At 40.6% G+C, this 144179-nt stretch overlaps 1 protein-coding gene and 1 long non-coding RNA gene across 5 annotated transcripts; one reads left to right on the top strand and one right to left on the bottom strand.

The window, feature by feature from the left end:
- Positions 1 to 24764: 24764 nt before the first annotated feature.
- On the bottom strand, positions 24765 to 141933 carry LOC102446679 (cadherin-7). 2 transcript variants are annotated; one of them, XM_006119917.4, is made up of 12 exons: positions 140990 to 141933; positions 129026 to 129420; positions 80112 to 80406; positions 72025 to 72144; positions 66743 to 66910; positions 65283 to 65470; positions 47947 to 48200; positions 42056 to 42192; positions 40841 to 40962; positions 38694 to 38811; positions 35626 to 35877; positions 24765 to 27388 (listed from the first exon to the last, which is right to left on the bottom strand). In XM_006119917.4, the coding sequence occupies exons 2-12, from the start codon at positions 129233 to 129235 to the stop codon at positions 26895 to 26897; spliced, it is 2358 nt and encodes a 785-aa protein (XP_006119979.3). In that variant the 5' UTR covers positions 129236 to 129420; positions 140990 to 141933; the 3' UTR covers positions 24765 to 26894. The 2 variants fall into 2 exon arrangements, with proteins under 2 accessions (XP_006119979.3, XP_075777143.2); XM_075921028.2 differs by having other exon boundaries at positions 129026 to 129244.
- Positions 73377 to 132376, top strand: LOC106731765 (uncharacterized). Of its 3 annotated transcripts, XR_012901565.2 has the most exons (6): positions 73377 to 73964; positions 78688 to 78838; positions 80118 to 80222; positions 85074 to 85175; positions 130201 to 130275; positions 132238 to 132376. It is a non-coding gene; the product is annotated as an uncharacterized LOC106731765 (long non-coding RNA). The 3 variants fall into 3 exon arrangements; XR_012901566.2 differs by lacking the exons at positions 130201 to 130275; positions 132238 to 132376 and adding an exon at positions 107527 to 107762 and having other exon boundaries at positions 73382 to 73964; XR_012901564.2 differs by lacking the exons at positions 130201 to 130275; positions 132238 to 132376 and adding an exon at positions 100892 to 101030 and having other exon boundaries at positions 73383 to 73964.
- Positions 141934 to 144179: the final 2246 nt, after the last annotated feature.

The following is a 144179-nucleotide window of genomic DNA, read 5'->3' as shown; positions in this document are numbered from 1 at the left end:
AGCATTTTTCTGGAAAAAAGCTGTTTTTCTGGAAAAACAATACTTACATCCACACTGCTATTGCATTCTTTCGACAGAAAGTTGAAAGAATGGAGGGGGTTTTCTGATGGCGGTAAATCTCTTTCTATGAGGAAGAAGCATTTTTCTATAAAAGCTTTTTTGGAAAAAGGTGTGTGTGGATGCAGAAGAGGGAAGTTTTTTTTAAAGAAGAGGCCTCCAGGAAATAACACAGGTGCCCTGGTGGCCACTCCATGCAAAGTAATCAGAACTCTATAGTTCCTGTCTCCTGGTAGCTCTTAAACCTACAGGCTACTGGAACAAGCTTTGTGGTAGGAAGCCAGCCCTGGGAGCTGCACACGGCTCAGACTGTCATCCACTTTTGGAACCAGGGCTCATCCACAAGCAACCCTGGCCCTCACAGAGGGCACCACCAGGGCTCCCAGGACCCAGGCAGAGGCTGTGTGCTGTTGTGGTCTGGGACAGAGATCCTGTCCCTCCTCGAGCTACGGGGGGAGGAGAAGACCCTGTAGGATCTCCGCTCCCAGAGACGAAACGCGGACATTTAAGGCCAGATGGCTGAGGCTCTAGCTATGAGGGAACACCACCCCCAGACCTTGGACCAAGTAAGGAGCAAGGTCAAGGACCTTCGGCAGGGCTACGCCAAAGGCAGGGAGCATAGCTCTTGCTCTAGGGCAGGACCACACTACTGCCCCTACTACCAGAAGCTCCATCAAATCCTGGGGGGAGGGGAGGTAGTGAATCCCTTTCCCCACCTGTGGTGGTGGACTTGTGGCTAGAGATGCCTGTTGTTGCCTGCCCAGAGCTCTCTGCCGAGGAGGAGGAGTATGAAGAGGAGCTGCAGGAGGAGGAGGACACGGCCAGCATGGTCATCCTCACCCTCGAGCTGGTACCCCAGACCCTGAATGTCTCCCAGGCATCCTCTGAGGCTGGGGAGGGATTATCAGGTAAGTGCTCTCAGTTTGCCACACACATAAGGTGGGGGAGGGTGGTGCAGGGGGGTGGGGTGCAATTGTCACTCGGCCTGGACATCGTGCTGCAGTCCATGCACGTGGAAGCACGTGCAGCGCCAGTCTGTACCATGTGGCCTCAGGAGGCAACCCCAGAGCACCCCTGGGCTCCTGCTCACAGGCTCAGGGGAGGCCCCACACACTTCTAACCTCCATGGGGGGAGGACACCCTCCTGACACCCATGGGGGGGACACGCTCCTACCACCAGCCACCACTGGAAGAAGGCAGAGCACAAGGGCACAGGCATGACCCCACACAGACTGAGGAGTGCCGCACACAGCACATGGGCATGCCTGCACACACAAGGTCCCACTCGCTCCCACGGACAGTGCTGCCAGGTGCAAGTCTGTGTGCAGGCCCCATGGAAGGCCAAGCTGCTCCAGGTCCCTCTCCCGCCCATGGCAGTGTTGGGCCATCACATGCCCAGAGGCAGCTCCAGCTCCATGGCAAGGAGTATTCTGTGGTGTCCAAAAGCTGGGCAACCAGAGCACTGGTTCCAAGTGGCCTTATATGCAAGATAGCGTCCAAGATAGCGTTCTGCAGTGGGGTATATATTCTATGATAGACGTGTAGCTTCTCATCATAGGTGCAAGCATTTTCATTATTGGGCCCAATATGCTTATCTATTATGACGTGATCATGTATCTTAGTCAGACTAGTCAGAAATTCTACAAATCTGCTAACTTCCGATCAAGATCATCCATACTGCAACTGAGCTCTATATAGTTCATCAGGTCAAAAGCACAGAATGCTGCCATTGCTGATTACTGAAAATGTCAGTGTCTTCTATATGGGTTTCTGATGAGTTGTCCGCACAGGCATTTTTAAAAGGCATTCTTCTAACAGATCTACTTTTGTATTTTAACAAACAGTTAACAAACAACTCTAACGAAGTTCTATATTTATAGAAAATGGGTGCATACTGTATGGAGCTAAAAGCACAGCTGGATATTTATGAAGGCATGAGGTTTTTTATAAATATAGAAATTTGGTAATTATCACTGTTGTGCTGGAGTAATAAGCACAGCTGGGGAATGCTGCTGCTGCTTCTCTTTCTTCGGCTGTGAACCTAACTTCAGACTTAAACGTCCTTCCTGTTTTGTCTGCATCTCTGTTCTGTGCAGTGGAAACAATGTAGAGACACCACAGCCAAAGATCTGGCTCCTTCCACCAAATAATGATCAACAGCATGATCAAATGCCCATTGAAAAAAAAGTCAATAATTTCCACTGATGCTGAATCAGGCCCAATGACTTCTTCTTAGTCATGTAATCAAGCCATCACAAGACTAAGCAAAAAGCAGGAGTAGAAAACAGCAAGATTAAGAGAGCAGTCCAATGAATAAAAAACCGATGCATCATAGTTAAGATGGCATCTGAGAACTAAGCTCAGTGGTTGTTAGCTCATAGATGTTATGTATTACTTTTACTTATTAAAAAAAAAAAGAAAAAAAGAGGAAAAAAATCCAACAAAAAAACTACTAATGTTCAGGATGGAACTGAATAGTGACTGAATAGTTAAGAATACAGTAACTGGTCTCCCAATAGTGAGCTGATCAAAATTATTTTGAAAATTAAACTGTAAATTTAGGCAGCGTGTTCGTAGCATTCCAAACAGCTGCCTACTCATTAATCTGTGCAGTTTTCACTCACACTCTACTTGTTGAAGTTTATAGAGTACACAATGGGGAAGATGGCTGCTAAATTGTAAATTGAAGTTACTGGATAGAATAGGGAATGTATTACGTAATTTTTTGTTTGTTTTAAAACACAACTTTGTATTCCACTTGTGGATTTCCAGGACAATAATTCTTTGATTGGTTTGTTCAGTGCAAGTTGTACTGCTTTGTTAGGGGCTGATTTGCATTTGCCTGTTCTGCAGATGTACAAAGAGAGACTGGTGCAAAGAATATCTCCCTGATACATCTTTTGTAATCTCACAAAACTGCACTCTGAAGCTGTTCTCTCTGTGCACCTTGAGCTCTGGAACACAAAACACCTCAAAAATTACCAAGCAGTCTGCTTCATACTGCCTCTTTCCACTGGCCACTGGAGCTACCTGACTGCAGATGCCGCCCAGGGAGGAGTTCTGCATCTTTGCAAACTACCAAAGCATAACTGAGTCCTAAATTAATATTTTTAATTGTTAAGCAATGGATAGAGATCCACCAGATCTCTCTGTCACATGACAAGGAGGGAATAGGTACATTGCCTCCTGCATGCTCCACACAATTCCCCACAATGGAACTCTGTAGGGAGTTGGCTCTGCAATGTGTCAGGGACACAACCTGAGTGGGTGGTTGTGCGTTGTCCTCCTTAATTCCTTACATACATCCCTTTGGGTATTAATACTTTTTGGAGAAGTATTAATTCCTGCTAAATCCCAGATGTATTTTTATAGTGGAAATGCAGAAGAGTTGGCAGCAACATGTGCTAGTAAGACAGAAGATAAAGGCCCCGAGCGCAGCTCCCCCAGCCTTCATGGTTTCAACCAAAAAATTAAAAACAATCTCTGAAAATATGGGGGCTGCATTTTGTATCAGCAAGTACACAAGTTACCCCAATGCTGTAAGCATTTCAAATTGGCCAAATGATCATGGCTGAACAAAAGCAAGTGAACTGTGACACCATGACTAGAGTTGACCACTATTGAGTGCAAAAGCAGCACGGCATTTGACATCTCTGTAATGTGGCACGTTGATGATTTGCAGTGACTGGAAAACTAGGCCCAGATCTTCAGTTTTGGCAAACCCAGACGCGTTCTTTGGCATGTCCCTGAGTTTAGGCAGGTTGTGTGTCAGGCTGGTGTCTGTCATCACTTTTGGCATCCTGAAAGTCTTCTCTAAATTATGTCATCTACAAACTGCCTCCAACAGTTGATATAGCTGGAGATCTAATGAGCATAAGTGAAACCAAGCCTTGGCCTCTTTTTCTTCAGCAATGCTTAATGGAGGCTCAAGTGTAGTGGCATCCATAGCAGCTTTGTGCTGTCCGAAAATTCCCTGACAATACAACATTCCTCGTGTGAGCAGCTACAATGTCTTCAGGGCCATAAACTGCCAGTGGTGAAATACACATTATGGATGATGGCTCTGAGCCACAATGTTCAAATACAGCTAATTATGCAGCCTTTGGCTAAAGGCCTCTATTTTGAATATATGAGGGAAGATTATAGTAAGAATGAGAAACAAATAGTCAATCATGTCAGTAAACGCCTTGTCTGGGACTATTTAAAAATAATCCCACGAAGCCTGTTTAAATTGCAAAACCACAATCTCACATGGTAAAGCAGCCTCGGGGTATATGACAAATTAACTAAGTTAGGTCAGCAAGATAAACAAGGATTAACAAGGAAATATTACATAGTCACTGCACAGATTGTTGACTTTTCTTTTAGTCCACCAGCACTTTGAATGAAAATAGGTACACCCTGGAATCCTGAAAGTAATAACGTTATCGTTTTCCTGATTAGTGCATATTTAGAATAGATTTCCTCAGAGACGATTAAATGACATTTGATAACAATATGTTATAAAATCTCTTTGCAAATAGCTGTCCATATATTGGCAACTATTTAGAAGATAGAAATATTCAAATTGTGTAAAATTATTCACTTTCATACATATAATGTGATGAACATTATTACAAGCACTGATTAGAAAATGGAGGTTTATGGAAATGCATTTATTCATCTTGTCCTAGTGTTTTTCCCCATAACATTAATAGGCTTCTTTTCATATGCCTGATTCTCCATTATCTTATATCTCCATTTATACCAGTGCAAAAAAAGAAAAAAAAGAAAAAAGAAAAAAGAAAATCAATGCCTACAATCAGAAAGGTAGAATCGCTTTGCACAAGTATAGGTGCCTGCGAAAGCTAAGAAATGGTGGTGAAGTCTACACTACAGGCATTCTAGCAGCACAACTGGGATGCTCTAGCTATGCTTCTATAATCCCATGGTTTAGATTTCAACTACAGTGAAGGAAGGGGATTTTCATTGCTGTACAGGGGAGCCAACAACCGTGTTGGGCCCCTGGACAAAGGCAGGGGTGGCCCCATGTTTCCAAGAGATGGGGAGTCAGGCAGAAGAGACGGGGGCTGAAGGCAGCCAGCCTGCAGTGCCATATACACCACAGCATCTGCCCTTGTTCTCCCTTCCTCGGGAGGCCTATGAGCTGCCCAGAGTGTGCCGCATGTGTAAAGGGCTCGGGGCATCTTTGCTGTCACTGCTGCAGCAGAAGCAGCTGGAGCCCCAGGCCTCTTGGAATCACTGAGCCCTGTGGCAGTTGCCACCTTTCCTGCTCCTCCTCCCCCTGTCAGCGGGCCTGTTGCTGTAGGAACTCCACCTCCCCTGGTGGTGGTAGATAGATCAACGGAAGCATTTTTCCATTGCCCTAACGTGTTTTTACACCACTGAGCATGGTTGCTCTATCAACCTAAGTTTCAAATAGAGATTAGGCCTTAGACGCACCACCTCCTGAGGCTCGTTCACAACTGGAATCCTATTTCTAAACTGTTGCCAGTATTGTAAAAGCACAGGATTTACAAAATGGTTGACAGAAAAGTGCTTTGGAATTGTTAGACAATTGCTAGAGCTCCAGGTGAATGCACATTCTCAGTTTTGTTTTGTTTTTTCTCACTGGTTGCTAATGACTTATGTCAGCGTTTCCCAAACTATGGGCCGCAGGAAAAAAATACTGGGCCTCAGCATGGCTGTCGGGAAGGGAGCAGAGCGGGACGGGCTGGGATGAGGGGGGGAGGAACCAGGCACCGGGAAGCAGTGCTGGGGGAAGCGGGGCTGTCTTGGTGGAAATCCGGGCATGTGGGCAGGCGGGCGGGCGGCCAAAGCAGGGCTGGGAGCGGCGGGTCTGTCCCGCAGAGATCTGCGCGGGCGGGTGGTGAAAGCAGGGCTGGGAGCAGCCGGGCTGTCCCGCGGAGATGCAGGCAGCGAAAGCAGGACTGGGGAAGTGGGGCTGTCCCGTGGAGATCTGGGCATGTGGGCAGGCGGGCAGGCGGACGGCAGAATCAGGGTTGGGGGCAGCCGGGCTGTCTCTAAGGCTATGTCTAGACTGCAGGCTTCTTTCGAAAGAGGCTCTTTCGAAAGAACCTCTTTCGAAAGATCGCGTCTAGACTGCAGGAGGATCTTTCGAAAGAGAAATCCGCTTTTTCGAAAGAGAGCACCCAGCGAGTCTGGATGCTCTCTTTCGAAGACGGCCTCTTTACATTGAAGAACGCCTTCCTTCGAAAGAGGAACTTTCGAAGGAAGGCGTTCTTCCTCGTGAAACGAGGTTTACCGCCATCGAAAGAAAAGCCGCATTCTTTCGAAATAATTTCGAAAGAACGCGGCTTGAGTCTGGACGCAGGGGAAGTTTTTTCGGGAAAAGACTACTTTTCCCGAAAAAACCCCTGAGTCTGGACACGGCCTCAGAGATGGGGGGAGGTGGGCAGCAGGCAGAAGCAGGGTTGGAGGCAGCGGGGCTGTCTCGCAGAAATGGGGGAGGTGGGCGGGTGGCAGAAGCAGGGTTGGGGGCAGTGGGGCTGTTCGGTGGTGGAGATTGGAGAGGGCAGGTGGCGGAACCAGGGCTGCATGGGGGGAGGAGGAGCTGGCCGGGGGAGATCAGGAGGAGGAGGACAGGAGACTCAGCTGCCGGAAGCAGGGCTGGATGGGGGCAGCGGGGCTGGTTGGGTGGGTCGTCGAGGGAGCGGGGGAGATTGGTGAGTGCCGGGGGGGAACGAGCCGCTGGAAGCAGGGCTGGACGGGGGTAGCAGGGCTGGACTGGGGAGATCGGGAAGAGAAAGGGAGGGGGAGCGGGACTGACCTGGGCACATGCAGACTCTGGCAGACGAGTGAGTCTGGCTGGGGATTCCATTTTGCCCCCTTCCCACCCACATACCCTCCCTGGAGTAGTTGCGAACTGCCTGGTAGACAGACACACTCAGACAGCGTGAGCACATCTACCAGCCAGGCAGCTAAGGACTAATACACCTAATTATAGTAAAACGTACCTAATTAGAAAATACCAGGCATTTTATATTTCTGGTAATTTCTCAATTTCTTTCCCAGACAAAACCTTCAAATACCGGACTGTCCAGTACAAAACCGGACACCTGGCAACCCTACCCTTCCTTGTACCCTCCCTCTTAGCCAGATACCCTACCCCCAACCTGGTCAGCTCCCGCCTCCTGAAGTGCTCATGTGGCACAGGGTCCCCCAAGCCCTGACCCAGGCTGGGTGGAGGATGCAGCCAAGTGAAACACTGAAAATTTATTCATTTTTCATTCTTTTTTTTATATGCATTTATATTTTTGGGCTGCAAAAGACAGTACTGAAAAAAAATGGGTTCCAACTAAAGTAAAAAGTTTGGGAAACCCTGATCTAGCCAGCTTTCTATCCATTTACAGTCCATTTATCCAATCCATATTCCCTTAACTTGCTGGCAAGAATATTGTGGGTGACTGGATCAAAAGCTTTGCTAACGCTGGCACTGGGGGCTTTGGGAAGACCAGAAACAACTTATTTGAATATTCATCATTTGCTTATTGAATATGCAAATATGCACATGACTGTTACCGGTTCTCCAAAAGCTCGTGAATGGATTTACTGGTCAAAAAGTTTGGGAACCCCTGACTTATGTCATAACAAAGGGAACAGGGATGGAAAACAGCCAGTAGAGTGGTAGTTTACCATTCATTTTCTGTGCCCATGCTAAGGTCTATGATTTAAAAAAAAAATCAGCTGAAATAACTAATTGGAGGTAAAAGCGGTGAGGAGTCCTATGGCACCTTATAGACTAACAGAAGTGTTTGGAGTATAAGCTTTCGTGGGCAAAGACCCGCTTCGTCAGATGCAGTGGGTCTTCACCCACGAAAGCTTATGCTTCAAACACTTCTGTTAGTCTATATGGTGCCACAGGAATCCACGCCGCTTTTGCAGATTCAGACTTACACAGTTACCCCTCTGATAATGGGAGGTAGAAGGGTGGTGAGTCTTTTTACATTGAATCATGCCTTTGACAGTTCTGGCTCTTTTTCGGAATGACAATTCAGAGTGGCAAATTGTGTGACTTTGGAAATAGCAGTGTATGTATATTTTGATGGAAGATAGAAATGTGCAGGAAAAGAAATACCTAATACAGCACTTATTTTTGTTTAAGTTCTTAATGCAGTCAGCCCTTTGCTACCACAGCTGTGCCTTATTATTCCACAGTATACCACTGTTGCCATGCGAGCAAAGTTACTTTTTTTTTTTTACTATTTCACATGCATAGCTGCATCTTTCTTAAATCAAAATGCCTCACATGTAAATAATTTTCTTTTAATGTTTCTTCTTCTATGAAGAAAAGGTACAACCATGCAGCACTGTATCATGGCCAATACAGTGGAGTAATGTGACTTATGTGTGGGTATAGTTTCTAAAACACACTAACATGCCGAGTATTAATTGCGCCACATTGACCCTGCTGGCACGCACTAAAGCAGTGTTTCCCAAATGGTGTTCCGCAAAAAAATTCTACTCCCCCACCTCCTGCAGAGCCCATAGGCCGCTCCTATTGGAGCTGTGCCCGTGAGAGTGGGCTTCCGGCAGCTCATAGCTCTGGCCACTCCAACACCCACTGCAGCTACCTCAGCACCACGCACTGCATGGCCCCCTCCTTACCCCGCAGAACTGCCCCTGTCCCACGGGGCCTCTGGTGCCATGCAGCCTCCTTCTTCTCGTGTGTAGGCGGTGGCTTGTTACAGCAGCCACTGCTGCCAGGAGGGGGAGGGGTGGCTGGGTCCAAGGCACCAAGTAGCCGCTCCCAGACCTTGGAATTTTTTAACTGTTGCCTATGCCCTGGCAGGGGCTACGCAGAACTCAGCTGGGGCTCTGCCGCCCTCCCTCCCCCCGGGGTGTACTTGGACTCACTGCCCCCTGTGCGCTGCCGCTCTCTCCCCCCCATGCCCCTCCTCACCTTGCTGGGGAAGTGGCAGAGTCTGGTCTGGTGGGGAAGGTCAGGGAAGATACACCAGTGGGAAGCCTGACCTGGTGCTGCAGCTGTGCTGGGATCCCTGCTGCAAGAGAGGGGGGAACTGAGCTTCCTCTCCCACCCCCCTACTGGGGGAATGACAGTGTGCTGCCTGGAGGCTTTCCCTGCTGCAGCAGGGTGCCAAGCTAGGTAAGCATCCCCCCTCATGCCCAGACCCCACACCCAAATCCCTCTCACTCATTCCTCTCCCCCTGCCAAGAGTCTGCATTCCCAGCTTGCTCAAACACCTTGCTCCATATATAAGACTGTTATTAGGGGTTCCGTGAAATTCTTTCGAGTTTAAAAGGGTTCCGTGGCCAAATAAAATTGGGAAACACTGCACTAAAGATTCCCTACTGTGCTTTAATATATTACTGTTTGAAAAAAGTACTATGTTAAAACATCCTGTGGAACCTTTACTACACATTAGCAAAGTCTACACCAACCAATTAGCATGCAGCACATTAGGGCCCTCTAGAAATCAAATCTGAACCTTTTTAAGTGCATTACCTCACCATGTAGACATGACATAATGAAATCAAACTAGGCTGATTCTATTTTGTCTTATTTCATGTCAATACTAAGCAGTAGGATATTGTCCACAGGAAAGGTGCTTGCCAAGAAAGAGGGGACAAGGAGTGAGGAATCTTGAGTTCTAATTTATGGTTCTGCAAATGAATTGCTGGGTGGTCTTTGGCAAGTCATTTAGACATTTAACATTCCCTAGTCTCTAGCATGCAAAAAGGGCACTGATACTTACTTTATTGTGTTTTGGGGACCTTGCAAAGTGCTTTGAAATCTTCAGAAGAAAAGGCTCAATATAAATGTATAGTATTATGATAGTAATTCTCAAACGTATATTAGCATTTCCCAGATGAAGGGAAACAATGAAATTAAGGATTTAAAAAATAGCATGATTCATCTGTCAGAGAAATAATTCTAATATTTGAAGGCTTTAACTTTCTCCTTTCTTCAGAAGAATGGCTTTTCTCACAATATTTTTTTTATAAAAAAGCTATTATGTACAAATTAATGAACACTTGCTCAAAGTCAAAAATACAAAAAAAAGCAATTAAAGTTGGAACAAATTCCCTAACTCCCATCCATATCAGCATCTATCATGAAAAGATACTGGAAAATAAAAAAATTAAAATTAAAACAAGAGGTATGTCTACACTGAACACTTATTTTGAAATAAGCTATTCCAGAATAGTTATTCTGAAATAGCTTCTTTCGATATATCACATTTACACTGCAGGGAAGCCTCAAAATTAGTTAGAGGCAGGCTTCCCTAACGTAGATGTGCTATCTCGATTTAGAGCCCTAGGAGGAATAACTAAGAATGGCCCTGGTAAGGGGCTATTTCAAAATAGCAGCAGTGGAGCGTCTACTCACACCTTATGTCGAAATAGCTATTTCGGAATAGGCATTATTTCTTGTAGAATGAGGTTTACTGATTTTGGAATAAGCCGTCTGTTATTCCAAAATTATTTTGAAATAATGGAATGGTTGTGTAGACGCTCGCATTGTTATTTCAGAATAACACTAGTTATCTCAAAATAATGGTGCGGGTAGTTCCACCCAAGTGATCCTGTATAAGTTCATGTTCCCTCTAATCTTTTCCATCCAGGTCTGGAATAACTTTTGATGTGCACGGAGCCATGTGTGAATGTTCACTACCAGTAGAATCACAAAACTGAGCTGGGGATGTTATGCTAATCATCTGGGAAGCATTTGAATCTCTCCTGAAAGGCTGCACAAGCACACAGCTTACAGGTAACACTACTATAGGTGGACCAGTCCTACCTATACAGGCACACCAAAAAGTTTTGGAGAAAAACAATAAAAAATTTCAGCAAAAGTACAAAAAAACAATTCAAATGGATCCCAGCTACACAACATTCCTCTCCAACTCCATCAAACTCAACACCCAGATTCATGTTTTCAGTTTCCTCACCCTCAGTCCAACAAATTTTCCTCCCCCTATAGATCTACTGCACTGCTGCTTGCCCTGTCCCTCTGGAACACCGTTTCTCATGGAGGAGGAGGAGGAGGAGGAGGAGGAGGAGGAGAAGGGTGTTGGACTTGTGCCCATCACTGCTGCATGATATCACTTTTGTGACCTTGTACAAGGGGAGCTGTCACCCCATTTCTCTTCAATTTCAAATGCACAATGAGCTCTGGAGCAGGAGTAAGTAGCCATGAGAAGCAAAGAACCCCATGCAGAGCTGTGAAAAGGAAGATTCTGCCAAGGTGACCTATCCTCTTCAGCTGCAGGGAGTGTGGGCTTTGGTGGCAGGCAGAAAGTAAAAAATAACCAGAAAAAAAAAGTTTCTGACAGACCGGAAAGCTGGAGGTAGTGAGAGGTGAGCCAAAGCGTATGTGAAGACAGAGGAAAGAGCCAGCATCCTTGGCCAAAAGCCAGGGACTTGGCAGGTATGGCTATATGCAGTGCTCAGCTAACTATAACAGACAGAATATTATTCTTTCATGTCCTATCTTTTGCAATTTCACACAAATTCATGGCTGTGCAAATGAATTTCTCTGGGCAATGAAACAGGACCTGATTCTGATCCTTGACCATATATATACCAATTTAACTTCATTAACTTCAGCAGAGATACTCTCACGATACACTTCAGAATAAGATTGGAATCAGACCCCCAAAATTCCTACAGTTATATTGTCAATATTATCAATATTTTATGTATTATCAATATTATTAAACATCTTCAAAATAAACTTGACAGCACTGACAGTGTTTGACCTTTCTGAGATCATTTCTCTTTGTTGTTTGGTTAGCAAGGTGATAAAACAATTATATTTAATGTATACTCACAAGTGAATACATCCTGCAGTTTTTGTAATTTTTATAAGTGACCATAACTTAGTGTGAGGTGTCTCAGCCTATTCGGCTGTTTTCCTTTCCTTGTTTTTGCATTGCTCATGAAAGATGCTGATTTTAACATCCAAAGTCTGATTTATGTTGCTTTTGCTCACCAGGGGCTAGTAACAATGTCTTTCCACCAATCTGACTCAAAAATGATCTGGAGGAAACAGTACTAGGACAAGAAATAGTACTAGGACCTATGAAACCAGGCTTCATGAACTGGGCTTGTTTAGTTTGGAAAAAAGAAGATTAAGGGGGGACATGATAGCGGTTTTCAAATATCTAAAAGGGTGTCACAAGGAGGAAGGAGAAAATTTGTTCCTCTTGGTTTCTGAGGACAGGACAAGGAGTAATGGCCTTAAAGTGCAGCAAAGGAGGTTTAGATTGGACATTAGGAAAAAATTCCTAAGTGTCAGGGTGGTCAAATATTGGAATACATTGCCAAGGGAGGTGGTGTAATCTCCCTCTCTGGAGATATTTAAGAATAGGTTAGATAGACATCTGTCAGGGATGGTGTAAATGGAGCTTGGTCCTGCCTTGAGGGCGGGGGGCTGGACTCGATGACCTCTCGAGGTCCCTTCCAGTCCTATGATTCTATGATAAGAAGATCATTTAGTGTATATATCAGTTTAAATACCTTTCCTCTCTCCTTAGATGACCAAAAATGGTACAAGTTTCATGGTCAGTTTGTAACGTGGACACTTGCCCACTACGAACTAGACTCCTGCAACAAACATGTTACAGAAGCCAACGACAACCATTAGAGAATAATGAAGTTCAGAAACTATTGACCAGAATCCAATTCAAATGAGCATATTTCTGTAAAGGGAAAGTGTTGTTAGGTCATTAATAGCCTGCTGAGCAATAATTTCTCTTTTACCCATTAATCATTTCTTCGACAAAGCACATCTATTTTTCTAAAGCTTTTAGGATAGAAACACAGGAAGAAAGGCAAGAGTAGACTGAGGTGTATTTTTTTTAAAAAGCTTGTCTCAATCTTCTTCTTAGGTCTTGAAATTTTATCCTGAGCTAGATCAAGTGCAACCCACATAGGCAAATCTGTGAAGAACAGCCCTAGTAAAATATAATACTTTCAGGGGCACTGATTCAAGGGCGCTGGAGTAAAGTCTAATTTTGCAGCCCCAGGATTGCGTTTCTGTGTTAGCAAGTGCACCTGGTACATGTTAACCTTTGTAAGACTTAGCATCTGTACAATAAAATCAATGTATTAGGAGAAAAGCAAAGGGGAATGAAGAGAGGGAAAATCAAAGGGAAGTTTGAAAGTGTGCAAGAGCAAAGGAAGTCTAATAGATCATGTGATTGGCTATTTATTTTCAAGCTGCCAACCCTATAAATACTGATGGACTACCACAATGATTGACCTCTAAATTGTCTTCTAACATTACACTTTGTAGTTATTCCTATTTTAGAGCCGGGAGAAGATTAGATTTATTTGCCCATAGAATACAATTTATACTCTCTATCTCCTGTGCTCCGTTTTACATTTTATAAAGTGCACTAAATTTAATACTATCCAGTTAACAGCTCTCTGATGAATACAGGCAGTTGTAAACAAGACATCCTGTTTCTGGGCTATTTAGGGTTGTATCCTCACATTCTAACATCATGTCATCCTGTACATGGCTCATAGTTCTGCCTGCCAAGTGTAAGAAGTTTGTCCCTCTGGGTACGTCTAGACTACAGGCTTTTGTCGACAGAGGCTTTGTTGACAGATACTGTCGACAAAGCCTCTGTCGAAAAAGAGTGTCTAGACTACAGCCAGTTCTGTTGACAAAGCAAGCCACTTTTTCGACAGAGAGTCTATACGCTCTCTTTTGAAAAAGCACAGTGTGGATGCAATAGTGCCTTTTGTCGACAGAACTCTGTCGACAAAAAGTGTTATTCCTCATAGAATGAGGTTTACTGCCATCAACAAAACTGCCATGTTCTGTCGACTTACTGTCGACAGAACTCAGCGGTAGCATAGACGCAGGTATAGTTTGTCGACAAAAGGCCACATTTGTCGACAAAAGCATGTAGTCTAGACACACCCTCTGACTCTAAAGATAATATGTATAAAAGTATGTGCTAAATTCAGTGTGTGTCTTGGAATGTAAAAGTCAGCAGAAATAAAAACACTAAGGCTACGTCTGTATTGGCAACAATTTGCACAAATACTCTTTAACGCAAGAGTTTTTGCGTTAGAATATTTGAGTAAGAGAGCGTCTACACTGGCATGTGCCTTTGAGCAAAAGATGTGCTTTTGCGCAAGAGCATCCGTGCCAGTGTAGACACTCTCTTGCACAAGAAAGCTCCGATGGCGATTTTAAACATCGGGCTTTCTTGCTCAAGAAATTGATGTTGCCTGCCTACACTGGCCTCTTGCACAAGAACAGTTGCGCAAGAGGGCTTGTCCCTGAGCGGGAGCGTAAGAATATTTGCACAAGAAGCACTGATTTTATACATTAGAACATCAGTGTTCTTGCGCAAGTACTCGCGGCCAGTGTAGACAGGTGGCAAGATTTTGCACAAAAGCAGCTGCTTTTGCGCAAAATCTTACCAATGTAGATGTAGCCTCATTTATAGAAACCACAGCAAATGAAAAAGAAACAGCAAAACAAAAATAATCCACAACGATACATGGGATGGTCGATGAGAAATAATCATACAGTGTACACGTCTAAACCTAGCCAGTTTATTATTCTTCTAAACCAGAAAGATAGTTTGATGCTAAAATTGGGCTCATATTGAATGTCAAAGGGAATAGATTTATTAAAAAGCTGCAAATAAGAAAGAGAGAAGATGTGTTATTTGACCTACCATATGTCTCCTTGTGTGGCAGCTGGAGAAAAGAAGCAGGGCAACTGAAAAATAATTAGAAATCATAAAAGTTTCTCTATATACGGTACCAAAGACCCCCATGTTAGATCAAGGGAGAGTCTTCAAATGAATTTTAGGTTATGTGGCTTCAGTGGGAATTGTGCAGCTGAAAACTCATGCAATGCTTTGGACATATCAGGATAAAAGGCTGGTATGATCTGTTGCACTATAATAACATAACATGAAAAGGTGAAAATTGCAGATGGCCTCCCTTTCTTCTACAGTCAGATCTCCTCAGACTGAGAATCTTGCCATATTTAATAGACTAAAGCAAAAATCAGACTTAGTCAATATTTGGTTGGAGGAACTCTAGGGAGTCTAGGTGATACATGTGTTTGCTATTCAGCGGTTGATGGCTCTCTGCCTTCTGATTCAGAATGTACTATTTCCCCAGTACAGAAGTAAAGAATGGCATTGTGCTACTGAAGGTATGATCTGCTGGCTGGGATATAAAAACATGGCATTCTCCACTAGTGATTATTAAAAATCCTACAGGACTTTGTAAAGGAACAGGGCCATTAACCACCTGTATCCTAACCTCAATTTCCCTTGAATTTTCATTTGGATATGACCTCCTATATAGCACAGTTCATTACAGAAAGCATGTCTTTATGGATTTTCATTTGGTTTTGAACGGAATTTTCACATTCACACTATGTCCAGTACTTCTGAGTTCTCTTTCAACCAATTCTTGAGTGCCTGAGCATCACCAGCATGAATCCCGATGAAAAGTCATTTGTTACCTTGAAAATGTCCTCCAAATTTTATATTTGCCCAGAAAATTCACAATTTGCAACAGTTGCAAAAAATGGCCAGTTACATACATTATCAAATCTGAAAACAGAAATGACAAAAAAGAAATGGGTTCATAACTGATTGTTATTTGAACTTACCCAGGATGCCTTAGCTGATAAAACTGTTTTCCTTAGAATTATAACATTTAAACTGGTGTTTCCCAAACTATAAACCATATTCCCCCTAGGGTTGAGGGGTATCCAGTGTGTGGGCATGCAACAATGGCAATGTAAGTTTCCCCTTTACTGTCTGCTAATGTGACTTGTCTACAGGGGGTACAATAGAGTTCCTTTTTCTGGAAAGGCTCCGCTTTCACAATTTGCGGAATTGCTGATTTATATGATGAAACTGCTGTAAGAATGAAATTATTTTTCTCTGATGCAATTGCCCCTTCCCCGAAACTTTAATTTATTCTTCTCTGTGATTAATTATACTTAGTAAGAACAAACATTTTGCTTTTGGAAAGGCTTAGAACAAATGTCAGATATTGCCAAAAAAAAAAAAAAAAAAAAAAAGGAAAGAAGGATACACTAAATCCCTCCCCTGATCATATAGGAAGATGTCTGCTCACCAGTTTAGATCACCAGCTGGACATTAGGTTCTTATTTACACAAAATGTTTTTTTTCTCTTTCAGGAACAAAGTATAAACTCCATGCACCTTTGCCACTTTCCCACATTGCAGCCTTATAACCAGAATTTAAAGGATACAGCCGCTGAATTTAGTCCTGCTTACTCCAGACTTGTATTAGGGCTGATTTTTTTCCCCTGGTTATATACAGAGGCTTCAATTAAAAACTTGACATTGTTTATTTGGGAGTACAAAGCCACGCTATTTGATGTCTTATATTTATAATTAGAACACTAACCTTTAAAGAGAACTTAATATCCAAGATTTAAAAGTCAAATGCACAGATGGGAGACGTGTCAAACATCCCATAGCAGTTCAGTAGCAGTACTTAGAATTGAGCTCAGGTTTCCTAAATGCAAGCCCAGGGGCCTACCTGCTTGACCATGTTATTAATTACTCTTTATTTATTTGTATAACTGCAATGCTTAGGAGCCCCAGACATGGAGTGGGACTCCATTGTACGGAGCACTGTATAAACACAAAATAAAAAGATGTTCTTTGCTTCTAATGAGAATATAATCCAAGTATAATACACAACAAACAGGTGTCACAAATAGCTAGAGACAGGTTGTGCAGGGTCTGCAAAGTAAAGACATGCAATTTATGGCAATACACTAGAGAAGGGGGAGCCAGGAGAGGGTTGCAAAATGAAAGGTGACATAGTCAAAGCAATAAGCTAAGAAAATGACCTTTTCAGCAGTGTTCTGAAGGAGTATGAGCAGTGCAAGATTAAATTTGTCAAGTCCAGAGAAAAGAGTATTGCAATAACTAAGACATGAGAGTTTTAGCTGTGTAGATAGATTGCATTACCTTACAGGAATCATTGACAAGCTTTAGACAAGGCCACACGTTGCCTCAATATGGAATACCTGCAGATATGCTGGAACCTATAGAATGCCTGTAGAAATGCTACAACTACAGCATTTGTTACCTTTACCTCGGCTCCTGTGAACCTGTCTAGCTTGACTGAACCCAGTGCCTGACGCTATAAACCAGTGGAGGACATGACCCGCTAAGTGTCACGCTGTAAATCTTGGTGAGCCTACTGACCTTTTTACACACACACTCTATTAAGCATTTCTCACTTGCAACATTTATTATTTTGAAGGATTATTTTATTGCTGTTTTCTAAAATGTCCATGACTACAATTTTTTTATCTATGTTCTTCTAATCCACCATCACAGTGCAGTGAATCAGTTCCTTTTCATTGAGAGGCTGGTGACTTTTTCCACACTAGTATCATTCAGTATAACAACAGAACTCATCTTCCAGCCTCCAGGGGTTCCTTACAACACTCTTCAGCTAATCATCCAATTGCAGCAATACTCATAGGGCCAGAGTTTGCCCTTGGATATAGCTGTGCACAGCTGCCCCTGAAATCATCTCCTTACTTCCTTATTTTCCAGGATCAAGGAAAATGGAAATCTCAAGGCTGCTACCTACCTCAGGTCCTTCCCTGTGACATCGCAATACTTTGATTTTTGATTCATCACCAGGTCTGGTGCAATTTAAATAAAAGTCACAAGCGATACAGCATCTGAACCAGAATGTTTCAGGTAAGCATTAGCTTCCAGTTACTGGTGTTGATATTTGGTCCTAATCGTTGGGTTTGGGTTCTGATTACTGCCATTTCATAAGAATTGGATTATGGTTTTTCATCTATTTTTCATGCTTAATTATTTGTCATTATTAATTTTTTGTATTCTTTTAAGATAATTGTCCTTACTGGAAATATGAGCATTCCATTTCTTTGCAACCAGTTTGTGACGGTCACACCAACAGTGAAGAGGAAAAAATTGCTTTCTTAGTTCCAAACTTCAGCTGTGTTGCCTGTTCATTCTATAGTCACCCTATACACATAGGCACTGTGAAGGACAATGAGGCCAAATGTGTAGACAGGGCCAAATGTCGAAAAAATCCGTTTTTCACAGGACACTGTAAACCTCGATTTATGAGGAATAAGGGGTCTTGCAAAAGAGGGTTTTTTTCCGACATTTGGCCTCATCTACATGGGACCAAATAGCGGCAAAACCTCTTCCACAAAAAGAATTGGAAGAAAACATGAAAATGTAAGTGAGATTTGCATATCTTCTTCCAGAAAAAAAAAACGGTAGTCATAGCCAGAATGAATAAGTAACCAAAGAAGAAAAATTATAGATAACAAAATCATATTTTGTCTTGAAAGTCAACAAGAATAGTACAAAATGAACACAGAAACATACATCTTTCCACTAGCTTATTTAGTTCACATGAGAAGAAATGTTTTAACCTCATATATTGCTTGAATCCTTGCAATGTCCTTGAAAGTACCTTACACCATGACAGAAAGGACATCTTTTCATCGCTGTGCATGTTTGCTGTATGTCACAGTCAAACACTGCTAGGAATTGGAGGGAACAAATAAAAAATCAACAGACACGGAGCTATCCCCTACTAAAAAGATGAGCAGCATCCACAAAATACATTTCTGCTGTGAACTTCATTCATAGGTAAGGATCAGTGTGGGTGAAAACCCAATGACAAGAACTCATTGCTTATGGGAAATTCATACTTCCCATTAAGCATGTCACTATCTGGTATCATTCCTATTTACTCCATTGGAGGACAATTTCATTTTCCTTGGGGTAATTTTATTCTGCAACCCTACTGCCTTTTGTCAGAGGAATATTTTTAGAACAATGAAAGCACCAACACAAAACTTTTCTGTTTCAAGTCTCTGTCCTCCTCTCCTCGCCCCCTTTTATTTATTTCATTTCATCTAACTTCTTAGAACTAAAATGATAAATGACACTGCCTGCACACAGAAAAGGGTGGCTTGAATAGTACCATACCACATTATAATCCCACTGAAGTCACTGGAACTGCCTGTGGATTACTTAGTGTGAGTAAGGTCATCAGAATCTGGCCCTAAATGAAGATCTCTTACAAGCCATCTGTAGGGTAAACTGAGGCAGTCCATGGTATCTTGCTGAGAAATGGCAACTCAAATCTGAAAGTATTAGGCTAGGCCTAGGAAGCGCACAGACACCAGATACCGTGATCCTGGTTCCCCTGGCAACTACATTCTAAAGGGGCTTCACTTTGATAAGGCCTGGCTGGTACCAGCCAGGCTGCGCGGTTTTCTCACTGTCTCTTCAAAAGCGACAAGGAGTCCTGTGGCACCTTATAGACTAACTGAAGTGTAGGAGCATAAGCTTTCGTGGGCAAAGATGCATCTGACGAAGTGGGTCTTTGCCCACGAAAGCTTATGCTCCTACACTTCAGTTAGTCTATAAGGTGCCACAGGACTCCTTGTCGCTTTTGCAGATTCAGACTAACACGGCTACCCCTCTGATACTTCACTGTCTCTTGTGATTTCCGATTATTCTGCTTGGATCCCAAGGACTGTGCCAACACAAGGAAGAAGTCATCTCACAGTAGACATCACAATTTCAGTAACACAAATTAACATCAATATGTCCATTTTTGGGACTTCCATCCTGTTTATGTTGGCTCATTTAGCTTGTTAAGAATAACTACCTGTATTAGTGATAATATGTTTAATTAGCAATGGGGCAGAGATACTGTGTAACTGTCATAGACCATTGGCTTATGTGCATATCTCACTTCCGCTGCTAGACCTATCAAATCACTTCTCCTCCGTCCATCTGCTACCTATATAATCTAATGTATGTTTTGGTTAAGTTAGTGCTCACCAGGCTAACCCCCTGATGGACACTCCACCAGCTGTGTGAACCAATAAAACCTCCGCTTGTTTTCACCTACACCCAGTGTGTCCAAGAATTATTCCCTACACCATCTTACAAGGCACATTTTCTTGATTTTAGAAAACACTGAACTGCTATTTTCCCAGACAGTATTGTACATCATGCAAAAATATAATCCTCTTGCAACACTATTCATATTTAGTGTGCACAGAGATATCACTCTTCAGAAATGACCTGTGAGAGCAAGCGTATTGTCTGTAATAGCAAGGTTAAATGCACTCTGTTGAAAGCAACTAGATTATGCCATTAAAAACATCCTAGTAAGATAGGCGCACTACTATAAAATATGTGGATGATGCTTGGTTGATGGCAGGACAAGGAAAGGTGACTCCTAACAGACGAAAGAGAATAGAGATGATAGAAAGGAGAGAGCATCAAACTTGACCAGGTATCCTTTCTCCTGCCACTTTCAATGGCCATTTTATCACTCTCTCTTTAGTGTCCTTCACTAAGGGTGATTTTACCCTTCATCTATTGTGTCTTAATAGACACTGCTTTATTCCTACCACCACCTCACCAGTGTGATAATATTTTGGGTAGTAATGGCGTTTTTTAATCACTAAGAAAGTAAAAAGACTTACAAACTCAGACTGTCCAATCTAGTCAGTCTCAAATGATTTAATGTGTATTCAATGTCTTGTTTGATATTACACTTATGCTTAACTGATGAGTAGTTAGTCTCAATAAGAGGACAAGTTCTCGGTGCATTGTGGAGTATTGAGGCATAGCAGTAATTAAAGGAAAGCAATGAATGTCAGTGCACATAGGGCATTTTGCACTGTGCTGGTTCAGTTTATTTTTACATCTTTTGTCCTCTTTCCGCATACAGATAAACTGAATGATATAAATGATAGTGAAGAAACCATGTTACAGGTAATGAAGCTCAAAAAATCCTAAGGTTTAGTTTTACTGAACAATGAAAAGTAATTAATAAAACTAGTAGCAAACGACATTGTTCTGAAATTGAAGTATTAGCTTAGAGTACCATATGAATTAGAGTACAATGATCACCGTAACACCTTGTAATCCAATGCGCCTTTGTGCACAGGTCTTTCTCTGTATCCAGTGAGATCAAAAAGGAAGTGTCTTTCCTCTTGTTTCCAGAAAAGGAAGAACCATCCTTGGGCATAAGGATCAGGACTAGAATTGAGAATTCAAAATTTGGATCTGTCACATAATCAGTGTGCTTCTTTAGCTACTCTGTGTCTCTCTTCCCTATCTGTAAAACAGGGTTAAAACTTACCTCTCTCCTAGAGATATTGAAAGATTTAGTGAACTAATGCTTCTGAGGAAGACTATGCTGAACTCATGATTTTCTCTCTCTAGAAAACAGTAAAGGAGAAGTGAACATTTCAATTGGTTCTTCTCTTTCCCTCATCCCTTGAAGTTGGGAAGACTGGGGGGCCGAGCAACTTGCAAACTGCGGAGTCTTGCAACTAGGGACAACAAGGATATGTTTGGCAATTAGTATTGCATTTTTTGGAAGAGTGGTAGGATTTAAACCAAATCCCAACCAAACTTCTCCCTGCTTAAAATTCTGAGTAATTTTACATAAAAAAGTACATGGAATGATTAAATGTGCATTTGATTACAGGATATATAATTTCCCTGCTAGGATTGAAGGCAAATAAAGAGATGATGCATAGTGATACATGACCCCATTGGATGCCACTTCTTTAGAATAGTCTGTGTACATATATTAAGAAAGATTTTCACGATATTTTACTTGGCAGAAAATGTCCCTCCGATGTGAGCATTTATAGAGAACAATGTCTTTATACTTAGTATACTAGATTTCTTCAATGTTCTCTTCAGTTCAGGAAGTAAGTTTGCAAAGAGGCAATGTAGATTTCTGTCAAGAAGTGGCACAAGGCCAATCTGTATCATTATTACTAGTGATTTTCACATATTCCTTTCTTTGTGGCAGAATCTTCATAATAATTAAATAAATTGATTTCTTGAGGCAGATTTGTTTTCGGACAGTAACAATATGATCTAAGGATTCACCAATGGAATATAACACCGATAAAGTATTTTCAGGTGCCCCACTCATTTTGAAGAAAATGATTTTCTAACAAGCCAAAATATGATATAAACAATGACCTTTTTGCCTAGCCATGGTGTCTTGTTATGTATGTTTATTTCAGACAGTGAATTCAGCCATTAGAGGGTGACACATATTCCTGTTTTGTGTTCTGATTCTTGTTCCTCAGAGAACACAATGGCAATTATTAGCTATCCTTACAACCATTATTGAGAAGAGTGCTGAAATATTTCTTGCTGCCCTTGTAATGAATCAGAGTGAAACACAGGTGTTTCGGAAGAGTTCTGGAAGTATTTCCAACTCTTCCTGAATTCATCTGTGTCACAAATATTAAAAGCATGTCTGCTTTTGCTCTCAAAGCCAACCCTAGAATTCTGAGGTGAGCCTAAGAAACAATCACCAACAAATGTAAATTATCCCTCTTCACTGCTATCACACCATTATGTATAGGGATGGCCTAAGGGTGTAAAGAAGAGTCTTTTAACTGCTTCTTTGGGAAACATATTGACTGAGTAGACTCCAGAATCTTTGCTCTAAACTGGGACTCAACAGACATGCTTTCTTTTCCTGGCTTTGCCATTGACTTTCCTCATCAGTAAAATAGAGATGATGACATTTCACTCCTTTGTAAAGCATTTTGAACTTGATAGATGGAAAAGTGCTATATTTACAGGTTGGCATCATTTATGTGTGATCCTTGTTTCAGCTGTCTGTGCTTATGTGAATGTGAAGCTGTTTAGCATTCCTCAGATGAATATAACTATGCACAGATTTTTAAAATGGGCATAGCCCTTCAAGGGAAAGTGTTCTATATAAAAATCAACTATTGATCATCTCCAATGATGAATTTAATAATAGATTTGCTGGAAACCACAGCTAATAGCATTGTATGTTACCATTCAGCCATGCAACATTTTTACAAGTGCACACAATTGTGTAGTATGAAGTGTATTTGCATTTCATGATGCCTATGTGAGAAAATATCACTTGACTTTGTGTCATCCAGTGGTATGTACTTATAGGAAAAAATAGGTAATTGGTGTTTTATATTGCACAACATGGTTTCATCCAGAATCTATACAAGAAAAAAAGATGGAAAATGTTTTGATATTGACAAGTGTGCATACACAGACAATCAATACAGAAAAGTAATTTAGAAGGGAAACATTGATTCACGAGAGAAATTCTTAAAGGAAAAAAGACTTAAACAGAGAAAAAGAGCAAACACAACAGAAGCAATAGCATTTTTGATCCTTGATCATTTGTTTTCATCACAGCTGCTGAGATGACACCTAGTAAGCATACTGGAGTGATAACATCAGTCCATCTAACAGGATCATTTACTTAAAGAAAGACTAAAATCTATTTTGAATATTAGTTATGTGCAAATAATTATCTTATATCTTTGGTAATAAGAACGATAGGATCAGGTTACTCAATCCATACATCAGTTTTAAACCAGAATAACTTCACTGATTACAGCTGATATACACATTCACTACAGAGTGAAGAGGCCAGACCATAATCTCATCTGAGTGTGACAGTTTTACCCAGACTTTTTCATGTTAAGACTTCAGGGGATTTCAGCTAGAAAGCCCTACTATATAACTCAGTTGTGATTAAGTTGGAACAGGAGGTAGTTAAATTATAATTATGGGTGCCAGGTTGTCTGATATTTTGCCAAAGGAGGACTTCCTTCAATTCTCATTAGCTACAAAAGCTAGCTGGAAATTTTCAAAAATTTCATGAAAACTATGTAGAAAATTATGAAGGAGTCTGATCAAAAGAGCTCTTTCTGAATGCTCCATTTTTCCCTGTCGGATACACAGAAAAGAAGTAGCACAATTTACTTTCACCATTTTGGAGTTTAGCTTCATCAATGACTATTAGCCAAGATGGTGAGGGATGCAACCCCATGATCTGGATGATCTAAACTTCCAAGTGCCAGAAGCTGGAACTAAATGACAGGGGATGGGTCACTTCAAAATTGATTGCTCTGTTCCTTCCCACTAAAGCACCTAGCGCTGATCATAGTCAGGAGACAGGATAGTGAGTTAAATGGACCATTGGTCTGACCTAATTTAGTCATTCTTATGATCTGATATTTAATCAGCCACTTAAACTTGAATAATGCCAGGTCCCATAACATCAAAACCTCCTAAAACAAAGAATTTTATCCAATGAAAAATCTATGCAAATTCATAGTTACGATTTGCTCTAAAGAGTCCTTTTTAAGAAAAATGTATTAAATATATTTTAGTAACATCTCTCATCAATATTAGGGATCTTTTAATATAATACTTTTTATGCCCAGAAGGCAAATATGTTTAGGGTAACAACAGCGATTCAAGATCATCTTCAAATTGTATATTCAAAAATGACCACATGCAAGAATGTTCACTGTGTTAAATTAAGTGAAACGGATTTCTTCTCATGCAAATGCGAGGCAAACCTGACACATTTTTGTGATAAAGGGGTTGTACTTTGTTTCTATAAATATACAACAGAAAAAAACCCAAGGTAGTTATGCTGTTTAGTTAAATCACAATGAGATCTCTTTTGAGTAACATGTGTCATCATCAGAACTTTTGACTTCATAATCCAAATGCATGTATTATTTTATCATTCTACCAAGAAGGAGATTTTTATAAAATTGTTTTCTCACCACCTTGCTAATTTAACAACTACATAACACTTTACTTTTATTGAACTGCATACACTTAATACTTTTTCACTTTCTTTTATTGAAAATCTTACATATGTGACTAAAAGTCATGGATAATACCTTTCAGTTCCATTACAAAATCGGTCATCTATCTATCTATATATATATCTATATATAGATTTAATACAACTAGAAGCAAATCTACTCAATCATGAAACAATGATTGTCTACAAAAAAATGTTATCTAAATTAAATAATTGTTGCAGAAAACCAATATTATATTTTCATTGAGGCTGAAGGTCACTTTCAAACAGTTAATTGATAATGCTGGGTTGCAAGAATTACAAAGCCTTAAGGATATTTTTTCTCACCCCTATGTGCAATCCATACATTAGGATTTCACTTTAAAGTTTCTCTTTTCAGAAAGAAGCATTTTCCGAGTGAACATCATCCTCTGTGGAGTGATTACTATAAACATACTTAAGCCCAGCCCCTTCAACAATTATGCATGCCTCTGAATTCCTAGGAAGTCAAGTCACTGGAGTTTAATATATGGATAATGTTTGCAAGATTAGGGCCTTATTTAGGAACTCATCTACATATTCTTCAAACAGAAAAAAAAAACATTGGAAAGAATATTAAAAATATTATTACTTGAGTATATACTTAACTACCTAATAATAAATCATGAAAGATGAAGTATAAATATTGTCAGAATTATAAAAAAGTCTTATTCTAAGAACCCCTACTTCAAAATTGTACAGTATTTTAACCTACTGCAATTGTCCTTCTATTTTGGCACTCCTGAATCAGTGTAGAAATTATGTGTGGTGAAGTTAATTCCTCTAGGGAAAATACTTATGTGAGCCAGGATCTAAAGATGGCTTCTGGAGTTTATAGCATTACATTGCTTAACATATGAAAGAAATTTGAAACAGTCTTTCATTGTGATCCTTTAACAGCAAAAGAAAAGGGGAGAAAAAAAGCACAGGCTTTAAAGTTTTTCAAGCGCATAGGACATGTGACCTTGAAAACAAAATCTCACACTAAAGACACTCCCCACTACCTCTGAGTCTTCTTTCTAAAATGAAATGTACAAATATTTTATTCAAATGTCTCAGACATGGTAATAGCTCAGAAGAATGACGGTGTGTCCTTGTAGCCATGCTCCTTTCTGAGAGATGAATGGCGGGCTCGATTGCTTTACTGTAATTTCTCCATTTCCATGCTCCATTTCCTTCATGTATCTGAGACTGGAGAGAAATCAGCATGTTCTGACGAGTCTAATACCATGAGGCAGTAAAATGGACCTGAATTTAGTGGAGACTCGAGCTCCAAAATAAATATAACAAACACTATATGCCAAATTAAAACAAAAAAAGATAAATTCTCCTGTACAAATCAGAAGAGATAATACAAAATAATAAATAGACAGCAACTTTTTGCATACCTACACAGGCATCACAAGATTATTTTCAACTTTAAGAATCCCTTTCCACATTTCTTATTTTATGTGTTTGTAAATTATTTCAGAATGCTGATGAGAAATACTAAAGGTTTTCTTAGCATGATGTGCAGTTATTTTTGTTTGTTTTGATAAAGTAGGAATTTGCAGACACTTCTGATTAAATAGCTTTTTTAACCATCACAACCACCAAAAAAATGTTCTGCTGGGTTTGGTGGGGGTGGCTTTTTGCCTTTTTTTAGCCAGCAAGCTGCATACAACACTATAAATTAAATTTGCCGAAAGATTTTGTATCAGAAAAGTGTAATATATTGTAAAAACTGTTTTGAATAGAATATTGAGTTTTGTTTGTTACTTCAACTTAACCCTTATTAGAGATTTTACAATCTAGATATGGCAGTATTGTGAAGGCATCTACAGGGTATCATTGGCTCATTGAAGTCACAGTGCACTACATACTTAGAAATTAGTTGCCTCTGCAGGTATATGGGGGTTGCTATCCATTTGGATATGACTGAGCATCTCATTTTATCAAAAATGCCATCAAATGCTCAGGATCTGTGTGGTCAGTGCAGTCCCTAGGACAAGTCTAATGAAAATATGCTTCACCAAAGGCAAAAAAACCTAAAAGGTTAAAAATGGAGAAATATTTACAACTTGCCTTAGTCCAGATGTTGAGTTTTTTTTTTTTTCTTCAGTGCATTTACATGGAAAGGTTCCAAGGCTATGAGTACAAGCTGTCGGGTCCAGTTCCATACATATCCGCAAGTCGTTTAAAACGAGGCCCCCAGTCACTGAGATAATCATAATTCTGATCAGAGTTTGAACTGATGGAATCTAAAGAGCTGAGTGACTCAGCCACTGAACCATTTCCCTCAAATGCATATGTCTGCAAGGAATCATATGGTGGAGCACAGGGATCCACGTCGGCCTCTTTTAGTCGCTCCCAGATAAATTCCCTAAAAATGACATTATCTGGGATACTTTTAAAAGTTGGTCTGCTCAAGAACTGAATCTCGGGAGTCACATCTCTTCTGGTCTTGGTGTCTCGGATGATGTTGAGGTTTCTCAAGGCAGCCATGTCGAAAGCCTCCGTGTCTTCTTCTCCACCGCCTTCATCATCATATCTGACTATGTTTTCCCTGATATCTCTCTCCTCATCAAAAATGAGAGGCTCTTTTTTCCGCCGTCTCATGGTGACAATCAGCAAGACCAGCACTGGAAACACAAAAGACCCATGTTTTAGTAAAGCTGGCGTTTGAATTTATCCCGCATTCAGATCTTTCCAGTAGTTGAACAATTCCTCTGTTTATAGCCAACAGATTCTTTCCTTGTCCAGGGAACACAGTGTCCACATCATGCAGTTAGATTCTGAATCACTAGTTGGTTCTAAAATGGCTTTTATACAAAGACCTTTCAGATATTACAGAATCTATTTCAATTGTCATTTTGACTTAATGTCTTCATCTTTAAAGCTCTATCCCACACTATCTGCTAAACATAAATTTAAGAGCCAGTTTCAGGCTGAATAGTATAATCTTACTGCCACAAAATGAAAATAAAAGCCTTATACTGAACTCCTAATTGCCCAAGCAGTAAAAGCACATTCATAAAGAAACTGCATGGAGTTTAACAGCTGTAGTTAGAGAAGTGACTGAATTAAAATATGCCACCATAGGTTCACTAATGAAATACCTGTTCCTTGTTTGGGAAACTCTGAGTTGTTAAGTAATATCTCCTATATGCTTATTTGAGTTCATGGATTAAAAGCATCTTTATATTAGACTGTACTTTGCTTTAATGTGCAAAGTACTATATTGATGCTTGTGAATTATGTTTGATGAGAATTGCTAAGGCTGTTTGCAATTATTGGAACAATCCCAAAATGTAATGATTTAAAAAATCCTGATATTTTGGCTTTTTTTTTCCAGTTTAAAAGCCAAGATTAATTTGTAAGACTTAGCCCAAAAGATTTATTCAAGGCATATACTATATTTGCAGTCATTTACTGTTTTTAGTAAACAAATAGATACTATTCAAAACATAATTCAAAGGGCCTACAGTGCATACAGGTTAGACCTCCCTGGTCTGGCACCCTCAGGACCTGACTGGTTTCAGATGAAGGATTTTGGTGGATCAGAGGAGATCATTTCTGGGCCCCCTTCCACTGGTCCTCCCCCAGGCCTGGACTGCAGACTCACAGTCAGCTTCCCACATATTGCTGGTCCCACTGCCCTGCTAATTGTGCTGGACAGTCGCTGCTGTTCTGGCTCCCAGTCCTACTAGGCAGCAGCACACCGGGGCTCTCCAGGCTGGACCATGGATGTTGCCAGACCAGAACGTACCCCCAATTATTATTTTATTTCAACATTGAGGCATCTGAATAACTTTAATGGAATTAGTGAGAGCTACAGTGTGCCCAAAGAAGGGAATGTACACTTAAGTTTGTACAAATCACAATATATTCAGTGGCAGAATTGTTCTTCCATCTCATAGCACTGTGCCTTGGTGCTATTTTTAAACTCTCCTACAAATATTTGTTTGTAAAAAAACACGATACAAAGTGTTTTCACCTCACAAACACTCATGTACTTCTTGAAAAGTTCTTGAAAGCTGATTTAGATTGGTTTTGGTTTAAAAGAACTCAGTTCTCCTTTGGGCTGATTCTTTGCATATCATGCTTCTTCATATTTTGTTTCAAAATACAAAACACTGAACATAAGGTTTTATAATATAAACACAAGCATCATCAGACCTATGGTGATAGGAAGGAATGCCACAATAATTAGAGTAGTTGAACTAAGAAACTACATAATGAAATATAACTTGGACATAAATAATCCAAAGACATATTCTGGGTTCTAAATACAGGCAGTCCCCGAGTTACGCAGATTCGACTTATGTCGGATCTGCAGTTATGAACGGGGTTTGCTCTGCGTCTCCCTGGTCTGCTGGAGACCAGCAGACCAGGGAGACGGGGAGCAAAGACTCTGAGGACACCGGCAGCGGGACAGCCGCGGCGTGCCTGGGCTGTCCCACTGCCCGCGTGCTCCGCGGCTTTGCTCCCCGTTTCCCTGGTCTGCTGGTCTCCAGCAGACCTGGGAGACATGGAGCAAAGCCGCGGAGGACCCGGGCGAATGGTGCATCTCGGTCCCGCTGCCCGCATCTCCCTGGTCTGCTGGGTGGGGGGCGCAGCTAGTGCGCCCCACCCCCCAGCAGACCAGGCTTTTCTCCGGACGCCTGTGGTAGAGCAGTTGGGGCGCTGCCGGTTGGTCCAGTAGCGCTGAGGAGCGGCGCTACTGGAGCAACCCAGCAGCACCCCAGCTGCTCTGCCCCAGGCGTCCCCAAGTCAGCCGCTGCTGAAACTGACCAGCGCTGACTACAAGAAGCCCGAGGCAGAGTTGCTCTGCCCGGGTGTTCCTGGAATCAGCCGCTGATCAGTTTCAGCAGCAGCTGACTTGGGGACGCCTGGGGTTCTTAAGTTGAATCTGTATGTAAGTCGGAACTGGCGCCCAGATTCAGCCTGTTGAAACTGATCAGCGACTGATTCCAGGAAGCCTGGGGCAGAGCAACTCTGCCTCGGGCTTCCTGTAGTCAGCCGCTGGTCAGTTTCAGCAGTGGCTGAATCTGGACGCCAGTTCCAACTTACATACAGATTCAACTTAAGAACAAACCTACAGTCCCTATCTTGTACGTAACCCGGGGACTGCCTGTACATAAATAACAACCTTGCAGTCCCTGCCCACCTATGTGAACTGTCCCCAAGTATTCTCATGTGTGATATCAATGCAGTACATAATGCAGAACTATCATCCTTATAAGAATATCTTTTCAGGGAGGTATTTTCTACAAAGATGTCAATGTACACACAGGACATAATTAACATGTGGGTCAGGAGATAAAAATACCTAAGGAAGTCGAAGCCATTCAGACTCATTTTCTATTTAGAATGACCACAACATCTTTCTTATATATTTTTTTACAGTCCAGTGTCAAATTGGCCTACAGCACAATCAAACTTCCAAGTGGAGTCATAGCAGTTCCTTCCTGGACATTACATGTGTCTTCTAACAGTAAGACTGAAACAAGTTGTTTTCCTGAAGTTTTCTCTTTTTGATAAATATAGTAAGGAATAAATTGTTTTTCATGCAGTAGCTGCAAGGCACAAATCTAATGATCCGTCTATTAGCAGATGCCTTGTGATTGTGAATTATTGCTGTATCAGCCTATATTTTTCCATGACGTCTATTGGCCCAAGAAAGACATACATTACTTTGAGGCAGCATTGGTTTGGGACATAATCTTCTGTGCCACGTTTATATAAGTAGTGTTAAAAATTAGGATTTTGATCTTTAAAAAGGATTTAGAGTAGGTTGCAATTTTTTTATATAAGCAATATAATATTCCTAGATAAAATAGTTACATTTCACTCTCATCCAGTTTTCTTAGTAAAAATGACATTTTTAAATGAAATACAAATTATGTTGCTATCAGTGATAAATTTGTGATTTAATTTAATATCACTGGAGACACAACTAAGGGTTTTATCCATCTTTTAGTTCTCCTTTATATTTTTACCACGTTAGTGTGACAATTTTTATTGCCATATAACAAGCATCTAATCACTTCCTTTACTCAAGTGTAAATGTGTTTTCACACTCCTGTCATGTCGAGCAGACTTCATTTTGGGATTTAAATACTTGCTAATAAGTGAAAAATATGAAACTTAGTAGATATGCCTGCCTAGAGGAACAATAAAAATCAAGATAAAATAATATTTTATGTGGTATGTCTTGTACATCCCATTCTTGCTTGAAGCCAAGAAAAATATAAAGTCTTTCAAAAGGTTAAACATTTTAGCATTTATATAGCTTTAAGAGATTATCACTTTCTAACTAATCCAGCAGCTATGAACAATAATGTTTAACGTCTAAATGAACAAAGCCCTAGCTGCATTGCAGGAAACTGTGGAGATTGTTACAGGTCAAAACCAAATATCTGTGATACCTAAAGCAAGCACATCTGACTTTAAAGGTAGTCTGCATCCCATTATGTCCTATTTCCTTTCCCATGTTCATCACAGAAACAGTGATCAAGGCAGTACAGGAGTGCCTGACAATATGACTAGAAAAGCTAACTGAATAGACTGAAAAGTAAAAATAAAGGTATAGTGCAAGTATTAGGTACATATATTAACTCTAAACAACCACACAGAGAAGAACATGACAGGCAAAATCACTAGTTGTTGTATTTAATAAACAAAGCAGCTAATCACAATTGTTACAAACAACTAATCCATGAATAACTGGAACAACTAACAGCCAGGACTACACTCACATTATGTACCCATTTACCTACATTTGGTTAAAAAAAACCAGTTGAGTTAAATCATTATAATGGCCTTATATGGATGCAGTTACACAGGTCTAAATGTACTTATATCAGCACAGTTTGTTTGGATAAATTTGTCAAAATCAATTATGCTGATATTAACACCTTTCTATCACTGCACTGTAAGGGTTGTACTTATTAACCTTAATTTGTTTCTGAATAAATAGACTTCAAGTCAGTGCAAAAACTAGGAGTAGACCAGTCCCAAGAGTAATTCAGTTTAAGTCACTGCCTCTCAAAGCCATTTACCAATGTGTGTAAATTTGAAGTTCTCACTTTCTTTAGAAGGCTATCACCCGGCACGTATCCCTGTCTCTGTTTTTGTTCTAGACTTGCACTTTATACTCAAAGCAATTGCAGTATCACTGTAAATATGTAATACAGCCAACACAGAAAAAAAAAGACCACAAACGGCTGTACAGAATGGTATGTAGCTAATACTCTCAGATAGTCACTGCCATATAATAGTCCCTTAAGCATGTGATCTAATATAGAAATAAACCATATCAGTCTTTGAATTAGTAAATTATTGGTTCATGCCTTGGATATGGTATGCATCCTGAAGCTAAAGGCTGGGTACCTTCAGCCTTCTAAGAAGTACCTCAGTAGCCCTTCTAATTCAAACAACTCTCATGACTAGTGCAATCAGATAGATCTTGTGCTTAAAGCAGATTGGGATTAGGAGATCTGTTCCCAGATCTGCACAGATTTTCTGGGTGATCTTGAATAAATCAATGTGGCTTAAAATTTCAAATGTGAGTGGTAACGTATGTCCAATTTGAGATGGTTTAGTAGAGGATGACTTTCAGAGGGCAGGTTCTTGGCACCATCTGAAAATCAGCTATCATTCAAGGTGTTAGAGGTTGGGTAAATCAATACTGACTCATCCCAAAACACCAGTTACTTAAAAATATATAGACCATAATCTCTCTACGAGTCAGTTTCACATTCTGCGTCCATTTTATATCTTTAGAATATAAGATTTTTTTGGACATCTAATCAATGTATTATTATATAATACAGCATATAGACACGTGTACAAGAGGGGTGGGTAATAAGCACCTTCAGCTTTGCACATAAATATTTGAATGTGACTCTGTAGGCCGGCAGATGCTTTATTTACTTGTGCATCTACAAGTATAGATGCTGTCAGTTTCCGCTGGCCACAGAATACCATTCCTGACTAATAGAGGCCATGGGAAGTGGCACCGCTTCCCTTATCTCCCAGTGGCTGGGAAGAGAAAGCTGCAGCTAACAGGATCTGCAAATAGCTGTACCTGGGTGTAAAATGAGTGATACATGGGTGTAGAACAAGTGATACATGGGTGTACAATGAGAAGCAAAGACTTTTTTTTATAGGCTAGGAAACTGGGTGCTGATGGAGGAAGCTAAAAGAAGGGAAAGCATGTTACTAATCAGACTGACTTTGCCTCATTACTGTTTCAATATAATGGAAACTCCTGAGCTCTGGAAATAAGTTATGTGTATAAACATGCACATACTTCTTTTTCTGAGCTTTAACATATGCATATTACACTTTACGTTAATTGCTTATTATAAAACAACTATTATTGTATCTGTGAAATGGTAATTGAAAAATAAGTTATATTGAATGAAATTACCATTTAATTTTCCAAGGAGTTAAAGAGTTCCTCTCTTATTTCTTAAAAGAATTATGTACAGTATATAGTAAATGACACATGAGCATGGTACTTTTCATATGCTCTTTGTAGCATATATTGCAACCATATTTTTTAGTTGAAAACAACAGCCCTGATGCAGAGTTGATAATTGTGCAACTTTTCTAATTGACTAAGTATTGGAACTTTCTTGTGGGACAGAGTTTGGAATTCAATCTTCATTAGTCAAATTAGGGAGAAAACAGTTCATCCCTCTGGCCCTTCTATTCAGAGGCTATAATTCTGGCATTCATACAAGGTTGCATCTTCAAACCCAGCTGTGTCACAACCACCTTCAGCTTTGCACATAAATATTCAAATGTGACTCTGTAGGCGGAAAGTGGTAACAGGCTCAGCAGTGCAACTGCTGGTGTTGGCTGTCCATCCATACAATCAAGTAAAAGTAAGTTTTATGGGCATCTTCAAAACGTTAGTCTTGAAAGCCCACAGAATGCAATGAATGTCAACTCTTTTGATACCTAACATCAAAAGCCATATTCCTCATATGCTGTTGCAGAACAAATTATTTATGTAATATATTTGGAGATCCTCTCTTCTTAGCTAATTAACTGAACAACTACCTGCTTGTGCATAGTCTCAAAATGACGAGAGGGTACACTGTGGTGCCATGAGATATCTGCTGCCTTGCAATCCCATTCTACTGAGTAGAATAAGCAAGTTACTGCCCGGTAACTGCTTGGGTCTCTATTGAGTGATTTCCCGGAAAAACACAATCTCCTGTTTAAAAACACAAACTCACATAACAATCCTGTAAACAAAGGTATATCTTCAGAGACATTTGAAAATAACTGACTCATTTATTTATATGCTAGAAATAAGTCAGTGTTGGGTGAAGTGGTTTCCTGTGACTATGGAATGTATACTACTGTAAAGTATTTTGGGCCAGATCTTAAGTTGTACAAACTTGCCTCACTCTGTCAACTACAACCAAGCAATGCCAATCCATTGCAGATAAAGATCTGGCCGTTAATCACTGATCCTAGTGTACAAATGAGGGAGGCGAGCATTCAGGAACTTTCTTTAGTCCTGCTGATGATCAGGGTAATCATATTGTTTTTCATACAGTTCCATTCCATTTTTAACTTTACATACTGTTATTAATTGTTGAAGGAGCAATTTAAGTACAGTAAAATAAGTAAAGAGCAAATTTGAAAAAACTCTTTGCTTTTTCTGTCACAATTTTAAAACACCAGAAACAGGAAACACTCCAACCTTCATATTGGCCTACACCTTCCAGCTCTAAAACCCCTTCAGTGCATCACTGACAATCTGCAACCTATCCTGAAAAACAATCCCTCATGCTCACAGACCTTGGGATGCAGGTCAGTCCTTCCCTATACACAACCACCCAACTGAAGCAAATACCAGCAGCCACACAACATACCACAGAAACCCTGACTCATTGTTCTAACACTGCAACAGACCATGTTGCAACTCTGTCCACACATCTACACAAGAGACACAATCACAGGACCTAATCACATAAGACACAACATCAGGGACTCATCCAGCTACACATCCATTAATGTGACATATGCCACTAAGTGCCAGCAATGCGCCTCTGCCATGTACATTGGTCAAACCAGACAGCCTCTGCGTCAAAGGATAAATGGACACAAATCCTGCACTGGGATGAAAGTTGAGAAAAATTTCTTAGTTCCCTTTCTGACTCCACAGTTTTGGCCTTTTAACCCTGTCACTTCTTAGTCAATTTCAGTCTCCACAGGAAAGTGAGAAATTCTGAGCCAACTAAGCTTTTAGTGTGATTTCACAATTTCCAAATCAGTTTTCTTCCTTTCCTTATCTAGTCTCAGTTTTCCCATGGTTTGTAAAATCCAACTGTGCTAACAGCTGCATGTATAACAAAGGCATGTCATTCAAATGCTCATTCTCATAAAAAATATGCTCATTCTCATAAAAAATAATCTCTGGCATTTGCTGTATAGCTTTTTCTCTTTGCAAATCAATAAATATTATAAATGAATCATATCTTTTTAAAAAAACCAATCAGTTGCTTATAGATTAGCATATTATGTTCTAAAAGAGAATTATTTCCACAAATTCATTTTTTTCACCTGCTCTATCTATCCTTATTGTTTCAGATGCAACTGATATTATTCCTTCTACCATTACTTTTTGGCAACTTAGCTTTGACATAATGTACTTAGTTTGAATAGGCATGCTAAACAGCCTTGTGTGGCTCATATTATAAAATGTCTCTTGCTGGAATATTAGCTTTTCTAGCCTAAAGAAAACTGAGGATAAACAATAAATATGCTGAGAAGTGTATGTGTGTGGGTGTGTGACTGTTGGTTGTTACTATCATTCTTTGGATGGAAAATGAACAATACTCCAAGGACATACCTAATAATGTCAGGACACATGCGAGTATTGCTATAAGTGCGCCAGTACTAAGTCCTGCAGGCAAAATGTATGCCTCTGCATTGCATGTTTGGGCTATGCCATCAGCATCACAGTCACACACTCTGATAGTGAGGGTATTGGTGCTACTAAGGGAAGGTGAGCCACTGTCCACAATGAATATAGGCAAGTAGAAAACAGACTGTTCCTGTCTCCGGAATCCATTTCTCCTGGTTAGCACCGACGCAGTGTTGTCTAAAAGAAAAAAAAAGGCAAGTGTAAGAAAGACACACAGAATTTATAGAGGATCAGTCCACACGTAAAATTGCATTTTTCCTTCTGATGGACTTTAAGTTTTCTATTATTGTATTTACTTGAGTGTCCTTGCCATTGCACTATAAGAGGCTGCAATAGTATGATGTGCTATACATTATAGTTCTAGCTCATAAAAACCTATTCAGGTCTCCTTTTCTCAGTAAGACTGATTCTGGAAGGGTGGAGGCCTGCCTATAAACTTTAATCCAACTTGCAGGGTCACATTCTTGAAACACAATCCCAAAAGGGGGAGCACTATAAATGACAAAAAAAAGTTTGTGCTTCATTTGTTACTTTATGTAGCTATAGAATATATTAACACATATTTCAGTTCTCATTTTACAGGCTCTGTAACTGCGCATTGATTATATGAATAGATGTTCCCGGACCAGAGAGCCCCAGCCACAGAGTTTGCTAGTGGCAGGAAGCTCAGCCAGCAGGCTGCTTGGATAGCCAGTGGTTTGGGGACAGGGAGCGCAGCCAGCATCTGGCAGACAGAACAGGGCTTGGTGGGAAGCCCCACCAACTTAGATCGAGCTTCACAAGCTGGGGACCCAGAACCGTTGCTGGCCAGGGAGGGAGAGCCCCTGCTGGCCGAGGGCAGGGAGTCCCTGCAGCTAGGAGCACAGAGCCAGTGCCAGCCAGGGGAAGGGAGCCCTACAGGCCTGGGGGCAAAGACCCCCTGTGGCTGTGAGTGTGGAGTTTCTGTAGCCCGGGGGCAGAGAAGCCCCTGTGACTGGAGACACAGAGCTACAGCTGTGCCCATGGAGCCACCGTCAGTCAGGGGGAAGGAAGCCCCACCAGCCAGAGCTGGGCAGTAGCTGGGAGTAGAGCCTTGCCATCAGCTGGGGGCAGCACACGGGCCAGGCCGGTGGCCAGGAGGGGAGCCCCAGGAGAGCCCAAAGCTTGACCTCTCCTACTCTGGCACATTCCCTCCTTTGGGACCACTCAGGTCTTGAGGGTGCTGCACCAGAGAGGTCCAACCTGTAGCATTTTATTTTGTGACACTGCATATCACTATGGGTGCGCCTGGTGTACACCCAGATCACTAAAAGTACACTTAATTCTAAAACTATATGGAACATAATGCAATCTTTCTTTGATTATTTAGAAGGCACTTTAGGATCTTGCAAAGCCTCAGGGTCACCTTTATGAAAATCAATTATCATCATAGATGTAGAAGGTGTAAGAGATTGGTCTGAATCTGTAATGAGCCTACAACACATCGGCTGTGTCTACACTGGCACCTTTTTCCGGAAATGCTTAAAACGGAACAGTTTTCCGTTATAAGTATTTCCAGAAAAATAGCATCTACATTGGCAGGATGCTTTTCCGGAAAAGCCCTTTTTCCGGAAAAGCGTCCGTGGCCAATGTAGACGCGCTTTTCAGGAAAAAAGCCCTGATCGTCATTTTCGCAATCAGGGCTTTTTTGCGGAAAAGACTACTGTGCTGTCTACACTGGCCCTTTTCCGGAACAGTTTTCCGGAAAAAGGACTTTTGCCCAAGCGGGAGCAGCATAGGTTTTCCGGAAAAGCAGCTGATTTCTTACAGTAATTCATCAGCGCTTTTTCGGAAATTCAAGGGACCAGTGTAGACAGCTCGCAGCTTATTCCGGAAAAGCGACTGCTTTTCCGGAATAAGTGGCCCAGTGTAGACACAGCCATCCTGAAAATTGCTTTTTTGAATAAATCCCTGATTTCAGCTTGCTTACCTCTGCCCCTTTTGCATAAAAGTAGTGTGCAGAATATGCAATTGCATAACACACTAGGCAGTATTCGAGTCCCAGTTACTAGACTGAAGATGTGTATTGGGAGATTTCAGAAATACCAGCTACTTGAATTTTCTGATTATTTGAGTGCCAGACAAGGGAGCTTTTACTGTATATTTAGTTTGTATTCTTATTTTTATTCAGGACAAAAGGTGGATCAAAGTGTGGATGCCATTTGAAAAATGGTTCATAAAAATAGTGCCTTTTCCTCAACATATGTTTAATCATTCATTTTATTAACAAGAGCAAGATTTTACTTCATTTCACATTGCAGTGCACATAGAGAATTGAAGCAGTCTATTTTATTCTATTTGCTTCAACCACAATCTAAGCAGACTTACGATGTCCAGATGCTATACATACACAGCAACTAATGAGAACACCAATAAGGGGTATATGATCATCTCTTTTCACCAGTGGGGATGCAATGCCAATTGGCATCTTTTATGTAGAATTTTGGGGAAATACACCCGTAGACAGTATGAGTAAATAATGTGGGTAGCCTAAAAAAATGAACACTCAGCTTTCACCTCTAAGGGGCTGATGTAGTTGTTGAAAAGGTGTTTCCCTCCCCTCTTTCCCCAAAGGAATGCTCATTTTGTCATGTTTTTAGGGCTCATTTCTTTAGGCCTCAAGTTATATATTAATAAAGTATGAGGCCCAAGACATTTTTCAACCACTGCCCCTAAGGTTAAATCTAATTTGAATAAAGACCTATAAATACAGAAAAAAGGTGAAAAAAGTCACTTTGGAAAAAAATATTTGAAGTCCTGTGTTTAGCTCAAGGCTCAAAATGATTTAAACAACATGTTTTTTTTCTTTCTTGATAGATAAACTATAGGTAAAAATGACTTTGGGGACTGACTGCTGTTTAATGAATGTCCTCACTGACAGGGAAGTTCACCCAAAGGATAATCACAATGTCTGAAAAGAGGCTGACAGTCAGCCAGTGCTCACTTATGCTTCCCAATCATATTTATATTCTTACCTTTGTTGTCTTGCAGAGTGAAGTTGTGGTTATTTGCTGCTTCTGCTGTCAAACTGAAGTAGAACTGGTGACCACTGGGTGGATCATCTTTATCAATAGCACTGATTTTCTGGATTACCTGGAAAGAGAGTCAGTTGGAAGTTATATTGGGATTTACATTTTATGTAATATAATGAAGTATATACATACATGCCCTATATAGGCCATGCTCATGGTGAAAAGAAAAACTACATTTATCATGCACCTTCAGCCACCTGATTTGCATCTTGTGCTATCATGTCAATCTTGTAAACAATGTTAGATGCCACTATTTTCCATCTCCCATCTCCCAACAGAAAACGGTGCAAGATAAATGCTTTCCGTTTCCTTCTCCTACCCCAAACTGCACTCGCCCGAGGCACTATATGGCCAATATTCATTCAGTGACAAGTTAAGATCTAATATATCACCACTCATTCAGACAAGGAATAAGCATTTTATGGTGTTGGAAAGGAGACACTTTATGTGCAAAAGTAATAGTGGATATAATCTGTTCCCTAGGAAGAAGAGGGAAAAGACACCCACAATTATTTGTGGGTTGCAATTAGTGTCACATTGAGTCTGCAAACCACATGTGTACAAGTAAACTCCAGTATTTAGAGTTAATTTAGGATGAATAAAACAGAATTGTGTATTATTTTAATCAACATTTGCTGAACATAGCAAACAATGCACAATATAGAAGATAAGGCTGGTGTCATTGTTGTTTATAATTAGTGAGTATCTGGTTGACTCGTTGCTTAGAACCAGGGACAGTGGTAGCAAATGTTCTCATACAATTTGGAGAGTCCTTGTTAATTCTCATTGCTTACAAGACCCCTGCTATTTCAGGTTTAGGGCTCTCCTGAGTAGATACAACTAACCATTCAAGTTTCTGTTGTAGTTTTACGTTTTTTTGTAATTTTGAAAAAAAAAAGGACAGAACAGCAAGTGATGCCTTCTGTGAAAAAGGCAGAAGGCTGACACACTCGGAGAAAGCACAGAGGTGGAGGAACATTGCATCCAGAGTTGTGCATGGGTGCTTTGAGTTTCTGCCTCCAACTTCCTATAGTGTAGGGATGGAACAATATAAATGGATCTCTGTGGGTCTGATTTTCAGAGGAATCAAGGACAAACAACTTCAGTCGCAGTCAATGGAAGGGATGCTCAGAACCTCTCAAAGGCAGGACTTCAGAGGGCAATACTAAACAGATTCCAATACAAAAGAACCTGCATATGGGGCCAATGTGTTCCAAAGACCCCTTTTTCCTAATTCAGCCAAACATAGGCTATCCCATTTAAGCTTTAGGAGTGTTAGGGTATGTCTACACTACCCTCCTAGTTCGAACTAGAAGGGTAATGTAGGCATACCGCACTTGCAAATGAAGCCCGGGATTTGAATTTCCCGGGCTTCATTTGCATAAACTGGGCGCCGCCATTTTTAAATCCCTGCTCGTTCGAACCTCGTGGAATGAGGAGTAATGGTAGTTCGGACTAGGAAGCCTAGTTCGAACTACCTAGTTCGTACCGCGTGTAGCCGTGCGGCATGGGGTTCAAATGAGCAGGGATTTAAAAATGGCGGCGCCCAGTTTATGCAAATGAAGCCCGGGAAATTCAAATCCCGGGCTTCATTTGCAAGTGCGGTATGCCTACATTAACCCGCTAGTTCGAACTAGCAGGGTAGTGTAGACATACCCTTAGAGGGTCTAGGACTCAGACATGCAAAGTTCTGAACATCACTTCCTACAGAGATCACTGGGAGTAACGTTAGATCGAACCAAGGAGTTTGATTCAAACTAACGTAGCCCAGAGCACACTTCCTGATTCGAATCAGATGGTGAGCGGAATAGCGCACGGGCAAGATTATGCTAATGAAGCATGGGATATTTAAATCCCCGCTTCATTTGCAATTTCGGTCACCTACATTTGCATCCCTATTTCAACTAGGGAGCAAGTGTAGACGTACCCGTAGGTGGTATTTTTAGGCTCGCTTATGCTGCGTGACAATTCCAAAGTGTCATTTGTATTGGCATAAGAGATTAGCTGTTATCTTCAAGCAGACGTCATTTTGTTTTAAATATGACTATTTAGCCAATGTGAATAAAGAATCCAGAAGTATCAATCCACACCTGGCCAGCCTGAGCATTTTCACAGACAGTGGTCTCGTAGTCCATGGCGAATTCAGGCGCATTGTCATTGATGTCAAGAATAGTGATGGCCACATAACCTCTCCCAATCTGGGCTGGGTTCTCTGTGCAAAATCAAGAGACACAGACTCCTTACATGTTATTTTTTGGATCAATGTGCTTTTCATTTGCATTTTTTCCTTTTGCACAAACCTATTAAACCTGTCTAAACAAATTAAAATATCCCCTAGAAACATAATGAAAAACTCGAGGGTAGAAATCCTGGCCTTTTTTAGACAATGGGAGTTTTGCCATTTACTTCACTGGGACCATATTTCCCTATGGGGTAAAATTCACATTCCAGTATATACATCTCAGGAGCAAAACGTCCCTGGATTGGTGGAAATGAGGTGATAGGAAAACCCTGCCACCTCTTTGTGGGCTCACAGCCAGCCTGCTAGCACAGCACCATTCGCCTGGGATGGGGCATGATTAGAATGGATATGAGACATTTATTCAGTTAATTCCCCTCAGTAATGCAGTTGATTAGGCTCTGGGAGCCCATGACAGAATTTATGGTTTCCTTGTAATTGTGGGAAGCATAAGACAAGTATCATCTATCCACCCAAGTGAATATCCCTGCAATTCCCATAGTGTTAAGACAGAATCTAGTTCTAGGAATTTTAGCACTTTTATTGACACATATGGTGTAATGCCTCCCCAATCTGAAGGACATCCCTAAATGAAAGCAATCATGGATTTTAGTAATGCATTGATTCCTTGCCTTCTCCTGCCTTCCCTCAAGCATATTTGCTGTTGAGGGGACATGTGTCTTAATTAATAAAATACCTGTCTGCAGTTGAGATAGGTCTAAATGACTGTACAAGGTATGAGGCAGAGCAGGGGTTAGCTTTCTTTCTTTCTTTCTTTCTTTCTTTCTTTCTTTCTTTCTTTCTTTCTTTCTTTCTTTCTTTCTTTCTTTCTTTCTTTCTTTCTTTCTTTCCTTCCTTCCTTCCTTCCTTCCTTCCTTCCTTCCTTCCTTCCTTCCTTCTTTCTTTTTCACCTTATTTACAACACAGTCAGCACATTACCTATAGTAAGATCATGTACGTAGATTTGAATTTTTGTAATTTTATTCAATGCCATCGAGCAATTACTATAATTGAACCTGAAGCTTTTGTTCATTCTGTGTATAAAACCTTTAAAATTGTAACTTACGACTCTCCATAGCCAAGACAGTGATGTTATGAACAGCATTAGTTTCTCTATCCAAAGACTTGGCAGTTGTAATGACTCCACTGTTGGCATCAATATTGAAATATCTCTCCAGATCTGTATTTCGGTCTATTGAGTACCTGAGTGAAAAATTAAGAAAACTTTTGATTTTTGTTCAACTTCAGTTTGCTGAAATCTTTCACTGATTTCTCACTAGATAGAAAGAGCATTCATTGTCCCTCTTTCTGGAATTCTTTTTGTCCAATATCTCTGGGGTTTCTTGAAAAAATAAAACTATATAGGTTACAAAGAGAACCGTGCTGGGAGATGCAGATACTGTTCCCATCCACAATGTCTTCTTAAATGATGTAACAGATATTTTCATATCTTACTATCTTCCTTAAGGCAGCCATACATTTATTCATAGACTAGCATACTCCTGAATTCAACCTAATGTGAATCACAATTGGAAGCTTGCCATATGGCTGGATCAAATTCATGCAGCTCCCAGCAGAGAAGAACAGAACTTCTGTCACTATTGGAAGAACTCCTGTCTTAGCCTGTGCTACAGGGCTGGGGACAAAATTCTAGAGAAGGTCAGGGAATTACATGTTCGACTGCCCGCTCCTGGTGCTTTAGACAAACACATTGAGCTTCTTGGCTTAACATATTGTTTCCTAGGAAGAGTGAGACAGCTTAGCAACCCACAGAAAAAGCACAGAGGAAAAGAAGAGTCTCCCTGGCTCCTCAGTTTAATTTTTCATTGTGAAAATGAGAGGTCTTATGCAGTTTTAGATTTACTAACAATGACTCCTTGACATACTGTTTTTATTTACTACTCTATGGACATGTCTACACAGCTGGGCTCAAAATAAGCGATGCAATTTGAGTTACACTATGGCTACGTCTACACTGGTCCCTTTTCTGAAAGGGGCATGTTAATTTCACAAGTCGTAATAGGGAAATCCGCGGGGGATTTAAATATCCCCCGCGGCATTTAAATAAAAATGTCCGTCGCTTTTTTCCGGCTTTTAGAAAAGCCGGAAAAGAGCGTCTACACTGGCCCCAATCCTCCGGAAAAAAAGCCCTTTTCTGGAGGATCTTATTCCTACTTCAATAAGATCCTCCAGAAAAGGGCTTTTTTTCCGGAGGATCGGGGCCAGTGTAGATGCTCTTTTCCGGCTTTTCTAAAAGCCGAAAAAAAGCGGCGGACATTTTTATTTAAATGCCGCGGGGGATATTTAAATCCCCCGCGGATTTCCCTATTACGACCTGTGAAATTAACATGCCCCTTTCGGAAAAGGGGCCAGTGTAGACGAGCCCTAATTGTGTAGCTTAAGTTGAAGTAGCTTATTTAGACTTTTGGCACGGTCTACACAGCAGTTAGTTCGAGATAGAGCACTCTTCCCCTGACTTCCCTTGCTACTCGCATAATGAGGGTTACAGGAGTTGGAGTAAGAAGTCCTTCAGCTCGACATTATTTCGACATTGTAGATGTGGACTATGTTTATTTGGAAATAACACTGCTGTGTAGACATAACCTAAGTGAGTTAACCGTAATCTGGCCAAATATTGCAAATACTGTCATACAATGCAACTACTACACTTTTGGTGCACTCCTGATCAAATCTTTTAAAAATGTAGAAGGGTCAAGTTACAATAGTTATCCATAAGAGGTCACTTCCCAAGCATAATGACCATATATTTTTATGCCTTTGTACTACGTATATTGAACTATGTTCATTTGTACTGTTCTGTACTACATTGCTTTCATCTGCTTCTTAGACTACAAGTTGTCTGGAGCAGAGACTGGTTATGCACTTGATGTTGCTTTTCTATGCACTATTGTGTACTAAGGGTAATATATCAACAGAAGCATTAATGAAAACTTTTTGGATTTCATCATTAAGAACTCTTCTTATATCAGCAAACACTCCTTTTTATTGCATTGTATTTCCTGTCTTTTCTATTTGAATTTTTCCTTTTCTCCATGCCAGAATTGCTGCATACTTGGTCAGCAGTGCTCATCAACTGTTTTGTGGCTGGCATGCTATCCCTAGAGACTATGCTCTACCTGTCACCGTTGAAATACAGTGAATCTTGCCCAGCAACTGAGATTCAGTGCCTTGCCAAACCTCAGGTTTTCTAGTCATTAACACCATCACTGTACAGTTTGACGAGCCGTAGATCTAACATTTTCAAAACAATGGATTACATAAACTGCAACATATATGCATAGAGCAAGAAAAAAAGGAATATTTTAAACATTCTTAAAAGAGATTTCCCTTAACACTTACTTACAAGTGCTGAATCTATGCTCAAATTCTATCAATCTATTGCAGTGTGATTTAATCTTTTAATTCCTTAGTATCAATTGTATTTGAACATTAGTTTGGCAGGTCCTTTGTCAAAGCTATTTCAAACCTCAATAATTCTCATTACCTTGTGAGATAACCCCTGCTTTTCTTACCACATTTTCCATTTTTCTTAGATATCAAAAATTGTCCATTTTTCTTAGATGTCAAGACTTAGAAGTGTCTAATCTTATGATCACAATATCCCACCCTAAATTTCAAGACATGTATGTTTCCAGCCAATTCAGTTATTTAATCAATATCAATTTTCCATCTTGGAACATATATTGTTCAAATAGTCATCTAAGCTTCCAATATGGATCAAGAAAAGTAATCTGATAAAGCTGATCCCTTATGTAAATTATATTAGACACTGGAGAGTTCTGTTTTATGTCATTGATTACTTAAGGCATGATTTGGCACTCAGGCTGTGTCCAGACTCAGGGTTTTTTTCGAAAAACTTCACCTGTGTCTAGACTGCAGCCGTGTTCTTTCAAAATTAAATCGAAAGAACACGGCTTTTCTTTCGACGGCGGTGAACCTCATTTCACGAGGAAGAACGCCTTTTTTTGAAAGTGCTCTTTCGAAAAAAGGCGTTCTTGAATGCCAACAGGGCTTTTTAGAAAGAGAGCATCCAGACTCACTCGCTGCTTTCTTTCGAAAAAGCGGCTTGCTTTTTCGAAAGAGGCTTGCAGTCTAGACATAGCGTCAGGGACTACCATGAAATCTGCACACCCTGGCTATTTCTAGTTGCTTTTTTCCCCTCCAACCACATCTCCTATGTGGAGCTGTGAAAATAACTGACTTTTTGGTTCATCTATAATTCTGATAAACTGAAAAAATGTTTCAGGTTAACTCAGAAACAAACTTTTGTAAACATTTTAGAAAATTGAAAAATCAAAAAAGTTTCATTTCCATTTTGAGTAGTATTTAAACATTTGATTTACTTAATAAAGAAAAAGGAATTTCAAGAGGAAAAGTCATTTTGACTTGATAAAAGTTTTATTTTGTAAAGCTGAAACATAACGGCTCCAGAGTTTTGCCTTTTTTTAGACAATCTGGTGAAACTGAAATGATTTAGTGAACCATTTTGATGTAGTTGAATCTGCATTTTCTGTGGAAAAAAAGATTAATCTGAAAAATTTGGCTTGCTCTACCCCTGAGTCCTGCACAACCTTGGGATGCCCTTCAGCCTGGGGAAATCATTAAGATGTCAATTAAGCTGGTTTTATGGCCCCTTTATGCTGTTGGAGTGGTACAAATTGATTAAAGTGAGATAGAGAATTTGACCCTCACCTTTTTACAGTCAAAAAGAGTACAGTGAGGATGGATTGTGTGTAGATGGAAGCTGGAACTAACACTAACCCTTGCACTTCTGCTAAAAGCAAATTTCACAAACCAGATGCTAACAGCACTGCCAGAAAACACTGCCATGGCAGAGAGAGCTTAGTGAAGATAAATTTTAGGAGTAAATCCATGCCAACTCATCCATCTAGTACTTGTTTATACATGATAGGGAGCAGCTATTTGAATCTGTTGCTAATATGTATTGAGAAAGAGAGAGAGAGAGAGAACACATATATCACCTCTTCAAGTGATATACATGTTTTATTTTTACGTCAGGGTTGCTGCATTGTAAATTACAGAACCACAACACAGTGGCAAAATCACCTTTAATAAGTGTAAATAAAAATTAGACAGAAAAAAAGGTGAAATAATTAATTATCACCAAATAATGTTTTCAGTGTGTTTTCCAAATGAATAATATTAACAATAATAACACTTAATAGCAACTTTCTTTTAAATAAATTGCCCTATTTTCTAAGGATCAGTTAGAATTTCTGTGGATATCACTGTGACATCTAGTATTAATACCTATACAGTACTTAGAAAAAGAATTACAGTGATTTGGCTGGGTTTTAATTTGTGTGATCATTTTCTGTCACTGTCCCTCTTTCTCCATGCAACCCTCCACTCTCCTAATCCCTCCACATATGGTTCTTATCATAGATTCATTATACTTGGATCCCACTTGGGATGTAAAATCCTGTTTAATTGGTTAACTGGTTAAAGGAGGCATGCCTTTTTAGTGTGATAACAGAGCAGCTCCTGTCCACAGCAGACCCCCCCCCCCCCCACTATACTGCTTCATGTCCCAACAGTTAACTGGAACCGGTAATCCTCACCTGTTAAGGCTGATGCTTAGCAGTTAACTGGTTAACCTTAGACATCCCTCGATCTCACAAATGACATTATAGCATATTATGATTCATAATACCATAATACTTATTGTAACCCCCTGAATCACCCACATGCAACCAGATGTTTCTAGGGTTGCCAGATGGTTTAACAAAAAATACTGAACACCTCACCCCCCCCCACAAAAAAAAAAACACCAGGAAAAAATGGCCCCATGCTCCTCACTCCCCCTCCCCCGCCAGACACAGCAGGCGAAAACTGGCCCCACCAGGCTTCCCTCCAAGGGAAACAGGAAATACCAGACATTTCACATGTTCAGTATTTTCTGGGTTTTTTATCAGACAGGGGACCTGAATAACAGACAGTCAGGGCAAAAAACTGGAAACATGGCAACCCTATATGTTCCTTGACTCTGTCCATTCCTATGATATATGGACAATTCATACTGTGGTAACGATATGGGAAAATAGTTAATATTGTTTGTGGAAACTCAGTTTTAAATTTCTGAACTAAAATAAATGTTTTGTTTTTATGTTACTCATACATACTACAGTAGGATCCACTAATAAGGCTTCTATCAGTTAAGGGCTATTAGTACATAATTCAAAAGCACATAAGGGGAAATCAATACAAATAAATTCTGAAATGTTTACTCTTTATGTATTTACTATCTTAACTGTATCTTAAAAATATTTTGGCATGGTGATTATACAAAACATGAAATTTATACATATAATATATAAATAATTAATAATTATATTGTTGTAGAAAGAGTGAGCCTGAAATAGCTGAATAAGAAAATTTGAAATAATGCAAACACATATCCTTCAAACAAGTATAAATATATAATTTGATAAACAAATGAACCTCCCCTTTGTACTTCTTATAAACAGACATTCTACAACACATACATTGTCAGTGCATTACTTCTATTTGTACATAGTTTTATCTGTAATAGGTTGGGCATAACTGATTTACCAGGGACATAAGATATGGTTAGAAGATTCTTCGCAACCGTCCCAGAATAATGAGCTTGGATAATCAAGTGATTTTTGTTTTAGAATCCTGAAAATATATACATTTATAATTATGTTTATCTATTTTAAAAAGATTAAAATAAATTATTTGACCAAAATTACTGCAACACTGGAGTCAAAGTAAGTAAACTTTTCAAACAGCATAGACATATCCTGCACAGGAAAAAATAAATAATCTCCTCCTTTAAAATGAATAATCCTGCATTATAGTGGACAAAATGACATCAAATGACAACATATTTACATACCTATGACAATGCATACATATATATATATATATATATAAAGGAAGCCTTCTCATTACCTAACAGGGCTGTTCAACACATCAGGGTCATGAGCTGCAATTGTTCCAATAATGGTGCCAACCTTTGCTGCTTCAGACACCACCATGGAATACAAACGGGAAGTAAATACCGGGGGTTCATCCACATCCTCCACAATTATCTTCACTGTTGTCATATCGCTAAAAGGTCCCAGACTTTGAAAGCGAGGGTCAACATGCTTATTTGCTGCTTCTATTCTCAGTGTATAGCTTGTTTTAGCTTCAAAATCCAGCTCCTATAAAGAGAAAGTTATTTGGAAATTTAATTACCAATTAAAGAGATGGTGCAGCAAAGCTCGTTCATTTACAAATGTCACTGTGGATATAAAGAACTTTGACTCGCAGATCATAACAAACTACTAATTTTTAGAGGGGTAACCATGTAAGTCTGTATCTACAAAAATAATGAGGCTTCCTTATCAAATGTAGGATCGGTGTTATTGAGGCCAATTCAGTCAGAGTGGAAGTGACTCACTCATAGCAGTTTATATGAAGTTGTGAATTCCAAGAGAGGGAAAATTGCCTTTGTCATGAGATGGCCAATCTAAATCCTTTTTCTGTCCTAATTTCTTTGTACTAAATTTGCAAATGAATTGCAAATCTGCTGTTTCTCATTGTAATCTGGTTTGGAATGTTTCTTGATAGAAGAATGGCTACTTTTAAAACTGTTACTGAATGTCCAGGGAGGTTAAAATGTTCTCCTATAGCTTTATGTGTGTTACCATTCCTGACGTCTGATTTGTTGCCATTTATCTTTTGTCATAGAGACTGTCAGAGGGTCATTGCTGGCACATGATGGCAAATATCATGATAGTGGATGGGCCTATCTACATTCTTCATTGCAGACATGTTCATTTTTAAACAACAATGAAGGGACCAAAGCCTTGCTAAGTCTGCAGTTTGGTTAATCAGCTACTCCTTCAAATTAAATTCATGAGACTATGAAATATTTACAAAAAATTAGTGTGATTTTACAGACAATGGGGAAAAAAGTTAGCATTAGAAATGTCCTGCCACAAGAATCTGCTTATATCTTCAAAACATCTTTAGACACACCTGGAAGAACAATATTTGCGCATCTCAGAGCCAAAACACTCATCTTCTCACCTTCATACACTGTAGGCCAAGCTCTCCTCTCAGTTACACTGGTATATAGCCAAATAAATCCATCAAAATCAATGGAGTTCACATTACAATTGTAACAGTATATACACTTGAATAAACATGGGAAGGATTTGGCCCATTGTGTTCAAAAGGTGCTGAACTTTTGGAAACTTCATATTGAAATTCACTGCTTTGCTGCAGAGGGATGGATTTACAATTGTGCTTTAAGTTACACACATTTGTAAAGATTTAAAGCATTCAAAAATCATGTCAGAGACAGTCCTTCTGAGCAGTTCAAGTATAAAAATTAAGCAGATACTCTTAATCTGCTGTAATTTTGATACAGGAGTGGACTGTTTTAAATTGTTATTACAGAAACAGGAATATTTATCTTGAATCTCAACCTCCATTTGGTTTTACATCTGAAATCCAAAGGTCTGAGGAACCCACATATGTCAGCCATATCAGTATCCACGTTGATAACATGGTATTGCACGAATGGTGGTACGTATGGTAGTAGTGTATCCAAGAAATGGTTCTGGAGCAGTACAATGAAGGAATTGATATGATATGCAGTATACCAGAACAAGAAACCTGCAAAGTGTTAAAGCTATTCTTATTTTCTAGCACAACTCACCATACAAGTGAAAGAAATTAGGCTATAAACAATGCCATAGAAGGTAGGGAGAAAAGAGATTTGTTGAAGATGAAAACGTGTGTTCTGAGCAAAGCCTGGGAACTCTGAAGCAAAGTGCATGCCATTTGTGTAGCTAAGTGCCTGAATTCTGTGGTGCTGTGCTGTGGCAGCTTCTTGTAAAAAAATGGAAGTTATAAGGAGCTAGCTGTGCAAAAATATAATTCAGTTAGTACAAAAAACCTGTTTGGTTTATCTGTGTGTTAATTTCAATGCAATGTGTGCTGTCCCAACACTGTCCATCTGCTCCGGGTAATTGCACTGACAATATTTCACTGAAAAATAAAAATTATCATGTGAGGGTAGATGAAGCTTGGGGCAGCAGAACAAAGGTATGACATGAGTTGCATATTTTGACTCAAGCGCTCAAGAATAAAAGAGTTAACATGATTTCTATTCAACTTACTAAGGTTTCAGGATTTAAAAACCACCAAGATGAATGGGGCAGCTCAGTCTGCTCAGAGCTAGTGTTTTAGGTGATCTGAAGTCTTAGGAAACTGTCAATCTACTGGTCTGCACCTGCTACACATTTTCAAGGCTGTGTTCACAGTTAGGAGGCCAGAAACACAATTTCAAAACAGAAAGGAAAGATTTTATTCTGGAGCATATATTTGTAGGCTTTCGGGCTAGAAGGGACTGCTCTGATCATTTATTCTGACCTCCTTATAACACAATCATACAGTCTCCCCAGAATTTATTCCTGCTTAAAGAACTAAAGCATAATTTTTAGAAAAAATATCCAATCCTGATTTAAAATATCCAACTACAGGAATTCCTCACAACCCCTGATTTTTTTTTAGAAGTTCCTTCTTTATAGTCTGATTTTACTTTAACTTCCAGTCACTGTTAATCCTGAGTCTGACAGATTGAGAAACCTTTTGTCACAATTCCAGGGTTAATTCAACTTCTGCTACCTCTGTGATCTGCTCAAGGACTTCCCCATATGGCTCATACCTCCAGCCATCATTTCTCTATGTGTGGGGATCTTCTTCTCTCTTCCTCCAGACTAGGGATTTACCCTTACAGTGCCCTTACAATTCGCTCTGATCATCCCATCAGTCTCAACTTATTCCAGAACTTGCAATTCTATCCTCCCAGTGTCCAGTTAGCTTTCAGAGCACAGTAGGTTTATTTAGGAAAAAATAGTTAGAGAACATATTTCATAAACAAGAAACAGTCTGCACACATACAGCTTACCAGGTATTACCCATCTAAGTTTGCAGTCCTTCAAAAACTTCCAGCAGGGTTTTATCCTCTGGTTTACAAATTTATGTCATTTTGAGGATTAGATGAGACTCACTCAGACACTTCAGACTGACTCTTTATGCACAAAGCCCTTTCTTTAACGTCTGAACCTCTTGAATTCCTAGCTCACAAATTTTCGTGAATGTGCCCTGTGATAGAATTTGGCATATATCAATATAATGGTCTTTTGATGTTTCCATGCTTCCCAAATATCACATTTGGTACACACATAGGGTATGTCTACACTACAGTGTCTAGACACAAAATGCATTTTGAAATGCATTTTGCTATTTTGAAATAGCGCGTCCACACTGATAGGACGCCGAATCACATTTAAGGATGGCTGGAACCGGTTCTGGCAGGGCATCAGGTCAGGAGTTACCTTGTGTGGCTGCTGCCTGAGGCTATCTGAGACCTGTGCTTAAATGGACCCCCTTCCCCCGGGAAACCGGTTCTAAGGTTTCACTGCTTGCTTGCCTACCTCACTGAGGGACAGCAAAGTATTTTTTTCTCTGCGTCCTCTGGTGGCCCTCACTCAGGACACCACAGCACACTGCAGCATGGAGCTGGAGCCGTCCCTGGGCACTCTGCTGCTTCTCCTGGACATGTTACTGTGAGCCTGGAAGCATGTTCTGCAGGCAGTAACAATCTCTCTGGTGTGCCCCACTGAGGGCTTGTGCATAATTCCTCCCTCACGTCTTTCAACTTACCCCTCCCTAACCCCCCTTCCTGCTGTACAATAAAAGACACATGTTCATTACAACAAAGCCTCTTTATTAAACAAAACTGGGGTAGGGGAGAATGAAACTGAGGTAAGACTGGGGAAAGAAGGTGGGAGAGGGGAGGAGAGAACCTGGGAGGGGGGAGCTGCAGGGGGAGGCAAAGGGAGGAAGGGGGAGGAGAAGCTCAGGGCTCAGGGTTGGGGGTCTTGCTGGCCCAACTGTCTCCCAGCACCATGTGTGCAGGGGCCTCGGCATCCCTGGGGGTGTGGGGAGGGTGGGAAGGAAGAAGCAGGAGGGGGAGAAGGAGTGAGAGGAGGAGTGGTAGCTGGGGAGGCAGCAGGGGCTGGAGTAGCAGGAGGCATCAAGCTCTGTCCCAGGGTTGATGATCACCTGGAGGACCCCCAAGATGCAGTCCACAGCATCAAAATAGGGGCAGGGGTCTGGGTCTACCCCTGGTTGGGAGCTGTCCCCAGTGACCCTGGCATACACCTGATGCAGCTCCTTTATTTTCATGTGAATCTGCTCCTGGGTTTGCATGTGGCCTTTAGTGGCCAGTCTGGCAGCCATCCACCTGTAGACAGTTGCATTCCTCCATTTAGTGCGGAGATCATGGACGTTGGAGGCATCCCCCCCAAACCTGAATTAGGTCCCTGATCTCCACACTGGACCAGGTAGGCACCTGCCTTTTCTGGCTCCAGGCAGGCTCCTGGGAGCTGGCAGACTGGTCCTGGGGAGCAGTGGAGGGCTGGCTGGCATTGGATGCCTGGCTCATGCTGGGGCCACTGGATCAGGTGCAGTGACTGCTGGCTCTGGGATGGCAGGCTTGGAGCTGGCACAGACACTGTGGCCAGAGTCTACTTCTTTAAGAACACCATGGAGGAGGCAGGGAGGGAGAGGAGTTTTCTTGGCTGTGCCCAGAGTGACCACCAGGGCACCCTGGGAAGGACTAGAAGCCCCCTATTTTGAAATAAGCATCTATACAATGCTTATTTCGAAATTGGTGCTATTCCTCATGGAATGAGGTATACCAATTTCGAAATAAGCCCTCCTCTATTTTGATTTAATTTTGAAATAGCGGTTTGGCTGTGTAGACACTGGTAAAGTTATTTCGAAATAACAGTCGTTATTTCAAAATAACTTTGCTGTGTAGACATGCCCATACTTATCAAATTCCTTTTCCTTGTGTAAGTACTCACAAATGATGAAAAAGTCACCCATTTTCTTTCTCTTTGTTAAGCTAAATATGGTGAATCTCCCTGAATCTTTTATTATCGGGCATGTTTTCCAATTTATTCATTCTCTGGGCTCTTCTTTAAACCCTCTCCAACTTTTCAATATCCCTCTGAAAGTAAGGATACCAGCACTGGAAACGGTGTTTTGGTACCAGATGCAGTGTCACAGTGCCAAATACTAAGGAAATTTAATACTTCAGTCTATAATTCTGCAATAAATAATACAATCCATGGAGTCACATTATGCATTAGAAAAATTGGGCACAAAATTGATATGAGAGTTTTGGGGCTTGTTTGGTTTTTTTGTATTTTTCTCTGTAGACTATGTACCACCTATTGCTAGGATAGCACCGGTAACAGATGTTTAAAAAATATTATATATAGATTTAATGTTTCAAATGTCTCTTTTGTTTTAGGTTGCTTACATTACTTAAACAGTAGTATATGTTGAGATAAGATGTTTTAGATTACAGGAAAACTTAATCATGCAAGTGGAAATATATTTGAAACAGAAACAAATGCCCTTTTTTATTAGATATTAGTGAGCATCTAACATCAATGCCAAAGTCAGCACTCAGAAGAAAGTGCTCAGAAGGAATTCCATTTTAATAGAAAATATGCATACAGTTCAATATATAACTTTAGATAAATTCTCCAAAGCTTAATTCAAATATAGCAGAGCACAAGTTAAAAAAGTAAAATTCAAAGTCCAGTTTTTATAGACATTCCTGTCATTATGTGTTGCTCATAAAAAAGATTTAAATTAAAATTTCCAGGAAGTTTAATAATTAAAACACACTTGGGCCTTCAATTTTCTGATTGGACATTAATTGTTATTTGGCACACTGACAAGTACCTTTAATTTTTTACCATTTATTGACCTCTTTTCTATGGGTAGAAAGGGAGTTCTCTTTTAGCCTTTAATTCAAGGATTCGGATGTGATAGAGGATGAAATGTGAAACAATAAAGAGCAAATAAAATACATATTCATAAGAGGGAGATATTTCATCCATGCTTGAACAAGATCATGTAATTTGCATATGTTTTACAAGCCAGCTCACTAGGGTATCTAAAGGGCAGTGACACTGCAATGTGGGGCATTCAATACTACTAATAGTTTCCTAAGTCTTCAGGAAACCTTGGTAAAGAAATATGGTCAAAAAATGTTAAATACGTTTGAAATGGAAAAATGCATTTAATAATAGAGCATAGACTTTGTTCACAGAAATAATTATATATTTTTAAGAAAGAAATTGGGCTCATAATTAATTCTTGCGAATTGCAAGTCCTAGAATGTATTGGGCACTTCCTATGAGATGACAGAAGACCTCTGCTCCCAAAGAAATCAGTGGTAACTCTGGTAATTAAGCATTCTGCAGATGTTGTCCACTACTAATTCTGATCCGAAAAGGGTATTTCCCTTTTGTGCAAAATGTAGAAATCTTAGGGGGGGCGGAGGAGGGGGAGAGGGAACCAAGAGCAAAAGAAAAAGTAAAATATTCAATTTTCTTCACCAGAAGAAAAATTGTGAAAACTTCTGTTTTACCAGAACTGAGGTGAAATACTTGAGCTTGTTGGCCAGCCTGCCTCCCTGCTTGGTTTGTGTCATAATTTTCAATGGAATCAACACCTTCCCATGAAATGATTTATTTGCATTGAACCAGCGTTTTTGACTAAACACTGTTGTGTCAGAAATTTCCGCTCCACTCACAATCTTTTAATAACAGAACCTTATTTTTCAAAACTGTTCACTGATCAGAGGTGGTAAGGGGAAACAGTTACATTTATTGAAGAGAAGTAGTGACTGCAAGAGACAGCTTTGGTCTGTGTAGAATTATAGTTCTTCATGACACTGTTTTGGGTAAAACACTGAAATGAATGCACACATTCCAAGACAATGGGACTGAAGTACATGCTGAAAGATACTGCTTTATGACCTGACCTAAAGTCCACAGAAGGCAAAAGAAGGAATCCCATTGAATACAACAGACTCCAGATCATTCCAGTACTGAACAGCTATGGGTTAACTCATAGAATCATAGAACACTAGAACTGGAAAGGACCTTGAGAGGTCATCGAGTCCAGTCCCCTGCCCTCACAGAAGGACCCAGTACTGTCTAGATCATCCCTGACAGATATCTATCTACGTGCTCTTGAATATCCCCAAACTCTGTGTATGTTTTGCTGAACAGAGGCCCAGATCCCTGCAGAAAGTAACAAATAAATCACTGGCCTCACAGGATAAAGAAAAAAAAATCATACATTATGCATATCCCCCTGACTCATCTGCTTCTTCAATTTCAAGAGGTGTCAGGTAGGCTTTACCTCCTGAGGTTCTTGGCCTTTTTTTGCCAGTGTGGGTCTCTTTGATGAAACCATGTCTCCCCTCACTGGTAATATGGATTAATCGAACTGCTACCAAATGGTGGTGCCTCCTGGGAAAGAATGGGTGCTCTTCCCAAACTGTGAATATTGTACTCCCTTCAGAAATAAGTATAAAATTCTCAAATTACCAAGCAACTCCAGAAAGCTTTTGTTATGAAATAAATTATAAATATAAAAATGCCAGAAACAAGATATACTAAATACATATATATGTATATGGCTAGATTTGGCATCTATCCTCTATAGATCTAGCCATGAATCTCTTTTTTTTTTCTTTTTTGGTCACTTAACCCAATCACTCAAAGTCTCCATGATTCTAGTTGTGAAATCACCACGCTAACAGGTCAGTCCCAAGTTCAGGTATCTATTTGTAGTGCAACTGCAGTTGCTTCTGTGGGCACTGTGGTCCAGTGTATATCTTGTTTGAGAGATCTGAAAATATGCAGAGCAGCTTGGATCTCAGAAATATCTTTTTAGCCCCAAGGAATGGTCTAATCCCTATAGATTACCTATAGGCTTTTTGACTCCTCCTACTAAAATGTGGCAGCTGAGGTAGCCAGATTTACTGTTCATCAATTCTTCCCAATTCCCAATCCTGTGGGTCACTCTGTGGAAACCATACTGGATATGCATTTCCCAACTAACGACTAGGGAAACTGAAAAAAAAAAATCAGTCAAGCTGGATGATCTTTTCCTCTTTGGCTCTCTCCATTTCTCTCTCTCTTTCTCTTTTCCTCTTCAACTGACACCGCAGAAGGAAGAGTTACCTCCTCTCTCCCAGGCATATGGTTTTCAGGTAAAGAACCAGTCAGAGCTCCCCTCTTTCAGGACAGCTGTGATTGCTGCTCTAGTACCTTCCTTCTAGTCCTCTCTCTATTTAAGGGGGGGTTGTCTTGCAGCAGGGTAGAAACCCTTCTGAAATGGAATCTTCAGTCATGTCCAGTTCCAGGTAAATTTCTCAGGACCTCTAGTTGCAAGGGAATTGAGGGATTAGGGGATGGTGTCGTACAAGTACATTCCAGATTTATTTAAGTAGAATATTCCAGAGTACTGTAGCATATCAATCTACTGGCTTTTTCTGTCTATATTAGATCACAGCTCAAGAAAGCACTCTTGAATGCATGTTCCACCTAATAAAAAGGTCTGCCACTTAGCACTTAATCATTATTATATCTCTTAAATTACTCGTGCTCAAAATAGTAATTATGCCTGTGTAAATTATGTTATGAAGAAATATTTATTTTTCTAAAGACTATATTTCCTAAATTACAGAAAAAATCCTTAAAAATTATTGACTGATCTTTTTCTAAAATACAATCCAGTAGCCTTGGCTGGGAAAATGATTTGAACTCAGTCCAGATATTAATACACTGGGGGAAAAAAATCAACAATTGTTCAACAGTGAAGGAAATATGATTGCTGATTGAATTACTAATTAGCTATCATAGTGGCTATGAAAACAGATTTTCAAAGCCACTGTCAAGCCAGTTACTAAGATAGCTAATTCAGCAAGTTTGTAGTTTACTGATAGAGAAGAACCCAATTTTACAAATACTTTCTAGCAAAAGTAATGTTCTATATTGAGTAAAATTTAACCTTGAACAGGGGACCAGCAGAGGAAGGCCACACAGATGTCAATGGAACTACTTACAGTAAGAGGAAGATGTCATGTATTTCAAGGCAAAGTCTGCACCTTAATTCCTGACTATCACAAACATCCTGTGTAACCTTCTCAAGTCACATAATATCACCATTCCTCAATTTCCCATCCGCAACATAGGGGTCATCATAACTCTACTATAAGTATTATATAGGGATGATAATATTGTCTTCCTTGTCTTTTTACATTATAAACTCTTTCAGCCATGTATGTGTACAATGTCCAGCAAAATAATACCCCGAAAATAAGAAGATGAAGAAGCAGCCTCAGCAGAAGGAAGCATTGGTAGGATCAACCACTAAGAGTTGGATCTTGCCATAGGATATATTTTACAGATGCTCTTGAGTAGGACATTTGTGCTATCTATGGCAGGCTTTAAAGCAGAAAAGCAAGCTATACACTTTAGATAATCAGGGAGGATTTCTCTCAGTTAGAATGTTATCTGATATAAGCAATAGATATTATCACTGACCTGGAAGAAATGTGTGTTCAAAAAAGGCTAACTTTCAATATAGAAAATGACAAAGATACTGCACATTACAGACACTAATGACAGACAGAAAAAAAGTGCAGTGGAAAGATCTGCAAGTTTTTTTTCTCCATCAATCTAATTAGTATTGATGCTTATTTTATACAGAGCATCATTTAACTGGCCTTCAGATTATCCCCTCATTACTGTATGCTATAACAGAAGCACAGTTTCCAATAAAAGAATACCAAGCCAACAGCTTACAAATCACTCCATCAGTACTGAAGGTTAAAAGGACAATGTATACTTTAGTTCTTCCTTCAGTACAGTGAATAGAGCTTGACAGCTTCATTAATATCTCTGCATTAGTGTTATCTGATTAGATCCTGTACAGGCTCCATTCATCTTGTCTTTTTTTCCCTCTCTTTCATTTTTGGGGGTAGGGATTTTGTCTGTTTGAAGAAAATTACAAAACAAGTTATCCATATCACAGAAGCTGGATATGCAGTTATCCTTCAAAGTAAGCCCATTTTTGTAATGCTCATTTTTTACTGTATAGTAACTTTGTAATCATGTACTTTACAGAGGTGAAATCCCATTTTTTAGCCCAGTTGAGGTCTCATATTGAACACCACAGTACATCAAACAAATGCACATTGTATCTCAAAGGAACCAAGAAAGGCTCAAGTTCTTACATTGTAAACTCTGATACAGAATTGAAAGCAAATTCTCTGGCTGGAAAAAAATTGAATGTTAACACTCAAAGTCACACTCCTAAAAGCCCTATTTTTATAATTGCCAGTGGTACTCTTAGAAACCAGCTCAAGTTTTAAAATAATCTCTTAACAGTTATCCAATTTTGCATCACTCATTTTCAATTTTTTCATCTACTATTCAAATTGCTTCTTGGTACTTGTTACTAGACAAAAATCAGGTATGACAATCTTCCAAATGTTTTTCAGTATTTCTTACTGAATTAAAGTCTGCTAAGATCTTTAATATATATCCTATTTAAATAATAAAAAGTAATCAATACCTATCTACTACTATAATTGCCACTTCAAATCTATGTATTTTACAAAACTTCTGGAAAAGAAACGTTTAGGTGGAGTGGGATGGATAGAAGAGATTTTGTTATCCATCAAGTGACTGGTATGATCATTTTCTTAATATATTGCACTTTGGGGTGATGTTTTTGTGACTGTACGTTTAACTTTTGCCAACAGCCTGGGCGCATACACTCTTTTTACATATTAAATTTAAAAATCAATAAACCTGAAATCAGTAGACATGATTCTCTTCTCGACCCACTAATGTTAGGTCTAAATGCTTAAAAATGGATATACAGTATGGCATATACAAAATTGTGTGTATGCTTTTTCACACAGAAACATTCCACTCTCAGATTTTCTCTTTCAACTCCAAATTTGCTTCTTGGGAGAAGAATGTGACATAATTTCTACAATCACTTTATCAGTAGCGAAATTACTCTTTCCTTCAAAGTGCTGCTAACTAGAGTGTGTACTTAATTAATATCGGTCCTTACTAAATTAAATATGAATATCTAAATGTTGATAAGGCTCATCCAAGAATGCCAAAATCGAGCAAAAGCAAGAATAATCATAGTCATGTTCCTTCTGTTCATTGTGCAATTGCAACAATTATGTTCCCTCCAAATAAAACTCACAATGTCAACGGAGTCACATCCCTTTTCAAAAATAAAGTGAATTTTGAGAATTCACATTTTTAAAAGTTATCAGAAAGATTAGGAAGACCAACACATGGAATGATAGGAAAAGTTTTAAAATTCTATGCATGACTAGACAGTATAATCAGCACTTCTTGTGAATGGTAATTCCATGTCATACATAAGCTTAAAAATTTTAAGCTTTTTAAAAAAGTTTCCTACTGATAAGATCCCTCCCACATCAGAATCTTTAAAACGCATACCCTCCCACACCCCCATGAGGTAAGGAAAAGCTATGGTTCCTACACTAGAAAACTGAGGAACAAAGAGACCAAAGATATTTTGTAGGTTTTATATTCTGACTCATACATATCTGGTATATTTTTCAAGTCTTAACTGCAGGTAGTAAATGAAAATTGACATGCTAGGAACAATGTATCAATTTATAATCAATTGTGCTATTATGTATTTCAACATAAAAGCAAGATGAAATGTTTGCAAGTAAGGAACAGATTAGTAATTCAAATGTGTAATTTGTGCCATGTGATATGGAAGGGGTTTAATTTGCTGGTTGGTTGAGTTCTTTAAAATATCAATAGCAAAGTAAATGGATCATTTCTACAATTATTATTATTTACTAGATTAAAGTTAGTCAATAGCAAAATTCCCATTGATTTCCATCTTCCCAGATTTCGCCCATTATTACTATTCAGTCTCCAACAGAGCACTCTGCTTTGTAGAAGATGTGGCTCTTATCACAAAGAATTATCTCCAAAATCAAAAGTAAATAAAAATAATAATTTATGCAACATGGGCTTTAAACAAATTTAAAAATCGAGTGTTTCTCTTGTTCATCCAGTCCTACTGTCCAGTCCTAGCTGGCCAGGCACGGAACTGGGTAAGGCATCACAAGCACATGCATGAAATCATAATGTAGGTCTTGTTCCATTAAGTTAGGTGAAGTCCTTCCGAAATGTTCAGGGAAAGAAGAATTCCAGAGTCTCTACTGATCTATATGGAAGACTTGTACACAGCTCAACATATCAGCGCTGCCTAAGATATCACTTGCCAGATCCTGGTATTTATTGTGTTTTCAGGAAACAGTAGGAAGAAGATGCAGAGAGCTTATCTTCCCCTTTCACAGTCTACCCAATTCTCAGGAGAATGGAAATAGAGGGAAAAGCTACTGTCACACAGGTAAATATCGCCTCAAATGGGGCCTCTTCTGACCGTTATGAGATGTGGCACACAGTCCAGACAGCTACTGCACACTGTCCCCAGGCTCTAGGCAGCAGCAAGTACTGCATTCTCAGCAGCATGTCCTCCCAGGTCCTGTCATGGCAGCATGAACCATAAGAACAGCAGATCCACTTCTCTTTTCTATGATCTCTCACTGTGAAAAATATTACATCCAAAATCAGCCTACATGGAGCCTGCTATCATACCTGTGCAACTCCTCTGACCTGAGGAGGACTGAAAAGGTGTTTTTTTTAAAAAAGGTGCAGCCTATGCCCATCAAATTTACTTTTGATGAAAATAAACAGTGTAAGTACTACTGCAAAAACTGTAACTCCTTGTTTTGGAGTATGTGCTCCTAAAATGCAGAGAAAAGCTGTTTTCAAATGTTTAGGGGAGGAAAACAACTTTCTCAACCCCTTCTAAATATCACACTTCAATCTCAACCTGAGAAAAGACAATACCCATATTAAATGGGTGAGATCAATTGGCCATAAACAATCTCACTGCATATACAATTATTAATTAGCTTCCTAGTCTTTAAATCAGCATTACCGGCCACTGTTTCCTGAGCAGATTATTTTATAATACACTCTTTACATATTTTGATGACATGTGTAGTTTCTTTTATTTTCCCATTATGTCTTAACATATACAAGTTCTGATTTTTTTCTTAATATCTAACTTGGCCCATAACACAGGTACCTTATTTTTAGGAAATCTAATTTTCATTTGTCTTAGCTAATTACTCCATAAGTTCTGTGTATGATTTAAGCAATTAAGCAAACCCTAGACCTTTAGCAATGGGGCCACATTTTTAATTATTTCTAAATTTCTAAAGATTTATGTGTCGTATAAAATCTATAAATTCTGTGTGAAAACCAAGTAGCAGAAAGTCAAATATTAAGCACAGAGCCAAGTGTAGTGGTGCTCCTATGTTTACCCTAACAAGTTGTCCTTTGCATGTCCGTTTGCCTGATTTGCACAAATGACACTTCAAACTTTGCAAAAGCCAAGGTGCACAGTTACACATGCATTTTTGTACACTGAACACCAAACTTCCTTTTTCAGAAGTATTCCCTATGCCATCTAATTGTTTGATGCATGTGCACAAGTGGCACCTACACACACAGATTGGTTGTGTCTACATTGGCACCCCTTTCCGGAAAAGGGATGTTAATGAGACAAGTCAGAATTGCAAATGCCGCAGGGGATTTAAATATCCCCCGTGGCATTTGCATGAACATGGCTGCCGCTTTTTTCCGGCTCGGAGCTTTGCCGGAGAAAAGCGCCAGTCTAGTCGGGATCTTGCAGAAAATAAAGCCTTTTCCGGAAGATCCCTTATTCTTTATTCCAATTTTTCCGGCAAAGCCCCGAGCCGGAAAAAAGTGGCAGCCATGTTCATGCAAATGCAGCGGGGGATATTTAAATCCCCCGCAGCATTTGCAATTCCGACTGGTCTCATTAGCATCCCTTTTCCGGAAAGGGGTGTCAATGTAGACACAGCCCTAATGTATTAAATTATGGGTCAACAAATTGGAGGTTGGGTTGAGGTGTCTTTGAAAATGTTGTTCCCTAATGTTTACTCTGATTTGGGGGGAGAGAGCAATGAGTTACACACACTTATTTAGAACAAAATACAGGACTATGTAGCACTTTAAAGACTAACAAGATGGTTTATTAGATGATGAGCTTTCGTGGGCCAGACCCACTTCCTCAGATCAAATAGTGGAAGAAAATAGTCACAACCATATATACCAAAGGATACAATTAAAAAAATGAAAACATATGAAAAGGACAAATCAAATTTCAGAACAGAAGGGGGATGGGACGGGGGGGGGGGAGAAGATAAATGTCTGTGAGCTAATGATATTAGAGGTGATAATTGGGGAAGCTATCTTTGTAATGGGTAAGATAACTAGATCCTTTATTCAAACTCAGGTGTAAAGTGTGGAATTTTAGCATGAATAACTAACCTCAAGATGATTCTTACCAACAACCACAGGACATACCACACTAATACCAACCCTAGTGCCGTCCCTTGCAACAAACCCCGTTGCCAGCTTTGTCCACATATTCACTCTGCTGATACCATTATTGGACCTAACCAAGTGAGTTATAAGATCAAGAACACATATTCCTGCACATCCAGAAATATAATTTATGCTATCATGTCCCGAAGTGTCCGTCTGCTATGTACATTGGACAAACGTCTCAGACACTTCGCCAAAGGATCAATGCCCACAAAACAGATATTAGACAGGATCACAAAGAAAAAACAGTTTCTTGCCATTTCAACCACAAAGGACATTGTCTCAATGACTTAATTACCTGCATCCCGCTTCAAAAGCCTTTTAAGACTGCACTTGAAAGAGAATCCTCTGAACTGTTATTCATGCTAAAATTCAACACTTTACACCCGAGTTTGAATAAAGGATCTAGTTATCTTACCCATTACAAAGATAGCTTCCCCAATTATCACCTCTAATATCATTAGCTCACAGACATTTATCTCCCCTCCCCCCCATTCTCCTTCTGTTCTGAAATTTGATTTGTCCTTTTCATATGTGTTCATTTTTTTAACTGTGTCCTTTGGTGTATATGGTTGTGACAATTTTCTTCCACTTTTTGATCTGAGGAAGTGGGTCTGGCCCACGAAAGCTCATCATCTAACAAACCATCTTGTTAGTCTTTAAAGTGCTATATAGTCCTGTATTTTGTTTCAGCTACACCAGACTACCACGGCTACATTTCTATCATTATTTAGAACACTTCCTGCATACCATTGCTACTAGGCAAGTTCCAAGTTATAGACTTGTGCTCATTCCCTTACTCTTCTATGCAGAGCTCAGTCATTTTACCATGCAGTGACACCCTCTGGCTGATTCAGTTGTAAGCTAGCGTGTTTGTCATTACAGTAGAAATCCACTCCACATGCATATAGGAACTGATAACTGAATTCTGTATAAGTGGACTGCAGAGAAAGGGGATTGGGAAATGAAATCCTAGCCCCAAACCTTCTGGCGTCCTCCACTGCCAAGTCCTTCTCTCCACTCAATGTTGTCTGTAGTGGGGTATGCAACCTTCGCAAGGAGACTCTTTCAACAGTGCATAGGTACCCCTACTTATCCATCCCACAGTGAGTTGACTCGTTCAACTTCAGTGTGGAGCTCATGCACCATGGAAGATCCTTAGCTTGCCCTGTGCCTCAAGGGCAGATTTGACTGTGTGAGGGTATTGCAGATGAGGCCAGACTGCTAAAAGCAGAAAAATTGATGTGATGCTGGAAGCACACTTATAAGAGAAAAGAGTCTGAATGTCCAGGTTAAAAGATTACAGCACTTTTCTTTAGCTCAAGAAAGGTTTCAAAACAGTTAACAGACTGGAGAAGTAGAGTGAGTTTAAATTTGGTAACCTTCTCTCCAATGTAATTCACCAGAAGCTTAATGAAGCACTTTTCAGGACAAATTTTCAGCGCTGAAAAGGGCTGGTCACCACTCAACAATAAATTTACCAATGACAACAGAGCTAATAATAATAATAATGAATGGCAGTTATTTACACCACTCTGCACAACACTGAAATAGAGAGCCTCTGAGTGTAAGTACCATGCCTACAGGCTCACAGCAAAATTAAAACATATGCATCAGCTCCTGACTTGGATCATAAGAGACCCCAGACTGATTCAATATTGTTCAGTGTGACACTGACAAATGTTCTCCCTCCAGGACAGGCATAATTCTTCCAGATCTGTACTTGGAGACATTAAATGAGCAAGCTGAAGAAGCCACACTGAATTTGGCTGCTGAACAAAGAAAAGGCTAACTTTTCACTAAATATATTTCAAATATGTGCTAAATAGAAATCAGCACAGGATGTAAGAAGTGTGCTTGATCACTTCTGCCTTGAAACAAGAGATTTGCAAGTCATGTTGCAGTGCTAGAAACTGATTTTTTGGGGGAAGCTGAACATTCTCTCATTGCTTTGACTTCAGGGAAGCAGCTTTTAGGTGGTACTTAGTACCTTCACAGGATCAGGCACTACACTTCAATATCATGCAATAATCACCTCTTCAGCATGAAGATAGGTTGTGGAATTTCCCACAGAATGGAGATTCTAGATTCTACACAGATGTATTTGTGAATTTGGGTCCCTAAAATTTATAAGAATGGCTTAACAATCATGAGATTTTAAAAATAATAAACTTGGTATCCTTTTTATTTGACTTGTGGCTCTTGGCCCTTTAGGGCGTGTCTACACAGCACCCTAAACTTAAAATAAGATATGCAATTTGTGCTACTCAAATTGCTTATCTTATCTCGAATATATTTCAAAATAGCTTGTTTTGAAATTTGCTGCATCTACACAGTGCCAAATTCTGAAATAATACGCTATTTCAAGCCATCCCTTGCCCCCTTGCAACAAGGTTTACCGGGATGCTGAAATAGCACACCTTTTATTTCAAAAAATATTTTGAAATAATGGGTGGCTTGTGCAGACACAGGGTAGCTATTTCGGGATATCTCTGGTATCCCAAAATAGCCATGCAGTGTAGATGTACCCTTAAAGTGCCCTCAGTTCACCTTTTCTCTACAGCCTTGAGGGCTAGAAATCTACTTTTTATAAATGAATGCTGAGATTCTCAGATTCTATAGGGCCTGGGAATTAAAAAAAACACATTAACCTCCTGACAAAATCAGTAGAGTCTTCAATACAAATGATGTGTAGGCTTTTTTTAAAAGCAGAAATCAAAGTGAGACTGGCTAACATGGCTCTCTAACAGCAGGTGAGAATCCTCCCCACCTTAACCATACAGTCTCATCCTTATACCTACGACACTGGTCTTGCTCCACAACAGATACAAAAGAATGAGTCAGGGTTACCTTCTGAATTGTAATGATTCCCTCCTGTGTATCTTTGTCAACAGAAATTTTGAAAACTCCAAGGCCATCACCATCCACAATCTTATATTCCATTTCAGCATTATGTCCCACATCAGCATCCACAGCTTTTATTCTGGCCACCACCGAAGCCACAGGCAAGGACTCTGGGACATTATACTGATATGACCCTGTGAAATTTAAAACAATAATTGAATAATTGATCATGGCCTCTATTAAAACATTAACTTGACATCTCTGTTACAGGTACCACAAAAAATCTTAGATGAAAAACAGAACAATGGTCCTTTTGGGTGAAAGATGGAGGGGATCATTTTTAATATCCTCCACGGTCTCCCACCAGGTTTGTGGGATTGTTTAGACAGCAACTCTCTAAATTAAGGTGTGAGATGAATTCATGTTAAAAAGGTTCAAGCAAACAAAATGTTTGGTATATTTCCTATAATAGCAGGGGAATAAAGTAAAAGCCTTAGGATGCATATTAGCCCTTATTTTTATAATTGTAAATCTTGAGGAAGCCTTGCTCCTACCTATATGGCTAGATCTTGTGATGGACTCAGTTTCTGACCCTTTAACAATAAGTGCATCTCCCTCTCCTTTGAACATTCCAACCTTGTAGTTCAAGCAGAATGTGATATACAATGTAGCTAGATATCCAAGTTGTAGTGTGCAGCCAATATCATTCTCAGCTCTAGAAATAGATTCTCTGTTGTTCTATTAATACCACAAACAGTTGATGGCAGGAAATATAATTTTCATTGTCTTTTGGACATATTTGTTTTTCATATACACTTGAGAACAGACCAGATTGGACACGAACACATTCTGCACATTATTTTAATTTCCCATGGCAATGGCGTTACAAGAAAAAGCACTGAAAGAAAGAAAAGGGATGAGATAAAATGTAATTTGTAAACAGGGTGGCTTGAATTTGGTAATATACTTGTTTCTTTCCTCCTTTTGCTTAAATCAAGAGCCACCTTGTTCAACACAAGCAAATTGAGGGCAGATGACTTTCTGGTTCTTCCAAGATTGATTTCTTATGAAACTCTGAATGTCTATAGAAGAAAAAATTTGCTGAATTCCAAAGGAATGTGAAGTGTATGCAAGTAAATACTACACTATAAATCTTTTATCTTTCCTTTGACAGGGAGAGCACAAAGATATTAATATATGTATATGCTGTGCATAGCTTTACTTAAATTGATCTGAAAAAATATTTATATGTAGTAAACAAGGCAGATTTTTTCAATATACTACTACAACTACTGCTAACAATAATAATATAACCTAGTCATGATATAAAATTTGTTTTTATCCAGAGATATCAAAGCACTTTAAATGTGGAAATAAGTATGATAAGCTCCATTTTACAGATGGCATGTAATGTAAAGAATGCAAGAACATTTAGAAATAGTAGCAACTGTAACAAAGTCACTTACTCCGTGGAAAGCGTGGTGGATTGTCATTAACATCGGTCAGGGTGACAGTTACAGATGTGGTCCCTGATAGTCCACCATTTTGTCCAACCATATCCTTTGCTTGAATAACAAGTAAATACTGGTCTTTGGCCTCTCTATCCATGTTCGGAAGGGCAGTCTTGATAACACCTAGAAAACAACAAAACATACAATGTCATTGGTTACATTAGTTATGGGTAAAGATAGTAATATAAATATTATGTTTGCATTCAAATAATAGTATCATAATGAGACACAGATGAGTTAGCCCAGTATTTCCATGTCTACAGTATACTGTAAGGTACAATAGTGAAAGTCCTTATAGGTCAATATGGGTCAGCATCTGCAAATATAGAAGTATCTTTCTTATTGTGAAAAATAGTTTATTCATAGCAAAACATTTACATTGACATCAACCAGGTAGTGCAAGCTCCTGCTAATTCTGCCAGTGTTTTTGAAGCTTGGTCTGAAACAACTACTTCTGGGTCGGTTTCTATGTCCATTCAATCTTTTTAATCTCTGCTGTGAGTGCCAAGAAGGGGGACAATTAGTATCAATTTTGTCATGGCACTTTTTCACTAGTAATTAAGTTGAACCCACAACTGCTCCTGCCAAAAGGTAGCAATTTTCAACCAATGGTATTATGGGCTGAAAGTTCTCTTTGTCTTTTGATTTTCTACTGCCATCCATCACTGTACTATGAACGTCTTCTATGGACTTCATAGAGTTATTGGCAAATGTATATTCTTGGGCTCCTCAGCCATGCAGTCTCTCATACACCTTTGTTTCCCCATTATTTTGGTGATATGGAGAAAGATGTATTTGTTATTGCTTTTCAAAATTCCAAGCGGAGAGGACAATTTAACAAATGTCTTGAAATTGTCACTGACCAATTTGATTCTTGATATTATTAATCTCATATCCTAGTAATGGATTCAAATGAAGCTATTTTGTATTGGCCACTATTTATTTAAACAAGGGCTACTCAACTTTGGAAGCCCCAGGGACCACAATGATACAGCACGTGCCGAGGGCCGCAACTTAAGTGTGATTGCATGTACATGAAAATATATAAGCAAATATATGCAAATAGCTTCTTTCACACAATGCCCCAGTGCTCCCGGCACCTCCTTCCTAAGGGCTAGAAACACCAGCACCCTGTACCCGTCTGTTCCAGGCAGCCCGTCTGTCTGCTTGTGTCTTTCAGTGCTCACCTCATCTGCGAGACACCTCCCTGTGGTGGAGTGTGTACCCAGTGGAGGCCATGTTCACAGGATCCCATCTGCAGGCCCTGTGTTGAGTCCCACATAAACCCAAACTGCACCGCGGACTGCAAATAAATGGTCTGCAGGCCACATGTGGCCCACGAGCCATGTGTTGAGTAGCCCTGATTTAAACAGTAGCCACATGTAAAGCACTCCATGTAATAAGGTAACTTTGATGTATTAATTAAAATGCTTTAATTTATGAAATAATATTATTGTTATATCCACTTTGTCATTTACATACAATTTGTAATTATGGTTTGATTTTTTTTAAAGCTAAAAATCCAGTGCTTCTTCCATTCTGCTCTGTTGATATGCATCAGTTCAATAAATACACCTTCTCAAACTATGATGACTTTATGAATATTTCATATTTGGCACATAGTACAGCTGCTAACTCTGATTTCCAGAGAGGCAGGCATTTATTCTACCGATGCTTACTGTGACTAACAAAGGAAACAATCGAAATAAAGGAAAGGCACTCTTGAGGCTATATATCTTCATTGGAGATTTGACAAATGTTTAGTTACATGTTTTTTCATCTCTTCCTTTTGGCCTCTGCATTAAATATGTCTGTGCAAATATATTTGCTTTACAAATAGGTTTCATGAAACTATATTTTAACAAATTTGTGAAAAAAGAGAAACATTTAATTTTGCAAGATATTCTTTTAAAATTGTTTCTAAATGTTCTGATTTGCTTGCTTTTCTATCGTTCACAGTTACTGTCACAATTCTTCCCATCCTTTCTGGAAGATAATTGTCATGTAGATAAAGTACACCATCCAGCTATGCAAAATGCGTAGCTAGATTCGCTTTACCTTAAGACTTAAGACAACCCACTGAAGCGTCTATCCTGTGTGTATGCACAATACTGGACCACATGCTCCTGTCGCCTTCACTTACTCCTCACAGAATGAGTACACAACATCGACAAGGGCTGCTCTCAGCTGTCATTCAATTTGGGGGTCACTAGACCCATTAAATAGAATGCTAGAAGATTGACCTCTGGAGGGTCATCTCCATAGTGTAGACAAGACCTAAGTCATTGACCTACACACTTTTTGAATACCAGAGTACCAATTTAGAAACAGGCATAGCTGCAGTGGCACAAAACGCTTAACATGAATGCAGTTATTCTATAATCTAGCTAATTTCAATAAATTCAGGTACTGTTAATGGCTTGGAGAGAGGATGGCCAAGTGATTAATGCTCTGCACTAAGACATGGAAGAGTTACATTCCCAAGCACTGTCACAGACATCTTAAGCTGCCTTAAGTAAATCATTTATTTTGTGCTTCAATTTGTGCCAAATGTGAACAGGGATAATATCAATTTTCTATTTCACAGGGGCTTTGTGAGGGTAAATTCATTAATGACTGCTAAGTACTCAGATGCTACATTGATAGGGGTCAGAAACAAACTAAAAGAGACGGGGTAAAAGTTACTAATTTAGTCTTCATTCGAACTGATGTAATAGAATGATTAATGCTCACAATCTTCAGGAAGACTGTAAGGACATTTGCATGATAGTTTAGCTGTAAAAGTTCATAAATTCCTCTGAAACATAAAGAATGTTGTTTTAAAAAATATTTCTTCTTGGTAGTGAGTATAAAAAAGTGGCAGATGACATGGGAATTCAAAAGCAAATGCCTTATTTTTAAGGCATGGTCAAAGGGAAAAAAAGAAACGTTTTCTGTGAAAGTTTCCATTTTCACTCTCTGGGGAGGAAATCAGGGGTCAGAAGACACCCAAAGGGGAGAGCAATTACAAAATGGGAGAACAAGGGAATAAAAACACAGAAATGAGAGGGGTACAAAATGAAATCAGACAGGGAGGCAGAACTTAATCTGTATGCCTTACACAGTGTATCACAAATGCTTTAATGAAAACTCTAACTTCAGAAGCTGTGTAGCAACTGGTGGCAAATATTTACCAATATCACAATGATAAGCACAGTATGTGGATTAAAAAGAAATGAAACAGAATATAATAGATTCTACTTCAGAAAATGCTTACAGGCCCAAAGTGTAAATCATAGTGTTTGTTACAGTCTACTTTTAAGTACAGGCAGTCCCCGAGTTACACAGATCCAACTTACGTCGGATCCGCAGTTACGAACGGGGATTTTCTCGCCCCGGAGGACTGGAGCGGCGGGACGCCTGGTCCCACTGCCCGCCTCCTCAGGGGCGAGAAAAGCTGCTCCCCGTCTCCCTGGTCTGCTGGGGGAGCCAGCAGACCAGGGAGACGGGGAGCAAAGCAGCGGAGGACCCGGGGCCGGACCCCCGGCCGCTTCCAGATCAGCTTCCAGATCAGATCTGCAGACCAGGGAGACGCTGAGCAAAGCGGCGGAGGACCCGGGGCTGGACCCACGGTGCTCCCAGCTGATCTGGAAGCACCGCGGTCCAGCCCGGGTCCTCCGCCGCTTTGCTCCGCGTCTCCCTGGTCTGCTGGGGGGGGACGCAGCTAGTGCCCCCCGCCCAGCAGACCAGGGAGACGTGGAGCAAAGCCCGGGGCCTGTGGTAGAGCAGGTGGGGCACTGCCGGTTGGTCCCGCAGCACCGCTCCTTGGCGCTACTGGACCAACCCGGCAGCACCCGAGCTGCTCTGCCCCAGGAGTCCCCAAGTCAGCCGCTGCTGAAACTGACCAGCGGCTGACTACAGGAAGCCCGAGGCAGAGTTGCTCTGCCCCGGGCTTCCTAGAATCAGCTGCTGATCAGTTTCAGCAGCAGCTGACTTGGGGACGCCTGGGGTTCTTAAGTTGAATCTGTATGTAAGTCGGAACTGGTGTCCAGATTCAGTCGCTGTTGAAACTGATCAGTTTCAGCAGCGGCTGAATCTGGATGCCAGTTCCGACTTACATACAGATTCAACTTAAGAACAAACCTACAGTCCCTATCTTGTACGTAACCCGGGGACTGCCTGTAATACAAATGACACCGATTTGTGGTGTGTGAAGAACACCTTGAAAATCAGTGCTAGAAATTATATTCTTTGCAGTTCAATCTCATAGTGTTGTACAGATTTGTATTAATATGGTGAAAAAGTGGAAAGAGGTATCAGGTAGAGGTGTGGCAATTTAGATTTTTTCTCTTAATCAAGAAATGTCTATATTTTTTAACCATTTTCCTTGAGAATCCACAATCCTATCCATGCACCATCCTAAACGCCCATACCTTTAACAAGATTTAATCCTGAAGCCTAGTTGATTTATAGCTATGTATTGATCCTGAGCTGACCACTTGGACTATGTCTACTCAGCAGCTTTATTTTGGAATAACTAATGTTATTCCAAAATAACAAAGAGCACGTCTACACAGAAAGCCATTATTTCAAAACAATGTTGAGCTGGAGGACTTCTTACTTTGACTCCTGTAACCCTCATTTTATGAAGAGCAAGGGAAGCTGAAGGAAGAAGAGTGTTCTTCCTTCGACTGCCTACTCTGTAGATAGTGCCCTAAGCTGAATTAAGCTATTTTGACTTCACCTACACAATTGACATAGCCAAAGTTGTGTAGCTTAATTTGACTTTAGCCCAACTGTGTAGACATGCCCTCACATGCCCCTGGGACCAGTGCTCACCTAAGAACTTCTAGAGATAATCCAGAAATGTTCAAGGTTTCAAAGAAACAATCAAGGCCAGGCCTCACAGATATATGGAGGCTGGTTGAACTGCACAGTGAAGCATTTGGCAACAAAGGGAAGCAGATAAAGGTGGTGACAGGGAAAAGAACAGAGTCTGTGGAGGTAATGGGCAAGAGAGACTGAAGTGAGGGACAAGACATACCAATATTTTTAAGTGGTTATATGTTTCAAATGTATGCTGCTACATGATAAACTGAACATGTTCTTGACATCAGGAAACAAGAGCACTATAACCACAATTCATTTTCTAACAACAGACTGCACTAGCAGGTATCTCGTCTTGAGTTTCAGACGTGGTATAAATTGTATCTCAGCATTACCGTGGACTTATCTTTGGGGGACCTTGAGAAAGTTACCTGTCTTTGGCTCCACGGAAAAGTAAGGTTGTCCTTGCAGAATACTATAAACCACTCTAGCACTGTTGCCATAAGTAGGGTCATCTGCATCAGTCGCTGTTACTTGAACCACAGAAGTTCCTGTAAAAGGTTTAAGACACCACTTAGTTAAATATGCCATAATTCTGAATTATATTAATGTAACCATTAGACTTACAGTGTTATCCTTTTACCAAAATATTTTAATATAGTAAAACTCCAGTTATTCGCCATCCAGTGGTCCGGCACTTCTGATAGTCTGGCATCAACTGGAACCCGGAAGTGCTCCAGGCAGCCGGACAATTGGAGCTCCTGTGAGCCCCATGCATGCTCATGGGCCGGGAAAGAGAAGGGGAGGAGAAGGGAAGGGGATTATATTCCTGTGATGGGTCTGCCAGACCTCACTGCGGCAGCGGGGAGCTGAGCTGCGAGGGGCGAACCCTCCACCATTTTGTAGGGAGGCGGGGGAAGCCCTGCGCAGCTGCCGGCGACAGGCCAGCTGAGGCTACAAGTGGCAGCGACGGACTTGGGGAAGTGGTGGGGCAGAGCAGCTGGGGTGCTGCCGGGTTGGTGCTGCAGCACCGCTCAGGTGAGGGGCAGCGCTGCAGGACCAACCCGGCAGCACCCCAGCTGCTCTTCTCAGATGCTTCCCCAAGTCTTCCATGGCTGAAAATGATAAGTGGTGGACTTGGGGAAGCGGCTGAGCAGAGTAGCTGGGGTGCTACCGGGTTGGTCCTGCAGCGCCGCTCAGGTGAGGGGTGGCACCGAGGGACCAACCTGGCAGCACCCCAGCTGCTCTGCCCTGCCACTTCCCCAAGTCTGCCACTGCCGCTTGCAGCCCCAGCTGGCCTGTCACTGGTGGGTGTGCAGGGCTTCCCCCGCCTCCCTACAAAACGGTGGAGGGTTTGCCCCTCACCGTGCCATTCCACGCTGCCTCCCTCCCGCCCCCCGCCGGTCGCAGTGCTGGTCCCGGCAGACCCGTCACAGCCCCCCCACCAGAGTACCTCCTGATACTCTGTCATATCCGATAATCCGGCACCCCCTGGGCCCCAAAGGTGCCGGATTATTGGAAGTTTACTGTATTTTGCTTTTACTGCTATTTTTCATTCTGATGAAAGAACTGCCTTGACAGTTTCTATGATGTACTTTATTTGATAGTCCACAAGACAGGTACACAATGGCAAATGGCAACTACAACAAACCCACACTGCCCCATCAGTGTAGCTCAGTCCTGACTTGGAGAGACCACACTGAGGTTTCAAAGGGACATACATTCCCTAGGATCATTTAATGTTTGTCATCAGACCACCCATAATCAGGCTAGTTAGCTTTTGGGTGCCGAGAAAGAATTGTTTTTCTCACTGCCACCTTAGACAGATTATGATCTTTGACTCAGTACTTAAAACAGGCTTTACATCTTGATTTCTAATGAAAACATATACAGAGACCTAGTTTAAACCTTCCAGTATCCGTAACTTTTGAGTGTGTGGATATAATAACCATTATTCAATATTCTGTGCAGTTTGTTAATGCCAGGTTTGCTTGGATGGAATTTACAAGCTCTCTAAACAATGCCAATGGAGCTTACAAGGTCTTAAATATTGACAGTGTCATTTACAAGATCCACAAACAGTAAGGTTTTTGTTCACTGCTCATGGTTCTTGTAAGGTCTGCAAAGAAATACTTGGAATGTAATGACAAGCTCTACAGTCACAATGGAGAGCACTTGTAAATTCCACAAACTTAACTGTGCTTGCATACTTTCAAACTCCACCAATGAAGACAATTCAGTCTCTAAACTTCATGCGAGGAATAAATCAGTGACTTACTGAATTATGAAACCACTGTTTTCTGCAGCTAGTTCTCTGCTGGAGTGAAGATTAGTCCCTCCATAAAAATATCTCCTGCATAAAACTTTCTAGGTAGGAAAATGTCATGTATCTTTCTGCCATGTCTGTTTCTAAGAAGATATTTTATAAAGGACTGTTTACAAAAGAAAGGTTGTGTGCAACCTATTTATATATAGGCCATCATATATATATATATATATATATATATATATATATATATATATATATATATATATATATATATATATATATATATATATAAAATATTTAGCATATGTATAATGTGCATGTGTATAAGGCTTTGGGTAGCACATTTGCAACATGAATTCATCTCAGATAGAAACTTTTCTCTATGAAGGTTTTGTATAGAAAATAACCCCATGGGGAAGATGTTTTTTATGGGAAGTACAAGAATAGATTTGGAGAGAGTAATACAGAGATCTGGCAATCTTGCTTCTGAGTCTCTCCAAGAGTAGAACAGACTCCCCCAAGTTGTGGTTTCATAGTGAAAAAGATTTTTATTTCATTCTATTCCAAAAGGTCTTCAGTAAATTAATTAAAAATTTCACTTAAACAAAAGCAAAAAAGCAAAGAATATTTCATTGCCAAGAGTTTGTTAAGATATATTTAATGCAGGGGTGGGCAATAATTTTTTGCCAGGAGCCACTTCAGAAATTTTTGAAGTGGCCCCGGGCCACACTGAAAGGGGCAGGGCCTCAAACAGAAGAGGTGGGGCCTCAAGCAGAAGGGGCAAGGCCAGGATACTTCCCTGCTTCCCCCACAAAGAACATGATTGGTCTGGGGTGGAGGAGCACCTTCCCCCCCCCCCGCCCTGAGGTTCTCCCTAGGTAACCATGCCATTGGCAGTGGGAGAAGACTTTGTACACTCCCCCTGCTCCCAGGCCAATTAGCACTTGGGGAAGGGGGAGCGCACAAAGTCTTCTCCTGCCCTGTCAGGAGCATGTGGCACTTCTAAGCACTATGCACTACCTACAGGGTGGAGGAAACTTCTTGTGCTCCCCCTGACCCGAGGCTGTGATTGGCCTGGGGGCAAGGGAGCACATGAAACCTCCTCCCGCCCTGCCAAGAGCGTGTGGCACTTCTAAGCTCCGTGCGTTCCTAGCAGGGCAGGGGCAGGGGCAGGGGCAGGGGCAGGGGCAGGGGCAGGGGCAGGGGCAGGGCAGAGGAAACTTAGTGTGCTACCGCTGCCCCCAGGCCAATCAGGGCTTGGGGGTGGAGGAGCATGCAAAGCCTCCTCCCACCCTGCCAGGAGAGTGTGGTGCTTAAGCACTCCTGTAACCCTCATTTTATGAGGAGTAAGGGAAACTGGAGGAAGAAAGCTCTAACTTGGACTTCCCGCTGTGTAGACAGCACCAAAAGCTGAAATAAGCTATTTTTGCTTAACCTAAGCAACTGAGATAGCTCAAATAGAATACCTTATTTCAGCTTTAGCCCTGCTGTATAGGTGTTCACTCTATGACTGCAAATGAACTGGTAGATAAAATTAATCTCATTCACTATTCCAATATTGGTCAGAGTCCCCAAATTCCAGATACAAGCAAGAAATTAATCCATATCATGTTTACCCATGTATTGGCCTGTGGACCCCATAGCAAAATCCATATCCTCATGTCTTCAGATTCCCTTTCCTATATAGCCCAGTAATAAGGGTGTGAGTTATTTTAGCCTCTGTACTTGCCATGGAGGGTTCTTCCTTTTCTCTCTGATATGGATCTTGCCACAATTTTTTAGGACTTAGTAGCTTACATCTTGGACCTCTGTAATGAGGCTACATCCTAAACTTATTCAGAAAATGCGGCTAGTGCAGAATGAGGTAATATGTATACTTTTTTTGTGAAAGGAACAAATATTAATCTACATATAGGGTACGTCTAAACTACATGGCTCCGTCGACGGAGCCATGTAGATTTGTTGTTTTGGCAAAGGCAAAAGAAGCCGCATTTAAATGATCACGGCTTCATTTACATTTACATGGCTGCCACGCTGAGCCGACAAACAGCTGATTAGCTGTTTGTCCGCTCAGCGCGCTAGTCTGGACGCTCCCCTGCCAACATCAAAGCCCTTTGTCGGCAGCCCCGGTAAACCTCATCCCACAAGGAATAACGGGGCTGCCGACAAAGGGCTTTGATGTCGGCAGGGGAGCGTCCAGACTTGAGTGCTGAGCGGACAAACAGCTGATCAGCTGTTTTGTAGGCTCAGCGCGGCAGCCATGTAAATGTAAATGAAGCCGCGATCATTTAAATTGCGGCTTCATTTGCCTTTGCCTATAATCCTAATCTACATGGCTCCATCGACGGAGCCATGTAGTCTAGACACAGCCATATATACACACATATATATATATATATATATATAGAGAGAGAGAGAGAGAGAGAGAGAGCAGCTACTCCCTTATTTAAAAAGTTAAGGGATAGCTGCAGTATATTGAGAGAAAGCAACCCTTGGCTTTAGAACTCATTCCCATTTTGATTCCACAGAGCTCAGATATGGTGTCATCTAGGACATGCTGCAAAAGGTAGCCTATTGTCCAAAATGATTTTTGTTGGTAAAAGGCTGCCTGAGGTTAACTGGTTGTTCCAAAGGAGGTTATTTGGGACCGGATGTTTGTACATTTTTTTAAGCTGTAAATATCTTGAGAAGAGTGGTGGTGCTTGGGGAGCAGGGCTGTTAAATGAGGCTGTACAGGGAATACTGGGGAGAAGATTGTTTAAACAAAAGCTGTTTTTAGTGATTGGCTATGCTTGATAAACGTCTGTTTAAAAAAAAAGCAAGCCCCTTCAGACTTGACCAGAGGACACGGTAACTGATTAAAACAAATAATTATAGTAAATTATCATACAATAAAATCCCAAATGATCATATATGTAACAGGACACACATAAGTTTCTTTTATGTGGCAATGGGGAGAATTTCTTATAAGTGAAAAATTGGCATAGTAAAGAAACAGAAGTAAGGTAGGCGTACAAATCTTAATTTTCAGTCTCGTTGCTTTAGAAGCACAGAGCACCAGATTTTCAAGTGTTCTGCACCTCCACTTTTTACGGAGCCTACGTGACAACTTTTGCACACTAAGCCCTTTTGAAATTCCAGCCTACATCATTAGATCAATTCAAAAAGAATTTTATTTTTTGTTTGAAATAAAACATTCTATCACATTTTAAATAAATTAAATACATTATTTCTCATAACTCTATCTATAATTTAACATTTTTAATAATTTCTGACATTTCCATATGCCGGGGTGGCCAGACTTGGCCTTGTGAGACTCAAGCAGCTGTTTCACAGTTAAAGTTTCACAGTTAAAGACTTGCAGAGCCTCCCTGGACCCCCTTTCTCCACCTACCAGACTTGTGGGGTGATCTTGGGATCTCTACCTTGCAACAGCGTTATGTGAGGATGGGGCTTCTCAAGGCTGGCCCACAACATTTTGGCACCTGAGGTGGGGAGCTCAAATGCCCCCATGCCCCCTCACTTGGGCAAAAACTTTGAAAGATCTCAATTCTGTCTTCTTCCTGTTCTACTCCTCTCATGTCACTGTAGAGAGAATACATATGCACGAGCAACAGACACAATTTTCTACACTCTGGGTCCTAGTGGCGCCCCCCCCATAGTCTGGCACCTGAGGTGGCTGCCTCAGTTCGTCTCATGGAAAGGACAGCCCTGGGGCTTCTGCTTATCGGAGTAAGGAGTATTGGACTTTTGCCCTGCAAGGAGCACTTGCCAGGTCTTCGCACTTCAGCAGGATTGTTTTTAAAGCCCCAAGACCCTGCAGATGCGGGGAGGACTCTATCAGGCACACCCCAGATCCTAAACTTTTGAAGATTGTGGTTATGCAGCTTGGAGGGTCAGTAAGTTTGGCCACCCCTGGTATAGGCCCTACTTTGGGGGCTTCTTTATTTCCATGGAGAAATTTGTAAGCCACCAATATGTTCTCCTGCCCAATATTTTCATGAAAGGACCAATCCAAACTCCACTGGAGGAAAAATTCTGTTTGGCTTCAGTGGTCCTCAGACAGGGTCCTAATATTTCTGTGAAATGTAATATTAAATTTTCATGTTTGCATAACAATCCTATTTTAAAGTGAAGTGTTATAAAACTGTAAGAACTATATTTCATTTTGGTTTAATTTAATTTTACTTTATAAACCTGTGATCTTTTTTTTCATTCAGTTTCATATTCAATTAAGAAATACTAGTCATGCATATAAGTTTAGACAAAATAGGGAAGAGATACTTTGTTTCCCCTTAATATTGCATGAATGCTGTATATGTTTAATTATAAATTATGTAATATGAATAAACGATGCATCAATGTGACTGTGTAAGATAAATGCCACACAAGGGCTTCATGCTACTAAATCCTTAATCCAATATGAATGCAGTATTCAGCATTATGACAATGCAAACTCAGAAGATGTTTAAAATGTATTATTCTAGGAATCTCAAAGGAGGTGCAATTCAGTCCTATGCAGAGGTCAGCAGAAAGCCTACGCATCACTCAAGTCCCACTTAAACTCTATTTTGAGGATTTAAGTAGGCGTTAAATGGTATATATGCTTTGTGCTGATCCCCTGCTTTGGGGAGAATTTCACCCAGTCATTTATATTGATGAAGCAGAAAAGGAATATGTGAAATTAACTCCTATTAAACAACAGTGTACATTCTCTACCATATATAATGATACTAGTATGGGCTTCCTATCGAATTTCAAAAAAGTCAGGTACACAATCCAGCTTTAAATGCACACGCCAAAAGATTCTTTTTATGTTTTTTAGGGGGGAAAAAGTCTTCACTGGATCCATCGTGACTTAACAATATAAATCAATGTGAAAAAAGGCAGAAATTGCACCAGGAAGGAAGATAGTTCTTCAGGATGTGAGATGAAGAAGTTAGACACTTTAAAAACCTACTTCCTACTGCACTCAGGTAAATTTATTTGAGCTAATACTTTAAGAATGGCATATAATTAGTAAAAAGGTGACTGAAAATAGTGAAGCTGCAGTAAAAATAGCTTAACCCTGAGAGAGTAGCCCTGGTCTACACTAGGGAGTTATTTCAAAATAACTCCCCTTATTTCAAAATAACAAGGCGTCCACATAATGGGCTGGTTATTTTGAAATAATAACTCCTGCTTTCCATGAGGTATAATGCAAATTTTGCAATAGTTATTTCAAAATAGTGGTAATGTGGACACTCCAGTGCTAGGGTTGCCAGATGTCTGATTTTGAACCGGACAGTCCAGTATTTCAGCTTTCTGTTCGTGAAACAAATTGAAAAAAATATAAATGAGAAAATATAAATGTCCGGTATTTTCTAAATAAGATGTAATGTAGAGTGTGATGTAATGTCAAGTGTGTCTGGTATTTTTGTTGATACTATCTGTCAAACCTAGCAGGTGCTACTATTTTGAAATAACTCCTCCCAACAGTAATTCAGACAAATTACTCCCCAGTGCTTCCTGGGGCTCTAATTGCATCCACATTAAGGGAGCCTGCCTCGGACTAATTTCGAGGCTGGTGTAAATCAGCGTAACTCCACTGAAGCCAATAAAGCATTGCCTATTGACATTTGTAGAGATGTCGGACCTTTAAAATGACTAGATTATGTATGTAGATATGTTTTACACCTGTGTGTATTCCAAGATAATCCCTGAGTTTGTTACAAGGCTACACTTCCATTCAATTTCAAAACTCTTTTAAGTTGGGCCAATTTCTGCTTTTCGTTCCAAGTGAATGTTCTTGCATGGCAGAATGTGACCATTACAAATGAAGTGCAAACCAATATAAGTAACACATAACAAACACTTTATGTACTAACTGGTTTTTTAAGGAATATGTTCATAATGGAGTTGATGTATACAGAAAGAGGTATTATCACCTCTCCGTGCCACACTATAAGTACCAAACTCTCTGTTCATAATAAGAATTATAAAACAAAATTTCTGGGCACTGAAATGAGAACTACACTGTAAAATGCCCATCTAAATCCCTAAATAGCTAATTTTAATTTTTCTATCTTTTTGAAGAGCAAATATTTTGTTGAATTTTACTTTCCAGTCAAGCCCGCAAACAGTCAATTGTTGCAGGTGGCTCATAGATAATTGAATAGGTTGGTGTGATATTGTAAAAAAGTAATGAATTTTTTAAAATGGTAGTAAAAACAGATTTCCCAAGACATGAACAATATATACTCTACTTACCCACAGGAGACATCTCAGGAACTCCAGCAGTGTAAGGGCCATCCAGAAATTTTGGTTCATTGTCATTGATGTCCTGAATCTTAATGACGAACTCCGACTCTGGTTCCACAGGTTTGTTAGTCAGCCTATCTAGTGCTTGTGCTCGGAGCGTGTAGTAGGCCTGCTCTTCCCGATCCAGCCTCTTTGTAGCATGAATATCCCCTGTGTTCTCATCAATAATGAAAATGGAACTTGCCCCTTCACCTGACAAGATGTATTTGATGGAGCCATCTCCTTTATCAACATCAGAGTGAAGCTGGTGAAAAATTGATGAGAACTGAGATTAACTTACAAGAGAGTCAGTGATATGAAGATATGTAAAAATTATTCTTATGTCACACAGCAGTACATTAAATTGTATTGTTCTTGGAAAGATAAACTGAATGTTTATTGTGTGTGGCACGTGAAATACTATTAGAATCTGTCAGCTTGCTCTTGTGAGCAAGACAATTTCTTTCCTTTCTCTATGCAGAAATTTTTTCAAAAGTATTTTATGTCATTTCAAAACAGTAGTAGCCTTGTGCTGTATTTCTCTTCTATCATGCTATCTGTTCTTAAATAGGTATAACCTTTTGCTAGCTTGCAACCCCCTGTTCTACAGTATGTTTGTTATTTTGTAGCAAAGTTACTATCAACTACCTCTTAATAATCGTTTCTTCCCTTTTGGATACTTCCATTTTCCCAGTGTTCTCTGTATAACATAAACTGGGAAAATCAGAATAGATTTGAGAATCAAGGAGTTTTGCTTTGCTACTAACACATCGCTTGGGCTTGAACCAGTCACTTCACTTCTCTGACTCAATTTCCTCTCAAGAAAATGAGGAGAACTCTTACCAGCCTGCAAAAACTTGTGCTAGTGCTCAAAATGATAATTTCATTGAGACCAAAATGAAGTTCACAAAATTACATTCAAAACTAGACTGGCATGATTTTGCAGAATTATTTTTAACTGAAAAGTTTTTCTGTTAAAAGCATTTCCACAAAAGAGCGTCTAGATTGGCATGGATGCTTTTGCGCAAAAAGTCCTTTTGCGCAAAAGCCTCCGTGCCCAATCTAGACGCGCTTTTGCGCAAGAAAGCTCCGATGGCCATTTTAGCCATCAGGCTTTCTTGCGCAAAATATTAAGGTGCCTGTCTACACTGGCCCTCTTGCGCAAGTATTCTTGCGCAAGAGGGCTTATCCCTGAGCGGGAGCGTCAAAGTATTTGCGCAAGAAGCACTGAATTCTTACATTAGAACGTCAGTGCTCTTGCGCAAATTCAAGTGGCCAGTGTAGGCAGCTGGCAAGTTTTTGTGCAAAAGCGTCTACTTTTGCAGAAAATCTTGCCAGTCTAGATGCACTCGGGATGTTCGCATATAGTAAATGACTAACTGTTAGTGTTTACATTAGCATAAAATACTAACTGATAAACCGGGTTTATTGGTTAATCCTATCAACTACACACACTCCCCTCCTTAATGCCTCTGTATCAGTCCAGACCATGCCAGCAATCTTTAACTCTACCACAGTTTCTTTACCTCTTTTGTGCCCTCAGACACCCATTTTCATATTCCAGCATTTACAATGTTTTCAACTACTCATTAGCACAATAGCAGTGGGTAATCAACTAAGAAAATAAAACATCCCCAACTCTCTCCCTCCTTAATAAAGCCTCAATCAATTTAAAAAAACTCACCATTTCAGTAGGGAACAAGTAAAAAACTTAGCACCTGCTGTTTTGTTAAAAGACGAGAATGACAAAGATGTTCAAACTGTTTGCTTCTTTTATCCTCTTTGAATATCTTTCACCCCATATCAAATGCATGTTCAGCCTGTTTGCACTTTACCCTCATCATTATCATTCTTTCCATCACTAATATTTTTTTTCCTCATCTGGGAGTATCACTAGTATTGTAATCACTGCCAGAATTCATGGGCAGAAAATTGCTATCTGAGTAATACAATTGCAAAAGGCCTGTGTCATTCCAGTGGTGAAAAATCTGAGATGAGTTTTGAGTTTTTCAAATGGATAAAGAGCTACCTATTACTTATACTTTACCTAGCTTATATCCTTGGACTATCTACAATTTATGCAGTTGCAGTATGGCTCCTTCTACCAATGTTAATAGATGGACTGGAGTCTGATTACTGATACCCCATGGTCTGAAAGAGTGACCAGCAATGTTCTCTGATACTAGAGAATTCAGGCTGTGGGTGAGCTACACTCACTACACATTTTGTTTTATTGAAATTACAGAATATTTTGTACTACTAAACCTTTAAAAGCGGTGCCTCATGCACTCCTTACTTATGTAACCCTAGGGAAAACCCTGTATCACCACAGATGGATGTGTTATGTTCTTAATTTATAAGAATACCCTAAGGAATTTGTTTAAACACTTTCTTTCAAGTATTTTAGTACCAGCAGGAGAAAAATGAAAGTTCCATGTAATAAACAATGTAAAAATTTCAACTGCACTCAAAGGATCCAGATTAATATTAGCGGGAGAAAGTACACATCAGCCTTGCTTTAGGTCTAACTCACTGGCTATGTCTACACTGGCATGATTTTCCAGAAATGCTTTTAACGGAAAAGTTTTCCGTTAAAAGCATTTTGGAAAAGAGCATCTAGATTGGCATGGACGCTTTTCCACAGAAGCACTTTTTGTGGAAAAGCGTCCGTGCCAATCTAGACGCGCTTTTGCGCAAAAAAAGCCCCGATCGCCATTTTAGCCATCGGGGCTTTTTTTGTGCAAAACAGTACTGTGCCGTCTACACTGGCCCTCTTGCATAAATGATTTGCACAAGAGGGCTTTTGCCCGAACGAGAGCAACACAGTATTTCCGCAAGAACACTGACGATCTTACATGAGATCGTCAGTGTTCTTGCGGAAATTCAAGCGGCCAGTGTAGACAGCTGGCAAGTTTTTCCCAAAAGCAGATGATTTTGTGGAAAAACTTGCCAGTCTAGACAAAGCCACCTTGTATATTGTCACATTAATAGTCAATGGCAGAGAGATTTAGACCCAGGAGTTCCGGGTTTTACTTCTCTCTCTGCCATTGACTATTAATGTGGCTGTGGACTAGTCATATTGTCAGTTATTCAGTTTCCCTATCCAAAAGGAGAATAATGACATTTACCCATACCAAAGTCTAAGGCCTAACAAAAATCAGCAAAGTACTTTGAGAGCATTGGGAGGACTAAATATTTGGCTTTGTAAGTGATTTGGGTTGATCCCAGGGGATTGATATGGAGAAGGAGATGGAGAACTTGGCAAAACTCTTTGCCAGCTGTTTCCGAAGGAAACCCTACTCTGGAATTATGTATGGAGAGCTACAGAGAATTTCTGCAATTCAGACTGGATGTCAGGTAGACTAGTCTTGCTCTCTGTCTCCAACAGGCCTTTGACTCCCTTTGCAATTTCTCACACAGAAATCCAAAAGAGATCTAGCATAGAAACCTAAAAGAGGGTCCAGGCAGTAGCAGTGCAAATGAATTATAATTTTAGCAGAGAAGGGATCCAGTTGAGTAACATGAATTAATCATATCTCTGCTGAGGGGGTGGTCCCAAGGATCCAAAGGGTTTGGAAGTTTTGCCCACTCGCATTCTGAAGTTCTCCTATTGTATCGCCTTTTAAGCACACTTTGTAGGAAATCCATTGACCTTCACTTCAGAGAGCTGTCTTAAACAACCAGCCACTGATTTCTTTGCAAGAGGCCATAATTAAGTGGGAATGGTCTTCATTACTTTCTCTAAGCACAAGTATTTCTGATCTCTTCATTTCATGAAGAGACTACATGCCTCAAACCAATCCCTGCTGCCTCCACTCAAGTTTACCTTTTGTCAATCCCTCATATTAGCTAGCTCCCATAACCCCACACCTGGGGATCTAGCCCAAGTTCCGTCTTCTGAGATTTATTGAATGGGCCCAGATGCCTCTCAGCTGAGCCCCAAAAACCTCTGTTAGGTTTTGAAGGTTCTATGGTTTAATATTCCCTAGCACGCATTGTGCAGAAGAGCTCGAGAGCTAAAAGCGAAGTCATCAGGCTCTAAAAAAAAATACACAGAATTCAACCTCAACAGGAGGAAAATGTTGCCATAACCCTAAAAAGATCCTGGGGTCATGTTAGCCTGCTGGAAATGAGTTCTCCAGCAGTTTGGTCATTATTTAAACTACACACACTTTTTAGGCCCGTGTATCACTAATGACAATTATTTTTCACTGTGGGCTTGACACTGCAAGTTGATAAAAGATCTTATCTTTCACTGAAATCAACAGGAATAAAGGCCACCTAGCACTTCACAGGATCAAGCCCCTCTCTCCCCACCCCTCCCCCCCAAAAAACCCTTCCAAATATTCTTATATGCCTTTGTGTGAACAAGCTCTTTAGATAATGAACAGCAAAGACACTACTTCAGTAACAAAATAATAAACTATATCCTCAGTTACACCGATGGGTGCTGCTGAACCTGCAGGACTAAAGCTTAGGGTATAGTCTGGCCTGCTGCATTTCTATTTATTTAGTTCAGACAACCGTTCTTCTGCCATTCAGAAATGATTCATCCATATCTTTCAGACTCACTTACACTAAATCTCTCTTTTAGCCATCTTGTAGCTTGCAATTGATATGCTCAATAATAACATCATTTTGCATTACTTAGCAATATAGTTTGCTGTTGTAGCATCTCCTACTGAGCTAGAAATCTATTTCCATTAATAACTATGGATACCTGTGTGCTAGAGTCCTTTTGTCTGACCAGCAAGGCTCTCTCTCATTTCTGGAGGCATAGTTTGCTATTTCCCTGAGTTTAGAATCCCTCAAAACAGATGGAATGCTAATCTTCTTGTCTTCCTCTTTTTAGCATTAAATACTTTTTAAATCTATATCTGAAGCTGTTCCTCATGGTGACAGGATTGTTAATGGCTATTGTTTCATTTCAAGGTCCAGAGATGCAAAGCCTGAGGCTTGGTAGAAAACACAGAGACAGAAAGAACAGGAGGAGCTGGCAGGCTTTCCACCACCAACAGGATCACAAAGGCTGTGGTGAGAAACAGGGAGAGAAAAAGATTATGAGAAGCTGAAGTATTCAGAGATTTAGTAATATTGGTAAAACTCTATAACTCTGTGGATATTTACTTTATAACCACCAATATCCACACCCGCAGTTGGAATGGATATCTGTGCTCATTTTTGCAGGTACAGATAAAAAAAATTGTATCCATACAGAGCTCTAGATGTTAGGCCTTAAATCAGCTATAGAGAGATACTTATTCTCAGTACAACTGAGAAAATTTCTTGAGGAAGAATCATCAAATTTCACTCCTTTCCCATCCCACTATGAAAAAGCATGAGAAAAGGATGGGGGACAAAGGAGAACTGATTTGTCTTCCATAAATCTCTGTGCTGTGCAGATGACACAAATTCACCTGCTCATCTGTCTCAACACTAGAATTGAGCAGAGATGATGGGGGATAGGAAGATAAGTATTGGGGGAGGTAATAAAGAAAGACAAAATGGTGGAACTCTCTGTCTTGGCTCTATAATTTTGGACTCTTAGGGTATGTCTAGACTATATGCGTCGGCCAACAGAGGCATGTAAAATAGGCTACCCGACGTAGTCAATGAAGCCGGGATTTAAATATCCCGGTTTCATTAAAATAAAAATGGCCACCGCGCTGTGCTGGCTCAGCTGATCGTTGGCACAGCACATGAGTCAAGATGCGAATCAGTCGACAAGGGAAGCCTTTGTCAACTGCTCCCTTATGCCTCGTGAAACAAGGTTTACAGGAGCGCTCGACGAAGGCTTCCCTTGTCGACTGATCCGCATCTTGACTCGCGCGTTGTGCCGATGATCAGCTGCACTGGCACAGCATGGCAGCCATTTTTATTTTAATGAAGCCGGGGATATTTAAATCCCGGCTTCATTGACTACGTCAGGTAGCCTTTTTTACATGCCTCTGTCGGCAGACGCATGTAGTCTAGACATACCCTTAATGTTTTCATAGAATACTAGAACTTGAAGGGACCTCGAGAGATCAAGAAGTCCAGTCCCCTGCCCTCACGGCAGGACCAAGCACCATCTAGATCATCCCTTACATGTCTATCCAACCTGCTCATAAATATCTCCAATGATGGAGACTCCACAACCTCCCTAGGAAATTTATTCCAGTGTTTAACCATCTTGACAGTTAGGAAGTTTTTCCTAATGTCCAACCTAAACCTCTCTTGCTGCAGTTGAAGCCCATTGCTTCTCGTCCTATCATCTGAAGCCAAGGGAACAATTTTTCTCCCTCCGGCTTGTAACACCTTTTTAGATACTTGGAAACTGCTATTATGTCCCCTCTCAATTTTCTTTCAGTCTTCCCTCATAGCTCATGTCTTCTAGACCTTTAATAATTTTTGTTGATTCTCTTCTCTTTTACATTTAGGATATGTCTGCACTAGCCTCCTAGTTCGAACTAGGGAGGTTAATGATGGCGACCGAAATTGCAAATGAAGCACGGGATTTAAATATCCCGCACTTCATTAGCATGTTCCCGGGTGATCGCCATTTTGGAAACTGACTAGCCCGGAATAACTGCTCGTGTCTACACGCAGCAGAGAAGTGCGATTCTGAGATAAACCTCTGAGTTCGAATTAACAGTTAAACCTCGTGGAATAACTGTGGTTTATTGGAATGAGGTTAAACTATTAATTCAAACTAAGGGGTTTATCTCGGAATTGCGCTTCTCTGCCACGTGTAGATGCGGGCAGTTATTCCAGGCTAGTCAGTTTCCAAAATGGCGATCACCTGGGAACATGCTAATGAAGTGCAGGATATTTAAATCCTGCGCTTCATTTGCAATTTCAGTCGCCATCATTACCCTCCCTAGTTCAAACTAGGGGGCTAGTGTAGACATACCCTAAATGTAAAAGAGAAGAGAATCAACAAAAATTATTAAAGGTCTAGAAGACATGAGCTATGAGGGAAGACTGAAAGAAAATTGAGAGAGGACATAATAGCAGTTTCCAAGGCAAAAGTTTTGAGTTCTCTGGTAGCAACCTTCTCTCCATTCTTCACACACACTCATCTCACCAGACAGACTGGAATTAGCTTGTGGAGTGAAGGGGACACACTCAGAACTATCTACTGCCATTCTACTGGCAAAGCTGAGAATGAGGTTGGGAGGGAATGCACAGCCACATGCTGTAGATGAAACTAAAAGTCACTTTTAAAATATTAAATTGTCCAAAGATGAAATTAAAATTATCTTAGCAAAGACTGTATTTGCTTCCTTCTCTCCCCCATATCTCCCACCCCTGATCTTGTTTTTTGCAATGGTCACAAAACAACAATGCTGCTTCGTACATTTGTAAAAAAATAGGATTTATTCTTGTATTTTATTGTAACTGCGTAAGCTTGCCATATATTTCATATTATCATTTGTACTGGCACTTTGGGTTGTGTTTGTTAATTTAAAATTTTCTACACTTTCCTATAAAATATATACTTTTATAATAGTGATAGAAATGTAGCCATGTTAGTCTGGTGTAGCTGAAACAAAATACAGGACTATGTAGCATTTTAAAGACTAACAAGATGGCTTATTAGATGATGAGCTTTTGTGGGCCAGACCCACTTCCTCAGATCAAATAGTGGAAGAAAATTGTCACAACCATATATACCAAAGGACACAGTTAAAAAAATGAACACATATGAAAAGGACAAATCAAATTTCAGAACAGAAAGGGGATGGGGTGGGGAAGGTAAATGTCTGTGAGCTAATGATATTAGAGATGATAATTTGGGAAGCTATCTTTGTAATGGGTAATGAACTGTTTATTCATGCTAAAATTCGACACTTTACACCTGAGTCTGACACTGTTGCAAAAAAAGCAAATATGATTCTAGGTTGTATCAACAGGTGTGTTGTAAGCAAAACTTGTGAAGTCATTCTGCCGCTCTACTCTGCACTAGTTAGGCCTCAGCTGGAGTACTGTGTCCAGTTCTGGGCGCCACATTTCAAGAAAGATGTGGAGAAATTGGAAAGGGTACAGAGAAGAGCGACAAGAATGATTAAAGGTTTAGAGAACATGACCTATGAAGCCAGGCTTCATGAACTGGGCTTGTTTAGTTTGAAAAAAAGAAGATTAAGGGGGGACATGATAGCGGTTTTCAAATATCTAAAAGGGTGTCACAAGGAGGAAGGAGAAAATTTGTTCCTCTTGGTTTCTGAGGACAGGACAAGGAGTAATGGGCTTAAAGTGAAGCAGGGGAGGTTTAGATTGGACATTAGGAAAAAATTCCTAACTGTCAGGGTGGTCAAATATTGGAATAAATTGCCAAGGGAGGTGGTGGAATCTCCCTCTCTGGAGATATTTAAGAACAGGTTAGATAGACATCTGTCAGGGATGGTGTAGACGGAGCTTGGTCCTGCCTTGAGGGCGGGGGGCTGGACTCGATGACCTCTTGAGGTCCCTTCCAGTCCTATTATTCTATGAAAGGATCTAGTTATCTTACCCATTACAAAGATAGCTTCCCCAAATATCACCTCTAATATCATTAGCTCACAGACATTTACCTCCCCCCATCCCCCTTCTGTTCTGAAATTTGATTTGTCCTTTTCATATGTGTTCATTTTTTTAACTGTGTCCTTTGGTATATATGGTTGTGACAATTTTCTTCCACTATTTGATCTGAGGAAGTGGGTCTGGCCCACGAAAGCTCATCATCTAATAAACCATCTTGTTAGTCTTTAAAGTTCTACATAGTCCTGTACTTTTATAATGTTTGTTATATGGGAGGGTTAAGTGACTGACTGAGTGAACTGGAAAAATCTCCACCCTGAGTAAAAGTTTAAATCTGAAATGAAATATGGTCTATGTAATGCTAGTGTCAAAGTTAAATTTGATTTGGAGACTTGTCATGTTCCTGCTACAATGAGGGTGCTCTCTCTTTTTGCCTCTCACCCACATATTGACCTTACAGTTCCCAAAATGAGTTCTTGAATACTGAACACTTTTGAAAATCTAACCATATCGCATCATTTGCCATTTTTCCTTATCACAAAGTCATGAGAAATAGAAATAGATAATTGTAATACACATAACTGACATCAGCAAAGGCTTGTAATTCACATCATTCACCTCTCACCCAGGAGCTAGCCACAGTTCTTCTCAGATGATAATGATTTTCTTTTAGCAATCTGCTCCCAAAGAACACTGCGGAACAACTCCTGGAGGGCAAATGTTTCCTTCTTTATTTTCTTTATTTTATGTTACATTGCTGTACAATGCTAGGATAAAAAGGGGAAAACACGATTCTACGTTCTCTTTTTTAGAATAAGAACCAATATAGAGAAGGGACAAAAGAAAAGAGAAAAGCATCAAATATAAATGGATGTATAAAAATAAGTATACTCTTAATGAGGGTATGTTAAGGAAAAAAACCTATTTCAAATAATATACTTTTGAAAGGTTTAGCTTTTGTCTTGGTTCACAAGGCTATGCCATCAATGCTTGAATGGAACCAATGTAGATAATTATGCTACAAGGGCACATACTAGCCATGTGTATTTGGCTCTGTTGCTATGGGATCTTTCTATTGTCATGTAAGAGCAGAGACTGCATAGAAGTAGCGGAAGAAGAACAACAGTAAACACACATTCACTATGGGCAACACAAAAGGAAACACCATAGCATCTGTTGGACACTGCTCTGAAGATACATGAGGAACAGGTGCCAATTGGAGTATATGTGGAAAAAGAGACTAGTATTGGCTTTGCAATGCACAGGCATGATCAGAAATCCAGAGATAATAGAGAACATAGACACATGGGTCAGGAAGTGGGGCAGTATGATGCGAGGAGAAAAGAAGTCAGGGAAAAAAGAATAGAGTAGACAGGACACGGCCAACCATATATGGGGAGAGTGAGAGAAAAGCAAATGTCGACAAGAAGGGATAGGCACACCAAACATGGAGGTCAGACGGGCAACAGAAAAAGGAGGAGAGGCACTGGGGCAGCAAATGTCAAGAGGAAAAATAAAAGGAGAGATAGAAAGTGAAAAGGAATGGAAGGGAAAAATAAAGTACAATGGAGATGGCAAAAGAGAAAATAAGCCAAAAATAAATGTCAATCTCATTTTCTGTTGCTGGACAAACATCATGTAACTGCACATGTTTGTTGTAAGTACCCTTGCTTACAAAGAAATTATGTCTCAAAGGAAAAAAATTGTGTATTAAGAGTTAAATCATATATTAAGAGGTGCAATGAAGGATGCAATACATTTTATAAGGTTGAGAATCAGCAGAATCAGGTGCAACAGAAAAAAAGGAAAAATACAAGTAAGCACACATGCACAGATCAAGGTAAAGAATAAGACCTTTTTTTTTCTTCAAAATTTAGTCACGGGTTCAGCTTCTCAGCTATTCCAGAGTTCTGAGCAGCACAACTAAGTGGTAAAATGGAAGGAAATATGGCTTCCAGCAACTTTTGTGCTTCACTAACTTCCAAGTCTGCCATGGGTCACTGCAGCCCCTGGAGTAACTTAGAGTAGTGCTGTTCTAAATTCTGCCAGTTTTGAGAGGACTTTTAAGGGCCTCTGTGCTTGCTGATGATTTCTGCATCATATCCTGACCCTGAAGTCCTTCTGATATAATGGGCAGTCAGAGAGAATGGCATAGGGATGGCTGTGCCTACTCCAGCCAACTGACTTTGCTTTTGCAATGCTGTATGACTGAAATAAGACCATTTATATAATTAATATTGCCACTCTTAGACAATTGCAACAAATCTTGAACAATGCATGTCATGTAAGGTATCAGTGGTAAATTATGATTTGCTGACTATGATTATCCTGTTTCTTATGCATGTGTCATTTTTGTATCTCAAGTTATGAATAGTGACCCTATAAATCTGTATTTCAAATGTTTTTGTTCTTGAGAGAATAGCCACAAGGTAATTTACATACAGTTTCACTAGCACATTGTAGATTAACTATTCAAGCTGATGGCTCTTTAAATAACATTTAAATCTCACAACAGGCCATAGCAGAGGCTTGTCCCTACCTGCTCACCCTTCCTGTTGATCCTTTGGCCAAAATATGTGTAATGGCTGCATCTATGAGTCATCAAAACATGCAAGGGCATGTCACTTACTCATATGACCAGGAACTCCATCTTCTAATTTCCCCCAAACTAAGCAGAACTTCCACATGGAATAAAAGTAAAAAAGACCCTGGAAGCATCTCCATTTTGCCTCTTTCCTGCTATGATCTCTGGACTATGTATTTCAACTAAAAAGAGCATATTTACTATGGACAGAGGACTTTCCAAACTTTTGCAAGTTACCACAAATTTTACAAGATAGCAGTGTATAATATCACTGCTACACACCTGATCCAAGACTTTTGCAATAATTATATGTATATGACTTCCTTAACAAATGTAATTCTCCTTTCTTTTCTTTCCTCTTATAAATAAATCCCTAGGCCATGTCTATACTATGCAGAAGATCAATCCTGCCATGACTGATCTTCTGGGGTTCAATTTAGAGGGTCTAGTGAAGACCTTCAAAATCAAACTCAGAGGGCACAACCGTTGGTGCCAGTACTCCTGCTCCTCATGAGGAATAAAGGAAACTGATGGGAGTGTTTATTACATTGGCCTCCTACTGTGTGGATGGTGCAGAAATGCAAATTAAGATGCATTGACTCCTACTACGTAATTAAGTTGTGTATCTTAATTTGACCTTTTTGTCTAGTGTAGACCAGGTCTTAGATTTTGCAATACTACAATATAATATTAAAGGATTGGCAATAGTATAGATGATTGAGTAATCTGAGTTAAAAATTGACCTGGCCATGTGGCTGGCTTCTAGGGATTAAAGGATCCTTTATGCTATTAAATTGGTTATTGATAACCACTCATCATTTGGACTCTCTGAAATCCAGGGTTCATTTTGGCCGATTTCATGGTTATGGGTTTTTTAAAATCCCAAGATTTCATTATTTTGGCTATTTAAATCTGAAGTGTCATGGTGTTGTAATTGTAGAGGTCCTAACCAAAAAAGGAGTGGAGGGGTCACAAGGTTATTGTTGGGAGATGGATTGCAGTACTGTTACCCTTACTTCTGTGCTCCTGCTGGTGGCAGGTCTGCCTTCAGGGCTGGGCAACTGGAAAGTAGTCGCTGCTAGCTGAGATCCCAGCTAACAATGCAGAGCTGCAACCAACAGCACTGCAGAAATAAGGATGGTATGGGATGCTATTGCAATGCATACTTTTGAGATGCTGCCTGCAAAGCTGAACCTTCAGTGAATTGCCACCACTCTCCAGCCTTCCAACTCCAAAGGCAGCAGCACAGAAGTAAGGGTGGCAATACTGCGGCCCCCCTAAAAAAACCTGGCAACCCCCCTGCAATTCCCTTTTGGGTCAGGACCTCCAATCTGAGAAATACAATGTGTAGAGCAAAAGCATACAGAAGATCAGATTTAATGTGGGGAGACCACATTTCATGGTCTGTGGCATGTTTTTCATGGCAGTAAATTTGGTAGGGTTCTACCCATCTAGAGTCCTCTGGATGGTAAAACAAGGGCTGGAATGCCTAAGGAAACTGCATTTTAGACTTACTGTTAACCAGTGTGGTGAGACAGACTTTTACTTTTGTTAATGGCTTGGTATATCTCATGATAGAATAACCACTGGTTCGGGAGTGATACTGCCTTATTTCTCAGCAGTTTGTCCTGAATCTGATATTCTCAGCTGTGACCCAGTGTGATACTAACACTGGATGATTATTTACTCATCCTGTTAGGGAAGCATTATAGCCCTTTTATGGTGCTAGAGCTATAGCTGAGAATAGGTGCTGCATCAGAGAGATAAAAAATAAGAACTTTATTCCTTTCCTCACAAGAAATACAGCTGCTATTTCAAGGCCAAATTTTGAACAGACAAGAAGACTCATCTGTCCTCTCACTCCTACAGGCAGGCCTTCTGATGAGGGAACAAAAGAGGCACTTGCCCCCAGGCCTGGCAATGCTAAAGGGCCCAAGGCTCCCAGCTACCGCTGTTGCTACTTCGGCAGCGGTCAGAGCCCTTGGCCCTTTAGACTTGCTGTGAGAGCACAGTGTACTGTGCTCTACAACCCCATGCTGCACAGTCTGGACAGCTCTGAGGGCTGGTGAGGAAGGGTGGGGTAATGGGTCATCCAGGCAGTACTTGTAGTTGGCTACTCTAGACATGCCCCTTCTGCTTGAGGCTCCACTCCTTCTGGGGGCACAAAGTCATCCCTCCCCAACCTCACCCAGGGGCACAGTGATCCTGTCTGTTCTGCTGCCTACAGGTCAAGGGTTGAAACATTTTGATGGGACAATTTGGTGATGCATGCACTACAAAAGCCATGAAACACCAATACTGTAAATAAGGAAGTCTTCACCTTCCCACACTGCCAAGCCTCCAACTTCCACAAGCATTACAAATTTCTTTTAAAAAGACTTCCCCTTTTTATTAATAGTACTAGTACTCTCAATCTTTAAGTAGCCAAAGAACTTCTAGGAAGCACCAAACCTGTCATCCCTTTCCAGCTGGTATTATACGGTGCTAATATCACATATATTTTTAAACACCCTGGGACCCATCTCAACACTAACATAAAGAAATGTTGATGCAAAGACATCTGTATTAGTTGATAGATTATTATTCAATCATAATCCACTGAAGAAGTACCAATATTTTTAAACCTACTCCTCAAAAAAATTCAGTTACAGGCAGTCCCCGACTTACGCGGATCCGACTTATGTCGGATCTGCACTTATGAACGGGGCTTTCTCGCCCCAGAGGTCGAGGTGGCGGATTGCTACCTGCGAGCTCCGGGGCGAGAAAGCCCCGTTTGTAAGCTGCTCCGGTGCCCCTGGTCTGCTGGAGACCGTCTCCAGCAGACCAGGGGCACCCGGCGGGGTCCCGCGCCTCTGAGACTTTGCCAGAGCAAAGCCTCAGAGGCGCGGCACCCCGCTGCCGCTGCGGCTCTGCTCCCCGTGTCCCTGGTCTGCTGGGGAGGGGCGCAGCTAGTGTGCCCCCCCCAGCAGACCAGGCTTTTGTTTTGGACCCTGGGGAAGAGCAGCTGGGGCGCTGCCGATTGGTCCTGCAGCGCCGCTCTGGGCACTACTGGACCAACCCGGCAGCACCCCAGCTGCTCTGCCCCAGGTCCTGATTCAGCCGCTGCTGGTCAGTTTCAGCAGCGGCTGAGTCAGGATGCCTGGGGCAGAGCAGATGGGGTGCTGCTGGGTTGGTCGAGTAGCACCGAGGAGCGGCGCTACTGGAGCAACCCAGCAGCACCCCAGCTGCTCTGCCCCAGGCGTCCCCAAGTCAGCTTCTGCTGAAACTGACCAGCGCTGACTACAGGAAGCCCGAGGCAGAGTTGCTCTGCCCCGGGCTTCCTGGAATCAGCTGCTGATCAGTTTCAGCAGCAGCTGACTTGGGATGCCTGGGGTTCTTAAGTTGATTCTGTACGCCAGTTCCGACTTACATACAGATTCAACTTAAGAACAAACCTACAGTCCCTATCTTGTACGTAACCCGGGGACTGCCTGTATAATCTAAATACACCCTCAAGGCTTCTAAATGAAAGACCAAGTTCAGATGACAGAGAACCCCTAGGAATATGAGGTACTGTCATTTAAAGACTGTGATTGAATAATTAATAAGAAAATACAGAACACTGGATGTGATAAGGGCAGCCAACTCACACACATTCAGTAACATGTACACAATTTTTTCCTCTCAAGCAATGTCACTCAACTAAATATATACATAATATGTAATGTCACATATCCAGAGATATAAATCTCCTTGTTGGATCCTCTCCATTCTCTACATCTGCAGAGGCTGCAATCCAAAACCTCTGCTTTCCCCCATTCCCATTTTAATAAGAGCACTGCGACTGCAAGGAAATGTGCAACAAGCCCATTAAGATTAACTCAGTTAAAGGAAGAGCACAGAAGCAGTTGCTCTTGTAGATGGAGCTGAGTGGCATATGTAGTCCATGAGTGTTCTTGAGGAGTTTTAATGGGCCATCATCATGATACCGACTGGTCATTTGACATTCATGCTTTTAAATGAGAGTTTGGCAGCTCTGAGTGGGAAAAAACATTTGGATATGGTACATCTTCACATACTAATGGCAAAATATTTAATTTGAAAAAGCAATGATTCTGTACTATGGCATTGACAACAACCCATAGGCAATATCACATTTATATAATGGAAAATAGGGCAAGTAAGAAGGAAAAACTGTGTGGTCACATACAAAACCAAAGTTTGCCCTCTTTTATACACATGCAACACCAGTGAAGTAAATCAGTTTGTAAGTTAGAACAGGGGAAATAATTTGCATTGAGCACTACACTGGATACATTTAGCCTTTTTCTCCTGTTCAGAAATTGCCTTCATACTGCAATGGATACAAATCTGGTTGCTATTCCATTTTTTTCTAGAAATATCTCATGCATTGATAAGACTATTTTTACTGTGGATATTCCTTCACATACTCAGACTACTATTCAATATTCAAACTCTGTATTTCACCAGATAAGAAATGATACCATATAACTTCTCTCTGACCTAAACACTATAAACTACTGCTGTTTCTAATCCACACCCATTCCATTTTGTGATCAAACAAATCTCAGTGATTCACCCTTGCTCAGATAAGTGCTTATGAAAATAAATAGTGTAAGAATATGCCTGAAGTAAAATTCTACTTAAAGGCTGATAGATAATTATCCTCATTAGCTGAAGGTGGCAAATTTGGACCTTTCAATCTACTTTTGAGGTCAAGATAGAGCCACAGTTCTCTTCCGGAATTCCACAGGTTTTATCACATACTCCATGTCTAGCCACAGTCCACCATGATTTCAGATATTATTTACTTAGCCCGTGTATTAACTAGTCCAGTGCCTTACTTTATTTTGTTGCCAGGAAGCACGGAAACTATAAAACAAAAGCCAAGTATTCTCTATTTCAGCTTTGCAATCCAACTGTGTAAAACTGCACTCTCCCTATATTCCACATGTACAGCTCCTATAAAAATGAATGGGCATTAGGAATGCTGTGTAACAAATGAACACTACAGACCACAATCCTACAAGGTGTTCCATGTAAAAGGATCCCTGTATTTGTACAGAGCCTACTGACTTCATTAGGTCAGCACACTTGGAGCAGCTTCTGAGATTACAATTTTAGTGTGCAGCCAGAGGTATCAAGTGTATTTGACAGAGTTAATTTATTGCCCCAAATTACTTCCCCAAAATATGTAAAATAAATCCCATTTCCCACCTCTATTCCTAAAGCTGGAAACCATCCACAAGTACTAGCTAACATAATGTAAATGGAGACTACATTTGAAAGAGCAAACTCTTCCAGAAATTTTATGATTTTATTGCATCTGTTTTTATGGAGTTTGAAGAATATTAGAGGAAAAGTGTGATTTTTTTTCCTTTTCCTTTTATTAATTATTTAATGTCAAATTTGTTTTTGACATTACAAGATTCTGTTCTGTACTTCAGGCAGAGAGGGAGAGGGAGTCTATTACACAAAAGTACAATTCTTCAAAATTATTACTTCTTCTCTTCCCCTGACTAGGGATGCTAAAATGAGATTAATCAACTAACCAAAGAGTCGATTGGTTTTCCATCGACTATTCAATTAGTGATAAGGGGATGTTTTCGCTTTGAAATGTAGCAAGAACCTGCCTGACTCTTGCTACAGTTCAAAGGTAGAAGTGCTGTACATCATTCCGCCTTTGAAATGTATATTTTGAAGACTGAAATGCCATGTGGAGTTCAGGGCCACTGGGGGAACCTTAGTCCCCCACTGACCCCAGACTCCATGAAGCATTTCTGCTTTGAAATTTACAAGAGCCTAGTGGGAACTCTTGTATATTTCAAAGGGGGAACGTTGTTGCTGCGCTCCTGCCCCCTTCCACAGAGCTGGAGGGAACTGGCTTTTAAGCTGGCTTCTCCTAGCACTCCCTCTTCTCCCCTCCTTGCTGCCTCTTTCTGATAGAGGCAGCAAGTAGGGGGTGGGGAGTGACTACTTGACTAGTCACTTACATCTCTACGCCTGAGCATTGCTTTGGTGGATACATACAAGAGAAATTTTTTTAAAAAAGCAGACCTAACCATACAAAAGCTATTTCTGCCACAGTATTTATTCTGTTAGTAAGCCATAATATTTGAAACATGAATAAAATACTTAGAAATTAGGGGCATGTAAAAAAGTATATTTTTCCATCAACATTTTTGGAGCATTTAAACAAAAAAAATCAGAAATAGATACAATAGTGCTATGTGTTTACAGATTATACAACCATATTCTATAAACTCTATCAGCGATGGGCAACCTGGGCTAGTGAGTAGGTCACATGAGTGGCCCTCCTTCATGTCAAAGGGCCACACAATTGTTTCAAAGACTATTTTAAGATTTGCTAACTGCACTTGCTTACCTAGAATTTGCAGGATGTGTCAACTGAACCGTAGCAGCGCTTTGATTGGATGCAGAGGGAGTGTACAGCTCTTACAGGAAATGTGCGCAATTAGACTGCACCTTACTTCACATGCCCTTGCTTTACATACATGTCACTTTAGTAATACTAGTAGAGAAAAAAACCTACACAGATGACAACCAGCAGAATCTGGCAATCCTGCATATGGACGATGGTAAATAAAATATGTGGTGGGCCACACATAGAATCCTTATGGGCTACAGGTTGCCCACTCTGCTCTATATGGTTTTTTTGTTCAAATTTTTTATCTACAGGTTAGATAAATTATTATTTTTCCATTTGAATTATCCAAAATAGCTTGCAGCACTACATGGTTGATAATGATTTTCTCATAGGAACCTGCTCTTGAAGAACATTAATCCATTAATACCAAGAAATAGATTCTTGGAGGGTACATAGGATTGTTTTTGTTTGTTTATTTTTAATGTTGCATTCATTTACTAATATTTCCTTTGTTGTTGTAAGTTTAATCTAACCAAAAAATCTCTCGTAATATTTTAGTGCACATCAATAGATCTGGGAAGTGATGAAACAGGATGGGTGAAATGGTAGTGAGAGAAAATGTAAAGCAGTCAAAGTAATTACTGTGACTAATTGTCTCTGTAGAAGTCTATAAAGTACTAGACTGCAGCACTATGTTTGATCTGATCATTTTAATGATGAAAGATTTATAATGCAGAATGAGTGCAATAAGCTGGGTCCAAATCCACTCTAACCTTTAATTCCCTGAAAACAGTTAAAGACTAGTTAAATAAAATCTATGAAACTATTAAAGTGAAATAACATTATCATTGCTTGCCTCTCTCCTTGTACTTTCAACCCCACTGATAGCACACATGTATCAAGACATCTTGCTCAGTTCTGGCTGTTTTGCTCAAAAGACAAGATCCTATAATTCTTACATAGCATCATACAATTGTAATGGGTGATCTGAGCTGAACAATGAATAGGTACCTGCCTTGACATGTCTACAATCATTTACAGGCAGACCAGTATTGTATAGTATAAGAAAACTTATGGTTATATTTAGAATGTTCGACAGACTATTAAATGACCTTTACCCAGGAATTGCTAAAGACATTTGCTCACTTTTATTTATACGAGTATCCCCACTAAATTCAATGGGACTACTCACAGATTTAACATTAAGCATGAGATTAAGTGCTTTTCTGAATCAGGGCCTTAACGATTGGCTACTTCATGCTTATGGGGTACATAAATGAACAAAAAGCAAGCAGTTGAGTATGGGCAAAGAAATGTTTTACAGTAAAAGGTAGAGGCAGTGAAGCATGGGTAGAGGGCTTTAGCACGGGAAAATTATTTTACAAAAAAGGGAGCAAATGAAAATCTATACCATGCCACAACCATCCCATTCCTACTAGCACATAACATGATTTTAGTGAACTTCACAATTTTATTAGGCCCTGGCATTGTGTTTTAGTGCCAGTGCTGGGTGAAATTTATTTAAAAAAAAATACCAGCAACATTCACTGCTGTTTATATATACATACAGGGCTTGACAAACGGCGGCAAAAGCCGCTTGCCAGCCCCACACTGAGCATGTGAAAGAGCCGCATTGCGTATGCACGCACCGCCAGTAAATGGAGAGCCGGGCTGGAATCTACTCGCCCATGGCGAGTAGATTACATAGTTTTTCGAGTCCTGTATACATATATATTGGTAGGATAAAATGTCTTGTGGATAAGAGAGAAGTGGTGGGCGTGGTATACCTAAATTTAGTAAGGCATTTCCTATGCTCTCACATGATCTTCTTATCAACAAACTAGGCAAATATAACTTAGATGGGGCTACTATAAGGTGGGTGCATAACTGGCTAGATAACCGTTCTCAGAGAGTAGTTATTAATGGTTCACAATCCTGCTGGAAGGGCATAACAAGAGGAGTTCCACTTGGGTCTGTTTTGGCACCCGGCAGCCCTGAAAGATTGGGGACCAATGGTCTAGATGGTACTGGGTCCTGCCATGAGGGCAGGGGACTGTATTCGATGACTTCTCAAGGTCCCTTCCAGTTGTAGTGTTCTATGTCGATGGTAGTTGTTCACTGCTAAAGGCTTCACTGATGTTCAGTGATGACACTTTTTCAAGATGGGCTTCCAGCTCATCTGAAGAAGTGATTTTGCCCACAAAAGCTCATGATACTTTATATAACTTTGTTAGTCTCTTTGGGCATGTCTACACTAGGAAATTATTTCAAAATAACTGAATTTGAAATAATAACTCCTGAAATAACTATTTTGAAATAAGCTTATTCCCCAAGGAAAGCAGGAGTACAGATTTCGAAATAACCAGCCTGTTGTTCAAAATAACGGGCTTGGTAGTGTGGATGCGCTGCTTATAATTTTAAAATAAGGAGAGTTATTTCAAAATATCTCCCTAGTATAGACAAGGGCTAAGGTGCCTCAGGATTACTCATTGTTTTTAAAGTTACATATTAACACAGCTACCCCTCTGAGAATTTTAAAAGTGTTCTTCATCAGTCACTATTATTGTCTGCTTAAAGTTGCAGTTTGATAAAGATTTCTGTAGGGCAGACCGCTGGATGGATGAGTAGCTGAGATATCCCTTTACAAAATTAGAAATAATGGTCAAGACAATACCAGTTCACATCATCTTTTTCTCTTGCTCATTTTTATTTATATTGCTTTTCTATGTTTTCTTCTTTCTCAAGATTTATTTTTCTTTTTTGTAAACCAATACGTTGCTGAAACTTTAACCTCAGTAACAAGAATGAAGTAATTTAATTCAATATTACACCAGACCAAATCAGTGTCAATAATGCTGTAATTCAGGAAATCAGCCACATTTGTAAAGGTTTAACACATGCTTAAAACTTGCATTGAAGTCAATGGATCTTAAACAAATGTTTAAAGCTAAGCACATGTGTAAGTGGTTTCCTGACCGGGGGCCTTAATGTGCATGTAAAGCAAGGTTATTTTAATGAACGGAAATGTGGTTACGAGAAGGAAGTACTGTACAGACTAACTGCAAGAAGCAACATTAAAAGTCGATGGGATTCCATTATATAAATTCAGAGTGTAACTGTTCAGTATTCAGAACAAGCTGAAGTATAGCATGCACAGTAAATATGGATGTTTCAGAGTCTGTCTTAAATTGTTCAGATCATTTAAAGTGATCCCCAGTGGAAAAGTGCTTTAAATGGTTTGGTTTCTTCTAAAATTTTTCTTAACATTAACATTTGCAGGTCTACTGGGACTTCTGAATATAACCACATTCGTCTCCGGGTAATGAATTAAATTTGTATAGGCACTTTGACTATAGCTTAATGGGGGCAAATACAAACCACCTCCAAGTGGCATGGATGGCCAATATCAATATAACTGCGATTAGAACCTACCCACTTCAATGGGAATGGAGTGGGTTTACAGTGAATGGTGTAATGCCAGTCTAGAGGTTTGAGGGGACAATTTTTCCCTTTCCTATTCCTTTGAGTATGCAGAATGTTAAATAAGTAAAACTCCCTGTAACATTTAATACGCTCAGTTGAAGACATTAATTCATTAAAATCAAAGTTCATTCTGTATGTGTTTGTGTGTGTGTATATATATGCAGCTTTTCTGACCAAAATAATTAATATCAGAAAAAAGACATGATTTTTTAAATCTATTTTTCATACTTAAGCCATTGTCTGTTTTTCTTGTAAATTAGCCTCCACTGTTAATTGCTGGTGATACAATGAATTTATGTTCAATTTACAACCAAATGGTAAGAAATAAGTGAAACAGTATGTACTGTTTTACTCTCAATATGTGGGGTTGCTAAATCTACATTAAAATTCAAATTGTGCCATCTCTGTGTTAATCCTGAAACTGTCTGGATTCTACTGAAAATGTAGAAAGTTTCTGTTTAGAAGCTCTTTTCTGATGGTTCCAATATTCTATGTACCACTGGGCACTTCAGATTTACATAAATACCTGATTCTATGACACAAATATTTCATTTTACCATAACAAAAGACTTTCCATAGTATAAGCAATCTGAATGTACAGAGACTCCCAAACAAAATAGAGGAAATTAGCGTACTTTTATCTAATCATCAGTTTAATGTTGTTTTTCCCTCTAAATGAACTCTGGTAAGATAAGAATAGAAATGATAGTGCACTCCCACTATCCCAAAAGGACACTTCATGTATTTTAAAGATTGTGATCGTCATGAAGGTAGAGGAGTTATTTACATTGGTTACTTCATTAACTGCAAACTAAATTGGTTTCTTTAAATTTCTTTCCATGTACATCAAACCTGTTAAATTTACGGTTACTTGCATGCCTGTGATATTTCTTGATTATGCATATTACCAACCATTTTCTAAAGGAAACTTTTATTACAGTGTCTAAGCACCTCCTTTTTAAACCTGAATCCCCTGTTGTTTTTAAAGATAAGAGTTTAAATCAGTGTAATACTTGCCCCCAGCGTTCAAGACTGATCTTTGCTAAGTTTCACTTGACACAGCATGTAAACTTCTTCACCAGATTGTTTGAGCACTCTCAAAGCTTAATTGATCCAATTTGCATCTCTCATCTTGGCAGAATTGTGTATCATTTCTATCCTCTTGGACTAAGTGATCGCAATCTAATCACTTTGTGTACAAAGCATATGGCAGATTTCCAATTCCTTTGCTATCCCCTCCCATGCACCCATGTTAAAGCTTTCTAATTCTACAAGCAATCTGATCTTCCAGTATTTTTACAGGATTATTGTCACATTGATTGGCCTTCTGTCACCAATTATAGCACTCGAAATCCAATGTACTTTTTTCAGCACAAAGCATTTTTACTTTGTCTAACACATTTTTGTGGGCTTTTCTATAACAGTTTTATTTAACACACTGTTCACGTTAATTAATCATGTTTATGGGGGTAGCCCCCTACATGGCCAGATCTTCTGGTGTTAATCAGTATAGCTCCACTGACTTCAATGAAAATATGTAAATTTATACCAACTGAAAATCTGTTCGTATATTTTATGGAAGAAAATAATCGGTCATTTCTTCATTGCTCCAAATATTATATATTTGAAGGGACTTTAAAGAGCTGTACCAATTTTTCACCCAATTTATAACTTTCCAAGGGAAAAAGTTATTTTCATACTATTGAGATATATATGTATATATCTCAATAGTCTGACTATCTATATATCTCAATAGTTTGAAAGTAACTTTTTCCCCTGGAAAATTAGAAATTGGGTGAAAAATTGGTACAGCTCTTTAAAGTGTTAATCTTTCAAATGTTAATTATGCTTTTGTACATGTATTATTTTTCACTTAGGATATGTCTACACAGCAGCATTATTTCAGAATAACTGACATTATTTTTAAATACTATAGTCCACATTTACACACAAGCAGTTATTTCGACATAATGTCATAATAATGTTCAGCTGGAGGACTGCTTACTCCAACTCCTGTAACCCTCAGGCTAGGTCTACATTGCACATTTTTGTGCAAGAAGATATGCAAATGAGGCATGGCAATGATTTGTATACCTAATGAACCACCATTTTGCACAAGGGAGTTTACACAGCTCCTTCTTGTGCAAAAAGCCTTCTTGCGCAAGAGCCATTCTGCCGCTTATTTTCAGGCAGAACAGCTCTTGTGCAAAAGCCCCTTGTGCAAAAATGGAACTCATTAGGTATGCAAATGAGGCGCAGCAATATTCATCGCCATAGCTGATTTGCATATCTTCTTGCACAAGAATGCACAATGTAGACATAGCCTTATTGTATGAGGAGTAAAGGAAGTTGGCGAAAGAGTGCTCTAGCTTGAAATAACTGCTGTGTAGACAGCACCAAAAGCTGAATTAAGCTATTTTGACTTAAGCTACGCAATTAGCTTAGCTCAAGTTGCATAGCTTATTTCAAGTTTAGCCCTGCTGTGTAGACATACCCTTACCTAAGAGTGGCTGGTCCCAATCTTTCTCCCTACCTAAAATGAGCATGTTACCATAACCATCCTTAAATAAATAGGTAATCTCTTCAGAAATTGCATTACATATGTATTAATGAGGTCTAGCTGTTTCAAATGAAACAAACAAATTTAAAAAAAAATCTAAAACAAACTGGTCAAATCAATGAAGACCGAGGATGAATAAACTTCAAAAATAATTAAAACCAGCCCTAGAGTTAAATGGAAAATTCTATTTCAACTAAATTTTCAGCTCAAGGTTTGATCTTAATTCCCTGTATGTCCCCAACCACCATTACCAAAATTCTATTTTAAAAAATGAGCATCAGGCCCATTTTACTTGCTGTCCTCTGCACTCAATTCTCCTACCAGATGCCCCTTCCCTCCCAGGATCCAAAGACAATTAGTCGCCCAGTATTCCTGCACTAGTTGACTGTTGTTGTTTTTTCTATGCTCAGCTTTGCTGTTGTATCTTGTTTTTTCTGTATCCTTCTAATCATATTTGTTAAACAAAGCTTAAGAGGAGCAGACAGGGAGCTTTCCCCTCCCCCCCTTCCATTTAAAAATATGTGAACACACTTAAAGCACGTATTTTACAGGACATGGATAGTATAAAAATTAGAATTGATGGCCACGTCTAAGAGGGTGCTGGGTACCATCGGACCTGCAATGCCACTGCAGATGATTAAGTAAACACAGGAAAGACTAAATGATGTGTAGATGACTTATGAAATCTCAGAGTGAGAACCTTTCCTTATAGATGCAATAAGACTGCTGTTAGAGGAATCCAAGCCTCTGCTGTTCTAGATACCTGATCTGTTTCACGCTCTTGGAACTTGAAAGGAATCCAACCACTGCCTGAATCTCAGATTACCTCTATGTGTTGGAACCTGCTTCCCCACCACTGATTCCTCTGGGTACAGTGCTGAACTGTCAGAAAACTGGTACTTAAACACACACCCCTCTAACAAAATTCCATCCCAAAGGTGAAGGCTTTGGGTTTACAGTTGAAAGGCATGTCTTCAGGTAAACCACTACAACAGTATAAGGGTTGTGATTTAAGTGTTAACATACATTTAATGATGCACACATGGGAGCATACAGATCATACACAATAGTAAACATCTGAAACTGCAATATCCCTCACTTTCTAGGGGTATGTCTACACTACCCTCCTAGTTCGAACTAGGAGGGTAATATAGGCATACCGCACTTGCAAATGAAGCCCGGGATTTGAATTTCCTGGGCTTCATTTGCATAAGCGGGGCTCCGCCATTTTTAAAACCCCGCTCGTTCGAACCCTGTGCCGCGCGGCTACACGGGGCACAAACTAGGTAGTTCGAACTAGGCTTCCTAGTTCAAACTACCGTTACTGCTCATTCCACATGAAGTAACGGTAGTTCGAACTAGGAAGCCTAGTTCGAACTACCTAGTTTGTGCCCCGTGTAGCCGCGCGGCACAGGGTTCGAACGAGCGGGGTTTTAAAAATGGCGGAGCCCCTCTTATGCAAATGAAGCCCAGGAAATTCAAATCCCGGGCTTCATTTGCAAGTGCAGTATGCCTACATTACCCTGCTAGTTCGAACTAGCGGGGTAGTGTAGACATACCCTCTCTCACCCTTCCCTTGTGAGCCCTGGGGGAACAATTGGGGTCTTGGTAGGCAAGATGTCTCCTGCTCATGTAGGGTATAGCTGGTCTCTCTCCCACCTGGAGTCCCTTCTCAGCTTCTGTGACCTTGTTCGATCCTATACCACACTTATGGGGGCCGCTCACGCATTTCCAGAATTCCGGACATTCTGATACTTCTGGGAATGGCGTGACCCAATTGGTGTGACCTTGTTCACACAGTGCATATGAGATCATGCTGCATAAAAGACACAATTTTGAAGAGTATGCCACTCTGACCTATGGGCATAACTTTGCGCACATGGAGCATGTGGTGTCAGGCTGGTGAGGGGCAGAGCAGTTCATTCTTCAAAGTGGTGTTCCCCATCTGATGCCAGACGAACCCCTAATGGGATTTGTATAAGTACTGAATGGGAAACAAACCACCCAGAAAGAGGACTGTCTGGTATAAAACCAGAAAAAATGGCTTGCTTACTCACATTTTCTCTTCTTGCATACTCTACTCCTCCAGTTTCTCTGTGGCTAGCTGTTTAAACCCGGCTAGGGTCCTTTGCTCTGTCTCTGAAGTAACTTTCCACTGCTCTTGCCTTCCTCTCCTCCCTTCAGAAGAGTTAAACGAAGACTAGCTTTCTAAGGATGCAGCTCATTCATTGTTCAAGTGTTTGTGTCACCAACCCATTGTTTCTCTGGTGTGTAGGTGCTATCCTGGTACCAGGGCAGTATAATTTTTGGTGGTTCCCAGAATGGGTCCAAGTAGAGTCATCCCATCCATAGGACAGACTTGGGCAACTGCTTCAGGCCCCATGCTTGGGGAGCCCCATGCTTGAATGGGACATGGAGTGAGGGCTTATGGGATGGGGTGGAATGGGGCGCAAAGGGGATGGATCAGGGATGGGAAAAGATAGCACAGAGCACAGTGGGGGAGGCAGAACTTGGGATGTCACTGCAGCCAGCTCCAGGCCCTCCACTAGCCACTCAAGTAATCTTGAATACCGTGTCCCCTGAGTCAGAGCCCCCCCCCCCAAAGCATGGGGCCCAGGGCAGTTGACCTAGTCTATCCTATGGATGGGACAGATCTGAAAATATGAGCCCAAACTTTGATGGAGCCAGGCCCATGTTTCTGAATATTGGTGGAGCATGGGCAAGATAGCACTCTACAACTTGCTGCTTAGTGCTACAGAGCTGAGTGCTACAGAGCTTGTCTGAAGTGATGGACATACAGATACTCAGGACACAACCATTTTTCATTATTCAACCTCTTACTATGAATCTGAATTCAAAAGTGATACAGAAGATTTTGATTCATTACAGTACGCTGGATGGATATGTGAATACGAAGGTGCTATCTAAATACCACATTTTGTTTTGGGAAACAAGAGCGGAATGCTAGCCTAGTAATAGAGCTCTGGAAAGCTTTGAGTCTATGCAGTGGAAAAATATTGGTTTGGACAGAGGGGAAATATTTGTATGAAATACCTAAAACATAAAAGCTATTTACTTGCCAAGAAACTGATTCAATCAGCCCTACCAATTAAAACAGATGTAATAATAGAAATGTTTGGAGAAAAACAGGCCTGCATGTAACATGTATTGGTCTCCGAAACATTACTGGTTAAAAATGGCATTGTGAGAATCTGTATTTATTGCCTCTCAATGATTCGCATATCAAATGACTCAGTAAAAAGCAAACTGTTTATCTTGCAACCTTAATCTAGTGTGTAAGCTGTGTTCTACCATTCTCCAGCATCTTCACTAGATATAAAAGTTCTGCAAGAAATTATGTCTTCAGTTACACCAGGAAAAACCATCTGGTTTTCAAATTCTGCCCCTATGAAATGTAAATCACATGGCCTGCAACTGGATTAAAACTCAAAGAATTCTGTACATCACACGTGCATGCATACACATACACACACACACACACACACACACCACACACACACACACACACACACACACACTGAAAACAAACCACTATAAGCACTGTTGGCTCATCAGGATAAAGAAAAATAAGACGCAGAAAAAAGTATTTTTGTTGACAAAGAAAGCAAATATGACTCTCACGGAGAACTGATCTCTTCTGTAAGCACCATTTTACATAGTCACTTTTCAGAGAAAAATCACACTTGAAACTAATATATGGAAATATACAATAAGACTTTGAAACATTCTAAAAGGACATCCAACTTTTAGTATGAATTTCCTCTAGTTAATTATCAATATCAAAGTTTAATTATGTGTGCTACTTCATTATAATTTTTAACAGTAACACTACGCTTTATTTGTATTATAGGAGTTCGAATGAGCCCCAGATATATTAGGAGCTGTACAAAAATGAAACAAAAAGATGGTCCCTGCCCCAACACGTTTACAGTCTTAGAACTGTACCATGTCTTTGTTCACTGGTTCAATAAACTTTACAACAGATTTTAGGGATGCAAATATGGACAAGCATATTTCTTTTTTCAAAACTCTGTATATCTTCTTGAGTCGAAATAATATATTCTAGCATTTATGAATGCCACCCCACTAAAATAACTGCTAAAATATCGTTTTATCCTCTGTCACATACAATTAAAGAATGTCTTACTCTTTTGGATTGGAAAAGCCTCCACACTATGGGTGTCTACACACTACCAGGTTTTTTCGAAAAAAAGTAGCCTTTTTTCAAAAAAAAATTCACCTGCATCTAGACTGTAGCTGCATTCTTTCGAAAGTAAATTGAAAGAATGCGGCAGTTTTTTCAATCGTGGTAAACCTCATTTTAGGAGGAATAATGCCTTTTTTCAAAAGTACTCTTTGGGGAAAAGGCGCTATTGAATGCAAACTGTGCTTTTTCGAAAGAGAGCATCTAGATTCTCTTTCGAAAAAGTGGCTCGCTTTTTCAAAAAATCTGCTTGTAGTCTAGACGCTCTCTTTCAAAAGAGGCTTGTAGTCTAGATATAGCATATATGATATAAACAACTACAAAACCTCCATTGTCTCTAACTAAGCTAGCAGCATATCTTGGATTTGTTAGTAGACTAGGAAACTGTTGAAACCTTGTCCATCATCAATAGTGCTCACACTTTCAACAGAACAGTTTAATCACTGGTAAAACAGTCTGGCTGTGTCTAGACTGGCAAGTTTTTCCACAAAATCATATGCTTTTGCAGAAAAAACTTGCCAGCTGTCTACACTGGCCACTTGAATTTCCGCAAGAACACTGACGATCTCATGTAAGATCGTCAGTGTTCTTGCGGAAATACTGTGCTGCTCCTGTTCGGGCAAAAGCCCTCTTGCGCAAATCATTTGCGCAAGAGGGCCAGTGTAGACAGCACAGTACTGTTTTGTGCAAAAAAGCCCCGATGGCTAAAATGGCGATCGGGGCTTTTTTGCTCAAAAGCGCGCCTAGATTGGCACGGACTCTTTTCCGCAAAAAGTGCTTTTGCGGAAAAGCGTCCATGCCAATCTAGATGCTCTTTTCCGAAAATGCTTTTAACGGAAAATGGAAAACTTTTCCATTAAAAGCATTTCTGAAAAATCATGCCAGTGTAGATGTAGCCTCTGGTTTCATTCTGTTACTTTGTACAACCATGCTCCTGGAATTCACTGAACATTTCTGTACTGTCATTGATAAAAGGATACTTTCAGGTGTTATAATATTGGGACTCAATGAAAACTTTTAATACTGTTAATCACTCTACTCTTTATTACAACTTTATTCTTCTGATCTTAATGATCAAACCTTAATTTGTTTCATATGCTATCTTGCTAATCATTCTGTAAAGCAATTTTCCAGTGAAGTGAATCTGAGCTACAATTGTTAATCCTTAATACCGTGGTGCAAGGCAGTGTTCCTATTTCCTCTCGATAGCTTAAAAATTTCACCAATATTGGTACAAAATGCATGAGAATGGAATGCATTGGTGAGTGTGTATGAAAGGTCCTCCTCTAGGGTCAATCCATGGAAATTATAAATTTATGATAGCCCCTCCCAAACAGTGCTGACCTTTCAGTTCAAACTTTCAAGACTCATGTTTTTAATTCTGGACATTCCTATATCAATATATGGTGCATGCGACAAGATAGCAACCTTCTAAAGAGGTCAATGGGACCAGATGTACTTAATTTATCTCCCTCTTCCCTTTTAGTTTTTGTAATTAGTAAAACCAGAAAATGTCCTGAATTAACACACTAAAGTCTCGATTTGGAAAGTTATAGGTATCCCAAAATAGCTACTTTGTGTCTACACAAGCCACCCATTATTTAAAATATTTTTTGAAATAATTGGTGCGTTATTTCTCCATTCTGGTAAACCTCATTGCATGAGAGATAAGGGATGGGTTGAAATAGCATGTCATTTTGAAATGTGGTGCTGCGTAGACGTGCCAAATTTCAAAATAAGCTATTTTGAAATAGATCGTAAATAAGATACACAATTTGCAGAGAAGCTACAATATATGTACATTTCTGGACTTTTGGTTCCCAGGAAGAGACTGAAAAAACTGGGATTGGGTGGAAAAAAAGGGCAATAACAATAATCTGAGAGGTAAAGCAGTGGCTCACAGCCTTTCCAGACTACTGTACCCCTGTAAGGAATTTGATTTGTTTTCCAAACTTCCAAGTTACACCTCACTTGAAAATTACTTGTTTACAAAATAAGAGATAAAAATTAAAGTGTCACAACACAGCATTACTGAAATTTGCTTACTTGATATTTTTACTATATTATTCTGAAATATACCTTTTGAAATATTTATACTGTACTTGCATTTCAGTGTATAGTATATAAAGCAGTCGGCCTGAAATGTACTGACTTTGCTAATGCTTTTTATGTAGCTTGTTGCAAAAATAGGAAAATCTCTAGACAAGCTGATGTACCTACAGATGACCTCTGCATATCCCTGGTTGAGAACTGCTGGGCTAGATGGCAGAATAATGAGGAAAAATTATAAGAGTAAAATATACATACTCCTTGACTGAAAAACAGCTACATGGATGCAGGAAGGGGCATATTAACAGTGTACAAATATTTGAAGAGTATAAACAGCCAGCAATGAGAAGGGGTTAATTAAAGGTCTTCAAATAAATCACAGTTCTGTAACTTAAAAGGGAAACATAAAAATACATAAGAGTTAAGAATGTTTATAACATGTAACTTGAAAACCTTTTATGGAACACTAGTTAAAATGATGTACTCATTTATAGTATCCTATGTATGCCGCTGTGACATATCTATGAAAAATGGATATATGCTTCCCAGATTGTGACTAAAAATTTTTCATTGTTGTAGAATCACACGCTAAAATTATAAAACAGAATACTTTTGTAAGCTTATAGAAAAAAAAGTTGAACTGTCTTTGACTCCCTAGCAGACAGGAACTTTAAGTTAATACTTCAATATGAAATATTTTAACAGCTTATCCGCCTGATACCGTATCTGAGGCTATATCCATCATATCAGAGGGTATGTCTACACTACAAAGTTAATTCGAACTAACGGACGTTAGTTCAAATTAACTTTGATAGGCGCTACACTAGCATTCTGTTAGTTCGAACTTAATTAGAACTAGCAGAGCGCTTAGTTCGAACTAGGAAAACCTCATTTTACGAGGATTAAGCCTAGTTCGAACTAGCTACTTTGAATTAAGGGGTGTGTAGCCCCTTAATTCGAACTAATGGGAGGCTAGCCCTGCCCAGGTTTCCCTGGCGGCCACTCTGGCCAACACCAGGGAAACTCGTCTGCCCCCCTCCTGGCCCCGGACCCCTTAAAGGGGCACGGGCTGGCTACGGTGCCCATGCCAGGTGCAAGCCTGCCAGCACCCAGCCAGCAGATCCTGCACCTGGCACGGATTGAGCAACCCACCCGATGCCCTCCAGCCCTCCCCCTCTTGCCCGGGACCCGCCTGGTCTAGTTTGGACATCGTGGACCTCGTCCACAACCTCCGCACTAGGCACAGGAAAGTGGCCGTCTAGGGCAGGAGAGCTGCCAGCCTGGCCACTCAGGAGCAGGTGTGCATGAAAATCAAGGTGGTCCACTGAGACCCCCGACTCTGAGCCCTGAGCTTACAATAGCCGTCCTGGGTCAGACCAAAGGTCCATCTAGCCCAGTAGCCTGTCTGCTGACAGCGGCCAACCCTAGGGACCCTGGAGGGGATGGACCGAAGACAGTGACCTAGCCAGTTGTCTCGTGCCATCCCTCTCCAGCCTTCCACAAACCTTGGGCAGGGACACCACTCCTACCCCCTGACTAATAGCACTCCATGGACCCAACCTCCATGACTTGATCTCACTTCCCTTTAAACTCTGTTCTAGTTGTAGCCTTCCCAGCCTCCTGCAGCAAGGAGTTCCACAGGTTGACTCTTTGCTTTGTGAAGAACAACTTTCTGTTACTAGTTTGAAGCCTGCTACCCATTCCTTTCCTTTGGTGTCCTCTAGTCCTTCTATTGTTGGAACTAATGAAGAACTTTTCTGTATGCACCCTCTCCACCCAACTCCTGCTTTTAGAGACCTCTAGCCTGTCCCCCCTCCGTCTCCTCTTTTCTAAGCTGAAACGTCCCAGTCTCTTTAGCCTCTCTTTATATGGGACCTGTTCCCAACCCCTGATTATTTTAGTTGCCCTCCCCTCTCCGAGCCTCTCTCTTTCCCTCTCCCACCTCCTTTTCCCAGTCTCCCCCAGTTTTGTTCAATAAAGACAGATTTCATTTTGGAAGACACGTTATCTTTATTTTGTACATCAAGAAGAGGGGCTAGGGAAGGGTAAGTGGAAGGAGGTGAGGGAGGAATGGGGAGGACTGGGCTGGCTCTGCGGGCTTCTGGGGGTGGAAGCTCTCCTGCAGCCCCCCAATTGCCTCCTCTCCCCAGATGGCAGCCTGCGGCAAGTGCAGCCGGGCTGATGGCCGAGTGGTGTGATGTCCCCAGTGTGGGTAGTCCGGGCAATCCAAGCCAGGACTGCTTTGCAAGCGGGGCACCCCTGAGAACTGTCTGTCCGGGGTGGGGGTCGGGACCCTTTAAGCACAGCCCTCGGCTAGCCTGAGACAGCATCTCCACGCTCTAAGTCCTCCTCTGATGTCCTACCGGCACTGCTTCCGGCCATCCTTAAGGGTCCACTTAATGTGGACATGCTAGTTCGAATTAGCAAAACGCTAATTCAAACTAGTTTTTTAGTCTGGATCCGTTAGTTCGAATTAGCTTAGTTCGAATTAACTAATTCGAACTAAGTTAGTTCGAATTAACGTTGTAGTGTAGACATACCCTAAGGGAATGTCTAAACTATTTTTTTTCGAAAGAGAATATGCAAATTCCGATCTCACTTTCAAAAGAGGATCTCTTGAAAGTGAAAGTAGTCTAGACGCATTTTTTTCGGGGAAAAAACCCTTTTTAGAAAAAAACGTGTAAACCTCATTTTTTAAGGAAAAGCATTTTTTCAAAAGGTTTTTTTTTTTCAAAAAAATCCTGCGTCCAGACTACTTTCACTTTTGAAAGATCCTCTTTCAAACGTGAGATCAAATGTAGATATTCAAATTCCCGCAGAATTTGCATATCCTCTTTTGAAAAAAAAACCCCACAGTCTAGACATCCCCTAAGTACTGCACACAGAGGTTGTAATTTGCCCCTCGTGTAAAAATCAGTGTGCTAGCCATAACCAGACTAGCTTGCTAAAAAGAGCAGTGAAGACATGGTGGAGCAGGCTCGCCACATGAGTACGTACAAAGGCTGGCTTGTAGGGTTGCCAGGTGTCCGGTTTTGAACCGGACAGTTTGGTATTTGAGGGTCCTGTCCAGGAAACCATTAAGAAAATACCGGACATATAAAATGTCCGGTGTTTTCTAATTAGGTAAGTTATATTATTATTAGGAGTATCAGTACCTAGTTGCGAACTGCCTGGCTGGTAGACACACACACACTGCGTGAGTGTGTCTACCAGCCAGGCAGTATGCAACTATGCGAGGGGCGGGACTGGGCTGAGGCGGGACTTGCTCATGCGTCACCAGGTCTTTGCGTGGGACGGGCAACGCCCTGGGATCTGCATGCACCTATGTCAGTCCCGCTCCCCGCCGGCCGATTTTCTCCCCCCTTCCCTGCCCCCCCCCAGCCCTGCTCCCCTCCCGACTGGTGTCCCCCCTCATCTGAGATCAAGTGTATCTGATATTTTTTTGAAGCCACCTGGTAACCCTACTGGCTTGCATAACCCATGGTGAGGTGTTCTCACTGACAATCATTGTGACCTAGCTAAAACAAAAATGTAACAAAAGCTTGCAAAATACAGCCTGACTGAAGTGCAGACAAAGCTTAAAAATCAGATTTGTTCCTAATTTTCTAGTGCCTTCCACAAAGACACAAACTTGTGAGCTTGAGACTCCTTTCACTCACACTGCTTTTACCCCAATCTAATTGACTAGATCCATTGAGTCCAATGCAGTTGCTCCTGATTTTCACAGTCATGAAAGGATAATGAGGCTTTGTGACTCCAATTCATTTCAGTGGAAGTCAGAAACCAAACATCACTTGGCAAATGTAGGGCTGTATTAATTTCTCTCGTTCCACAAAAAAGGTTAGAATATTTGGTTCAGATATTCCTTTCCCATTCCTAAAATGTATCCTGTTCGTCCATGGGTTCTATCAAGCACTAAGATAAATGACAGTCAATTGCACAGAACTTTTGGAAGTTAAGGCATGCTTTTTCCACTGCTAAACTGTGGAATATATTGCCACCTGTTGTCAAGAAATTATCAGTACTCATTTAATAATTTGTAGCATTAAATCTTATGACTGGATTTCAACAAAATGGACAGAATAATCTGATGGCCAAAAATAATATCAGTAATTATGCACATGCTATAACGGAACTACTAGCACTTATGCATCAGAGTGTACATTGATCATTTCCATTTGTACATTTTTGAAAATGGTTATATCACTGCTGTCCAGGGTTGCAACACCCATTCTAGGTGACTGGATATCAAGCTAGTAGAATGGCTACACCTTCGATATAATGGAGACATCAGGACTGAATCTTTAGCTCCATCCCACAGTACAATTAACAAAGTACATTAGAAAGTATTCTTCTGAAGTATTCTGTCTTGTCCCTGCTGGAGGAAGACTACTCTGTAGCACAGACTGAGACTCGTCTGAGACAATATGGCAAATTATGTGATCCTTATGTACCTTCAAATGGTACATTTACTTATTGCAAATTACTGTACTGTACTTTTATCTCAGTGATTTCCTGATCCATTAGCATTATTTGTCTCCCAATGTATTTAAATTTATCATCACCACACACATATAGAAAACAAGGTATCTGCTGCATCTGGAAGACTGAGTCTTCAATTTGCACTATTATTGAGCACACGTGTTTTCTGGGTTTGGTTGCCAATACCTATTTATCACATGTTCCTTCAATATTTTCCAATGTCATTCCTCATCAGTTTTTCCTAAACTAAAATGAGTTACCCTAAATAATGCTTGCACAAAATAAATATTAAACACATGCTATTTTTTTTGTTTGTTTTAATCTGAAACAAAATAACCTTTAGTAAGCAAGATAGATTTTTTCTATATAACCAAGAAATATAGAGGAAAATGTATTGAATTTTACTGCCAAAAGTGGAAGTGTTATGCAAATTTGTACTGCATACCATTAATATTAAATTTAGAATATAAGGCTGATGGTTTTTCCGCACATTTTGCATTTGAAAAAAATATTTACCTTAAGATAAAAATCAATACATAATCATTCTCCTATAAATGTTTTTGGGGTAAAATAAACATGAATTTTATGGCTATAATAACCTGCTAGGCCTTTAATAGTGTATAGCTTAGCAGCAGCATATATATAAATATAGTTTGTTGTCTAAAGCAACATGAAAAGCAAATATGCGGATGCTAATTTAAATGTATTGTATGATCCCTTTCTTCCTCATATGAAAGTATTGAAAAATATCTCCAATAAAATATAGGACAGATAACAAAATAATGATTGCTCTTTTAAGTTGGAAGGATTAGAAATAGAAGATTTCCAGCTATGGTAGTTAATTGAACTATGAAACTATAAAAGTTAATGCAACCTACCAACCAGAACATGAACATAAAGAATATGTAAGCAATTAGGATCCGGTCTTACTTTTACTAAAAAGGAATGGGAGTTAGGCAATTGACTTCAGTGAAAGCAAAAGATAGGCTCCCCCCTACCCCTTTATTAAGTTGTTAAAGTGTTAGGGGTTTTGTTTTTGTTTCCCCATTTCAGATAGCACAGATGAATGAGACAAAAGTAAAAATATCTTCTGAAGTTCCATTTCATTTCATGCATGCATGCATATTACCCCCTCCTAGCTAGCACATGGTAATGATTAAGGGTATGTCTACACTTGCCCCGTAGTTCGGACTAGGGAGGCAAATGAAGCATACCAAAGTTGCTAATGATGTGCGGGATTTAAATATCCCACGCTTGATTAGCATATTCGCAGCCAGTCACCATTTTAAAATGCAGATCACTGATTTAACTTGCCACGTGTAGATGCGGTAGTCCTATTTAAAACCCTTCCCTTGAATTAACTGTTACTCCTCATTGCACGAGGAGTAACAGTTAATTCGAGGGAAGGGTTTTAAATAGGACTACTGCATCTACACGAGACAAGTTAAATCAGTGATCTGCATTTTAAAATGGTGACTGGCCGCGAATATGCTAATCAAGCGTGGGATATTTAAATCCCGCACATCATTAGCAACTTTGGTATGCTTCATTTGCCTCCCTAATCCGAACTACGGGGCAAGTGTAGACATGCCCTTAATCATTACCATGTGCTAGCTAGGAGGGGGTGATATGCATGCATGAGTTAGGACAGTGCGAGGAACCTTTTTCGGGCCAGGGGGCCTCTGATTTACAGAAAAATTGGTTACGGGCCCCACATAAGTGAGAATTAAAAAAAAGAAAAACCTTCTCTCTGATGTGTCTCCTCACTGAGAAGAAAGACACTCTGCACATTATCCTCCCACACCAGACCCTGGGGAGGTCCAGCCTAGTAAATTTTGTGTGCTCCAGCCCCACAGTGAAGCAGTGGGAGGACTGGAGTGCCAGTGTAGGCTGCCCAATGCTGTCGGGGGCAGAGTCTCAGAGGCTGGATCCAGGCAAACCAGGGGCCACATCAGGTGCCTGGGCCTGAGGTTCCCTACCCCTGAGTTAGGTAAAAGTGAGGTAAGTTAGGGATCTAGCTTTACATTCCATTTTTTAAGTTCTATACATATTAAAGGTTATAAAATTTTTGTATTGGAACACAGAACTTCCTATGCCCCTTTTCAGATGTCATTGGCAATGGAAAATACAGGGAATTGACTCTGATCCTCATCCATCTAGTCCCATTGGAAGCTATAGCAGCAAGGAACCCTCTTCAGCATCTGTCGTTGATGAAAGCTGGAACTTATGTGATGGCCAGCATCTTGGCTGATGCATTCAGGCCTGAATGTGATCTCCAGAGCTAAAAGCATTAGCCTATATAGCTCGTACTAAAGAGTCAATCTTCTCTAATTATGGTTTTACGGACACATACACTCTGCAGATCAGACATAAAGCAGGACTGGTAATACATACTCATCAATGGAGGATCAGACATAACAGAGCTCCACCACACCTCCACCTGCCCCGTACATTCACCCAGCCTGCACTCTGATCACCTTCTCCTCCCAAATATGTTGTCAGTGTAAAGTGTACTAGATGTACAGTTACACCAGAGGAGGTTTCTCCCACGTAGGGGGAAATTCTGCAATACAGATATCCATAATGTTTAAGTTCACTTGGCTGTCCATGAAAAGCAAACTCTGAGCCCTTAATCTATAGAAATTAGAACATATAGTATCTCCAAGTGTCTTTAAACAAGTAATAAGTGCTCTGTTTAACAAAGAGGGAAAGTTCATACTGAAAAAAAGACTCATATGCACTCACACATACCCATATACTGGAAATATGCTTTGTATGTGTTGGAACATTCCACTGGAAACATTTTGTCAAGTCTCTAGAAATATGGAAGGAACAAAGGGTTGTGACAAGGCAAGGTTGTTATTTAACAGCTGCAGAACAGAGTATAGAAGAGATGCCACAAGCATTACAATGCAAGTAATAGCCTGTAGCACAGTGATAGGTCCAGCAGCACTAAAGGGTTCTGAAAGATGAAAAACACTAAATACCTGGAATGAAAGCCTGATGGGTCTTTATATAGATATTTGTGTCAAATGCTTCAGGAAGGTTTGGTGAAAGATGTCAAAGTAAAGAGAAAGACTGCCTAGAAGAGATGCATGATGCTAGCAGATTGTAAAAGAATCAGAATTGCTAGACATGTTTCTGATATCACCTAACCAGAGACTTGATCCAAAGCCTATTAAAGTCAATAGAAAGCCTCTCATTGCCTTCACTGGACTTTGGATAATACCTATGGACAGCTAGCTAGGCATTGGCACAGAAAATAAAGGAGTCCAAATTTACATTGTGACTTGTTACTGACCACAAATGAGAAGATCTTAAAGGTGAGACTAATAATTATCAGTGCATGAAGTTTAAAATGATGCAGTACTCTCTTTTAGATTAACAACGTTACCAATAACCACCCTTTAATGGTTCTGTATTTCAGACATAGGTAAAACAGAGGTAAAACTGCACAATTAGTGATGTTTAAAAGCTATGGGTACAGAACTGAAAAACAAGCTCAGAAAATGAAAAGAAGGGAAAATGCCAGTGCAAAGCAAAAGGAAAGGAAAGGAAGTAGCGTGGCCTTAAAGAAAAAAAAAACCTGAAGCAGCATGAGCCTGACTGTCATCAAAATAAGGATGTTAAATTTAGTTTAATCAACTAATTGACTACTCGATGGATTTTCCATTGACTAGTTGATTAGTCAATAAATGGAGGAGCCACGGTGGAGTTAGCTCCCGGCCAGGAACTAACAGTGCTGAAGCTCTGCCTTTTAAACGTATTAAGAGACCGTTAGTTCTTAATACATTTAAAAGGCTAAAGCACAGCAGGGGGGACCCAGCACAAGCAGGGACAGCTGATTTCTAGCACACGCAGGATACCCCCACTGCACACCAGCCTTTTAAATATAGAATCATAAAATTCTAGGACTGGAAGGGACCTCGAGAGGTCATTGAGTCCAGTCCCCTGCCCCCATGGCAGGACCCAGTACTGTCTAGACCATCTCTGATAGACATTTATCTAACTTACTCTTAAATATCTCCAGAAATAGAGATTCCACAACTTCCCTCAGAAAGGGTATGTCTACACTACCCCGCTAGTTTGAACTAGCGGGGTAATGTAAGCATACCGCACTTGCAAATGAAGCCCGGGATTTGAATTTCCCGGGCTTCATTTGCATAAGCGGGGAGCCGCCATTTTTAAAACCCCGCTGGTTCGAACCCCGTGCAGCGCAGCTACATGGGGCTCGAACTAGGTAGTTCGGACTAGGCTTCCTATTCCGAACTACCGGTACACCCGTGGCTTCATTTGCAATTCAAATCCCGGGCTTCATTTGCAAGTGCGGTATGCCTACATTACCCTCCTAGTTCGAACTAGGAGGGTAGTGTAGACATACCCAAATTTATTCCAGTGTTTAACCACCCTGACAGATAGGAACTTTTTCCTACTGTCCAACCTAAACCTCCCTTGCTGCAGTTTAAGCCCATTGCTTCTTGTTCTATCTTCAGAGGCCAGGAAGAACAATTTTTCTCCCTCCTCCTTGTGACACCCTTTTAGATATCTGAAAACTGCTATCATGTCCTCTCTCAATCTTCTCTTTTCCAAACTAAACAAGCCCAATTCTTTCAGCCTTCCTTCATAGGTCATGTTCTCTAGACCTTTAATCATTCTTGTTGCTCTTCTCTGGACCCTTTCCAATTTCTCCACATCTTTCTTGAAATGTGGTGCCCAGAATTAGACACAATACTCCAACTGAGGCCTAATCAGCTCAGGGTAGAGCAAAAGAATGACTTCTCGTGTCTTGCTCACAACACTCCTGTTAATGCATCGTAGAATCATGTTTGCTTTATTTGCAACACTGACACACTTTTGACTCATATTTAGCTTGTGGTCCACTATAACCTCTAGATCTCTTTCTGCAGTACTCTTCCTAGACAGTTGCTTCCCATTCTGTATGTGTGAAACTGATTGTTTCTTCCTAAGCGGAGCACTTTGCATATGTCCTTATTAAACTTCATCCTGTTTACTTCAGACCATTTCTCCAATTTGTCCAGATCATTTTAAATTATGACCCTGTCCTCCAAAGTAGCTGCAATACCTCCCAGCTTGGTATCATCTGCAAATTTAATAAGTGTACTCTCTATTCTAGTATTTAAATCGTCTATGAAGATATTGAACAGAACACTAAGAGCCTGTCTGGTGTACAGCAAACCATGGCCACTGCGGCAGGGTGTGGGGGGTATGCCTGTGGACATCAAAGTAAACAAAATGTCTCACAGCCTACCAGAGGTCTGCCTTGATGGGCTGCATGCCAGAGGTTGCTGACTCAAAGAATCAAAAAAGTGTCACCATCCACTTCCAAATCCAGTAGCTATCCCCTTTTAGCTCTCTATCCCCTGTTAAGACTCATCACACTGGCCCACAAACCTTCCAGAAACAAAAAGGGGAGCTTGCTACACTAGCCATTATGATAGTGCAGTCCCCTAGCAATCCCTGGGTAGTGTGGCTGTGTGCAGCCCCTAAGACAGACATGCTGAGATATCTAAATAGAGTTTAGATTAATTGTATTTCTCATTTGTTTCAAATAGCAGCAGCAGTTGAAGTGCACTATCACTGCTGGGAACAGTGGTGTCCTTTTTTACTTAAGGGATCAACTGTTATCACTTCCTATTATATAAAGCAAATAAAAAGGTGCTGAGATTGATAAAATAACTCTGTTGTGCTTCTGAAATGTATCAATCTCCAGAACAGTTTCTTGGAAGTATTCAAAGCAATAGAGCTTTCTATTATGCAACAAAAAAAAGGCATAAATGAGAAAACTTGCAAATATACCTATTTCCTCCATGTTACGTTGAAAATATTGTGCAGCTATCCCAGAAAGATGCTAGGAATGTAGCTAGGAAATACAATGCCGGAACACTTAGGCTACGTCTAGACTGGCATGATTTTCCGCAAATGCTTTTAACGGGAAAGTTTTCCATTAAAAGCACTTGCGGAAAAGGGCGTTTAGATTGGCACGGACGCTTTTCCGCAAAAGCACTTTTTGCGGAAAAGCGTCCATGCCAATCTAGACGCACTTTTGCACAAAAGGAATCTGAGCTGTCTACACTGGCCCTTTTGCGCAAAAGCTTTGTGCAAAAGGACTTTTGCCCGAATGGGAGCAGCATAGTATTTCCGCAAGAAGCACTGATTTCAGACAGTAGGAAGTCAGTGTTCTTGCGGAAATTCAAGAGGCCAGTGTAGACAGCTGGCAAGTTTTTCCCGCAAAAGCAGATGCTTTTGTGGAAAAACTTGCCAGTCTAGACACAGCCTTAAAGTATTTGGGAGTCTAGTTGGAAATGAAGATAACTTGGCATTTGCTTGCAGTTTCAGAGGCTCAATTGAACATTTGTCCCATGGGGTAAAGACAAATCCATTGATGGTATTTTCTAATAACTGGTGAATGATTGTACCGCTTTCTTCAATGAAGAAGTTCCCTCAATTTTTTGGGAACAACTGTACCATCATATTTGCAGCAGTTTGACAGAAAGACCAACATTTTCAAAGTGCCCTAGGTTGGGCACCCCAAAATTAAATCACAACAAAATAAATGGCTAGTGGACTACACTCTTTTGGGAAATTCTTTGTTGATCTAGTCTTCATGTTCTGTACAGTGTGTTTTATGGTTTTAGCACAGTATAATAATTTATGTGAACATCATCCCTCTTCCATTTGGCCCCTGTAAGCTACATTTGCAGGGAGGTTAAAAAAATGTCCTATGCCCTTATAAATCTCCTTTCCTGGCCTCAAGGAGAAAGGGAAGTTAAGCACACTCTCTCTAGTAGCCCTACTTCACAGTCCTTACATGGATGGAAAAAACATTCCTCTCTCCCATCCGGTTACACAGAAAAGCAAGGACCCATTCCGTGTTCCTACCCATAGGCTCCCTTTCCCAAATGGTGCAGTACTTATATATACATTCTCCTAATGGTATTGGTTCTCTAGTAGGCAGTGGGCTAAAGGTCATCTACCTATTCATTACACCACAGAATTCTGGCATGTTTCAGCCTCAGAGAAATGAGAGGTCTTTAGCAGTAAGTGTTTCCAAGACTTACTGGAGAATACAGGAGAAGAGATGTGTATTAATTACCAGGCTCCAATTATTTCATGACCATAGAGTATGATCCTGTTTTCCCAATGTCCCCTCCCAAAAACTGTAGACAGGGTATGTGGGCCAGCTACCTCCTAATAGGAGGAAGGAAAAGAGCAGGTGACTGTCCCCTGTACCTATCAGTAGAGGAGCTGGGACAAGTGGGATAGAATGACATGGGATTATTCTATAAAAAAGTGACTTGCAATAAGAGCTCAAGTGTAATGGGTGACAGCTACCTATCATCCTCTCACCCATGGTGGTTCCCACAGTTGAAAGATCAGGTTCTTAGTTCTTTGAGGAAGGTAGTGTGTCTAGCTGAGTGTTTGTACAGCGTCTAGTACAACAAGACTCTGATCTTGATTTGGACTTTAAGACACTATTGCAATATCTTGACCCATATTTGAAAAATCTCCCAACATGTCTTTGAGTAGTTAAGAGGAAGCACCAAAAGGTACATAATCACTCAGTAAGATGAGGTTGGGAGCCAGCAAGTCCTGAGTTCTAACTCTAGCTCTGACACTGGCTGAATAGCCTTGAGCAAATCATTTAAATTTTCCTCCTCCGTTTCTCATTTCCAAAATGCCACTTAAAATTTCATCAGTATTTTTTTTTCCCCCACTCATTCATACCTATTTTCCTTTATGTTTTATTTGCAGAATCCTTCACATTCTATTGAGATTATATTAAAAAAGAATGGATCGCATTAAATGTATTGCACAGAAGTGGAGATGGGCAGCACTGCTCCCATTGCTCCGGATTCTGGAAGAGTTTAGAATTAAGATCTGGGTTTGCACTTTTACAGATAGTGCCTCTCTATAAATTGAGGTGGGAAACCTTTTTGGGTGGGAACCACACACAAGTGAGAAGCAAAACAAACAAACAAAAAACCCTCATGGCCCCTGACTGAGAGACACTCCTTACACCAATGCCTAGGGAGGCCTAGCCTAGTAGATTTTGTGTGCTCCATCTTCAAGGTGAGGCAGCATGGGCGGAGGGAGGCTGGAGCACCTGTGCAGGCTTCCTAATGTGGGGGAGGGCAATGCTTCCCTGAGCCTCAGGGACTGCATCCGGGCCCTAGGCCTGAAGTTGCCCACCCCTGCTCTAAACAAACCCTGATAAAATCAGTGAAGCCTGAAATCATGATTTAAAACAAGTTCTCTCCTATTCACAATCTTCCTCTCTTTCCCTGCTTGTTTGTTTGTTTGGACAGGCAAAAACTGAAAGAGGTTATGGCTGAACGAGATCTGGTATCATTGTAATGCCTCACAACACTCTTGAGAAGGCTGAAATTCTTATTAGCATTTTACTCAAAAAGAGAGAGAGAGAGAAAATTAGAGTTACATGGTTAAGCAATCAATAAAATAGAAAATTCCCAAGTTACTGTGGCACACACAATTTTAACACTGCCCCTTGGGGCATATGTGTTTCCACACAGACTTTAATAACATAATCACATACTGGTTCTCAAATAATACAATATAATAGCATACCATTTTTCTTCAGCTTTAAACACATATGCATAGAATTGTTTAGTACTGTGTACTATTATTTGTATGCCAAACAGACTTCATTAAAGTCATTTATATGGAAAATACACTGTAAGGCCTTTTTTACACAAAATACAGCAGAGTAATGGTAAACATTTGCCAACAAATATAAGCCACCTAAGTTTCCAGATAAATTAGCTTCAGAGTTGACTGTTTTGTCCCCTACATTTCACCTCTGGTATGCATGTGTGCTCTGCTTGATTTGCTAAATAAGTTCTTATTCACTTAAATTTGCCAAATAATTAACTGCTTCATCCCCTGAATTGTACCTGTGGTATGCTGTGCTGATGGATGGAACAAAACTGTACTGTTTATGGCTAAGCACCTTATCCTATTAGTTATTAAGCACATCCCAGGAGGCACTGAACATAATGCAGAACTGAGCCACCGTGATAGGGTGTCCACCTCACACAAGTCTGCAGTACTAAACAATTCTGTGTGTGCATCTAAAGCTGTAGGAAAATGGAATGCTATTATACTGCATTCTTTGAGAACCAGTATGTGATCATGTAATTAAAATGTGTGTGGAAACACATATGTACCAGCGGGCAGAGTTAAAATTAACCAATAGGCTGCCACTGGAGCAAAGCCAGGTAGTGCTAAAACCTACTTTTCTTATGAAATTTCGCTGGAGGAGAAGCTGAGCCAGATTTAAAAGGCAGGAAGTGGGCAACCGAAAGGGGCTACCAGGAGGTAGTCTGCCTTCACTCCCTGGAAGAAGGGAAGTGTTGGGGCTACCGTTGGGCAGTCTGACATTAATTCCTGGAAGAAGGGGGGGTTGAGCTAGTAAATCCACAGAAGTGAGGAAGCCAGAAAATAGAGCTGAGAAGTAGGAAGATGTAGGAAGGATCCAAAGGCAGAGACACATATCAGGGCACGAGCAGGCCACTGTTACTAGAGATAGGGTTCCTGGGCTGGAACCTGAACAATTGGGTTGACCCAGATTCCCCAAACAGCCACAGGGGAGTTGGCACCATCAGGGCAGTGCATGAGAAGACTGCCTGGGACTACTAGTATAGGAAGTCTTTCCAGGGCCGGCCCACAAGGTTTTGGCACCTGAGGCAGGGAGCTCAAATGACGCCCCCATGCCACCTTTTCTCTTCCTTCCTATTATGTTTCTTCTGCCCTCCTTCCTCCAGCACAGCACTCCACTATCTCTGTGCATCTAGAGAAGAGAGAATACATATGCACCAGCAGCAGACACAATTTTCTACAGTCTGGGTCCTAGTGATGCACCCCCACAGTCTGGCACCTGAGGCAGCTGCCTTAGTTCGCCTCATGGTAAGGCCAGCCCTGAGTGTTTCATACTCCGCAAGAGGAAGACCACAGTGAGCTGCCCAGACAGCAAAGTCATGAAGACAGCAGTCACAGGGAGAGTGAGAGGCACAACAGTGTGTGCAGCGAACAGCCGAAGGGGCGTCAGACCTGAGTGGAGCTAATCCCCATATGCAGCCACAAGAAGTGGCCTCAGTAGAGAATAGAGTGCCCCTGTGACAGACCTAAACAATTACCATTCAAACCTCGGAGAGAAGAGAATGTACAGAAGTAGGAGTTCTAACAGTTTTCACTGGTGCCCTTCTCTCAACTAGGGTTGCCAGGTGTCCGGTTTTGAACCAGACAGTCCAGTATTTGAGCTTTCTGTTCAGAAAATAAATTGAGAAAATATAAATGTCTGGTATTTTCTAAAAAATATGTAATGTGGATTGTGATGTAATGTCAAGTGTGTCCCGTATTTTTGTTGAAACCATCTGGCAACCCTAGCCTCAACCCTAGTGAAGTTACACCTGGTTTACACCCATATAAGAGAAGAACCAGGCCCAGCTTCATATAAAACAATATGATATACTGTAGCCATTAAAAATGCTTAAGGATATAAGAATGATATATTACAAAATACTCCATATGTGCATCTAAAGTCTAAGAAACTGTATGCTATTCCGTCATGTGAAATGATGTTATGGGTGAAATCCTGGCCCTCTTGAAGTCAATGGGACCCTGACCATTGACTTCACTGGGTCTATATCTTCACCCTCTGTTCTCATATACCTGATGTGTAAAAATGCACACAAAGAAGAGGACAAAGTTAAGGTTAAGTAAGTTTGGCATTTTGTGACTCCTCATGATTTCCACAGAATCCGTATGTTTTCCTAACACTATTTTTAAAACTGAAATGCCTGGGGCTTCTTGACTAAAATGGTAAGAAAACACATACCATAATGTGGACCTATTTAGTGTTAGTGAAACACATTATTGCACACATTTTCTGAGGTCTGCAGGAAGATGCCTTGTCCTGTGAAATTAGACCTGGACTGACACCTTACAATGCTGTCCCAAGAGCAGGCAGGAATGGGACTCGATTTTGGTCCCACTTGCTCCACAGGGGAAGCAGGACAGTCGACAGCCACTCCGGGCCCCTGGATAATGGTTGAGGGAAAGCAGCTGCACACTCCTGGAAGGTGTTGGGCCTCTGGCAGAAGACAACACTGCCTGGACCTCCAAGTGGCACCCTCCCTTCTAGCACTGCCTGGAGCATGCTGTGCAGTGCCACTATCTCCCCCGCCACTCTAGCAGCAATTTAAATGGCTTGGGTCAGAGGCCTCAGGGGGAGTAAACAATCTCAGCACAGCTTACTTCCCCTCTCCTCAAACATTAAGGTGCAAAACTCATTCCAATCATCACTTCCATTTATCCACTCATCAACCATCTGCCTGGAGGCAGAAGGAGCAGCTGAAAAGTGTCTGATCACATCACAATGCCACAGTACCCATACAAGAAAGTAACTCCTTGCACGCCTTCATTCCCTTGTGTGGAAACCCAGCTAAAGTCACAATCTGACCAGTGGGAAGTCGATACTGCAGATCGCCTGTCCTGTGAACATCATGAGCTGTCAAGTATCAGAGAGGTAGCCGTGTTAGTCTGAATCTGCAAAAGTGGCGAGGAGTCCCGTGGCACATCTGACGAAGTGGGTCTTTGCTCATGAAAGCTTATGCTCCAACACTTCTGTTAGTCTATAAGGTGCCACGGGACTCCTCACCGATCATGAGCTGTGCATCTTATCTTACAATATGCACAACAAGAGGTATGGTTTCAGTAAAATGCTGTCCTTTTTCCAGGTGCAAATTTATGCTTACATTTTCTGCATCTGTAAAATAATTTTCTGGTGCAAATATGACTTCTTGTTCCCACATCATTTTGAGGATGAAAAAGAAAATTAGGCAGTATACAAATTGTACCTAGAAACAGAGGGCTCATACTGTAGTCAGACTTCTGAGAATGTACCCCAAACTGAGGCAAGAGTGCCTTTGGAGGCCTGCCTCATTCTCTATGTCCCTTCAGTAAATTCCTCACTGAATCACTAAATTAGCCATACATATGTGGACTTCTTTATCTGTGCAGGGTGCTGCTATAATGACAACTCCATGCAAAATGTACATGTTGATCCTCTCTAGTCAGGCACTCTCTGGTCCAGCAACATCTTTGGCCAAGCATGGTTTTAGTTAGCCGGATGTCCACTTATCATGGGTGTAGCCTCGTTCCACGAGGTGTACCGGTAGTTCGGAATAGGAAGCCTAGTCCGAACTACCTAGTTCGAGCCCCGTGTAGCTGCGCTGCACGGGGTTCGAACCAGCGGGGTTTTAAAAATGGCGGCTCCCCGCTTATGCAAATGAAGCCCGGGAAATTCAAATCCCGGGCTTCATTTGCAAGTGCGGTATGCCTACATTACCCCTCTAGTTCGAACTAGCAGGGTAGTGTAGACATACCCTAAGTTTCCTGCGGTCCTATAAAGTTCGTTTACAGCTACCAGTCTTGACTCTCAGTGTTCTGTGCTGTTACTTAGCTCTAATTTAGCCCTAAATGTCTTCTAAGAACCCAGTAAGCAGTGGAAGTGATGGTAATGCTGCAAGATAATATTGACCTCCTATGGACCAGCAAACTCTCTGGTTAGGCACTGGTCAGGTCCCGAGGGTGTTGGCCTAGAGAGGTTCAACCTGTACTAAGCATGTGCAAAATGTGAATTGCAATGAATGAAATCAAAACTTTCTCTAACATATGTGCAGATATTTCTCAGCCAGGACTATTTCCAAGCCAAATTTTAACTTTCTACTACCAGTCAAAAGTGGTTGAAAATTTACACATAGCTATACCTTCACAGAGAGATCAAGCTGAAACTATGTCATCTTCAAAGGCTAAAGCCCATAAATAACATAGGGTATCAGAATAGAAACTCTTACATAACCTTAAATATAACTAACCTTTTCATGACTCCTATAATAATGATAATAATACAAAATTTAAAACCCTAGAATCTGATTATTGGATCATCATTGATCCTAGTAGATCTTTATGGCCTCAGTTTTGCTAGGTGCTCAGCTCTCTTACCCCTGCCTAGCACAACTCTTAAACAAGTGCATATGAACTGTCTCTCTTATGATCTTATTAGTACTACTCATGTGGCTAAAGCACCTGGCAGGATCAAGGTGTATTTATTTGCAAACACATACAGCATAGATAATTTTGACATCACTGGGATGAATCATATAAAGAAAAATATTTCACCTGCACAAGCATTTGAATCAGTAGGCTCCAAATTACTGGACCTTCGCCAAGGGAGCCAAGAGTTTCTGCAGGCCCCCAAGGCAAGGTATGGGGATAGCCAGGTCTGTGCTCCTGGAAGGGGTGGAGCCTTGGGCAGAAGGGGCGAGGCAGGGACAGCCAGTCCTCCACACCACCCAGACCACAGAACATTCTCCCCAGCCTTCAAAGTTGCTTGGAGTACATGGCATGGCACTCTGGCAGTGACTGAAAGGGCTCTGGCCACCACCATTGCCATAGTAGCAGCCGCACCACCCAGTAGTCCTAGGCCCCTTTGAATCATCAAGTCCTTGGGCAACTGCCCCCTTTAATCTTCCCACTTCTGTCAGTGGGCCTCATTTTGGCATCTTCTTATCAACTTCTGGTAAACTTAAATGATTCTGCTGGAAATACCCTATTGTGTTTTGTTTCCTATAATTAAGCCAAGAAACTAACCGCTATTATTAATTTGTAGCTATTTCTCAATAAGAAACTAGATTGTGAAATAAAAGAAAAATGTTTCTTTCGATAAACTGTTACCAGATATATTACATAAGAAACCTAAGCATTTCTCATTTGGAAAGTTACCGATGGAGCTGTATTTCATGCCAGCACAAAACAATGAATAAGCTTAAGGCCAACTTCACAGCTTGCTCAATATGCATTTCATGCCGCTATAGAGGTTACAAAAGAGCCATTTGGGACTCCCTGATGATGGGGGTTGTTTTATACTGGCCCAAATCCCCATTTAGTATAGCCTAGCATTTGGGTTGTACTAAAGTATACTGGCCAGCTCTGCCCCGAAAATGCCAGTGTACCAACCAAAGAAAGCCAGAGTACAGCACCATTCCAGACACTCCCTCATTCTTCTAGCCCTCACCTTACCACTTGCCATTCTGCCCTTTCACCACTGTCTTCAGTGATGCAGACCTAGATCTTAAGACTGTAAGCTATACAGGACAGAAACTCTGCTTTTTGTTTGCCTTGTTTCTTATTTTCTTGTAATGGACCATGTATACTTCCTCTGCAATCTAGCTATGTAATAAATATACGTCACAAGAAATGTAATAAGCATCTGTTAAGGCTATATGAGTAAGTAATTATCATAGTTGTGATAATGATAAAATATACAGGTTCTCACTTTTTTTTTAGACAGCTACAATGTATTGCTTTGAAAAAACCTTCTGCATGAAGAATCTAAAGATACTGCATATTGTTGATATTTTTGTAGTTACAACAATCTTTTTATTTTAAAAAAATCAATTCCCTTTTGACCTACTTCTACCAAGCCAATAAAAGGACAATTCATAGTTATACTCTATAAATGTATCAAGATAACAAACATCTTCTCTTTCCAAATGCTGATCAAATCCCCTACCTTTCCTACATAGAGAGGGTCCATACCCATGTATTCCTCCAGCACAAAGAATTGATTCCACACCCAGCTGCGCTTGGTTCTCTGCCTCCCTGATTGAAAGTAGGGTTTTGATTTGGACCTTGAGAGTTCTGCTTGATTCATCCCAGAAAGACACAGGAAAAGAGCTATTATCTGCAAAAAATGGCAGAACTCCACTATGCCAAACTTCATCTTTTTCCCCTGTGTAAGAAAAAAAACCTTGATAAGAGAGTGGGCGAAATTCCAGTTGGCTCAGTAGCTTTAGCCTCCAGCAGGATGTCAGCTGGGAGTCCACGGATAATAATTTGTGGAGTGTTCAATTGGAAGAGGTCACCACTGCTGAGTAGCCTTCACCCGAGAAATGGTATAATAGGTACCTATCAGAGGAAAAAGACAAGACTGCTGTCAGGAAGTTAAAAAACATACATTAGCATTCACTTGCTACATACTTTACTAAAACTTTTTTCATCCTTGTTAGTAGTACCAATAGACTTTAGCTTATACAACAATGTTTTAACAGTCTATATTGCCTTCCTTTGATTATATTAATCTTGTTGGTTGATCTGTATTTTAATAATAAAATAATAGAAAAATGTATATTGCTGATGAATGTTCTCTTGATTTATGCACTTTTCCTAATTACAAAGGCCACAATCTCTTCCCCTCCCTTCTAATTATTTTACATTTACTACCTTTGATTTTTTTTTCTTCTCTGGTACAGCTAATTTTACTTGTCATTATTAGGACAAAAGAACAAATCATCTAACGGCACTGATTCATACCAATGGATAGACCATGTTAGCTTAAATTGCTTGTACCTAATAGGAAAGTGGCAGAGAGTAGTATAAGGTGACTCAGAACAACTTGATTGATTCTGAGTCACACTACACCAGATGTTTTGATGTGTTTGAATCTGATTACCTAAAAAGCCAGGCATTTCCCCCATTTTATTTTTCCCCATTTCCAAACTAAGTATCAGCTATGATATGAAGAATGTTACACAACTATTTAAATCTTCAAAAAGGTCAGACTATAATTTGATTGTATATGTTTAGTGCAATGTTAGTATGAGGCTGAGTTATTCCTATGTAGTAACACAAGCAAATATTTTCTTAAATGATATCTTCTGTTTCACTTTCAATGTTCTGTTTATTCAGGATCTGGCAGAATTTACTAGAAAAGAGGACCAATCCCAACAAAATGCCTGAAAGTAGCATGAACATTTACCAAAAGTATGATTTTAAATCATATACCATTGTGATATACTCTCTGTTCTCTTGCATTTATCAAATCTGGTTTGATCAATCAATCAATCTATCTATGAAAAGCAAAGTGATTATTTCCCCAAAATCTTTAACCTAAATAATTAAATAGTTATCAGAGAGAGCCAAAAGAAGGTCTTACGTTGCAGATATATCATCGGATTGCTTTAATTCTATGTAAGCAATGTTTCCTCCTGCAGTTAAGGATTTGTACTCCTTATCAGGCCAATGTGTCAGGCAGTCAAGATGCATTAGAAATGTGTCAAATATAAAAGAGCAAATGAGGATGAAGTTAAAATGGTTACCAAGTAATTCACAGAGTGAAATACTGTGACCTAGGAAGTCCTGGAAGAAAAAAAAAGTTAATCTTTTGGGTATTTTACTTAACTGAGTGGACTAGCAATTAGTACACACATTAAATGATGTAGGTAAATTCTTTTATTAATGGCCATCTTTATTAGAACTGAATGAAATACAGTTTTTGAGAGTTGTGCACAGAGCTCTTAAAAAAAAAAAGCTGTGCAATTTCTATATATCTCCCAAAGGTAGCTAGAGGGCAAAAAACCAAAACAAATAAAAAGCCCTTCTGATTATAGTCTGTATTTAATGCCTTTTTTATAGTAATCCCTTATGGGTACTGCCTTGCAACAGAAAGGCTCTACTTAGAGACCAGTGTAATAAACCACAAACCCACTAAGCATGTTCACTAAGCAGCAGTAATTTGAAAGCTCCATATGGAAAGAGCTAGTGCCTAGCTACAGGCACAGTGAAGAAAATAAGCAACTTATTATCTGATGACCCTGGTTTCTAACTGCTACAATTCTGAAGCATGGAGAATGGCAGATTCTCTTTGGAGTAGAGCTGACATAGAGGTACCAGCTTCAGTTAACTGGCGTATTAATTATTTACTTCTGAATAGCCATAGCTCAACTTTGATGTGAGCCTTAAATTAAAACAATAGTCTGATTTAAAGCATCCTACAACCAGCAAAAACTAATAGCATAAGAATACAGGAGAGGATTTGTTCAGTTGTTGAATGACGTTCCCCTTTCACTCAATTCAGTTAAGAGAGAGTTCCCTAGGGAAGTGCCCTTCATACCAGAAATTATAAATGCACCCTTAAAGTATTAATGCATATCTGTTACACCAGGTTAGTTGCAGACATCTGGTATAGATAAACTATTTGTTTATTTCAAAGAGGCAGCACGCTAATAGATAAAAATATAAAATGGATTTTCATAGAAATGTCAGTAAAACATTTACAGTATGTTAGAGTTCCTCTACAGAGCACTCTGAAATGTCTTGCTCTGAAAAGACATTTAAAACAGAATTGTTGTAACCTTTATCTTGAATGTTTTCTGATCCTCATTCTTTTATACTGAAGGAAAGTATAAAAACTGTGTGGAGTACCATCCTTGTGGTCTCTAGTCATACACCACAGCATGGAACTGAAAACACACCCAGAATACTAGTCGAAGTACAGTCCATATGCTAGACAGCATAATCTGATGAAGAGCAGAATATGAAATATTAAAGTACTTCAGAAAAAATAATTTCTTACCCCTTCTCATGTAGTTTTATCATACTGTCTCATTGTTCCAATTACTTTTATTCTTACTTCTATTCAAATAAATGGCAACACAACACTTCAAATAGATATTTTATTTGCCCTACTATTAATATATGTTATTTTATCACAACTAATTCTTTAGGGTTTTTTTTTAGAACTTCCAGAATATTTAATATTTCAAAGTGATAATTTCTTTAAAAAATCAATACGCACTGCATAATATTCGTTGCTTCCTGGCAGAACAATTATTTATTAAAGTGTAATTCATTTTCTCTCTCATTAATATATCTCTAGGTATGCACAGATATACAATACAGTGTATTCATACATATCTTATATTCTCCCTTATTGTATGCATACAGACTAATATACATATGGAGAATAACTCTTCTGGATCATCTGTTGCCTTTCTATGGAATATTATTTTGATGGAGTCAAAAGATAAGCTGCAAGGCTTTTTTTCCTGCCAAAACATAAATGTAGGTTTCTGTGTTTCACTGGAAGCAACTAACATTGGAAGCACTTTATGAAATGCAGCTCTGTCCTCTGATTTAAGTGTCTTTTGTGTCATCTGCTGGTAAAGGAGTGGGTACCAGGTGAAGGAGAAACTGATTCTCAGTTATTGTCTATTTTGTTCTAAAATGTTCTTGTTTTGAATAAAACTGTTCACACAGTATTCTGGATGGAAGTGATTGAAGGAGATATTATTTGCAGATGCAACTGATGTAAGTTAAATATGCGAACACCTAAGTGGATCTTCAGATCTGGTAGTCAGACATTCAAATGATGTTGGTTGTGTCCATGCAAGATTTGGGGTGCAAACCCTGTGTCCTCAAATTGTGTGTGTAGGAAAGGAGGTCAGTTTTTGAATGTTAGGGTGTAAAATAATTTGGGATTGTAGATGTTTTTAAAGTACTACAGTTTACTTTCATTGAACTCAACTGTGTAATTTATTTGTGCAAAGCTCTCTGGGCTGCCTAAAGTGTCAAACGTAAGTATAAACAATCAAACTGTAACTCAAGGGATACATGCTGTAATCAAGGGATATATTCTGAGACTGGGGCTCCAATATTTCTGTTGAATAATGGCATATCTCATAATATCTGAAATGGGCATTCTAGGGAATGAGCCCCGAGATCAGAAAAAGCCCTAAAGAGGGACTACTGCACATTTACTCCATATTGTTTGTGTTCCCACACAGACATCTGACTGGTTGATTTGTAAAACATAGTGTCATAAAAAACATAGGTTTAAAGGAGTCTTGCTATTGAGTAGATTATATCTGGTATTTGGAATTTGAACTACATTTGAACTAAATTCTACAAGTGAAATTGAGTAATCATATGTTTTTATTTTGCCAGCATCATCTGAAGGCATCAGAGGATATGTCTAGACTGCGACAATTCCATGTCTTTTGAACCAGCCTGTTTTTTCAAAATAGATTTCAAAATAACGATCTCACTATTCTGATGTTCCTGTAATACTTGTTCCATGAGGGTTAAGGGATGATTCGGAATAGTGGTTTATTTTGCCAAATTTCAAAATAAGCTATTTTGAAATTAGATTGAAATAAGATACATAACATGCATAGCTCAAATTAAGTCCTTTGGCACCTTACAGACTAAGGGTATGTCTACAATACAAAGTTAGTTCGAACTAACAGACGTTAGTTAGAACTAATTTTCATAGGCGCTACACTAGCGCTCCATTAGTTCGAATTTAATTCGAACTAACGGAGCGCTTAGTTCGAACTAGGTAATCCTCATTCCACAAGGATTAAGCCTAGTTCGAACTAGTTAGTTCGAATTAAGGGGTGTGTAGCCCCTTAATTCGAACTAGTGGGAGGCTAGCCCTCCCCAGGTTTCCCTGGTGGCCACTCTGGCCAACACCAGGGAAACTCGTCTGCCCTCCCTCCCGGCCCCGGACCCCTTAAAGGGGCACGGGCTGGCTACGGTGCCCCTGCCAGGTGCAAGCCTGCCAGCACCCAGCCAGCAGACCCTACACCTGGCACAGATCGAGCCACCCACCCGATGCCCCCCAGCCCTCCCCCTCTTCCCGGGACCAGGCTGGCGGCTCCCGGGAGCTTGCCCGGGACCGCAAGAGGTGGGCACCCACCTGGGCTAGTGCGGACATCATGGACCTCATCCACGATCTCCGCACTAGGAACAGGAAAGTGGCCGGCTTGGGCAGGAGAGCTGGCAGCCTGGCCACCCAGGAGCAGGTGTGCAAGAGAATCAAGGGGGTCCACTGAGACCCCCGACCCTGAGCCCTGAGCTTACAATGGCCGTCCTGGGTCAGACCAAAGGTCCATCTAGCCCAGTAGCCTGTCTGCCAACAGCGGCCAACCCTAGGGACCCTGGAAGGGATGGACCGAAGACAGTGACCTAGCCATTTGTCTCGTGCCATCCCTCTCCAGCCTTCCACAAACCTTGGGCAGGGACACCACTCCTACCCCCTGGCTAATACCACTCCATGGACCCAGCCTCCATAACTTGATCTCACTTCCCTTTAAACTCTGTTCCAGTTCTAGCCTTCACAGCCTCCTGCAGCAAGGAGTTCCACAGGTTGACTCTTTGCTTTGTGAAGAACAACTTTCTGTTACTAGTTTGAAGCCTGCTACCCATTCCTTTCCTTTGGTGTCCTCTAGTCCTTCTTTATGGGAATGGAGAACTTTTCTGTATGCACCCTCTCCACCCCACTCATGCTTTTATAGACCTCTATCATATCCCCCCTCCATCTCCTCTTTTCTAAGCTGAAAAGTCCCAGTCTCTTTAGCCTCTCTTTATATGGGACCTGTTCCAAACCCCTCATCATTGCAGTTGGCCTCCCCTCTCCCACCCTTTCTCTTCCCCTCTCCTACCTCCTTTTCCCAGTCTCCCCCAGTTTTGTTCAATAAAGAGAGATTCTATTTTTGAACACAATTGTCCTTTATTTTCTACATCAAGAAGGGGGGCTAGGGAGGGGTAAGTGGAAAGAGGTGAGGGAGGAATGGGGTACGAGCTCCCGATGGGGAGGACTGGGCTGGCTCTGCGGGCTTCTGGGGGTGGAAGCTCTCCTGCAGCCCCCCAATTGCCCCCTCTCCCCAGATGGCAGCCTGCGGCAAGTGCAGCCGGGCTGATGGCCGAGTGCTGTGATGTGCCCAGTGTGGGCACTCAGGGCTCTTCAAGCCAGGACTGCTTTGCAAGCGGGGCACCCCTGAGAACTGTCTGTCTGGGGTGGGGTTCGGGACCCTTTAAACACAGCCCTCAGCTAGCCTGAGGCAGCATCTCCACGCTCTAAGTCCTCCTCTGATGCCCTGCCGGCACTGCTTCCGGCCATCCTTAACCCCGCTTCAGGGTCCACTTAATGGAGTTAGTTTGAATTAGCAAAACACTAATTCGAACTAGTTTTTAGTTCTAGATGCGTTAGTTCGAATTAGCTTAGTTAACTAAGTTAGTTCGAATTAGTGCTGTAGTGTAAACATACCCTAACAGATTTGTTGGAGCATAAACTTTCATGGGCAAAGACCCACTTCATCAGATGCATCCAATAAATCTGTTAGTCTAGAAGGTGCCACAGGAGTTCTCATTGTTGATGAAGATTCAGACTAACACAGCTACCCCTCTGATACTTATAGCTCAAATTGCATCTCTTATTTCGACCTATGGGTGCAGTATAGATGCACCCAGCAGGAATACTGTACATTGTTTCAGAAGGGCAATCCTGACTGGAAGAAAATAACCTGATCATGGGTCCTCAGATGTTCTAAACTGTCAAAGTCCATTAACTTCAAAGAACCAAGGTCAATTTAAATCAGCTGATAATATTACCCAATATTTTGTTTCAGTTGCTAATGTCTGTATCAGTACTCTCTAAATCAGGACTCTCTGGTTTGGCAACATCTGGACCACAGATGTTCCAGGACTAGAGAGTCCCAGTGGAGGCCTTTTGCCTGGGGCCCTGTGGGTCGGCAGGGCAGCGGACTGCCAGGTACACCTTAGCAGGGCTGTCCAACAGAGCCAGAAGCCCAGCACATTGCAGCTGAGCTGCCTGTTGGGGCCAGAAGCCCAGCACACCCTGTCTGAGTTGGCTGGCAGGGCCAGGAAGCCCAGTGAGGGGCAGTGGGGCTGGCAGCAGGCTCTGACTGGTGGCCAAGTCAGAGCTGAGAGGCCCCGTTGCGGGGGGGGGGGGGGGGGGTGGAGCAGAAATGATCTTCCTTGGTCAGGCAAAATTCCTTCATCCCGGTCCGGTCAGGTCCCCAGCATCCTTTGACCAGGGAGATTGAACCTGTAATATTTTTTTTCTTGTTTGTGATTAGAGGTGAACCTACTTCTTCCTCTCACCTTTTCTAGGCATCAAGGTCTAAGTTCACCCTTTCTCTGCTTTTCTCAAGCCTCCATAGAATGTCTACTCCCTTGGTGCCTCCCATTAGCTCCTCTGCTTTATGGAGAAAATACATCTTGTTGTGCCTCCATTCACACATTGCTATTACTGTATTGTTGCCACATTAATCCATGAACCACATTATTCCTCTGATTCTCCTCCTACACCACATCCCCATTTCCCTGCCTTTCATACCCCAATACATGTATTCTAATACTTCTAGGCTGGGAAATGATAGTCTGAAAGATTTCTAATCCTAGGTTTCCTCACATGACTTTTAACCCCTTTTCCTTCACCATGCCTCTTGTCCTTTCTTTAAATGGCTTTAACTTCTCAATACCATGGCAATACACAGAGGTTAACCCTGATCTTCACTGTCTCTGGAAACATCCCTGAAGTGTGACCCAGCCAATGCTCCCTAGTAAATGATGCCCCAGATGGGTCAACAGTGCAAAGTTATCCCTTCATTTTCTCACTACGGGTCAGTCACTCAAAGTAACACTCTCTGTGCTCAGATAATTTGAGACTTGACTGTTGCCACTGGAACTCACACCATGATCCCATGAATTCAGTGGAATCCGCAGGTTAGCCCCCTTGATAGCAGAGCTACTCTAGACGAAATATTTATATTCCACCATTCTACTTTACAATGCCAACTGGAAATGGTGGTATTTTCTGTGCAAAATAAAACTCCCTTTTTAGTGACTGACAATAGCTCAAAAGCGTGGCACAGAGGGTTTTCCTATCACAGGAGTTTTCTTTACAGTAACATTCAATCCATGCTTGTTTAGACAACTACAGGTGAAGATATGAGAACAAATCTAGATAATTATAGCATAGATTGCAACTGCTGGCTCTTACCTTTCTTCTAAATAAAAGAGAGCTCCTTTGAGCTAGTGAGGTTCTACAAGTCAAGCCAGCATGATCAAACCCATTAACTCCCTGTGCCAGATGACATTACAGCTATAGACCACAACCTCCTGCCGCTAACTGGCCTAAAAATTCACATGGGAGCACTGTAAATAGAGTGCACATCCTGTATGCTGCATCTGGTTATCAAGCAAGAAACTAACACTGCTCCAAACATATGGCACCGTTACACAAAACTAACTCTAGTACCCTCTGACTCAGGTGAAAGGACTTGGCAAGGCAATAGAAAAACAATAGGCAGGCTTTAATAAATGACACAGTCTGGCATGGTGTACACAGAAAGCGAAGTGATTGTTATTCAATCTTCCATGGTATTCCAGATTTAATTATGATTACATGGAAGAAAGGCTTTGTTTTTAAAGCATACTTTTTAAAAAGTCTGTCATTTGCTTCATAGGAAAGTTCTCCGTAGCCTTTTTGTCTTCCCATATTGTTGTTGAAAAAAAATCATGCTATGTTAACAGGTTATGCAGCTATCTGAAAATAAAGGTTAATAATATTTTTATAGCTGTGACTATACAGCATAAATAGTTACTTTTCAGCACAGAACTTAGTTTGATTGTTGTATTCTCAGTTTGTTTGTAGAATTTCAGAAACTATCTAGGAGAAAAAATGTCTTTATGGTATTTCCCTGTAGAACCATGAAGCCCCCAGAGGAGGCACTCCTGTATTACTGCGTATGGTTAAGCCTGCTGTGACAAATGGGGGAAGGGGGAAGGGGAAGAAGGAATCATCACATTTTTATGCACCCTCCCTCAGCTAGAATTAGCTGATCTTTTATTTTCTGAGAAAGTAAAACCCAATGGTAACATGAAAACAGGCATGGACACACTGTATGTGATCAGCTAAGACAAATTAGATGGCTAAGGAATTGGCTCTATTGAAAATGGTATCACAATATCAAATTTCAAAATAGTCCACAAAAATGCAACATGAAAACCTATTAGCCAATGCTGCATTCATAAACCAGATGCTAAGCAGCAAATTTAGTCCCAAATCACTTCAAGTTGAAAATACCCAACTCACAATTTTCTACTCACAGAGAATGCAATTTTTGTGTTGAAAACCCTTAAGAAACACACAGCAATATTTGTTTAATAAATAAGGACTTTTACTCAGGGTGCAGTAATATGTTTTTATATATATTAATGAAAAGTTCCCCAATTTTTAAGGCCTGGCTGCTAATAAGATTAAACAGAGAGAGAGATACACAACATACACATAAAAAGTTGCAATGTTCTGAGCATATACATGAAGGATAAATGGAAGCTTTATCACTTTTTGTTCATAGGACATTATAGTCAACTCAAGGATAAACTGCAGTTATACAGATGCTTTACAATTACCCTTTTATACAGAAGGGTAAAAGTGCTTTGCTATTAAATCAATAAAAGTAGACTAAAAGGAGTTGTGAGGCTGTCAGCTGATTGTTAACACAGTTCTAATGACCTATAGCAACCCTTAATTACAATAATATCTCACATTATAAGGGCACAATGCCCTCTGATTAAAACTGCAATGCTTAATGGCTTTTTAGCAGGAAAATAGTCTGCATTACTGATTATTGTGTTTTTTTCTTCACATTAACTGACACAAGATATGGAGTACTATTTAACCATGTTAGTCCCGTGATATTAGAAAGACAAGGTGGATGATGCCATATCTTTTATTAGACCAACTTCTGTGGGTGAGAGACAAGCTTGCCATCTTACAGACCTCTGGACTTGAAGAAGTGCTCTGTGTAATCTCAGAAGTCTGTCTTTCTCACCAACAGAAACATTGATCCAATCAAAGAACACTTCCAATGTACAACACTTGATCAGACTTCTGACTGATATTTACCTAACACTGTTGGAAGTTTGCATTTGATAAGTTTTCAAACCAATGATGATTTTTTTTAATATAAAAAGTTGTCAGGGTCAGTTTTTAGATTTTTTTTCTGTTCTGCTTTTTGCTGCAGGCATTTTATTTGTTTGTTTAAATATATTTTCATCTTTTTTTCACTGTTCCTAAAAACACCAAATATTGATTAGATCACCTGGTAGTTGCAGCCTGGAAGGGCTAGAAAGTCTAGACAATGACTTTCAACAAGAAGTCATGTTTGGCCCTAGATGAATATTTCAAAGATACTAACAGCACAAACTATGCTAGTTTTAATGAGGCATAGCCAGAATATTTCTAAAATGCCTAACTTCACTGCTGTCATCTTTTAAACTGTTTTAATGTTGCTGCCAGCATAATCTTTCCTAGCTAATTTTTACCTGTTGTAGCTGTAAAAGCTTTAGCTACTGCCTAGGATAAGGCAAGTTATATAAGTTCCACAACTTTTTTGCTATTAATGTAATCTGTCAATCTTGGTACTTCTATGACCCTCATCACCTTACTTGGCTCTCACTAATGACCATGCAATAAAATACCTTGCTCCCCTAACTTCAAAGCATTTGGCAGAGGGAAAAAAAGTATTAGTCATAATACAGTCTGAGAAAAGTAAATTACACCTCATTACCAAGCTGAGGTGTTTCTGGAGATTGGCATTTAAGACAGTTTAGCTATAGGACTGGGTTTTTTGTCTGCTGGCTTAATTTTTCCCCTTCCCCCAAGAATGATTTTTTAATTTTTCCCCTTCCCCATAGCCTGAATTTATTTTCTTCAAGTTTTATGATTAGCCACTTTTATTTGATAAATGACAATGCAGTATGTCTGGGGAGAGGGACTATAAAGTATACACTGTCCTTTCAAGTGTTTGATTTGCCTTGAGAAGTTATCAATCAAACAGAAGATTTTTCTTTGCAAAGGAAACAGATGAAAGTGTCATGTTTCAATTCAGAGAATCAGAAAGCTTCAGTAGCCTTAATACACCCCCAACCCCCAAATCCCTCCCTGTGTTCTCAGGGAAGTCAACCCTAACATAACTCTGACTCACCTGAACTACATCGTCTATCGAAAGCACAGGGGAAATAACTGATCTTTAGGGAGGAAAAAAACCCATCTTCTCGGTTTATCAACATCAACCCTGAGGATCCAGACCATGAAACATTTACCAGCAACGCATGTACTCTACTCGAAAAAAGAAGGATGTGCTTGTATGGGTATGGATCGGGGGGAGGTCAGCATCAAACAGCCAAGCACTGCAGAGCTAACCTTACCAGCTGAATACTAATTAAAGAAATAAGGCTCTCATTTCTACCTTGGCAAACCCTAAAACATTCCCGACACTAGTGATACCATAAGAAAAAAAAATCTCATGCTATTTCTCGGCCCAATAATCTTTCATTCTGAAGCACTGATGCCGGACTTTGGGTGCAACAAAGACAACCACTTGAGTTTCACATCTATTCATGGGGGGGGGGGGGAAGAGACTTGCTTCCTCCTAAATGTTGCAGAAGTATTTGATTCTCTCCCTTTTGTCTGCCTGGCTTATGCGCAGAGAGACAGGGCGATTGTCTTGCTGTTTTCTTTCTCGAATCGTTATTACAGTTCTCGGCGATTTCTGCTGTCACAGCTGGTGTCTGTACAGTATTCCCGATGGCTTCTCCATCCACACGGATCTCTCTCCCCCTCTGTCTGTGCTCGGGCTATTTGCACAGCGTCTCTCTGCAAATAGACCGGCGAACAGCACCACAAGGAAACTTCTGCCTGCGTACAACGCCGAGCCACCTCCGGACTCTGCAGATCAGCATCATCTGACTTTGGACTGGGACCAGCTGAGCGATGGGGAGAACGTGGGGAGAAACCCGGAGACAAAGCTCGTTCCTTGTGCCACAACTCCTCAAGCTGCCCGCCCCCGGACCACGCAGGCACCCAGGGTGAGCCGACACTTACCTGTCTCCTCTCTCCTCCCCTGGATCGGCAGCTGCAGCAAGGCTTTTAATCCGCACGGCCGGGGCTGGCTGGCCGGCCAGCGACGTCCCGGCTGGAGGTTCTCCACCATGTGCCCGGGCAGCTGCTCTGAGCTCGGCTGTGGAGAACTTGCGTGGCCAGCCGCGTCTGGCTGAGCTCCGGGCAGCTCCGGCGCGGGGGGATCCCCTCCCTCCAATCACACGGCGCCGGGAGCCAGGCAGCGTGGCGGGGGGCTGCTCCCGGAACGCGCCCCCCCCCAGCCCGCTGCCTCCCCGCCCTCCCAGCTCCAGCCTTTTTGACGTAGCGGAGCCCTCCTGGTCCGCGGCTGCGAGGGGCGCGCGCTCCTGCCCTGCGCCACGCGCGGCTCAGACTGGGTGCGGGGCTGGCAGCGGGGGTGGGGAGAGGAGCGCGGGACGGGGGCGGGGGGATGACACCGCTCAGCGGCTGGAGCCGGCCGTCTCTTCCATCCGAGGCTGCCCAGAGGAGGCCCCCGGACTTTGCCTGCCTCCCGCAGTCCCACTGCTGGCTACTGGAAAGCGCTCCAAAGCAGCAGCCTTCCTCCCCGTCCTCCCCCTCCAGCTCCTCCTCCTTGCCAGGCTACGCTGGGGGATAAAAATCAGGAGCCAGGGCTTAAAGGGGGTGGGGCTGGAGCCGATCTAGGGGTGAGCGATTAGCGTCGGAAAGCAACGGGGCTGGAGCAGGGAGTTTAAGGGTGGCTGGGTTTTTTTAAGCGTGTCATAGGAGCCATGATCCATGGAGCTCCTGAGGCAGGAAGGCGAAGTGGTCAAACTAATGAGAACTTACAGTTCCCTGCCTCCCTAGTTCTGCCCCGTTCAATCCCCTCGCAGCCTGTCCTACTTCCCCTTCTCCGGGAACCCCTCCCCGCCCCGCGCCCGGCTCGCCGGTGTCAAACTTCGCTGTGGCGCGAGCTGCTCCTGCTCGCAGCGTGGAACAGGCACCTGAGCGAAGGGGGCCGCCTGGCAAGCAGCTGCCGCTGCTAGCGCAAGGGGCTGGCCAGGAGGCGGGAAGGGGAAGCTTAATGAGGTGAAGAGATTCTCTCCTTCAAGGGGAGGGCGAGGAGGGCGATCGTCTTGTACAAGGATGGCGGGGTGTGGAGGCTTGGACTGTCTAATGACCCCACGCCGAAGCGCCGTGGGTCCAAAGAACTTCAATACAGAGCGGCTGGTTGGATCAGGCTTAGGCTGTCATTGTGATCCCATTAGGACCCTAGGAGTGGGGCTGCCTCAGCCTATACAGTACAACTGCCCCTCCTCCCCACCGCAGGTTTCCAAAACCAGAAGAGCTTATCATGAAACACATGGTGGAAATAGAAGCTTGAGTAAATGACAATGCTGGTGCTGAAGCTGTAGTACCGTAGGGAGAAGGAAGACACATTGTCACACACAGAAAATGTACACACTGGGTACTAAATCTCACTGTTCACAAGATAGTTGACAAAAATATAAGCCATGAATTGCTGACTTACTAATCTTTGAAAGCAGGAGCACAACTTTCTGTTTCATTCCAACATTCTTTAAACATTTCCCTGCTGCAATAAAACAGAGAAAACCATTTAAGCGATATCACCAAGAAGTCAGAACGCTTGCTTATATAAATGGCACAGGGTACAAATGATGTAGTAGGCTGACATTTTCCTTAGGTTTGGAATATTTTTAACACCAAGTGCTTTTAGAACAGTGAATCATATCAAGGGCAACTGTTTGAAATAGGCCTGGGCCAATGTTGTCTTTTGATTTATAGCCTTTTTTCTTGAAAGCCTTCTCTAAGTTCCAAAGAGCAAAACAGTAGTGTAGATTTTTTTAATTAAATGTTGCTCTCTGATAGATCATACAGTGAAGTGTGGCACCACTGATAACAAATACCTTGAGAGTAGAAATATTTGCATATTTTTAAAATAGAAGGTTTTTTTTTCAAAAATAGTGTCAATCTTTGGATTTGTTTGCAGTTTTCAATAACTGAAATACAATCACAAATGTTTTAGCAACTGCAACATGGAACAGTTACTGTGGCAGTAGGCACATCTTGTCTTTTAGCTTCATTTTTAGTTATGTTTTCTGAAGTCATCCTTCTAGGAGAGAGAGGCAATATAGCATCATGGTATTTGTGAACTGAGGGAGAAGTGGTTTAAAGATGTAACTAGAAGCAATCCCATTCTGTAACCTACATAGCACCTGAGTACACAGACATATTCTAATAGGATGAATTCAAGCAAGAAAACCCTGATACATGCCTATACACAGCTATTCAAAATGTGTCCAAGATTGCAATATTGGTATTTTAAGGCATCTTTCATGAATAAGGGGAAATAGGGAAGTTGGAATTCATTTTAAAAAACCAAGGCTCAGGAACAGAATATTGTTTAAATCACCAAATACAATATGTACTTGGGCTTTGCTTCTTATCATGCTTTATGAGATTTAATCAGAATTTTCAATCCTTAAGTATTTTAAGACTTAATTTGAGAGCCACAACTTCAATGGTGAAAAGAAAATATGTTTTTAAAAGATTATTTCATTTTTGCACATGGGGCAAGGAGGGAAGTGAAACAGTAAGAAGGAATTACTATAATAAATTTTAACTGAACACAACAAGCTTTGTCCTGTTAAGATTTATAGTATGGGCTAATTAATTATCTGCTCATTTTAAAGTGCGTCTCACCTTTATTTTTATTCTGATATTAATAGCACTGAGACATAATACTAATACTCAAGTATTAGCCAAATTAAAAGTTTTCCTGGGTAACTTTTATAATAACTATTTCACAAGTGGCTCGAAGAGTTTAAAGGGATGCTGATATATATATTGTGCCAACGATCTACGCTCTGTAAATCAAAACACAAACTAATACACCGAAGAGGAATACAGGAAAATAGTTGTATATTTTAAGAACAGATTATAATAAAAACAGGCATTTTTACATTCCCAGATTGAAATTAAATTTAATCAACTGATTGCATGGAAGGAAAATTGAGCCCAGTGACTCCAAAAAAGAAAAAGGAAATGAATTGAGCAGACCTGTATATTTTCACTGCAGAAACAGAATAAAATATAAAATAGTAAATTATTCTTATTCAGTTTTATAAATCCAGAGACTTATTAGTAGTGCAAGCAAATGTTTTAAAATGCATATGAATATTCTTCGCTGACTTAT

This window comes from Pelodiscus sinensis, chromosome 2, assembly GCF_052426305.1.
Source record: "Pelodiscus sinensis isolate ZL-2025 chromosome 2, ASM5242630v1, whole genome shotgun sequence".
Lineage (NCBI taxonomy): Eukaryota > Metazoa > Chordata > Testudines > Trionychidae > Pelodiscus > Pelodiscus sinensis.
The sequence above is the reverse complement of the archived record's forward strand: the minus strand, read 5'-3'. Positions and strand labels throughout refer to the sequence as shown.

Excerpts from the sequence above, each read along its gene's own strand:
- LOC102446679 (XM_006119917.4), bottom strand. The coding sequence starts at position 129,235 with ATGAAGTTTGGCATAGTGGAGTTCTGCCATTTTTTGCAGATAATAGCT. Across the intron at positions 72,145-80,111 it reads TCCTGAGATGTCTCCTGTGG|GAACTTCTGTGGTTCAAGTA; the intron begins GTAAGTAGAGTA and ends AACCTTTTACAG. Across the intron at positions 48,201-65,282 it reads GAATCATTACAATTCAGAAG|GAGCTGGATTTTGAAGCTAA; the intron begins GTAACCCTGACT and ends TTCTCTTTATAG.